The following is a 144179-nucleotide window of genomic DNA, read 5'->3' as shown; positions in this document are numbered from 1 at the left end:
CTGTCTCTGTAACCTACCCATCTGTCTCTGTAACCTACCCATCTGTATATGTAACCCTACCCATCTGTATATGTAACCTACCCATCTGTATATGTAACCTACCCATCTGTCTCTGTAACCTACCCATCTGTATATGTAACCTACCCATCTGTCTCTGTAACCTACCCATCTGTATATGTAACCTACCCATCTGTCTCTGTAACCTACCCATCTGTATATGTAACCTACCCATCTGTCTCTGTAACCTACCCATCTGTCTCTGTAACCTACCCATCTGTCTATGTAACCTACCCATCTGTCTCTGTAACCTACCCATCTGTCTCTGTAACCTACCCATCTGTATATGTAACCTACCCATCTGTATATGTAACCTACCCATCTGTATATGTAACCTACCCATCTGTAACCTACCCATCTGTCTCTGTAACCTACCCATCTGTATATGTAACCTACCCATCTGTATATGTAACCTACCCATCTGTCTCTGTAACCTACCCATCTGTATATGTAACCTACCCATCTGTCTCTGTAACCTACCCATCTGTATATGTAACCTACCCATCATGTCTCTGTAACCTACCCATCTGTCTCTGTAACCTACCCATCTGTATATGTAACCTACCCATCTGTCTCTGTAACCTACCCATCTGTCTCTGTAACCTACCCATCTGTCTCTGTAACCTACCCATCTGTCTCTGTAACCTACCCATCTGTCTCTGTAACCTACCCATCTGTCTATGTAACCTACCCCTCTGTATATGTAACCTACCCATCTGTATATGTAACCTACCCCTCTGTATATGTAACCTACCCATCTGTATATGTAACCTACCCATCTGTATATGTAACCTACCCCTCTGTATATGTAACCTACCCATCTGTATATGTAACCTACCCCTCTGTATATGTAACCTACCCATCTGTCTCTGTAACCTACCCATCTGTCTCTGTAACCTACCCATCTGTATATGTAACCTACCCATCTGCCTCTGTAACCTACCCATCTGCCTCTGTAACATTCACAGGTGTGTCTTGAAATTGTTCTGGGAACTTAGGGAGCATGCAGTTTGTCCGTCCCCTCCTCCTCCTGCTCATCCTCCTCCCTATTTCTCCTTTTCCCTCTTCCTCCTCTTTCCGCCTTCTCCTCCTGCCCCCTCCTCCTTCTCTTCCTCTTCTTCCTCCTCCTCCCTGTTCCTTGTCCTTTCTACATCCTCCTCCTTTCTTCTTCCTCCTTCCTTCTCCACCTCCTCGTAATCCTCTCTTTGTCTAATGGGGCTGCAGGGAAATCTGATGAGCCCTGTGAAAGATTAATCCTGAGCTGTGTGTGATTGATGACAGTGTGTGTTTTGTAGACAGAAGTGCCTGGGGTGTGAACAAGTCTCAAACATTCTGCTTTAAGGGATTTAAGGATTTGGTTTTACAGGGCTGCACGATGTTGATTCATTCATTTAAATGTAAACATCCACGAATCATTCACTTTTCCCCTCCTGCTATCCTGCTTCGTGTGTGTGTGTGTGTGTGTGTGTTAAATAAAGGTGAAAAAATACAAATAAAAATACTTAAGTATCAAAAGTAAAAGTATGAATCATTTCAAATTCCTTATATTAAGCAAACCAGGTGAAACCTTTTTCTTGACTTTTTAAAAATGTATGGAAAGCTACAGGCACATTCTAACATTCAGACATAACGTATGGAAAGCTACAGGCACATTCTAACATTCAGACATAACGTATGGAAAGCTAAAGGCACATTCTAACATTCAGACATAATGTATGGAAAGCTACAGGCACATTATAACATTCAGACATAACGTATGGAAAGCTACAGGCACATTCTAACATTCAGACATAACGTATGGAAAGCTACAGGCACATTATAACATCCAGACATAACGTATGGAAAGCTACAGGCACACTCTAACATTCAGACATAACGTATGGAAAGCTACAGACACACTCTAACATTCAGACATCATTTACAGAAAGCATGTGAGTTCAGTGAGTCCACCAGATCAGAAACGGTAGAGATGACCAGGGATGTTCTCTTGAGAAGTGTGTGAATTTGACTATATTCCTGCTAAGCATTCAAAAAAACTAACGAGTCCTTTTGGGTGTCAAGGAAAATGTATTGAGTAAAAAATAAATTTGAAGTATTTTTACTTAAGTACTTTACACCACTGTGTGTGTGTGTGTGTGTGTGTGTGTGTGTGTGTGCTCATCCAATGCATGTGTTAATCTATGTGTCTATCTGTGTCTACCTCCAGCCACGTTGTCAGTGTGTGTGTGTGTGTGTGTGTGTGTGTGTGTGTGTGTGTGTGTGTGTGTGTGTGTGTGTGTGTGTGTGTGTGTGTGTGTGTGTGCGTATGTGTGCTCATCCAATGCGTGTGTTAATCTATGTGTCTACCTCCAGCCACGTTGTCAGTGGGTGTGTGTGTGTGTGTGTGTGTGTGTGTGTGCGTATGTGTGCTCATCCAATGCGTGTGTTAATCTATGTGTCTACCTCCAGCCACGTTGTCAGTGGGTGTGTGTGTGTGTGTGTGTGTGTGTGTGTGTGTGTGTGTGTGTGTTTGTGCATATGTGTGCTCATCCAATGCGTGTGTTAATCTATGTGTCTACCTCCAGCCACGTTGTCAGTGGAACCAGACATGCAGTGATCCTCCCCTCCACACGGCGGCGCTACGGTTTCCGTGTGTCATCCTGACTGATACGGTTTCCGTGTGTCATCCTGACTGATACGGTTTCCGTGTGTCATCCTGACTGATACGGTTTCCGTGTGTCATCCTGACTGATACGGTTTCCGTGTGTCATCCTGACTGATACGGTTTCCGTGTGTCACCCTGACTGATACGGTTTCCGTGTGTCATCCTGACTGATACGGTTTCCGTGTGTCATCCTGACTGAGGCCAAGAGACAAACCATAGAGGTCACCACCCTGAACCCTGACCCCTGACCCCCAGTTGACCCCTCTGTCCGAGGCCCTGAACAGCACTTCCAGTCAACAGCTCTGTAAACTACTGCTGCAGGTAACACAGCTCTAAACACACTTTGATTGGTCTAGAGCTCTTGGATATTGGTTAGTGGTAAAATGCTGTCAATACTCTATGAAAGTAGATGTCATGTTCTGCATCACCTGTTGCATTGTCTTTGTGTTTGGAGAAGCGTGTCTTTCAGGTGTCGTGTTAATTCAGTACTGAGGGAGATTTGGGTCATTTCTTCAATCAATCATCTTTATTTAATATTGATTCATTATTGCAACAATGAGGCTGGTCGACCCCACACCCTTGAGTGTTGGTCCGAGTAACCTAACCTTTACACAAATGCAGTGTACTATATATAGCTGACACTAACAATAGTCAGTCATGGTTGGTTCAACCCCCCCATGAAGTCCAAGGATCATCATAAACCACTCTGGGTTCATCCTGTCGTTATCTGCACGTGGGATGTTTTCTTAACCCCACCCTGGGGACTTGGAGACCATAAAAACACAGACACTTACAGGACAGAAATATCCTCCTATTTGTTAAGTATTAATTGCTAACTAATAATATCAAACAAATCAGGTAAATGTGTAATCTTTCTATCACACAGGACCCCATGAAGAAGTAGACAGCTAAAGCACATCATTTTAAGACTGCTCAGAACCATGCTGCTGAAGGTTCTGGAACACACTGCTCAGAACCATACTGCTGAAGGTTCTGGAACACACTGCCCAGAACCAAGCTGCTGAAGGTTCTGGAACACACTGTTCAGAACCACGCTAATTAAGGTTCTGGAACACACTGCTCAGAACCATGCTGCTGAAGGTTCTGGAACACACTGCTCAGAACCATACTGCTGAAGGTTCTGGAACACACTGCCCAGAACCAAGCTGCTGAAGGTTCTGGAACACACTGTTCAGAACCACGCTAATTAAGGTTCTGGAACACACTGCTCAGAACCACGCTGCTGAAGGTTCTGGAACACACTGCTCAGAACCACGCTGCTGAACGTTCTGGAACACACTGCTCAGAACCACGCTGCTGAAGGTTCTGGAACACACTGCCCAGAACCACGCTGCTGAAGGTTCTGGAACACACTGCTCAGAACCACGCTAATGAAGGTTCTGGAACACACTGCCCAGAACCACGCTAATGAAGGTTCTGGAACACACTGCTCAGAACCACGCTAATGAAGGTTCTGGAACACACTGCCCAGAACCACGCTGCTGAAGGTTCTGGAACACAATGCTCAGAACCACGCTGCTAAAGGTACTGGAACACACTGCTCAGAACCACGCTAATGAAGGTTCTGGAACACACTGCTCAGAACCACGCTGCTGAAGGTTCTGGAACACACTGCTCAGAACCACGCTAATGAAGGTTCTGGAACACACTGCTCAGAACCACGCTGCTGAAGGTTCTGGAACACACTGCCCAGAACCACGCTGCTGAAGGTTCTGGAACACACTGCTCAGAACCACGCTAATGAAGGTTCTGGAACACACTGCCCAGAACCACGCTAATGAAGGTTCTGGAACACACTGCCCAGAACCACGCTAATGAAGGTTCTGGAACACACTGCCCAGAACCACGCTAATGAAGGTTCTGGAACACACTGCTCAGAACCACTCTAATGAAGGTTCTGGAACACACTGCTCAGAACCACGCTAATGAAGGTTCTGGAACACACTGCCCAGAACCACGCTGCTGAAGGTTCTGGAACACAATGCTCAGAACCATGCTGCTAAAGGTACTGGAACACACTGCTCAGAACCACGCTAATGAAGGTTCTGGAACACACTGCCCAGAACCACGCTAATGAAGGTTCTGGAACACACTGCTCAGAACCACTCTAATGAAGGTTCTGGAACACACTGCTCAGAACCACGCTAATGAAGGTTCTGGAACACACTGCCCAGAACCACGCTGCTGAAGGTTCTGGAACACAATGCTCAGAACCATGCTGCTAAAGTTACTGGAACACACTGCTCAGAACCACGCTAATGAAGGTTCTGGAACACACTGCTCAGAACCACGCTGCTGAAGGTTCTGGAACACACTGCTCAGAACCACGCTAATGAAGGTTCTGGAACACACTGCCCAGAACCACGCTGCTGAAGGTTCTGGAACACACTGCTCAGAACCACGCTAATGAAGGTTCTGGAACACACTGCCCAGAACCACGCTAATGAAGGTTCTGGAACACACTGCTCAGAACCACGCTGCTGAAGGTTCTGGAACACACTGCTCAGAACCACGCTAATGAAGCTTCTGGAACACACTGCCCAGAACCACGCTGCTGAAGGTTCTGGAACACACTGCTCAGAACCACGCTAATGAAGGTTCTGGAACACACTGCCCAGAACCACGCTAATGAAGGTTCTGGAACACACTGCTCAGAACCACTCTAATGAAGGTTCTGGAACACACTGCTCAGAACCACGCTAATGAAGGTTCTGGAACACACTGCCCAGAACCACGCTGCTGAAGGTTCTGGAACACAATGCTCAGAACCATGCTGCTAAAGGTTCTGGAACACACTGCTCAGAACCACGCTGCTGAAGGTTCTGGAACACACTGCTCAGAGCCACGCTGCTGAAGGTTCTGGAACACACTGCTCAGAACCACGCTAATGAAGGTTCTGGAACACACTGCCCAGAACCACGCTGCTGAAAGTTCTGGAACACATTGCTCAGAACCACGCTGCTGAAGGTTCTGGAACACACTGCTCAGAACCACGCTGCTGAAGGTTCTGGAACACACTGTTCAGAACCACGCTGCTGAATGTTCTGGAACACACTGCTCAGAACCACGCTGCTGAAGGTTCTGGAACACACTGCTCAGAACCACGCTGCTGAAGGTTCTGGAACACACTGTTCAGAACCACGCTGCTGAAGGTTCTGGAACACACTGTTCAGAACCACGCTGCTGAAGGTTCTGGAACACAATGCTCAGAACCACGCTGCTGAAGGTTCTGGAACACACTGCTCAGAACCACGCTGCTGAAGGTTCTGGAACACACTGCTCAGAACCACGCTGCTGAAGGTTCTGGAACACACTGCTCAGAACCATGTTGCTGAAGATTCTGGAACACACTGCTCAGAACCACGCTAATGAAGGTTCTGGAACACACTGCCCAGAACCACGCTGCTGAAGGTTCTGGAACACAATGCTCAGAACCATGCTGCTAAAGGTACTGGAACACACTGCTCAGAACCACGCTAATGAAGGTTCTGGAACACACTGCTCAGAACCACGCTGCTGAAGGTTCTGGAACACACTGCTCAGAACCACGCTAATGAAGGTTCTGGAACACACTGCCCAGAACCACGCTGCTGAAGGTTCTGGAACACACTGCTCAGAACCACGCTAATGAAGGTTCTGGAACACACTGCCCAGAACCACGCTAATGAAGGTTCTGGAACACACTGCTCAGAACCACGCTGCTGAAGGTTCTGGAACACACTGCTCAGAACCACGCTAATGAAGGTTCTGGAACACACTGCCCAGAACCACGCTGCTGAAGGTTCTGGAACACACTGCTCAGAACCACGCTAATGAAGGTTCTGGAACACACTGCCCAGAACCACGCTAATGAAGGTTCTGGAACACACTGCTCAGAACCACTCTAATGAAGAAGTTCTGGAACACACTGCTCAGAACCACGCTAATGAAGGTTCTGGAACACACTGCCCAGAACCACGCTGCTGAAGGTTCTGGAACACAATGCTCAGAACCATGCTGCTAAACAATGGTTCTGGAACACACTGCTCAGAACCACGCTGCTGAAGGTTCTGGAACACACTGCTCAGAGCCACGCTGCTGAAGGTTCTGGAACACACTGCTCAGAACCACGCTAATGAAGGTTCTGGAACACACTGCCCAGAACCACGCTGCTGAAAGTTCTGGAACACATTGCTCAGAACCACGCTGCTGAAGGTTCTGGAACACACTGCTCAGAACCACGCTGCTGAAGGTTCTGGAACACACTGTTCAGAACCACGCTGCTGAATGTTCTGGAACACACTGCTCAGAACCACGCTGCTGAAGGTTCTGGAACACACTGCTCAGAACCACGCTGCTGAAGGTTCTGGAACACACTGTTCAGAACCACGCTGCTGAAGGTTCTGGAACACACTGTTCAGAACCACGCTGCTGAAGGTTCTGGAACACACTGCTCAGAACCACGCTGCTGAAAGTTCTGGAACACACTGCTCAGAACCATGTTGCTGAAGATACTGGAACACACTGCTCAGAACCACGCTGCTCAGTAGAGCTCATTTAACAGTAGAATGGGAATTCTACTACAACCTCCCTGTTTTGTACCGAAGCATGGCTTCTGCCAATAGGTCTGTACTTTGATGGAACAGAAGGTAGTGCCCAAACAAGCCCTGCTCTGTCTACAGTAACGTCTAGGAGTTCTCTATGTCTCTCCATGTCAATCTGTGTCTCTGTCTCGCTGTCTGTCTGTCTGTCTGTCTGTCTGTCTGTCTGTCTGTCTGTCTGTCTGTCTGTCTGTCTGTGTCTCTCTGTGTCTCTGTGATTAGCTCTACAGTACCATCTAGGAGTTCTCTCTGCCTCTCTGTGTCTCTGTGTCTCTCTGTCTCTCACTGTCAATCTGTGTCTCTGTCTCTCACTGTCAATCTGTGTCTCTGAGTCGTCTCTGTGTTTCTCTGTCTCTCTGTGTCTCTATATGTATGAGTATGTATGAGTCTCTGTGTCTCTGTCTCTATGTGTCTCTGTCTCTCTGTGTCTCTCTGTCTCTCTGTGTCTCTCTGTGTCTCTGTCTGTCAGTGTCTATGTTTCTCTGTGTCTCTGTCTCTATGTGTCTCTCTGTGTCTCTGAGTTTAGGTCTACAGGAACGTCTAGGAGTTCTCTCTGTGTCTCTGTGTCTCTGAGTCGTCTGTGTGTCTACATCTCTCTGTGTCTCTCTATGTCTCTGTCTCTCTGTGTCTCTGTCTCTATGTGTCTCTGTGTCTCTGTGTGTCTGTGTCTCTGTGTGTCTATGTCTCTGTGCCTCTGTGTCTCTGTGTCTCTGTGTGTCTGTGTGTCTGTGTCTCTGTGTCTCTGTGTGTCTGTGTCTGTGTCTCTGTGTCTCTGTGTGTCTGTGTGTCTGTGTCTCTGTGTGTCTGTGTCTCTGTGTGTCTGTGTCTCTGTGTCTCTGTGTGTCTGTGTGTCTGTGTCTCTGTGTCTCTGTGCCTCTGTGTCTCTGTGTGTCTGTGTCTCTGTGTCTCTGTCTCTGTGTGTCTGTGTCTCTGTCTCTCTGTGTCTCTGTGTGTCTGTGTCTCTATGTCTCTATGTCTCTGTCTCTCTGTGTCGCTGTCTCTCTGTGTCAATGTGTCTCTGTCTCTCTGTGTCTCTGTGTCTCTGTCTCTGTCTCTGTCTGTGTCCCTGTGTCTCTGTGTGTACTGTAGCTTGACAGCTGTGTGGAGCAGGTACAACAGGTCCACAGGCACCTCCACATGGACGTGGCAGAGGAAGGCAGAGGAAGTCAGATGTGGCAGAGGAAGGAGGAAGGTGAGCCTTTACACACCAAACAACACCATAACAAATGTGTTCTTTGTCTCAGCCTTCAGATGATGTTTGCTGTGTTGTACAGTAGGCTAATGGATGATCTAGACTAAAAAGATGGGGACTGATTCTTTATTGTTCCCAAAACTATAAATATTTTTCTCCCCCACCATGAGGACAGCTACATGAAGGTTCCTATCTTCTCCCCCACTGGGAGGACAGCTACATGAAGGTTCCTATCTTCTCCCCCACCATGGGGACAGCTACATGAAGGTTCCTATCTTCTCCCCCACCATGAGGACAGCTACATGAAGGAACCTATCTTCTCCCCCACTGGGAGGACAGCTACATGAAGGTTCCTATCGTCTCCCCCACTGGGAGGACAGCTACATGAAGGTTCCTATCTTCTCCCCCACTGGGAGGACAGCTACATGAAGGTTCCTATCGTCTCCCCACTGGGAGGACAGCTACATGAAGGTTCCTATCTTCTCCCCCACCATGAGGACAGCTACATGAAGGTTCCTATCTTCTCCCCCACTGAGAGGACAGCTACATGAAGGTTCCTATCTTCTCCCCCACCATGAGGACAGCTACATGAAGGTTCCTATCTTCTCCCCCACTGGGAGGACAGCTACATGAAGGTTCCTATCTTCTCCCCCACCATGAGGACAGCTACATGAAGGTTCCTATCTTCTCTCCCACTGGGAGGACAGCTACATGAAGGTTCCTATCTTCTCCCACACCATGAGGACAGCTACATGAAGGTTCCTATCTTCTCCCCCACTGGGAGGACAGCTACATGAAGGTTCCTATCTTCTCCCCCACTGGGAGGACAGCTACATGAAGGTTCCTATCTTCTCCCCCACTGGGTGGACAGCTACATGAAGGTTCCTATCTTCTCCCCCACCATGAGGACAGCTACATGAAGGAACCTATCTTCTCCCCCACTGGGAGGACAGCTACATGAAGGTTCCTATCTTCTCCCCCACCATGAGGACAGCTACATGAAGGTTCCTATCTTCTCCCCCACCATGAGGACAGCTACATGAAGGTTCCTATCTTCTCCCCCACTGGGAGGACAGCTACATGAAGGTTCCTATCTTCTCCCCACCATGAGGACAGCTTCTCCCCACCATGAGGACAGCTACATGAAGGTTCCTATCTTCTCCCCACTGGGAGGACAGCTACATGAAGGTTCCTATCTTCTCCCCCACCATGAGGACAGCTACATGAAGGTTCCTATCTTCTCCCCACTGGGAGGACAGCTACATGAAGGTTCCTATCTTCCCCCACTGGGAGGACAGCTACATGAAGGTTCCTATCTTCTCCCCCACCATGGGAGGACAGCTACATGAAGGTTCCTATCTTCTCCCCACTGGGAGGACAGCTACATGAAGGTTCCTATCTTCTCCCCCACCATGAGGACAGCTACATGAAGGTTCCTATCTTCTCCCCACTGGGAGGACAGCTACATGAAGGTTCCTACACTGGGAGGACAGCTACATGAAGGTTTCTATCTTCTCCCCCACTGAGAGGACAGCTACATGAAGGTTCCTATCTTCTCCCCCACTGGGAGGACAGCTACATGAAGGTTCCTATCTTCTCCCCCACCATGAGGACAGCTACATGAAGGTTCCTATCTTCTCCCCCACTGGGAGGACAGCTACATGAAGGTTCCTATCTTCTCCCCCACTGGGAGGACAGCTACATGAAGGTTTCTATCTTCTCCCCCACTGAGAGGACAGCTACATGAAGGTTTCTATCTTCTCCCCCACTGAGAGGACAGCTACATGAAGGTTCCTATCTTCTCTCCCACTGGGAGGACAACTACATGAAGGAACCTACTACATACTACACACAGAAAGTGGTGCTACAAACAAAATAAATAGATCTTGGTAACTTACTAGTAAACAGATTACAAGAAGCCACTGCAAAACACAAAGTATTCCTCTGTGTAAAATGAGCTAACCATGGGTTAGCATAAAGTGTCCATCTGTGTAGAAATGAGCTAACCATGGGTTAGCATAAAGTGTCCATCTGTGTAGAAATGAGCTAACCATGGGTTAGCATAAAGTGTCCATCTGTGTAGAAATGAGCTAACCATGGGTTAGCATAAAGTGTGTGTCCCCTGGCCCCCTCCCAGGGACAAAAGTGTATGTATGCATCCTAACTGCCACTCTATTCCCTTTATCATGCACTACTTTTGACCAGAGCCCTAGTTTGCCATTTGGGACATAGTCTTTCTCTGTGTATATATATATATATATATATATATATATATATATATATATATATATATATATACATATACATACAGTGGGGAGAACAAGTATTTGATACACTGCCAATTTTGCAGGTTTTCCTACTTACAAAGCATGTCGAGGTCTGTAATTTTTATCATAGGTACACTTCAACTGTGAGAGACGGAATCTAAAACAAAAATCCTGAAAATCACATTGATTGATTTTTAAGTAATTAATTAGCATTTTATTGCATGACATAAGTATTTGATCACCTACAAACCAATAAGTATTCCGGCTCTAACAGACCTGTTCGTTTTCTTTAACAAACCCTCCTGTTCTCCACTCATTACCTGTATTAACTGCACCCGTTTGAACTCGTTACCTCTATATAAGACACCTGTCCACACACTCAATCAAACAGACTCCAACCTCCCCATAATGGCCAAGACCAGAGAGCTGTGTAAGTACATCAGGGATAAACTTGTAGACCTGCACAAGGCTGGGATGGGCTACAGGACAAAGATCTCACCTCGTGGGGCATCAATGATCATGAGGAAGGTGAGGGATCAGCCCAGAACTACACGGCAGGACCTGGTCAATGACCTGAAGAGAGCTGGGACCACAGTCTCAAAGAAAACCATTAGTAACACACTACACCGTCATGGATTAAAATCCTGCAGCACACGCAAGGTCCCCCTGCTCAAGCCAGCGCATGTCCAGGCCCGTCTGAAGTTTGCCAATGACCATCTGGATGATCCAGAGGAGGAATGGGAGAAGGTCATGTGGTCTGATGAGACAAAAATAGAGCTTTTTGGTCTAAACTCCACTCGCCGTGTTTGGAGGAAGAAGAAGGATGAGTACAACCCCAAGAACACCATCCCAACCGTGAAGCATGGAGGTGGAAACATCATTCTTCAGCCAGGGCAACTAGGGAGTGGCTCCTTAAGAAGCATCTCAAGGTCCTGGAGGGAGCTGAAAGTCCGTATTGCCCAGCGACAGCCCCGAGACCTGAAGGATCTGGAGAAGGTCTGTATGGAGGAGTGGGCCAAAATCCCTGCTGCAGTGTGTGCAAACTGGTCAAGAACTACAGGAAACGTATGATCTCTGTAATTGCAAACAAAGTTTTCTGTACCAAATATTAAGTTCTGCTTTTCTGATGTATCAAATACTTATGTCATGCAATAAAATGCAAATTAATTACTTAAAAATCATACAATGTGATTTGACTTGTTCTCCCCACTGTATATATATATATATATATATATATATATATATATATATATATATGAGAGAGAGCGAGAGAGAGGAAACATGGTAAACTCCCATATCTACTGGGTGAAATACCACAGTGTGACATCACAACAGCAAGATTTGTGACCTGTTGCCGCAAGAAAAGGGCAACCAGTGAAGAACAAACACCATTGTAAATACAACCCATATTTATGCTTATTTTTTCCCCTTGTGTTCTTTAACCATTTGTACATTGTTACAACACTGTATGTATATGTATAATATGGCATTTCTGTATGTGTAATGTTTACTGTTATCTACCTCACTTGCTTTGGCAATGTTAAAACACATGTTTCCCATGCCAATAAAGCCCATTGAATTGAATTGAGAGAGAGAGAGAGAGAGAGAGAGAGAGAGAGAGAGAGAGAGAGAGAGAGAGAGAGAGAGAGAGAGAGAGAGAGAGAGAGAGAGAGGAAGTGCAGTCCTGGTGCCTCTCATCTCGTCAATGCAGCTTCCGTTGTGGCTCAGAGGGCCAAGATGGCTGTACAAAAGGACCACTGGTATGACAGGGCACTCCTCATCCTTCTCACTAGTCTCACAGGTATGGTTGTTTTAACATTGAATGTTGATCAGGGAAATATAACTTCTTTTTTTTAAGGGGTGGATCAATCCCCCATATCTTTTTTTGGTAATATATGGTGGTATATATATATATCCGTATACATACACATATGCATAGATATACACATATTTACAGACACATACCTCTATAGATTGACATACTTTTTTTTAGAATATACCTTTATTATTCCCCCAAACCCTCCACCCCTCCCCCAATTGGAGTAAACTAATAAACAATAACACTTAGGATTCTACCTTCAGTTTATACATATTATACACATTTTACAGACACAATCTATTTTACAATAGTACTATTTTGTTTGTTTTTAGTCTTTCCTCTATTTCTGATGTCCATCCAGTTGATCCAGTTTATATTTGTAACTGTGCTATTTCACAACATTTCTGAACCTATATACATTTAGCATTTTTTTGAGTACTTTTACATAATGGATTGTAAAGAAGAGGACTTGAAAGTGCTTGGTTTAGGTAGAAGTTTATGTCATGCTATTTGTTGTCTTACATTTGGAAAGATGTTAAGTTTTCTGCTGTTAATGAAGTCTCTTAACATGGAGTGTTATTACTGACATGTTCACCCAGTTGTGTTTTAGTGTTCACTAAACCAACCAGCTCAATTCGGGTTTTATGTAGCAACATTTGAAATTGTGATTTTTAAATTGGATAAAAGTAGAGACCCAGAGCTAGAACATCGTGTATCATACACCACAGTTGAGGAACAATGGGAAATGGCATTGAATGTTGATAAAAGTAGAGACCCAGAGCTAGAACATTGTGTATCATACACTACAGTTGAGGAACAATGGGAAATGGCTTTGAATGTTGATAAAAGTAGAGACCCAGAGCTAGAACATTGTGTATCATACACTACAGTTGAGGAACAATGGGAAATGGCTTTGAATGTTGATAAAAGTAGAGACCCAGAGCTAGAACATTGTGTATCATACACTACAGTTGAGGAACAATGGGAAATGGCTTTGAATGTTGATAAAAGTAGAGACCCAGAGCTAGAACATTGTGTATCATACACTACAGTTGAGGAACAATGGGAAATGGCTTTGAATGTTGATAAAAAAGTAGAGACCCAGAGCTGTGTATCATACACTACCGTTGAGGAACAATGGGAAATGGCTTTTAATGTTGATAAAAGTAGAGACCCAGAGCTAGAACATTGTGTATCATACACTACAGTTGAGGAACAATGGGAAATGGCTTTGAAGGTTGATAAAAGTAGAGACCCAGAGCTAGAAGATTGTGTATCATACACTACAGTTGAGGAACAATGGGAAATGGCTTTGAATGTTGATAAAAGTAGAGACCCAGAGCTAGAAGATTGTGTATCATACACTACAGTTGAGGAACAATGGGAAATGGCTTTGAAGGTTGATAAACGTGTAACCCCACTTTTGAGAAAATGAGTTGCTTGAAGATCGCTTACCATGAGATATTTCATTACAACTTTAAACACGGTTTTTCTCCGAAACAGCGTTTATTGTCATTGAACGTTTCCATAACAACCAGTCTGTATTCAGACATTCTCTCTTTGTTCAGCAGTTAATTAGAACAAGGTTTTCCAAACCCGGTCCTGGGGCCCCCCTTTGGTGCACATTTAGCTTCTACCCTGCACTGCATAGCTGATTCAAATCATCAAAGCTTGATGATGAGTTAGTTGTTTTAATCAGCTATGTTGTACTAGGGCAACAACCAAAAACGTGTACCGAGAGGAGCCCCAAGACCGGGGAGGGGGGGGGGGACACACACCTTGAATTACAAGACTGTAAGGAACACCAACTATCTCATCATATTTCTTTAACGGTGAATTAGAAGACTCACACAGCTCAGACACAGACTATTAATGAGTTAGTCTTTAGATGGGTTGTGGGTAACATTCCCGTTTTATTCTGACAGGACAGGACGGATACTGTGAGAACGACACACTTCTTCTGTCTGCATCGCTATCTCTCTAGGGGATTGTTGTTTATGATTAAAGACCAACCTGTTTCAGCTATGGTCATCGCTGTTGATTTGTGTGTGGGCTCATATTTCCCTAATTAGTGATACCCAGGGGAGAGACTCAAAAGAGGGAATTGAAGGTGATGACTGTTGGATCTTCCATCGGAGCACCTGACTCAGAACTCCGTGATGACTGTTGGATCTTCCATCGGAGCACCTGACTCAGAACTCTGTGATGACTGTTGGATCTTCCATCGGAGCACCTGACTCAGAACTCCGTGATGACTGTTGGATCTTCCATCGGAGCACCTGACTCAGAACTCCGTGATGACTGTTGGATCTTCCATCGGAGCACCTGACTCAGAACTCCGTGATGACTGTTGGATCTTCCATCGGAGCACCTGACTCAGAACTCTGTGATGACTGTTGGATCTTCCATCGGAGCACCTGACTCAGAACTCCGTGATGACTGTTGGATCTTCCATCGGAGCACCTGACTCAGAACTCCGTGATGACTGTTGGATCTTCCATCGGAGCACCTGACTCAGAACTCCGTGATGACTGTTGGATCTTCCATCGGAGCACCTGACTCAGAACTCCGTGATGACTGTTGGATCTTCCATCGGAGCACCTGACTCAGAACTCCGTGATGACTGTTGGATCTTCCATCGGAGCACCTGACTCAGAACTCCGTGATGACTGTTGGATCTTCCATCGGAGCACCTGACTCAGAACTCCGTGATGACTGTTGGATCTTCCATCGGAGCACCTGACTCAGAACTCCGTGATGACTGTTGGATCTTCCATCGGAGCACCTGACTCAGAACTCCGTGATGAGGGCTCTTCCTGTGTTCTTTTCATTCGGTTCTTTTTGTTGTTGTTGCATATTCTCCATGTCATAATTCCTGTGGTTGACTATGTACTGAGTGCTTAAACTCCATATTCATTCCGTTACAGAGATAAAACTAAGCCGGAGATGATTTTAGTTCACAAAATTATGTTTATCGGGGAGTTACTCACATTCCTGAAGAACTGACCAGGTAAAATGTAATAAATATAACACTGTGTACATGTATAAAAATATGACCTCCGACCTGTCCAGTTTCTGTGCAGCAGACAGATGGTGTAACCACGGTGAAGCTGGAGGAGGGGATGGTTCTAGAGTGTGTGTGTCCGTGGGAAGGGAGTCTCACCATGGTCTCCTGGACCAAACTGATCCGATTCGATAAGGTCCCCATAGCCGTGTACCACCCTGAGTACGAGCTGTCCATTTCCCAGTCCTACCAGACCAGGATCCAGTTCCTGAAGACCACACCCATGGACGGCAGTATCACCATCACTAACGTCACCCAGGAGGACACTGGGGTTTACCACTGCTCTGTTCAAACCTTCCCCAGGGGATCCTGGGCCAGAGATATATTGGTGGAGGAGGATGATGCAGGTAACTGTACACGGCTTCTTGTCTATTTTCATTTCGAATATGTTGTTTTCACTTGAAAATAATCGAATGCAGTTTGTGACTAGCTTGTACCAAATGCTTTGACTGATAAAGGTGGTTGTTTTCTTGTTATTACTATGTCATTATTATTACAACTTAACCATATCATTTATCCGTATTCTCTCTAACTTTGTTAAGTCTGTTCACAGATGAAGATCAAGAAGAAATGGACCTCCACACCAGGGAACCAGAACCTAGCCCAGGTGAGAGGTCAGAGTTTAAACATGACCAGGTCAATTAGACGTATGAGGTTGTACTTAGTTACTAATACAGGGGAAACATGTATTTAGTTGTGCAGTGACATTGTGACCTTAAAATCCTGGGCAGAAAAGTCTTCTTTTCCTGTGACAATGATGATCTAGACTGAGATGGTACACACAGTGAGAGGCTAATGTCACACAGGATGTGGTGCGAGCTATTGGTTTGCAAAACGGAAGTATTCTCTACATGCGTGGTGGTGTGTGGGAGAGGGAGGATATGGTTAGACACTTATCACCTAACGTGTTTGGAGTTCTTGTAACCCACCAAATCGACAAAAAACAATGTTTCTACCCAGCCTACGCTCTTTAAGCCACACCTCAAAAGGAATTAACTGTGACCCACTCACCATTTTGGAAACAGGTTTAGATACAAGTATCTAATGTGCTCTTTTCTCCCTCCATTCTCCCTTCCTCCCCCCGTTCTCTCTTTTCTCCCTCCGTTCTCCCTCCGTTCTCTCTTTTCTCCCTCCATTCTCTCAATTCTCCCTCCGTTCTCCCTCCGTTCTCTCTTTTCTCCCTCCGTTCTCCCTCCGTTCTCTCTTTTCTCCCTCCGTTCTCTCAATTCTTTCTCCGTTCTCTCTTTTCTCCCTCTGTTCTCTCTTTTCTCCCTCAATTCTCTCTTTTCTCTCTCCGTTCTCAGTTGATTTCAGCCTGTCTGCGTATCTGATTTACATTTATGTTGGTGGAGGAGTAGCAGGCCTGTTAATCCTGCTCTCTGTCATTCTAATAATGGTCATTTGGCAGAGGTAAGAGTTGACTTCCCCTACTCCTTCTTAATGCAGGGACAATATACAGCTATTTTTACTTTAGTTTGGTCTAGGTAAACTTCAAAAAAATATTCAGTGAACTCACATTGATGAAAGCATGAGTTGAGGAAGGTACCTTTTTACACATTGCCTTTTAACAGTCAAGCTTTATTTTGATATGTGATCTTTACGTGATAAATATAAAAGTTATATATATTCTTACAAGTAAAATACCTCTCCCAGACGATAGTCATCCCAGTTAAAGGTATAAAGGTAAATACCTCTCCCAGACGATACATTAGTCATCCCAGTTAAAGGTAAATACCTCTCCCAGACGATACATTAGTCATCCCAGTTAAAGGTATAAAGGTAAATACCTCTCCCAGACAATACATTAGTCATCCCAGTTAAAGGTAAATACCTCTCCCAGACGATACATTAGTCATCCCAGTTAAAGGTAAATACCTCTCCCAGACTATACATTAGTCATCCCAGTTAAAGGTAAACACCTCTCCCAGACTATACATTAGTCATCCCAGTTAAAGGTAAATACCTCTCCCAGACAATACATTAGTCATCCCAGTTAAAGGTAAATACCTCTCCCAGACGATACATTAGTCATCCCAGTTAAAGGTAAATACCTCTCCCAGACTATGCATTAGTCATCCCAGTTAAAGGTAAACACCTCTCCCAGACGATACATTAGTCATCCCAGTTAAAGGTAAATACCTCTCCCAGACTATGCATTAGTCATCCCAGTTAAAGGTAAACACCTCTCCCAGACGATACATTAGTCATCCCAGTTAAAGTTATAAAGGTAAATACCTCTCCCAGACTGTACATTAGTCATCCCAGTTAAAGGTATAAAGGTAAATACATCTCCCACACTATGCATTAGTCATCCCAGTTAAAGGTAAACACCTCTCCCAGACTATACATTAGTCATCCCAGTTAAAGTTATAAAGGTAAATACATCTCCCAGACTGTACATTAGTCATCCCAGTTAAAGGTAAACACCTCTCCCAGACTGTACATTAGTCATCCCAGTTAAAGTTATAAAGGTAAATACCTCTCCCACACTATGCATTAGTCATCCCAGTTAGAGGTAAACACCTCTCCCAGACTATACATTAGTCATCCCAGTTAAAGGTAAACACCTCTCCCACACTATGCATTAGGCATCCCAGTTAAAGTTATAAAGGTAAACACCTCTCCCAGACGATACATTAGTCATCCCAGTTAAAGGTATAAAGGTAAACACCTCTCCCAGACTATGCATTAGTCATCCCAGTTAAAGGTAAACACCTCTCCCAGACGATACATTAGTCATCCCAGTTAAAGGTAAATACCTCTCCCACACTATGCATTAGTCATCCCAGTTAAAGGTAAACACCTCTCCCAGACGATACATTAGTCATCCCAGTTAAAGGTATAAAGGTAAATACCTCTCCCAGACTATGCATTAGTCATCCCAGTTAAAGGTAAACACCTCTCCCAGACGATACATTAGTCATCCCAGTTAAAGTTATAAAGGTAAATACCTCTCCCAGACTATACATTAGTCATCCCAGTTAAAGGTATAAAGGTAAATACATCTCCCACACTATGCATTAGTCATCCCAGTTAAAGGTAAACACCTCTCCCAGACTATACATTAGTCATCCCAGTTAAAGTTATAAAGGTAAATACATCTCCCAGACTGTACATTAGTCATCCCAGTTAAAGGTAAACACCTCTCCCAGACTGTACATTAGTCATCCCAGTTAAAGTTATAAAGGTAAATACCTCTCCCACACTATGCATTAGTCATCCCAGTTAGAGGTAAACACCTCTCCCAGACTATACATTAGTCATCCCAGTTAAAGGTAAACACCTCTCCCACACTATGCATTAGTCATCCCAGTTAAAGTTATAAAGGTAAACACCTCTCCCAGACGATACATTAGTCATCCCAGTTAAAGGTATAAAGGTAAACACCTCTCCCAGACTATGCATTAGTCATCCCAGTTAAAGGTAAACACCTCTCCCAGACGATACATTAGTCATCCCAGTTAAAGGTAAATACCTCTCCCACACTATGCATTAGTCATCCCAGTTAAAGGTAAACACCTCTCCCAGACGATACATTAGTCATCCCAGTTAAAGTTATAAAGGTAAATACCTCTCCCAGACTATACATTAGTCATCCCAGTTAAAGTTATAAAGGTAAATACCTCTCCCAGACGATACATTAGTCATCCCAGTTAAAGGTATAAAGGTAAACACCTCTCCCAGACGATACATTAGTCATCCCAGTTAAAGGTAAACACCTCTCCCACACTATGCATTAGTCATCCCAGTTAAAGGTAAATACCTCTCCCAGACTATGCATTAGTCATCCCAGTTAGAGGTAAATACCTCTCCCACACTATGCATTAGTCATCCCAGTTAAAGGTAAACACCTCTCCCAGACTATGCATTAGTCATCCCAGTTAAAGGTATAAAGGTAAACACCTCTCCCAGACGATACATTAGTCATCCCAGTTAAAGGTATAAAGGTAAACACCTCTCCCAGACGATACATTAGTCATCCCAGTTAAAGGTAAATACCTCTCCCAGACTATGCATTAGTCATCCCAGTTAAAGGTATAAAGGTAAACACCTCTCCCAGACGATACATTAGTCATCCCAGTTAAAGGTAAATACCTCTCCCAGACTATGCATTAGTCATCCCAGTTAAAGGTAAATACCTCTCCCAGACTATGCATTAGTCATCCCAGTTAGAGGTAAACACCTCTCCCAGACGATACATTAGTCATCCCAGTTAAAGGTATAAAGGTAAACACCTCTCCCAGACTATGCATTAGTCATCCCAGTTAAAGGTATAAAGGTAAACACCTCTCCCAGACGATACATTAGTCATCCCAGTTAAAGGTATAAAGGTAAACACCTCTCCCAGACTATACATTAGTCATCCCAGTTAAAGGTAAACACCTCTCCCAGACGATGCATTAGTCATCCCAGTTAAAGGTAAACACCTCTCCCAGACGATACATTAGTCATCCCAGTTAAAGGTAAACAGGCTACTGGGAGTACTGTAGGTACTCATTTGTTAGAGAATAAACTTTTTGCTGTGAAATTCTATTTCTTCCATCCATCCTTCCCTTCCCCCGCACCATATGTCTAAAAGAGTTTTGCTCAGATAGTGCACTTTCATTTTGCTGTCACAGCGAAAAGGTTAAAGTGTAGGTGTTGTACTTACAATAGATTGTGGGATAATGTGTGTGTGTGTGTGTGTGTGTGTTTGTCTGTCTCTCTCTCTGACTATCTGTGTCTTTCTCTCTCTCTTTCTGACTCTCTCTCTGTTTCTCTCTGTTATTCTGTCTCTCTCTCTCTGACTCTCTTTCTCTCTGTTTCTCTCTGACTGTCTCTCTCTCTCTATTTCTGTCTCTCTCTCTGACTCTGTATTAGTCTCTGTCTATGTATCTCTCTCTGTTTCTGTCTCTCTCTTTGACTATCTGTGTCTTTCTCTCTCTCTCTCTCTGTTTCTGTCTCTCTCTCTGACTCTGTCTTACTCTCTGTCTATGTCTGTCTCTCAGAAAGAAGAAGAGCAGAGAGGAGTACAGGATCAAATTGCATCCAGCTCAGAGACAGGTAAGAATATAACATTATCTCTCGTAATTTCCTGATCATGTGGATACTGGATATTAACATAATAGAATTAGGTTCATCATAGAGTGTCCTCTTCTTTCCATGAATCAGTCTGTGGCACATCTCTAATATATATATATATAATCTCTAATTTCTAATGTCTTTCTATTCCTGCAATGACTATCAGAACGTGCCTGTGCATGACAGGATGAGGAAGGGGACCAATCAGAGGGAGATATGCCAGTGTATGCCAACATGCACACCATACGTCTACACACTAAGAGGACGAAATAGGGAGCAGTGCTGTGTTACACAACCCTGTCTGACCTCTGACCTCAGTGCTGTGTTACAGACCCCTGTCTGACCTCTGACCTCAGTGCTGTGTTACAGACCCCTGTCTGACCTCTGACCTCAGTGCTGTGTTACAGACCCCTGTCTGACCTCTGACCTCAGTGCTGTGTTACAGACCCCTGTCTGACCTAAAGATGTATCGTTGAAGGCGTCACATGCAGAACTCAGTAACTCCCCAAGCAAACTGTCATTAAAAGCGTTCACCATTAGAAACTATCGCATTCTCTATTCAAATCCTCACAATCGTCTCTAACTCAATTGTGTGACAAAGAACAAAGCAATCATGCCGTGTCATCCTCGGGGAATGCTGTATTTCCTGGTTGTTATTATGCAAATAGGCCCTGTGGGTTCTCATGGAATGTTGTCATGGAATTTCTCTGATGTACAATTCTAATCATCAGATGTAACAGTGTATGTTCCTTGCATCTAAGCCATAGATCAAATATTAATTCTCATTCTAACTGTAGAATCTACACTGAGTATACAAAACATTAAGAACACCTGCTCTTTCCATGACATACACTGACCAGGTGAATCCAGGTGGAAGCTACAATCCCTTATTGACGTTACCTGTTAAATCCACTCAATCAGTGTAGATGAAGGGGAGGAGACAGGTTAAAGAAGGATGTTTAAGCCTTGAGACAACTGAGACATGGATTGTGCATGTGTTCCATTCAGAGGGTGCATGGACAAGAAAAAAACTTAACTGCCTTTGAGCTGGGTCTGATAGTAGGTGCCAAGTACACAGGTTTGTGTCAAGAACTGCAACGTTGCTGTTTTTTCACACTCAACAGTGTCCTGTGTGTATCAAAAATGTTGGGTTGGGGTGGGGGTGGGGGGTGGAACTCAATAATAGGAAGGTGTTCTTAATGTTTTGTACACTCAGTGTATATGAATGCTGTAATTAGAAATCATTCTGACTGTGTTGGACAAAATATTATTATATTCATAGCTAAGAATACAATTGAGGTATTAGGAATGTGGTCTTAATGTTTTGTACACTCAGTGTATATGAATGCTCCGATTAGACACAATTTAAATTATATTCACAGCTAAGAACATAACGGAGGTCTTGGGAATGAAAGACCTCTCAGCAGGAAGGGGAGGAACAATGGACAATGTGGGAATACAGGGTTTTAGTCTTGTCAATGTATTAAGCATACAATATACAGTCTGTTTCTCTGTGACTTTAATGACCTCATGTGAACTAAATAAAAACCAACCGGGACATCAATTGGTATTTTCTAGGAGTGTTTGACCGGGTTTAAATCAACAAGCGCATTGCACTTAACTGTTAAAGGTCATTTACACTCAGCCGACATCCGCAGCGCTTGCCATGAATGCGATCTACCCGAATGTCTGGAAAATTGACTTTTAAAGCACATTGAAACGCGCTTTTGATTGAATCTCTGCCCTAGTTACTTTATCACTAACCGGCTTATCAGGTAGCCTAATGCAACTGCATGTAGCCTAATGCAACTGCATGTAGCCTAATGCAACTGCATGTAGCCCTGTTACACGTTGGGTAAATCAACTGAGAAATGGATCGTCATCAGAACAAAGAAGACACGGAAGAAATACAAAAAGAAGACATTTTATACCTTGACAGCATGTACATTCAATTTATTCTTATCAGAAAAAAACATATTACATACAGTATATACATTGAGTGAGTGAATAAAGTAATCCTACACTCAATTAAAAGTGCTATTAACACATATTACGACAAAGATAAAAAACAACAACACACAAACGCATATAGTGTGTGATTATTTAGACATTAACATCAAACTAACATTGTGGTGGTAGGAACATTACCAATGTGTTGCGTAGTGCCGGACAGAAAACCTCCTGGGTATTCCTCAACCTCCTGGGTATTCCTCAACCTCCTGGGTATTCCTCAACCTCCTGGGTATTCCTCAACCTCCTGTGTATTCTATTCCTCAACCTCCTGGGTATTCCTCAACCTCCTGTGTATTCCTCAACCTCCTGGGTATTCCTCAACCTCCTGGGTATTCCTCAACCTCCCGGGTATTCCTCAACCTCCCGGGTATTCCTCAACCTCCCGGGTATTCCTCAACCTCCTGGGTATTCCTCAACCTCCTGGGTATTCCTCAAGCTCCTGGGTATTCCTCAACCTCCTGGGTATCCCTCAACCTCCTGGGTATTCCTCAACCTCCTGGGTATTCCTCAACCTCCTGGGTATTCCTCAAACTCCTGTGTATTCCTCAACCTCCTGGGTATTCCTCAACCTCCTGGGTATTCCTCAACCTCCTGGGTATTCCTCAAGCTCCTGGGTATTCCTCAACCTCCTGGGTATTCCTCAACCTCCTGGGTATTCCTCAACCTCCTGGGTATTCCTCAACCTCCTGTGTATTCCTCAACCTCCCTGGTATTCCTCAACTTCCCGGGTATTCCTCAACCTCCTGGGTATTCCTCAACCTCCTGGGTATTCCTCAACCTCCTGGGTATTCCTCAACCTCCTGGGTATTCCTCAACCTCCTGTGTATTCCTCAACCTCCTGGGTATTCCTCAACCTCCTGGGTATTCTATTCCTCAACCTCCTGGGTATTCCTCAACCTCCTGGGTATTCCTCAACCTCCTGTGTATTCCTCAACCTCCTGGGTATTCCTCAACCTCCCGGGTATTCCTCAACCACCCGGGTATTCCTCAACCTCCCGGGTATTCCTCAACCTCCCGGGTATTCCTCAACCTCCTGGGTATTCCTCAACCTCCTGGGTATTCCTCAAGCTCCTGGGTATTCCTCAACCTCCTGGGTATCCCTCAACCTCCTGGGTATTCCTCAACCTCCTGGGTATTCCTCAACCTCCTGGGTATTCCTCAAACTCCTGTGTATTCCTCAACCTCCTGGGTATTCCTCAACCTCCTGGGTATTCCTCAACCTCCTGGGTATTCCTCAACCTCCTGGGTATTCCTCAACCTCCTGTGTATTCCTCAACCTCCCTGGTATTCCTCAACTTCCCGGGTTCCTCAACCTCCTGGGTATTCCTCAACCTCCTGGGTATTCCTCAACCTCCTGGGTATTCCTCAACCTCCTGGGTATTCCTCAACCTCCTGGGTATTCCTCAACCTCCCGGGTATTCCTCAACCTCCTGTGTATTCCTCAACCTCCTGTGTATTCCTCAACCTCCCGGGTATTCCTCAACCTCCTGTGTATTCCTCAACCTCCTGTGTATTCCTCAACCTCCTGGGTATTCCTCAACCTCCTGGGTATTCCTCAACCTCCTGTGTATTCCTCAACTTTATTAAAACAAGATGGCTGACATAAACAACAGGAGAAGGAAATGTAACGTGGAAAACAGCAAATGACGAATGTCACAGAACATCCTAGAAATACTTTGTCTTCTTACCATAGTCGTATAAATACTCCAAACGAAATGAAACTGATTCGTCCCTTTACAGTTTTACACAGTTTTAACATCGTAACAAATAGATAAACGAGAACCTTTCGTAGGCACATTCTTTGTTAATCCAACCAACGTTGAGGTTTAAATTGATTCACGTATGCGTTAAGTAGAACTAAACAAATGTGCTAATTGTGTGATCTAAATACATGATATTCATGGTTATTATTTTATACCGTGCCTTGGACGTTTTGGGGATTCCATATAAACATATCTACCGCTATGAAAATAAATAAATAAATAATCAAACAAAATAATTAATAGGATAAACAGTTTTGGACAAATATCCTCATCTGAGTACCTCAATAAACAGATTGTCTTTTCTTGTGAACATTGACTTTGTGTTCTTGGAAACTGTGAATTGGTGGAAACTGTATCATTTCTCAGATAGTGACAAGACTTTAAAAAATAATGTAATACAAATTGACAAGACTATTTTCAGAATGTCTTGCTCCAGATATGTACCGTAATCATCGCTAACAATGACAAACACAGACCCAGAGACAGAGGCCTCTGTCTGGTACAGTAGTGTCACACTGCAGTCTGCATGCATCACAAGGCACTTCATTCAGTGGCTGGAGGACGAGGTGCAAGGTCTGGAAAACACCAGTAGTCAGAACAGGTCTGAGGGCTTCACACAGACGGCATCAAAACGCTTGTTAACCAGATATACAGTGGCAAGAAAAAGTATGTGAACCCTTTGGAAATACCTGGATTTCTGCATAAATTGGTCATCACATTTCATCTGATCTTCATCTAAGTCACATCAATTGACAAACATAGTGTGCTTAAATTATAGTATTTTCCTCTCTATATTGAATACATCATTTAAACATTCACAGTGTAGGTTAGAAAAAGCATGTGAACCCCCAGGGCTAATGACTTCTCCAAAAGCTAATTGGAGTCAGGAGTCAGCTAACCTGGAGTCCAATCAATGAGACGAGATTGGAGATGTCGGTTAGAGCTGCCCTGCCCTATAAAAAACACACACAAAATTTGAGTTTGCTATTCACAAGAATCATTGCCTGATGTGAACCATGCCTCGAACAAAAGAGATCTCAGAAGATCTAAGTTTAAGAATTGTTGACTTGCATTAAGCTGGAAAGGGTTACAGAAGTATCTCTAAAAGCCTTGATGTTCATCAGTCCACGGTAAGACAAATTGTCTATAAATGGAGAAAGTTCAGCACTGTTGCTACTCTCCCTAGGAGTGGCCGTCCTGCAAAGATGACTGCAAGAGCACAGTACAGAATGCTCAATGAGGTTAAGAAGAATCCTAGAGTGTCAGCTAAAGACTTGCAGAAATCTCTGGAACATGCTAACATCTCTGTTAACGAGTCTACGATACGTAAAACACTAAACAAGAATGGTGGTCATGGGAGGAAACCACAGAAAAAGCCACAGAAAAAGCCACTGCTGTTCAAAAAAACATTGCTGCACGTCTGAAGTTTGCAAAAGTGCACCTGGATGTTCCACAGCGCTACTGGAAAAATATTCTGTGGACAGATGAAACTAAAGTTGAGTTGCTTGGAAGGAACAAACAACACTATGTGTGGAGGAAAAAAGGCACAGCACACCAACATCAAAACCTCATCCCCACTGTAAAGTATGGTGGAGGGATCCTCATGGTTTGGGGCTGCTTTGCTGCCTCAGGGCCGAGACAGCTTCCTATCGTCAACGAAAAATTTAATTTGGAAGTTTATCAAGACATTTTACAGGAGAATGCTAGGCTATCCGTCTGCCAATTGAAGCTTAACAGAAGTTGGGTGATGCAACAGAGCAACAACACAAAACACAGAAGTAAATCAACAACAGAATCGCTTCAACAGAAGAAAATTAGCCTTCTAGAGTGGCCCAGTCAGTGTCCTGACCTCAACCCGATTGAGATGCTGTGGCATGACCTCAAGAGAGCAGTTCACACCAGACATCCAAAGAATATTGCTGAACTGAAACAGTTTTGTGAAGAGGAATGGTCCAAAATTCCTCCTGACCGTTGTGCAATTCTGATCCGCAACTACAGAAAACGTTTGGTTGAGATTATTGCTGCCAAAGGAGGGTCAACCAGTTATTAAATCCAAGGGTTCACATACTTTTCCCACCCTGCACTGTGAATGTTTACACAGTGTGTTCAATAAAGACATTAAAATGTATAATTGTTTGTGTATTATTAGTTTAAGAAGAATGTGTATTGTTGTGACCTAGATGAAGATCAGATCAAATTTTATTACCAATTTATGCAGAAATCCAGGTATTTCCAAAGGGTTCACATAGTTTTTTTGACACCGTATTTTAAATGTAATTTAACAAGGCAAGTCATTTAAGAAAAAAAATATTATTTTACAATAAGTCCCTATTGCCGGTTGTGATTCAGTCTGGATTGGAACCAGGATGTCTGTAGTGACATTTGAAGCATGGAGATGCAGTGCCTTAGACCGCTGCGCCACTCGGGAGCCCACGAGGGTCAGAGTTAGAAAGTCTAAGCCTTACAGTCCTGTTTCTCAGACTTTGCTAGTATTTGAATCGTATGTATTTGTTCATGCCTTTTGAAGTTGAGATGATTCTACACATACCGTACGTACAGACCTGTACTCTTGGACAAGCAGACCATTTGGTGGTGCTTGTTGCAGGTGAACAGACTGAAACAGCCACAAACATTACAGAAAGGTAGAACAGATCTCCCTAATGAACAGGACCCAGCAGGTGTCCCCCAATACTCCTTTCATAAGTATATATATATATATATATATATAAGTATATATATGTATATGTACCTGTCTACAATTAACACTATCACCATAATGTATTAACATAAAATGATACATCATACATGTTCCTATACATATTTCTACAGGCTTTCTAAAGTGTTGGAATGCCCAGTTTTGTTCTGAAGGTACTTGTCATTGGAGTCACCTGGCTGCAGTTTGAGCCATAGCCACTGGAGGGGGATAGTGCCTCTTCCTGGTGCTGAGAGGACTGCTCTTCTTCTGTCTTTCCAGAGAGGAAGCTGGGGAAGGTCTGTGCTCGGGTCATCAGGGTCATCGTCAGGCTAGTACCTGGAAACAACAGAAGGCCCGTGGTGAGGAAGAGGACCGTCTCTCTGGCTATACTACATCCCAATGTCCATACTGGTACATACCACAGGAGGTTGGTGGCACCTTAATTGGGGAGGACAGGCTCGTGGTAATGGCTGGAGAGGAAGGGGTGGAATGGTATCAGATACATCAAACATATGGTCTCCATGGTTTCTATGTTTTTGATGACATTCTATTGGTTCCTTTCCAGCAATTGCTATGAGCCGTCCTCCCCTCAACAGCCTCCTGTGGTACATACTTTACATCGTTTCATTCTACAAACAGCTAACTCTAGTCAGAACAGAGCCAGTAGATGTTTCCTTGGAGTGCATAAGTTTGTCCCAAGCCTTGCTATTCAAGGAGACATGGGATGGGAGCACGGTAAAATAAAGCAGAAGGGTAAAATGTTTATGGAATTGTCTTATCGATATGCAAGAGGACAGAATAATAAATACTATTTCAACTGGGATAAAACACACAACTACCACTGGACAAAGGAACACAATTACATATTTAAGGAAGCTGATCTAGAAAACATATTTAGATACCAGTTACGAGGCAATGTCAATCAAACACAACTTAACCCTTATCTACAAAGACAAAATGGGTCAACTGATATATGGCTAGAAGAAAAACACAGAACTTACAACTAGAATGATCCAGAACCCTATGTCACATGTCACCTAACAACAAATGTAATGGTCCTTGTTGAGAACCGAGATACTGCCTCTGGCTATTGAAGTAGGCATGTTCAATGGCATAGATGAAGATGAGCGGCTATGTGCTGTCTGTGATTTCGGGGAGATCGAGAAGGAACTGCACTTTCTATCTGACTGTCCTTTATATGATGATTTAAGAGTGACCTTGTTTGAAAAAAATGCGACAACAGAAACCAGAACTATTCTGGACTACTGATGAAGTACAACTTGAATGACTATTCAGAACAGAAATATTTCTGGTTGCAATTTTTATTTCCAAAGCTTGAATGACGAGACAAGATAGGTTGTATAACTTAAAGGTATTTGTTTTGCGTTTAAATCATTTTGCATTTCAGTAGGAGTGCAAATGTGTATTCCATGTTGGAACCTTAATTGGGGAGGATGGGCTTGTGGTAATGGCTGGAGAGGAATCTGTGGAATGGTATTAAATACATCAGATATATTTCCATGTGATTGATACCAATCCATTTACTCCATTCCAGACATTATGATGAGCTGTCTTCCCCTCAGCAGCCTCCTGGGACGTGTATATGCATGTAATTACATACTGTACGTAGGTATGGTACTAGGTGCGTACTTACGTAGGTATGTAGGTAGGTAGATAGGTACATGCTAGGTAGGTAGGTATGTACCACAGGAGAAGGTTGGAACCTTAATTGGGGAGAACAGGCTCGTGGTAATGACTGGAGCAGAATGAACGGAATGGTATCAAATAGATCAAACGTGTTTCCTATGGTTTCCATGGTTTCCAAGTGTTTGATGACATTCCATTTATGCCGTTCCAGCCATTATTACGAGCCGTCATCCCCTTCAGCAGCCTACTGCGATGTACAGTTCCCAGTGTTTGCTTTGTTGTACTGTACAGTCCTAAACATTTCACATATTTCTCTGCACCACAAAACAACCTCAGTAAAAACTCCTCTCTTTCTTAAATCAAATGAATTGTCAAAATTGCTTCACGCTTCCTGTAATTGAATATCTGTGGAAACAGGGATGTAAATAGATACTGGTGTTCAGGTGTTCTATACTGCAGGAGTTCTATACTAGAGGTGTTCTATACTGCAGGAGTTCTATACTACAGGTGTTCTATACTGCAGGAGTTATATACTACAGGTGTTCTATACTGCAGGTAATCTACACTGCAGGTGTTCTATACTGCAGGTGTTCTATACTGCTGGTGTTCTATACTGCAGGTGTTCTATACTACAGGTGTTCTATACTGCAGGAGTTCTATACTACAGGTGTTCTATACTACAGGTGTTCTATACTGCAGGTAATCTATACTGCAGGTAATCTATACTGCAGGTGTTCTATACTGCAGGAGTTCTATACTGCAGGAGTTCTATACTACAGGTGTTCTATACTACAGGTGTTCTATACTGCAGGAGTTCTATACTACAGGTGTTCTATACTGCAGGAGTTATATACTGCAGGAGTTCTATACTACAGGTGTTCTATACTGCAGGTGTTCTATACTGCAGGAGTTCTATACTGCAGGTAATCTATACTGCAGGTGTTCTATACTACAGTGTTCTATACTGCAGGAGTTCTATACTACAGGTGTTCTATACTGTAGGAGTTCTATACTACAGGTGTTCTATACTGCAGGTGTTCTATACTGCAGGAGTTCTATACTGCAGGTAATCTATACTGCAGGTGTTCTATACTACAGTGTTCTATACTGCAGGAGTTCTATACTACAGGTGTTCTATATTGCAGTTGTTCTATACTGTAGGTAATCTACACTGCAGGTGTTCTATACTACAGGTGTTCTATACTGCAGGTAATCTATACTACAGGTAATCTACACTGTAGGTGTTCTATACTACAGGTGTTCTATACTGCAGGTAATCTACACTGTAGGTGTTCTATACTACAGGTGTTCTATACTGCAGGTAATCTACACTGTAGGTGTTCTATACTACAGGTGTTCTATACTGCAGGTAATCTACACTGTAGGTGTTCTATACTACAGGTAATCTACACTGTAGGTGTTCTATACTACAGGTGTTCTATACTGCAGGTAATCTACACTGTAGGTGTTCTATACTACAGCTGTTCTATACTACAGGTAATCTACACTGTAGGTGTTCTATACTACAGGTGTTCTATACTGCAGGTAATCTATACTGCAGGTGTTCTATACTACAGGTGTTCTATACTGCAGGAGTTCTATACTACAGGTGTTCTATACTACAGGTGTTCTATACTGCAGGAGTTCTATACTACAGGTGTTCTATACTGCAGGAGTTCTATACTACAGGTGTTCTATACTGCAGGAGTTCTATACTACAGGTGTTCTATACTACAGGTGTTCTATACTGCAGGTAATCTACACTGCAGGTGTTCTATACTGCAGGTATTCTATACTGCTGGTGTTCTATACTGCAGGTGTTCTATACTACAGGTGTTCTATACTGCAGGAGTTGTATACTACAGGTGTTCTATACTGCAGGTGTTCTATACTGCAGGTAATCTATACTGCAGGTGTTCTATACTGCAGGTGTTCTATACTGCAGGTGTTCTATACTGCAGGAGTTCTATACTACAGGTGTTCTATACTACAGGTGTTCTATACTGCAGGAGTTCTATACTACAGGTGTTCTATACTGCAGGAGTTCTATAATACAGGTGTTCTATACTGCAGGTGTTCTATACTGCAGGTAATCTATACTGCAGGTAATCTATACTGCAGGTGTTCTATACTGTAGGTGTTCTATACTGCAGGTGTTCTATACTACAGGTGTTCTATACTGCAGGAGTTCTATACTACAGGTGTTCTATACTGCAGGTGTTCTATACTGTAGGTAATCTACACTGCAGGTGTTCTATACTACAGGTGTTCTATACTGCAGGTAATCTATACTGCAGGTAATCTACACTGTAGGTGTTCTATACTACAGGTGTTCTATACTGCAGGTAATCTACACTGTAGGTGTTCTATACTACAGGTGTTCTATACTGCAGGTAATCTACACTGTAGGTGTTCTATACTACAGGTGTTCTATATTGCAGGTAATCTACACTGTAGGTGTTCTATACTACAGGTGTTCTATACTGCAGGTAATCTACACTGTAGGTGTTCTATACTACAGCTGTTCTATACTGCAGGTAATCTACACTGTAGGTGTTCTATACTACAGGTGTTCTATACTGCAGGTAATCTACACTGTAGGTGTTCTATACTACAGGTGTTCTATACTGCAGGTAATCTACACTGCAGGTGATCTACACTGCAGGTGTTCTATACTGCAGGTGTTCTACACTGCAGGTGTTCTATACTGCAGGTAATCTATACTGTAGGTGTTCTACACTGCAGGTGTTCTATACTGCAGGTAATCTATACTGTAGGTGTTCTACACTGCAGGTGTTCTATACTGCAGGTGTTCTACACTGCAGGAGTTCTATACTGCAGGTGTTCTATACTGCAGGAGTTCTATACTGCAGGTGTTCTATACTGCAGGAGTTCTATACTGTAGGTGTTCTATAATGCAGGTGTTCTATACTGCAGGTGTTCTACACTGCAGGTGTTCTATACTACAGTTGTTCTATACTGCAGGAGTTCTATACTACAGGTGTTCTATACTGCAGGTGTTCTATACTGCAGGTAATCTATACTGCAGGTAATCTATACTGCAGGTGTTCTATACTACAGGTGTTCTATACTGCAGGAGTTCTATACTACAGGTGTTCTATACTACAGGTGTTCTATACTGCAGGAGTTCTATACTACAGGTGTTCTATACTGCAGGAGTTATATACTACAGGTGTTCTATACTGCAGGAGTTCTATACTACAGGTGTTCTATACTGCAGGAGTTCTATACTACAGGTGTTCTATACTGCAGGTGTTCTATACTGCAGGTCATCTATACTGCAGGTAATCTATACTGCAGGTGTTCTATACTACAGGTGTTATATACTGCAGGAGTTCTATACTACAGGTGTTCTATACTACAGGTGTTCTATACTGCAGGAGTTCTATACTACAGGTGTTCTATACTGCAGGAGTTCTATACTACAGGTGTTCTATACTGCAGGTGTTCTATACTGCAGGTAATCTATACTGCAGGTAATCTATACTGCAGGTGTTCTATACTGTAGGTGTTCTATACTGCAGGTGTTCTATACTACAGGTGTTCTATACTGCAGGAGTTCTATACTACAGGTGTTCTATACTGCAGGTGTTCTATACTGTAGGTAATCTACACTGCAGGTAATCTACACTGTAGGTGTTCTATACTACAGGTGTTCTATACTGCAGGTAATCTACACTGTAGGTGTTCTATACTGTAGGTGTTCTATACTGCATGTAGGTGTTCTATACTACAGGTGTTCTATACTGCAGGTAATCTACACTGTTCTATACTACAGGTGTTCTATACTGGAGGTTCTACACTGTAGGTGTTCTATACTACAGGTGTTCTATACTGCAGGTGTTCTATACTGTAATGTAGGTGTTCTATACTGCAGGTGTTCTACACTGTGTTCTATACTGCAGGTGTTCTACACTGCATTCTATACTGTGGTGTTCTATAATGTAGGTGTTCTATACTGCAGGAGTTCTATACTGCAGGTGTTCTATAATGTAGGTGTTCTATACTGCAGGAGTTCTATACTGCAGGTGTTCTGTACTGCAGGAGTTCTATACTGCAGGTGTTCTATAATGTAGGTGTTCTATACTGCAGGAGTTCTATACTGCAGGTGTTCTATAATGTAGGTGTTCTATACTGCAGGAGTTCTATACTGCAGGAGTTCTATACTGTAGGTGTTCTATAATGTAGGTGTTCTATACTGCAGGAGTTCTATACTGCAGGTGTTCTATAATGTAGGTGTTCTATACTGCAGGAGTTCTATACTGCAGGAGTTCTATACTGCAGGTGTTCTATACTGTAGGTGTTCTATAATGTAGGTGTTCTATACTACAGGTGTTCTACACTGCAGGTGTTCTATACTGCAGGTGTTCTACACTGCAGGAGTTCTATACTGCAGGTGTTCTATACTGCAGGAGTTCTATACTGTAGGTGTTCTATAATGTAGGTGTTCTATACTGCAGGAGTTCTATACTGCAGGTGTTCTATAATGTAGGTGTTCTATACTGCAGGAGTTCTATACTGCAGGTGTTCTGTACTGCAGGAGTTCTATACTGCAGGTGTTCTATAATGTAGGTTTTCTATACTGCAGGAGTTCTATACTGCAGGTGTTCTATAATATAGGTGTTCTATACTGCAGGAGTTCTATACTGCAGCTGTTCTGTACTGCAGGAGTTCTATACTGCAGGTGTTCTATAATGTAGGTGTTCTATACTGCAGGTGTTCTATACTGCAGGAGTTCTATACTGTAGGTGTTCTATAATGTAGGTGTTCTATACTGCAGGAGTTCTATACTGCAGGTGTTCTATAATGTAGGTGTTCTATACTGCAGGAGTTCTATACTGCAGGTGTTCTATACTGCAGGAGTTCTATACTGTAGCTGTTCTATAATGTAGGTGTTCTATACTGCAGGTGTTCTATACTGCAGGAGTTCTATACTGCAGGTGTTCTATAATGTAGGTGTTCTATACTGCAGGAGTTCTATACTGCAGGTGTTCTATAATGTAGGTGTTCTATACTGCAGTTGTTCTATACTGTAGGTGTTCTACACTGCAGGTGTTCTATAATGTAGGTGTTCTACACTGCAGGTGTTCTATACTGCAGGTGTTCTATAATGTAGGTGTTCTACACTGCAGGTGTTCTAAACTGCAGGTGTTCTATGGTGCAGGTGTTTCACAATGCAGGTGTTCTATAATGTAGGTGTTCTACACTGCAGGTGTTCTATAATGTAGGTGTTCTAAACTGCAGGTGTTCTATAATGTAGGTGTTCTATACTGCAGGTTTTCTATACTGCAAGTGTTCTATAATGTAGGTGTTCTATACTGCAGGTGTTCTAAACAGCAGGTGTTCTATAATATAGGTGTTCTATACTGCAGGTGTTCTATACTGCAGGTGTTCTATAATGTAGGTGTTCTACACTGCAGGTGTTCTATACTGCAGGTGTTCTATAATGTAGGTGTTCTACACTGGAGGTGTTCTAAACTGCAGGTTTTCTATGGTGCAGGTGTTTCACAATGCAGGTGGTCTATAATGTAGGTGTTCTACACTGCATGAGTTCTATACTGTAGGTGTTCTATAATGTAGGTGTTCTATACTGCAGGAGTTCTATACTGCAGGTGTTCTAAACTGCAGGTGTTCTATGGTGCAGGTGTTTCACAATGCAGTTGTTCTATGGTGCAGGTTTGTCCATTTTTACATCAAATACAGTATGTGTTATACACAGAGGCCTCCAGCTGATCCTATCTGGTTTTGTCCAGCTCTGGCTGGATCCTATTTGGAGGGTGTTGGCTGTGTGGTCACTGGTCTGGTCCAGCTGTGGCTGGATCATATAAGGAGGGTGTTGGCTGTGTGGTCACTGGTCTGGTCCAGCTGTGGCTGGATCTATCTGGAGGGTGTTGGCTGGGTGGTCACTCGTCTGGTCCAGCTGTGGCTGGATCTATCTTGGGGGTGTTGGCTGGGTGGTCACTCGTCTGGTCCAGCTGTGGCTGGATCTATCTGGAGGGTGTTGGCTGGGTGGTCACTGGTCTGTGTCTGCCTGTGTGTCTGCCTTTGTGTCTGTCTGCTTGTCTGTCTGTCTGCCTACCAGTGACTCTTCCACATATACCATGGGCGTGGAAGCAGGGGCAGAGAGAGGATGAGGACTATTTGATTACAGAGGGAGCTAAAGGGGGGTGGGGAAAGAGAGAGAGAGAAGCCAGTGTGATGTGAAGTGGGTGATGTGAAGCCAATCACAGCAATGGGTTTCATACAGAACAGGTGGAGTGAGTCACACACACAGGTCAAATGATCCACTTCAAAATGTTCCCAGTACAGATCCTCCACTGTTCACTCCTATCATCACTTTTGAAAATCACTGAGACGGAAACAGAGGAAAAGAGGGACTCTTTTTTTCTCCTTATTAGATTTGTGAAACAGCCGGAGTGCAGCCAACAACAGCCCTCTCTTCTGTCTCTGCCAAGAGAATCCCTTTCTCTACCCACCTCAATGTAGGCTGGAAAGTGACAGTCCGGCTCACAGTGAGAAAATACAACGGATCTGATCATCTGCTGGACCATAAACAGCAGGGTTAGTGTGACTGATGGCATGGGTGGGCTTGTGTGACTGATGGCATGGGTGGGCTTGTGTGACTGATGGCATGGGTGGGCTTGTGTGACTGAGGGCGTGGGTGGGTTTGTGTGACTGAGGGCGTGGGTGGGTTTGTGTGACTGAGGGCGTGGGTGGGCTTGTGTGACAGAGCATGGGTGGGTTTGTGTGGCTGAGGGCATGGGTGGGTTTGTGTGACTGAGGGCGTGGGTGGGCTTGTGTGACAAAGCATGGGTGGGTTTGTGTGGCTGAGGGCATGGGTGGGTTTGTGTGACTGAGGGCGTGGGTGGGCTTGTGTGACTGAGAGCGTGGGTGGGCTTGTGTGACTGAGGGCGTGGGTGGGCTTGTGTGACTGAGAGCGTGGGTGGGCTTGTGTGACTGAGGGCGTGGGTGGGCTTGTGTGACTGAGAGCGTATGTGGGTATGTGTGGCTGAGGGCATGGGTGGGTTTGTGTGGGTGGGTTTGTGTGACTGAGGGCGTGGGTGGGTTTGTGTAACTGAGGGCGTGGGTGGTTTTGTGTGGGTGGGTTTGTGTGACTGAGGGCGTGGGTGGTTTTTTGTGGGTGGGTTTGTGTGACTGAGAGTGTTGGTGGGTTTGTGTGACTGAGAGCGTATGTGGGTTTGTGTGACAGAGCATGGGTGGGTTTGTGTGGGAGGGTTTGTGTGGGTGGGCTTGTGTGACTGAGGGCATTGGTGGGTTTGTGTGACTGAGGGCGTGGGTGGGCTTGTGTGACTGAGGGCGTGGGTGGGTTTGTGTGACTGAGGGCGTGGGTGGGTTTGTGTCACTGAGGGCGTGGGTGGGCTTGTGTGACTGAGGGCGTGGGTGGGTTTGTGTGACTGAGGGCGTGGGTGGGTTTGTGTGACTGAGGACATGGGTGGGGTTGTGTGACTGAGGGCGTGGGTGGGCTTGTGTGACTGCGTAACTCTACACAGACAGACAGACAGACCATGGACCGTAGCACCTCCCCTACTCTCCCCCAGTCTGTGAGAAACATACTGTGATTTGTCAGAGCCTTTTCATTACAAGGGAAGGTCATGTCATCCTATCTGGCCTGGTGGCAGCTGCTGGGTTGGTGGGTTGGTGGGGTGGCAGCTGCTGGGGCGTTGGGATGGTGCACAGGGAGGACAAGGGGACAGGAGAGAGAGAGAGAGAGAGAGAGAGAGAGAGAGAGAGAGAGAGAGAGAGAGAGAGAGAGACGGAGAGAGAGAGAGAGGGAGAGAGGGCGAGAGGGCGAGAGAGAGAGAGAGAGAGAGAGAGAGGAGAGAGGAGACAGAGAGAGAGAGAGCGAGAGAGAGAGACAGAGAGAGAGAGAGAGAGAGAGAGAGAGAGAGAGAGAGACAGAGAGAGAGAGATAGAGAGACGGAGAGAGAGAGAGAGAGACAGAGAGACAGAGAGAGAGAGAGAGAGAGAGGAGAGAGAGAGAGAGAGAGAGAGAGAGAGAGAGAGAGAGATAGAGAGACGGAGAAAGAGAGAGAGAGCAAGAGAGAGAGAGAGACGGCTGGGGATGAGATTACAATAGTGCTGCATAAAGACATCCTAACAGTACAGTACATGTATTATCTGCAAGTGATCCCGTATTTAATCTATGCCTGTTGCAACAGAGATAGTTCTATCATCATATTCTCTCTCCTATCATCATGCCTTGTACTTACAGACAAGAGATACAGACACTGAAGCATTCCTCCATGTACAGAAGAAACACACAACCCTTCTGTACCTGGTCATCCCCTGCTGGCCTCCTAGTTACACCGCTGCCACTAGGTACCTTCCCAAAAGACTGTGCTGCTATAAGACTAGTCTCTCTCCTTAAACCAATATAGATGAGACTAGTCTAGTCTGTCTCCTTAAACCAATATAGATGGCACTAGTCTAGACTGTCTCCTTAAACCAATATAGATGAGACTAGTCTAGTCTAAACCAATATATTCATATTCTAAACCAATATATTCATTGTACTAAGAGAGAGACAGAGAGAGAGATAGAGAGACAGAGAGAGAGATAGAGAGAGAGACACAGAGAGAGAGAGAGAGTGACAGAGAGAGAGAGACAGAGAGAGAGAGAGAGAGAGAGAGAGAGAGAGAGAGAGAGAGAGAGAGAGAGAGAGAGACAGAGAGAGAGAGATAGAGAGATAGAGAGATGGAGAAAGAGAGAGAGAGCAAGAGAGAGAGAGAGACGGCTGGGGATGAGATTACAATAGTGCTGCATAAAGACATCCTAACAGTACAGTACATGTATTATCTGCAAGTGATCCCGTATTTAATCTATGCCTGTTGCAACAGAGATAGTTCTATCATCATATTCTCTCTCCTATCATCATGCCTTGTACTTACAGACTTCCTATCCTCCTCTAAGGATCAAATCCGAACACTGCTATTAGAATTGCTAATGCTGCTGCAGATAGGCGGATAACTGTTGAACACTTTGCATTGCAGAGAGGGAGAGTGTGTACGTGGGAGGCAGAAAAGGAGCGAAAGACAGACAAAGAGATAGGCAGGGGAAGAGAGAGAGGGAGGCAAGCACCAGGGAGAGAGAAGTAGAAAGCAAGGGGGGGATTGAAAGAGAGGGAGGCAAGCACCAGGGAGAGAGAAGTAGAAAGCAAGGGGGGGTTGGAAAGAGAGGGAGGCAAGCACCAGGGAGAGAGAAGTAGAAAGCAAGGGGGGGTTGGAAAGAGAGGGAGGCAAGCACCAGGGAGAGAGAAGTAGAAAGCAAGGGGGGGTTGGAAAGAGAGGGAGGCAAGCGTTTCAGACAGTCGTTGGGGCGTTTCAGACAGTCGTTGGGGCATTTCAGACAGTCAATGGGGCGTTTCAGACAGTCGTTGGGGCGTTTCAGACAGTCGTTGGTGCGTTTTGTGGCGTTTCAGACAGTCGTTGGGGCGTTTCAGACAGTCGTTGGGGCGTTTCAGACAGTCGTTAGGACGTTTCAGACAGTCGTTGGTGCGTTTTGGGGCGTTTCAGACAGTCGTTGGGGCGTTTCAGACAGTCGTTGGGGCGTTTCAGACAGTCGTTGGTGCGTTTTGGGGCGTTTCAGACAGTTGATGGGGCGTTTCAGACAGTCGATGGGGCGTTTCAGACAGTCGCTGGGGCGTTTCAGACAGTCGACGGGGCGTTTCAGACAGTCGTTGGGGCGTTTCAGACAGTCGTTGGTGCGTTTTGTGGCGTTTCAGACAGTCGTTGGGGCGTTTCAGACAGTCGTTGGTGCGTTTTGGGGCGTTTCAGACAGTCGTTGGGGCGTTTCAGACAGTCGTTGGTGCGTTTTGGGGCGTTTCAGACAGTCGTTGGTGCGTTTTGTGGCGTTTCAGACAGTCGTTGGGGCGTTTCAGACAGTCGTTGGTGCGTTTTGTGGCGTTTCAGACAGTCGTTGGGCGTTTCAGACAGTCGTTGGGGCGTTTTAGACAGTCGTTGGTGCATTTTGTGGCGTTTCAGACAGTCGTTGGGGCGTTTCAGACAGTCGTTGGTGCGTTTTGGGGCGTTTCAGACAGTCGTTGGGACGTTTCAGACAGTCGTTGGGGCGTTTCAGACAGTCGTTGATGCGTTTGGGGCGTTTCAGACAGTCGTTGGGGCGTTTCAGACAGTCGTTGGGGCGTTTCAGACAGTCGTTGGTGCGTTTTGGGGCGTTTCAGACAGTCGTTGGGACGTTTCAGACAGTCGTTGGGGCGTTTCAGACAGTCGTTGGTGCGTTTTGGGGCGTTTCAGACAGTCGTTGGGGCGTTTCAGACAGTCGTTGGGGCGTTTCAGACAGTCGTTGGTGCGTTTTGGGGCGTTTCAGACAGTCGATGGGGCGTTTCAGACAGTTGTTGGTGCGTTTTTGGGCGTTTCAGACAGTCGTTGGGGCGTTTCAGACAGTCGTTGGGGCGTTTCAGATAGTCGGTTGTTGCCTTTAAAGTGCACATATTATTTCTATGCTACAACAATCTCTCAGTGGAAAACACAGAGCACCATTGTCCTCTCATTATCTGCATACTATTAAAAGGAATGCTGGAGCGTTCGTGGGGATATCAATAGCCAGTCATTCTGTCTCATGGTTATTGCTAAGACTTTTACGTAGGGAGGAACTGTATTTGCGATCTTCTTTGACTAAGGGGGAAGTTGTTTTCTATATATTTACTGATTAAAGTTTCAAGTATATCAGAGAAAAGTAAAATAATAAAAGCTTTAATTGAAGATGAAACATGGTTTTGAGCTAACATATATGCTTTGCACATGTCACCAAAACATGGAATATTGAGCGAAATGTACCATCTCAAAATATTACATATGCCACTTTGTGTTCTTCATTATATTATACAGTAGTGTCAACCTGCCACTTTTGATGTGAACACTCAAACCTGGACTTACCTGTAAAGGTGCATTAATGCCGTGTGTAGCTAAGCTTTACTGATAGGGCTCAAATAAGTGTATGGCTTCTATTCATACAGTCACCCCTGCTACCTTACCTGTACCCATTTCATTTCATTTCCAAGCAAACCAAACTATTCATGAAGTTTCTAACATTCCCCCCCTCGTGACAAAGTCTAATCGAAACAGAAACCTTCACACACACACACTAATAAACAAATAAAGCAACTAATTTACTTCTGGTTCTCTGATTAACTGAATGAGAGAGGAAAAATAAATAAATGAACATATTGCGAAGCAACAGAGCTGGATGGGACAAGAAGCAGTGATCCGTCATTATTCCAGGGTGCTTGTGGGTATTTACCACAACCCCACCATGACTCAGTCAATTGAGCATGCTGATTGCAAAATGATCACGGCACAGTGACACACAGGGGGCTAGTCCAACACTTTCCACTCACACCCAAATCAGACCATATTCAGTATTAATATAGTAACTGTACTGTTATTATGAGTGTACAAAAACTGAGTGTACAAAACTTTAATACATTCATCATTTTGAGTTGCACCCCCCCTCAATTAGTTGGGGCCTGGACTCTACAAGGTGTCGAAAGAGTTCTACAGGGATGCTGGCCCATGTTGACTCCAATGCTTTCCACAGCTGTGTCAAGTTGACTGGATATCCTTTGAGTGGTGGACCACTCTTGATACACACAGGAAACTGTTGAGCATGAAAAACCCAGCAGCGTTGCAGTTCTTGACACAAACCAGTGTGCCTGGCACCTACTACCATACCCTGTTCAAAGGCATTTAAATATTTGGTCTTTCCCATTCACCCTCTAAATGGCACACACACACAATCCATGTCTCAATTGTCTCAAGGCTTAAACATCCTTCTTTAACCTGTCTCCTCCCCTTCATCTACACTGATTGAAGTGGATTTTACAGGTGACACCATTAAGGGATCATAGCTTTCAACTGGATTCACCTAGTCAGGGGTCTAGTCTGGCCCACAGGGGATTAGTCTGGTCCACAGGGGATTAGTCTGGTCCACAGGGGATTAGTCTGGTCCACAGAGGGCTAGTCTGGTCCACAGGGGACTAGTCTGGTCCACAGGGTCTAGTCTGGTCCACGGAGGGCTAGTCTGGCCCACAGGGGGTTAGTCTGGTCCACGGAGGGCTAGTCTGGTCCACAGAGGGTTAGTCTGGTCCACGGAGGGCTAGTCTGGTCCACAGGGGGTTAGTCTGGTCCACAGGGGGCTAGTCTGGTCCACAGAGGGTTAGTCTGGTCCACAAGGGACTAGTCTGGTCCACATGGGGCTTAGTCTGGTCCACAGGGGGTTAGTCTGGTCCACAGGGGGTTAGTCTGGTCCACAGGGGGTTAGTCTGGTCCACAGGGGATTAGTCTGGTCCACAGAGGGCTAGTCTGGTCCACATGGGATTAGTCTGGCACACGGAGGGCTAGTCTGGTCCACAGGGGATTAGTCTGGTCCACAGGGGATTAGTCTGGTCCACAGGGGACTAGTCTGGTCCACAGAGGGCTAGTCTGGTCCACAGAGGGCTAGTCTGGTCCACAGGGGGCTAGTCTGGTCCACAGGGGGTTGGTCTGTTCCACAGGGGGCTAGTCTGGTCCACAGGGGACTAGTCTGGTCCACAGGGGCTAGTCTGGTCCACGGAGGGCTAGTCTGGCCCACAGGGGGTTAGTCTGGTCCACGGAGGGCTAGTCTGGTCCACAGAGGGTTAGTCTGGTCCACAGGGGATTAGTCTGGTCCACAGGGGGTTAGTCTGGTCCACAGGGGGTTAGTCTGGTCCACAGGGGATTAGTCTGGTCCACAGAGGGCTAGTCTGGTCCACATGGGATTAGTCTGGTCCACGGAGGGCTAGTCTGGTCCACAGGGTATTAGTCTGGTCCACAGGGGATTAGTCTGGTCCACAGGGGACTAGTCTGGTCCACAGAGGGCTAGTCTGGTCCACAGAGGGCTAGTCTGGTCCACAGGGGGTTGGTCTGTTCCACAGGGGGCTAGTCTGGTCCACAGGGGCTAGTCTGGTCCACAGGGGATTAGTCTGGTCCACAGGGGACTAGTCTGGTCCACAGAGGGTTAGTCTGGTCCACAGGGGGCTAGTCTGGTCCACAGGGGGTTAGTCTGGTCCACAGGGGGCTAGTCTGGTCCACAGAGGGTTAGTCTGGTCCACGGAGGGCTAGTCTGGTCCACAGGAGATTAGTCTGGTCCACAGGGGGCTAGTCTGGCCCACAGAGGGTTAGTCTGGTCCATGGAGGGCTAGTCTGGTCCACAGGGGATTAGTCTGGTCCACAGGGGATTAGTCTGGTCCACAAGGGACTAGTCTGGTCCACAGGGGCTTAGTCTGTTCCACAGGGGATTAGTCTGGTCCACAGGGGGTTAGTCTGGTCCACAGAGGGTTAGTCTGGTCCACAGGGGATTAGTCTGGTCCACAGAGGGCTAGTCTGGTCCACATGGGATTAGTCTGGTCCACGGAAGGCTAGTCTGGTCCACAGGGGATTAGTCTGGTCCACATGGGATTAGTCTGGTCCACAGGGGACTAGTCTGGTCCACAGAGGGCTAGTCTGGTCCACAGAGGGCTAGTCTGGTCCACAGGGGGTTGGTCTGTTCCACAGGGGGCTAGTCTGGTCCACAGGGGATTAGTCTGGTCCACATGGGGCTAGTCTGGTCCACAGGGGCTAGTCTTGTCCACAGGGGATTTGTCTGGTCCACAGGGGCTAGTCTGGTCCACAGGGGCTAGTCTGGTCCACAGGGGCTAGTCTGGTCCACAGGGGGCTAGTCTGGTCCACATTTTCTCCCACTCACACCCAGATCAGCATATACTCAGTTAAAGGAAAAATCCACCCAAAACCACACATTCCTTTAATTTACAGTGTTAAATAACACTAATATGTGAGAATAATATTTTTGGTGAATAAATGTTTCATTTTGGCTTCATATTAAAACTTCTTTGGGATCGGTGTCCTTTCCACGGGACGGTTGAGCTAACGTAGGCTAATGCGATTAGCATGAGGTTGTAAGTAACAAGAACATTTCCCAGGACATTGTAACGCTCGTTGTCGTAAGGAAGAGTGGACCAAAGCGCAGCATGGAAAGTGTTCATGATCTTTATTGTCAAGAATCACTCAAACAAAATTAACGAATACAAAAAACAAAAGCGAACAGTTCCGTCAGGCACAGATATTAACCTCGCTAGGGTAGGGGGCAGCATTCGGAATTTTGGATGAAAAGCATGCCCAAATTCAATGGCCTGCTACTCGGGCCCAGTAGATATGATATGCATATAACTGGTATATTTGGATAAGAAACACTCTAAGGTTTCCAAAACTGTTAGAATAGTGTCTGTGAGTATAACATAACTGATTTAGCAGGCAAAAACCTGAGAAAAATCCATTCAGGAAGTAGTATTTGTTTTTGTAGTTTTCTATTCAATGCCATTACAGTATCCATTGACTTAGGACCCCACTTGCAGTTCCAATGCCTTCCACTAGATGTCAACAGTCTTCAAGCTTGTATTCTTATAAATGAGGGAGTAAGACCAGTCTGAACGAGTGGACCCTAATGTGACGCAGATTTTTTTCAGGCGCATGTGCATTTCTTGTTTACCTTTTATATTGACGACATTATTGTCCGGTTGAAATATTATAGATCATTTAGGCTAAAAAACTACCTGAGGCTTGAATAAAAACATAGTTTGACATGTTTCTATGAACTTCACGGATACAATTTGGATTTTTTTGTCTGATTGTTTTGACTGAGTTTGAGCCTGTGGATTACTGAAGAAAACACGCTAACAAAACGGAGGCTTTTGGGTATAAAGAGACTTCATCGAACAAAAGGAACATTTATTGAGTAAATGAATGTCGTCTGATTGCCACCATATGAAGATCAATGTGCCTCACAGAGTGGAGTCTGACATTCGCAACTTTTCTCCTATACTTTTCAGAAGATGGGAAACCTTGCCAATGCTACGTCAGTGGGCAACGCAGTGCATTCTGGGTGATTATGGGACAAGCAGCATTCTCCTTCAAGGACTGAATTGGAGTATATTGTGCGCTACCTAAAAAAAAAAACATTAGCACGAATTTCGTCAACAAGAACTAGAACATTACACATTTTTCCCGAGTTATGAGATAACTAACTTGCTATCTGTAATATCGTACAGCTTTGGAATCGTGACATTAGGCACGTTCTTGACATTTACACTGACTTTGAGAAAGGATTGCGTGACAATTAGCTTAGCAACCGCGTGACACAGCAAGACAAAGTGAACGTGATTGGTCGACAATCTGCTGGGTAGAGCATTATACCCAGGGGAATCGATAGAATATCACTCAGAGATACACAAAAAAACGATTAAAAAATCCAAATGGGTGAACCTTTCCTTTAATCTACAGTATTAATATAGTCATAATCATGTAATTAAATGGTTATCATTGGCTTGCTATATTATATGACCATTATGGGCCCACTGAAACACAAGGGGCTGGTGTGTCTCACATATCTCACCTCGTTATCTATTACAATACGGTTATTTCACTGCTTTATCACATTATAGATTTATCAACTGCAAAGTGAGACCCAGGGAATCTGGTCCAAATGTGCCAATACTCTACTGAAACATTGTGTGTTTGCTTGTATGTGTACGTACGTTTGTGTAGATATGTTTGTGTAGATATGTGTGTGTAGATATGTGTGTGTAGATATGCGTGTGTAGATATGCGTGTGTGTAGATATGTGTGTGTAGATATGCGTGTGTGTAGATATGTGTGTGTGTAGATATGTGTGTGTGTAGATATGTGTGTGTAGATATGCGTGTGTGTAGATATGTGTGTGTGTAGATATGTGTGTGTGTAGATATGTGTGTGTGTAGATATGTGTGTGTAGATATGCGTGTGTGTAGATATGCATGTGTAGATATGCATGTGTAGATATGCATGTGTAGATATGCATGTGTAGATATGCGTGTGTAGATATGCGTGTGTAGATATGCGTGTGTAGATATGCATGTGTAGATATGCATGTGTAGATATGCGTGTGTAGATATGCATGTGTAGATATGCATGTGTAGATATGCGTGTGTAGATATGCATGTGTAGATATGCGTGTGTAGATATGTGTGTGTAGATATGTGTGTGTAGATATGCGTAGATATGCATGTGTAGATATGCGTGTGTAGATATGTGTGTGTAGATATGTGTGTGTAGATATGCGTAGATATGCATGTGTAGATATGTGTGTGTAGATATGCGTGTGTAGATATGCGTGTGTGTACATGCGTTTTCACATAATATTTTCTGTTGAGCTGTCTAGCTGAGCTCTGCTGTGAGTACCTTGGTAGCTTGTACTTACTTTGGGAGTTTTTACGTACCTTGGTAGTAAGCTTCAGTTAGTGCTAAACACGGCTGCTAGAATCTTGACTAGAACCAAAACATTTTATCAGTGCTAGCCTCTCTACACTGTTTTTTTTGTTAAGGCTAGGGCTGAAATCAAGCTTTTACTACTAAGCTACAAAGCATTACATGGGCTTGCTCCTACCTATCTTCCAAATAAGATCCTGCCGTACATACCTACACATTCGCTACGGTCACAAGACGCAGGCCTCCTTACTGTCCATATAATTTCCAGCTGGAGGCAGGGCTTTCTCCTATAGAGCTCCATTTTTATGGAATGGTCTGCCTATCCACGTGAGAGACGCAGACTCGGTCTCAACCTTTAAGTCTTTATTGAAGACTCATCTCTTAATTCTTAAGTAGGTCCTATGATTGAGTGTAGTCTGGCCCAGGAGTGTAAAGGTGAACGGAAAGGCACTGGAGCAACGAACCGCCCTTGCTGTCTCTGCCTGGCCGGTTCCCCTCTTTCCACTGGGATTCTCTGCCTCTAACCCTATTACAGGGGCTGAGTCACTGGCTTACTGGTGCTCTTCCATGCCGTCCCTTGGAGGGGTGTGTCACTTGAGTGGGTTGAGTCACTGACATGATCTTCCTGTCCAGGTTGGCGCCCCCCCTTGGGTTCGTGCCATGGGGGAGATCTTTGTGGGCTATACTCGGCCTTGTCTCAGGATAGTAAGTTGGTGGTTGAAGATATCCCTCTAGTGTTGTGGGGGCTGTGCTTTGGCAAAGTGGGTGGGGTTATATCCTGGCTGTTTATCCCTGGCTATCGTTGGAAGGGGCCACAGTGTCTCCCGACCCATCCTGTCTCAGCCTCCAGTATTTATGCTGCAATAGTTCATGTGTCGGGGGGCTAGGGTCAGTCTGTTATATCTGGAGTATTTCTCCTATCTTATCCGGTGTCCTGTGTGAATTTAAGTATGCTCTCTCTAATTATCTCTCTCTCTCTCTCTCTCTCTCTCTCTCTCTCTCTCTCTCTCTCTCTCTCTCTGTCTCTGTCTCTTTCTCTCAGAGGACCTGAGCCATAGGACCATACCTCAGGACTACCTGGCCTGATGACTCCTTGCTGTCCGAAGTCCAACTGGAGGTGCTGCTGCTCCAGTTTCAACTGTTCTGCCTGTGGCTATGGAACCCTGACCTGTTCACCGGACGTGCTACCTGTCCCAGACATTCAACTCTCTAGAGACAGCAGGAGCGGTAGAGCTACTCTGAATGATCGGCTAAGAAAAGCCAACTGACATTTACTCCTGAGGTGCTGACTTGCTGCACCCTCTACAACCACTGTGATTATTATTATTTGACCCTGCTGGTAATTTATGAACCTTTGAACATCTTGGCCATGTTCTGTTATAATCTCCACCCGGCACAGCCAGAAGAGTACTGGCTACCCCTCAGAGCCTGGTTCCTCTCTAGGTTTCTTCCTAGGTTCCGGCCTTTCTAGGGAGTTTTTCCTAGCCACTGTGCTTCTACACCTGCATTGCTTGCTGTTTGGGGTTTTAGGCTGGGTTTCTGTACAGCACTTTGGGACATCAGCTGATGTAAGAAGGGCTTCATAAATACATTTGATTTGACTAGCTTGTGCGTACCTTGGTAGCTGTAGATGTCTCCAACACTGTTCTGGTGCATTATGTGATGCCAGTAGGCACTGCGAGGCAGGGAGATGGACTTGGTTAACGTTGTCTGGTTGGAGTGTGTCTGAAACAGAGACAACAACACCTTCCTCAGTACGTGGGTGCGTGTCCAAAATGGCACCCAATTTCCAAGAAAGTGTACAGTCTGGTCAAAAGTAGTGCACTATATAGGGAATAGGGTGCAATTTGGGATCCAACTGTTATCTCTGGGTGTAGTCACCTCAAGGGACAGTTACAGAGGCACAAATATCTTAGCCCCCCCAAAAAATGCTAACCTCCCCTGTTATTGTAATGGTGAGAGGTTAGCATGTCTTGGGGGTATGATATAAAATGCTAACCTCCCCTGTTATTGTAATGGTGAGAGGTTAGCATGTCTTGGGGGTATGATATAAAATGCTAACCTCCCCTGTTATTGTAATGGTGAGAGGTTAGCATGTCTTGGGGATATGATATAAAATGATAACCTCCCCTGTTATTGTAATGGTGAGAGGTTAGCATGTCTTGGGGATATGATATAAAATGATAACCTCCCCTGTTATTGTAATGGTGAGGGGTTAGCATGTCTTGGGGATATGATATTTGGGCATCTGTAACGTTCTCACTCATCATTATTCACGATTCATACGGGACTATCCGTAATCATGGTAGCATCCACATTAATGTAGACGTGTTTAGAAACATATTCTATTGTGATTTACACAATAAAAGTGACTCTAAAAGGACTTAATACCTGATTTACCATTCATTTCTGTTAGGCACCAAATAATCTCAAACACAAGCAAAACAAACAAAGCATCCAGCAAGCCTGTAGAGTCACCAGCTTAATGTAATCATTGCATGCTAAGAATATAGGACAAAATACACAGCTTTTGAATACTTTGATACACATATAAGTGAATTTGTTTGGTCTCATATAATGGGGGGATTATGTACTAAAAGTGCTGTAATATATAGGCTGTAATATATAGTCTGTAATGTATAGTCTGTAATATATAGTCTGTAATATATAGTCTGTAATATATAGTATGTAATATATAGTCTGTAATATATAGTCTGTAATGTATAGTCTGTAATATATAGTATGTAATATATAGTCTGTAATATATAGTATGTAATATATAGTCTATAATGTATAGTCTGTAATATATAGTCTGTAATGTATAGTCTGTAATATATAGTCTGTAATGTATAGTCTGTAATATATAGTGTAATATATAGTCTGTAATATAGTCTGTAATATATAGTCTGTAATATATAGTCTGTAATATATAGTCTGTAATGTATAGTCTGTAATATATAGTCTGTAATATATAGTCTGTAATGTATAGTCTGTAATATATAGTCTGTAATGTATAGTCTGTAATATATAGTCTGTAATGTATAGTCTGTAATATATAGTCTGTAATATATAGTCTGTAATGTATAGTCTGTAATATATAGTCTGTAATGTATAGTCTGTAATATATAGTCTGTAATATATAGTCTGTAATATATAGTCTGTAATATATAGTCTGTAATATATAGTCTGTAATATATAGTCTGTAATATATAGTCTGTAATGTATAGGCTGTAATATATAGGCTGTAATCTGTAATATATAGGCTGTAATGTATAGTCTGTAATATATAGTCTGTAATATATAGTCTGTAATATATAGTCTGTAATATATAGTCTGTAATGTATAGGCTGTAATATATAGGCTGTAATATATAGTCTGTAATGTATAGTCTGTAATATATAGTCTGTAATGTATAGTCTGTAATATATAGTCTGTAATATATAGTCTGTAATATATAGTCTGTAATATATAGTCTGTAATATATAGTCTATAGTAATAGTATAGTCTGTAATATATAGTCTGTAATATATAGTCTGTAATGTATAGTCTGTAATATATAGTCTGTAATATATAGTCTGTAATATATAGGTCTGTAATATATAGTCTGTAATGTATAGGCTGTAATATATAGGCTGTAATGTATAGGCATCGTATCAGTTCAAATCCAAAGTGCTGGAGAACAGAATTAAACAACAACAACAAATGTCACTGTCTAAATACTTTTGGAACTCACTGTGTGTGTGTGTGTGGTGGGTGTGTGTGTGTGTGTGTGTGTGTGTGTGTGTGTGTGTGTGTGTGTGTGTGACCTGTTGCACCCTCAATATTATTGTTTTGACCCTGCTGGTCATCTATGAACATTTGAACATCTTGGCCATGTTCTTTTATAATCTCTACCCGGTACAGCCAGAAGAGGACTGGCCACCCCTCATAGCCTGGTTCCTCTCTAAGTTTCTTTCTAGGTTTTGGCCTGTCTAGGGAGTTTTTCCTAGCCACCGTGCTGCTACACCTGCATTGCTTGCTGTTTGGGGTTTTAGGCTGGGTTTCTGTACAGCACTTTGAGATATCAGCTGATGTAAGAAGGGCTTTATGAATACATTTGATTTGATTTGTGTGTGTTGTGTGTGTGTGTGTTATGTATGCTAATGTATGCTAAATTGTAATTATTCGCCTACCTCCTCATGCCTTTTGCACACAATGTATATAGACTGTTTCTTTTCTACTGTGTTATTGACTTGTTTATTGTTTACTCCATGTGTAACTCTGTGTTGTTGTCTGTTCACACTGCTATGCTTTATCTTGGCCAGGTCGCAGTTGTAAATGAGAACTTGTTCTCAACTAGCCTACCTGGTTAAATAAAGGTGTTCTCAACTAGCCTACCTGGTTAAATAAAGGTGTTCTCAACATGCCTACCTGGTTAAATAAAGGTGTTCTCAACTAGCCTACCTGGTTAAATAAAGGTGTTCTCAACATGCCTACCTGGTTAAATAAAGGTAAAATAAAAATTAAATGAAATAAAAATATAAGTGTGTGTGTGTTAGTGTATTGTTTGTGTGTTGTGTGTGTGTGTGTGTGTGTGTGTGTGTGTGTGTGTGTGTGTGTGTGTGTGTGTGTGTGTGTGTGTGTGTGTGGGTGTGTTGTATGTGTGTGTGTGTGTGTGTGTGTGTGTGTGTGTGTGTGTGTGTGTGTGTGTGTGTGTGTGTGTGTGTGTGGAGTGTGTGGGTGTGTTGTATGTGTGTGTGTATTATGTGTATGTGTTGTGTGTAGTGTGTGTTTTGTGTGTGTGTGTGTATTGCGTGTGTGTGTGTGTGTATTGTGTGTGTCTGTTGTGTGTGTGTAGTGTGTGTGTGTGTATTGCGTGTGTAGTGTGTGTGTGTATTGCGTGTGTGTGTGTATTGTGTGTGTCTGTTGTGTGTGTGTGTATTGCGTGTGTAGTGTGTGTGTCTGTTGTGTGTGTGTAGTGTGTGTTACCTGTGAAGTCTTCTCCTCCATCATCCTCTCATGTTGCTGTGCGATGGACAGGGTGGCTGAGTGGACTCTCTGGTACATCATCTCTCCCTCCCGCGTCTGGAACGTAAACAGACCCTCCCCTGTGTCACACATCCTAGAGAGAGAGGGGCGAGGAGGGAGGGAGGGAGGGAGAGAGAGAGAGAGAGAGAGAGAGAGAGAGAGAGAGAGAGAGAGAGAGATGATGGGGAGGAAGAGAGATGGAGAGAGATGGGGAGAGAGATGGGGGAGAGATGGGAAAGACATGAGGGGAAGAGAGATGAGGAAGAGAGCGAGAGAGGGAGAGATGGGAAAGAGAGCGAGAGAGGAAGAGAGATGGGGAAGAGAGCGAGAGAGCGAGAGAGATGGGGAAGAGAGCTAAGCGAGAGAGATGGGGAAGAGAGCGAGAGAGATGGGGAAGAGAGCGAGATAGATGGGGAAGAGAGCGAGAGAGATGGGGAAGAGAGCGAGAGAGATGGGGGAGAGAGCGAGAGAGATGGGGAAGAGAGCGAGAGAGATGGGGAAGAGAGCGAGAGAGATGGGGAAGAGAGCGAGAGAGATGGGGGAGAGAGCGAAAGAGATGGGGTAGAGAGCGAGAGAGGGAGAGAGATGGGAAAGACATGAGGGGAAGAGAGATGAGGAAGAGAGAGATGGGAGAGAGGGAGAGAGATGGGGGAGAGAACGAGAGAGATGGGGAAGAGAGCGAGAGAGGGAGAGAGAGGGGAAAGACATGAGGGGAAGAGAGATGAGGAAGAGAGCGAGAGAGGGAGAGATGGGAAAGAGAGCGAGAGAGGAAGAGAGATGGGGGAGAGAGCGAGATAGCGAGAGAGATGGGGAAGAGAGCGGGAGAGATGGGGAAGAGAGCGAGAGAGATGGGGAAGAGAGCGAGAGAGATGGGAAAGACATGAGGGGAAGAGAGATGAGGAAGAGAGTGAGAGAGATGGGAAAGACATGAGGGGAAGAGAGATGAGGAAGAGAGCGAGAGAGGGAGAGAGATGGGAAAGACATGAGGGGAAGAGAGATGAGGAAGAGAGCGAGAGAGGGAGAGAGATGAGAAAGAGAGCGAGAGAGGAAGAGAGATGAGCGAGAGAGCGAGAGAGATGGGGAAGAGAGCGAGAGATGGGGAAGAGAGAAGGGGGAGAGAGCGAGAGAGAGATAGATGGAGAAGAGGGAGTGAGAGATAGAGAGAGAGAGATGGCGAAGAGAGAGCAAGAGAGAGAGAGAGATGGGGAAGAGAGAGCGAGAGAGAGATGGAGAAGAGAGAAGGGGGAGAGAGAGATTTCAACATACCAAGTAGGATCTGGATAAAAATACTTGAATCAGTCATAGAGCTCATTGCCCATTATGGTTGTGAGGTCTGGGCTCTGCTCACCAACCAAGATTTCACAAATTGGGACAAACACCAAATTGAGACTTTGCATGCAGAATTCAGCAAAAAAATCCTCCGTGTATAACGTAGAACACCAAACAATGCAATGCAGAGCAGAATTAGGCCGATACCCACTAATTATCAAAATCCAGAAAAGAGCCGTTAAATTCTACAACCACCTAAAAGGAAGCGATTCCCAAACCTTCCATAACAAAGCCATCACCTACAGAGAGATGAACCTGGAGAAGAGTCCCCTGGGCAAGCTGGTCCTGGGGCTCTGTTCACAAACACAAACACACCCTACAGAGCCCCAGGATAGCAGCACAATTAGACCCAAGCAAATCATGAGAAAACAAAAATATAATTACTTGACATATTGGAAAGAATTAACAAAAAAACTGAGCAAACTAGAATGCTATTTGGCCCTAAACAGAGAGTACACTGTGGCAGAATTCCTGACCACTGTGACTGACCCAAACTTAAGGAAAGCTTTGACTATGTACAGACTCAGTGAGCAATAGCCTTGCTATTGAGAAAGGCCACCCTAGGCAGACATGGCTCTCAAGAGAAGACAGGCTATGTGCACACTGCCCACAATATGAGGTGGAAAATGAGCTGCACTTCCTAACCTCCTGCCCAGTGTATGACCATATTAGAGATACATATTTCCCTCAGATTACACAGATCAACAAAGAATTTGAAAACAAACCCAATTTTGATAAACTCCCATATCTAATGGGTGAAATACCACAGTGTGCCATCACAGCAGCAAGATTTGTGACCTGTTACCACAAGAAAAGGGCAACCAGTGAAGAACAAACACTATTGTAAATACAACCCATATTTATGCTTATTTTTTCCCTTTTCCCATTTGTACTTTAAACCATTTGTACATTGTTACAACACTGTATATATATATATATATATATATATAATATGACACTTGTAATGTCTTTATTGTTTTGAAACTTCTGTATGTGTAATGTTTACTGTTAATTTTTATTGTTTATTTCACTTTTGTATATTATCTACCTCACTTGCTTTGGCAATGTTAACACATGTTTCCCATGCCAATAAAGCCCCTTGAATTGAATTGAGAGAGAGATGGAGTGAGAAGGGGGAGAGAAAGAGAGGGAGAGAAAGAGAGGGAGAGAAAGAGAGATGGAGTGAGAAGGGGGAGAGAAAGAGAGATGGAGTGAGAAGGGGGAGAGAAAGAGAGATGGAGTGAGAAGGGGGAGAGAAAGAGAGGGAGAAAAAGAGAGATTGAGTGAGAAGGGGGGGGGAAAGAGAGGAAGGAGGGAGTGAGTTTTCTTACAGATACATCATCACTAACACACAGGTTAGAACACAGAGAAACAATGAGATCCAGATACACTGTATGCAGGCAGGAGCAGATACGCATCTCACAGCATGGAGGGGTGTGGCCTGGAGAGATTTTCCTGGAGGGGTGTGGCCTGGAGAGATTTTCCTGGAGGGGTGTGGCCTGGAGGGATTTGCCTGGAGGGATTTGCCTGGAGGGGTGTGGCCTGGAGGGGTGTGGCCTGGATATGTTGTTGTTTAAACTTCCTCTGTGTGTGTGTGTGTGTGTGTGTGTGTGTGTGTGTGTGTGTGTGTGTGTGTGTGTGTGTGTGTGTGTGTGTGTGTGTGTGCGTGTGTGTGTGTGTATGTGTGTATGTATTCGCATGTGTGTGTGTGTGTGCGTGTGTGCGTGTGTGTGTGTGTGTGTGTGTGTGTGTGTGTGTGTTTTTATCAGGACCCATGGAACAGTTTTCCTCTACTGCTTCAAAACCAATCCCAGATCCAGGAGACCCTAACCCCTTCACATGTCTCCTGATCTGACAACAGACATGTGAATGGGGTAACCCTAACCCCTTCACATGTCTCCTGGATCTGACCCTAACCCCTTCACATGACTCCTGGATCTGACCCTAACCCCTTCACATGTCTCCTGGATCTGACCCTAACCCCTTCACATGTCTCCTGGATCTGACCCTAACCCCTTCACATGTCTCCTGGATCTGACCCTAACCCCTTCACATGTCTCCTGGATCTGACCCTAACCCCTTCACATGTCTCCTGGATCTGACCCTAACCCCTTCACATGTCTCCTGGATCTGACCCTAACCCCTTCACATGACTCCTGGATGACTCCTGGTCTCTGACCCTAACCCCTTCACATGTCTCCTGGATCTGACCCTAACCCCTTCACATGTCTCCTGGATCTGACCCTAACCCCTTCACATGTCTCCTGGATCTGACCCTTCAACCCCTTCACATGTCTCCTGGATCTGACCCTAACCCCTTCACATGTCTCCTGGATCTGACCCTAACCCCCCTTCACATGTCTCCTGGATCTGACCCTAACCCCTTCACATGACTCCTGGATCTGACCCTAACCCCTTCACATGTCTCCTGGATCTGACCCTAACCCCTTCACATGTCTCCTGGATCTGACCCTAACCCCTTCACATGTCTCCTGGATCTGACCCTAACCCCTTCACATGTCTCCTGGATCTGACCCTAACCCCTTCACATGACTCCTGGATCTGACCCTAACCCCTTCACATGTCTCCTGGATCTGACCCTAACCCCTTCACATGTCTCCTGGATCTGACCCTAACCCCTTCACATGTCTCCTGGATCTGACCCTAACCCCTTCACATGTCTCCTGGATCTGACCCTAACCCCTTCACATGTCTCCTGGAAGGGGTTAGGGTCAGATCCAGGAGACATGTGAATGAGACAGACTCCTATGAAACAGATACGCTGGCAGATTACTGTGTGTAATCAGTCACGCCTCATAGGTGAACCACACACACACACACACACACCTACACACACACACCTACACCTACACACACACACACAAACATACCTTCCTGACTCGAAAGTGAACCAGGTGGAGTCTCGTCCGTATCTCCTCAGTGAGTTGAGGGGCCACATGATCAGTTTGACGCGGGCGTTGTGGATGTCCCACAGGTAGATGTTCTCATGTGTGATCTGCATCGTACACTCCCCATAGATGTCCAGGTTGGGAGTGGGCATCAGGTACACGTTGAACCGCTCTGGAACAAAACACGTTGGTTTTTTTGTTGCTTTTATGACCGGATACAGATTTTGAGTCACAAGTAAGAAATAAAAAATGGCAATTTTACAAACAGAAAATATGTTTGAAATGGCAGAATAACATGGTAGCATTGTTACAACAGCATTGGTACAACAGCATTGGTACAACAGCATTGGTACAACAGCATTGGTACAACAGCATTGGTACAACAGCATTGGTACAACAGCATTGTTACAACAGCATTGGTACAACAGCATTGGTACAACAGCATTGGTACAACAGCATTGGTACAACAGCATTGTTACAACAGCATTGGTACAACAGCATTGGTACAACAGCATTGTTACAACAGCATTGGTACAACAGCATTGGTACAACAGCATTGGTACAACAGCATTGGTACAACAGCATTGGTACAACAGCATTGGTACAACAGCATTGGTATTGGTACAACAGCATTGGTACAACAGCATTGTTACAACAGCATTGGTACAACAGCATTGGTACAACAGGTACAACAGCATTGGTACAATTGTTACAACAGCATTGGTACAACAGCATTGGTACAACAGCATTGGTACAACAGCATTGGTACAACAGCATTGGTACAACAGCATTGGTACAACAGCATTGGTACAACAGCATTGGTACAACAGCATTGGTACAACAGCATTGGTACAACAGCATTGGTACAACAGTATTGGTACAACAGCATTGGTACAACAGTATTGGTACAACAGTATTGGTACAACAGCATTGGTACAACAGCATTGGTACAACAGCATTGGTACAACAGCATTGGTACAACAGCATTGGTACAACAGCATTGGTACAACAGCATTGGTACAACAGCATTGGTACAACAGCATTGTATTGGTACAACAGCATTGGTACAACAGTAAGAATTTGACCTTTGGATAGAATCTATTCCAGTCCTCATTTTGGCTGTTTTTAAACACTTTTCAAGCTTTTCAGTAAAAGCGAAGGCTACAAATCAAATCAAATGTTATTGGTCACATACATCAGCAGATCACACACATTGGCAGATGTTAATGCGAGTGTAGCGAAATGCTTGCGCTTCTAGTTCTGACAGTGCAGTAATATCTTACAATTCCCAACAACTACCTAATACACACAAATCTAACAAGTAATCTAACAATTCTCCAACAACTACCTAATGCACACAAATCTAACAAGTAATCTAACAATTCCACAACAACTACCTAATGCACACAAATTTAAAGGGGTGAATGAGAATATGTACATATAAATATATGGATGGGCGATGGCCGAGCGGCATAGTCAAGGTACAATATATGGTATGAAATACAGTACATACATAATGTAAGATATAAGTAATGTAAGAAATGTAAACATTATTTAAAGTGACTAGGGATCCATTTATTGAAGTGTCCAGTGATTGGGTCTCAATACAGTTTATACATGTGATATGAGTAATGTAAGATATGTAGAGATTATTAAAGTGGCATTATTTAAAGTGGCTGTTGATCCATTTATTAAAGTGGTCAGTGATTGGTTCTCAATGTAGGCAGCAGCCTCTCTGAGTTATTGATTGGGTCTCAATGTAGGCAGCAGCCTCTCTGAGTCAGTGATTGGTTCTCAATGTAGGCAGCAGCCTCTCTGAGTTAGTGATTGGGTCTCAATGTAGGCAGCAGCCTCTCTGAGTTAGTGATTGGGTCTCAATGTAGGCAGCAGCCTCTCTGAGTTAGTGATTGGGTCTCAATGTAGGCAGCAGCCTCTCTGAGTTAGTGATTGGGTCTCAATGTAGGCAGCAGCCTCTCTGAGTTAGTGATTGGGCCTCAATGTAGGCAGCAGCCTCTCTGAGTTAGTGGTGGCTGTTTAACAGTCTGATGGCCTTGAGATAGAAGCTGTTTTTCAGTCTCTCTGTCCCAGCTTGGATGCACCTGTAATGACCTCGCCTTCTGGATGATAGCGGGGTGAACAGGCAGTGGCTCGGGTGGTTGTTGTCCTTGATGATCTTTTTGGCCTTCCTGTGACATCGGGTTATGTAGGTGTCATGGAGGGCAGGTAGTTTGCCCCAGGTGATGCGTTTTACAGACCGCACCACCCTCTGAAGAGCCTTGCGGTTGACAGCGGTGCAGTTGCCGTACCAGGCGGTGATACAGACTGACAGGATGCTCTCGTTTGTGCATCTGTAAAAGTTTGTCATGGTTTTACGTGACAAGCCACATTTCTTCTGCCTCCTGAGGTTGAAGAGGTGCTGTTGCGCCTTCTTCACCACACTGTCTGTGTGGGTGGACCATTTCACAGTTTGTCTGTGATGTGTATGCCGAGGAACTTTACACCTTCTCCACTGCTGGAGGGGGTGCTCCTTCTGCTGTTTCCTGAAGTCCAAGATTATCTCCTTTGTTTTGCTGACGTTGAGTGAGAGGTTGTTTTCCTGACACCACACTCCGAGTGCCCTCACCTCCTCCCTGTAGGCTGTCTTGTCATCGTTAGTAATATAGCCTACAACTGTTGTGTTGTCTGCAAACCTGATGATTGAGTTGGAGGCGTGCGTGGCCACGCAGTCGTGGGTGAACAGGGAGTACAGGAGAGGCTGAGCACGTACACTTGTGGGTCCCCAGTGTTGAGAGTCAATGAAGTGGAGATGTTTCCTACCTTCACCACCTGGGGGACGCCCGTCAGAAAGTCCAGGACCCAATTGCACAGAGCGGGGAGTTGGAGGGTACTATGGTGTTGAATGCTGAGCTGTAGTTCATGAACAGCATTCTTACATGGGTATTCCTTTTGTCCAGATGGGATAGGGCAGTGCGCAGTATGTGCCAGCATCCTGGAGCCTCTTCACTGTTGACGTTGAGACTGGTGTTTTGCGGGTACTATTTAATGAAGCTGCCAGTTGTGGACTTGTGAGGCATCTCTTTCTCAAACTAGACTCTCTAATGTACTTGTCCTCTTGCTCAGTAGTGCACCGGGGCCTCACACTCCTCTTTCTATTCTGGTTAGGGCCAGTTTACGCTGTTCTTTCAAGGGAGTAGTACACAGTGTTGTATGAGATCTTCAGTTTCTTGGCAATTTCTCGCATGGAATAGCCTTCATTTCTCAGAACAAGAATAGACTGATGAGTTTCAGAAGAAAGCTCTGTTTCTGGCCATTTTGAGCCTATAATCAAACCCACAAATGCTGATGCTCCAGATACTATACTAGTCTAAAAGAAGGTCAGTTGTATTGCTTCTTTAATCAGAACGACAGTTTTCAGCTGTGCTAACATAATTGCAAAAGGGTTTTCTAATTAGCATTTTAAAATGATAAACTTGTATTAGCTAACACAACGTGCCATTGGAACACAGGAGTGATGGTTGCTGATAATGGGCCTCTGTAAACCTATGTAGATATTCCATTAAAAAATCTGCAGTTTCCAGCTACAATAGTCATTTACAACATTAACAATGTCTACACTGTATTTCTGATCAATTTGGTGTTATTTTAATGGACAAACAATGTGCTTTTCTTAAAAAAAAAGGACATTTCTAAGTTACCCCAAGTTTTTCAACGGTACAGTATAAATCATTATGGCTGACAGATGGACAGATGGACAGATGGACACAATGAAAGGTCTCATCTGTTTGACAGAAGCCATTAGTGTACTGAGAAGGATCATACAGTGTCAAAAACGGACTAAATCAACCCAGTATCAGCAGTTTGAGAGTTCGGCTATTGCATACTTCTGGCCCATGAGTCACTGAAATATGTTTCTCCACTTGATCACTAGCATTTGAGTCCATGCTGTTGTACAGCCGACTTAAAATCCAGAATTAGCATTCAAACCACCTTGCATGAAGATGGAATCCATGTACTGAAAGGATAAAAAGACAGCTCACACGCACAATATTATACTGAACAAAAATATAAACACAACATGTGAAGTGTTGGTCCCATGTTTCATGAGCTGAAATAAAAGATCCCCGAAATGTTCTAGACGCACAAAAAGCTTATTTCTCTCAAAGTTTTGTTATTGAGCATTTCTCCTTTGTCAAGATAATACCTGAAAGGAGTGTCATATCAAGAAGCTGATTAAACAGCATGATCCTTACACAGGTGCACCTTGTAATGGTGACAATAAAAGGCCATTCTAAAATGTGCAGTTTTGTCACCAACACAATGTCAGAGATGTCTCAAGTTTTGAGGGAGTGTGAAATTGGCATGCTGACTACAGGAATGTCCATCAGAGCTGTTGCCAGAAAATTGAATGTTGATTTCTCTACCATGAGCCACCTCCAACGTTTTAGAGAATTTGGCAGTACGTCAAACTGGCCTCACAACCGCAGACCAAGTGTAACCACGATCATCTGAGACCAGCCACCCGGACAGTTGATGAAACTAAGGAGTATTTCTATCTGTAATAAAGCCCTTTTCTGTGGAAAAACTCACTCTGATTGGCTGGGCCTAGCTCTCCAGTGGGTGGGCCTGGCTCCCAAGTGGGTGGGCCTAGCTCTCCAGTGGGTGAGCCTGGCTCCCAAGTGGGTGGGCCTAGCTCTCCAGTGGGTGGACCTAGCTCTCCAGTGGGTGGGCCTAGCTCTCCAGTGGGTGGGCCTAGCTCTCCAGTGGGTGGGCCTTGCTCCCAAGTGGGTGGGCCTAGCTCTCCAGTGGGTGGGCCTAGCTCTCCAGTGGGTGGGCCTAGCTCCCAAGTGGGTGGGCCTAGATCTCCAGTGGGTGTGCCTGGCTCCCAAGTGGGTGGGCCTAGATCTCCAGTGGGTGTGCCTGGCTCCCAAGTGGGTGGGGGGGTTATGTCCTCCCAAGCCCACCCTTAGCTGCACCAACCCTGCCCAGTCATGTGAAATCCATAGATTAGGGCCTAATGTATTTAATTTAATTGACTGATTTCCTTATATGAATTGTAACTCTGTAAAATCATTGAAATGGTTGCATGATGCGTTTATATTTTTGTTCAGTATAACTAAATGTAGTAGTTCTCAAGACAAATGGACGTTATATAACAGACTGATGAAGACTAAAGACAAAACACTCGTCCTTTACAAGGACACTATTATTTTCCTCTTTCCTTGAGAGAGAGAAGAAGATGAAGGAGGGCGAGAGAGAGACAGAGCGAGGGAGAAAGAGAGAGAGAGAAAGAGAGAGACAGAGAGAGAGACAGAGAGACAAAGAGAGAGAGAGAGAGAGACAGAGAGATACAGAGAGAGAGAGAGAGACAGACAGAGAGAGAGAGAGACAGAAGGATGAGCATTGTGAAGGTCAGCGTCCAGTTGCTAAGGAGTGTTTTAAATTAAGTCTCAATAGACTTAAAATATGTCCTCCCGTATCATCTCCTTCGCTTCATCAAAACGGACTCAAACTAACAAGTGATAGCAAATCTCCCTCATTACACTATTTTTAGGAGCAGCAAGAAAATTAACTATGATTTAATTATCGGCCCCTGTAGTTGGGAGATCACTAACTGAAGTCTAACTGCTGAGTGTGGAGCTGTCTACGATATTAGTACACTTGACCCCCCCCCCACACACACACCATATCGATGTTATGAATATGCAGTGGCTTCGGAAAGGATTCAGACCCATTGATTTTTTTCCCACATTTGTTAGTTAAAATTGTCTACACACAATACACCATAATGACATAGCATAATGACATTTTTGCAAAAAATATTGGAAATAAAATACAGAAATATCACATTTACAAAAGTATTCAGACCCTTTACTCAGTACATGGTTGAAGCACCGTTTGCAGCGATTACAGCCTAGAGTCCTCTTGGGTTTGACGCTACAAGCTTGGCACACCTGTATTTGGGGAGTTTCTCTCATTCTTCTCTGCAGATCCTCTCAAGCTCTGTCAGGTTGGATGGGGAGTGTTGCTGCACAGCTATTTTCAGGTCTCTCCAGAGATGCTTGATCGGGTTCAAGTCTGGGTTCTGGCTGGGCCAATCAAGGACATTCGGAGACTTGTCCTGAAGCCACTCCTGCATTGTCTTGGCTGTGTGTTCAGGGTCATTGTCCTGTTGGAAGGTGAACCTTCACCCCAGTCTGAGGTCCAGAGTGCTCTGGAGCAGGTTTCATTAAGGATCTCTCTGTACCTTACTCCGTTCTTCTTTCCCTCGATCCTGACTCGTCTCCCAGTCCCTGCTGCTTAAAAACATCCCTACAGCATGATGCTGCCACCACCATGCTTCACCGTAGTGATGGTGCCAGGTTTTCTCCAGACTTGATGCTTTGCATTCAGGTTCAATCTTGGTTTCATCAGACCAAAGAATCTGGTTTCTCATGGTCTGAGAATCCTTTAGGTGCCTTTTGGCAAACTCCAAGCGAGCTGTCATGTGCTTTTTTTCTGAGGAGTGGCTTTTGTTTGGACACTCTACCATAAAGGACTAATTGGTGGAGTGCTGAAGAGCTGCTTGTCCTTCTGGAAGGTTATCCCATCTCCACAGAGAAAATCTAGAGCTCTGTCAGAGTGACCATAGAGTTCTTGGTCACCTCCCTGACCAAGGCCCTTCTCCCCCGATTGCTCAGTTTGGCCGGGCGGCCAGCTCTAGGAAGAATCTTGGTGGTTCAAAACCTCTTCCATTGATGGAGGCCACTGTGTTCTTAGGGACCTTCAATGCTGCAGAAATGTTTTTGATACCCTTCACCAGATCTGTGCCTCGACACAATACTGTCTCAGAGCTCTATGGACAATTCCTTTGACCTCGTGGCTTGGTTTTTGCTCAGACGTGCACTGTCAACGGTGGACCTTATATAGACAGGTGTGTGCCTTTCCAAATCATGTCCAATCAATTGAATTTACCACAGGTGGACTCCAATCAAGTTGTAGAAACATCTCAAGGATGATCAATGGTAACAGGATGCACCTGAGCTCAATTTTTCGAGTCTCATATCAACCGTTCTGAATACTTATGTAAATTAGATATTTCATATTTTGCTTTGTCATTGCGGGGTATTGTGTGTCGATTGATGAGGATGTTTTTTGAAATTCATTTTAGAATAAGGTTGTAACGTAACAACATGTGGAAAAAGTCACGGGGTTGGAATACTTTTCCGAATGTACTGTAATTCAATATTTCCCTGTCCTTTTACATCGAAGCTGCGAGAGGGAAGATAAAGGTTAGTACTGTTCATTGAACTAGATGGGCTGTTGAGATTCCTCACATTAAAAGACGGATTCGTAAAAATAAACAAGAAACGAGGGCAGAGCACAAAGTTATGAGAGCAGTAAGACGATGTTAGTGTAATCAAAATGAAACCTTGGCCCAGATTATTTTCAGTTACACTCCCTCTTTACTGTTCAGTTACACTCCCTCTAAACCGTTCAGTTACACTCCCTCTAAAACGTTAAGTTACACTCCCTCTAAACCGTTCAGTTACACTCCCTCTAAACCGTTCAGTTACACTCCCTCTTTACTGTTCAGTTACACTCCCTCTTTACTGTTCAGTTACACTCCCTCTAAACCGTTCAGTTACACTCCCTCTAAACCGTTCAGTTACACTCCCTCTTTACTGTTCAGTTACACTCCCTCTAAACCGTTCAGTTACACTCCCTCTTTACCATTCAGTTACACTCCCTCTTTACTGTTCAGTTACACTCCCTCTACACCGTTCAGTTACACTCCCTCTAAACCGTTCAGTTACACTCCCTCTAAACCGTTCAGTTACACTCCCTCTTTACTGTTCAGTTACACTCCCTCTTTACCATTCAGTTACACTCCCTCTTTACCATTCAGTTACACTCTCTCTTTACTGTTCAGTTACACTCCCTCTAAACCGTTCAGTTACACTCCCTCTAAACCGTTCAGTTACACTCCCTCTAAACCGTTCAGTTACACTCCCTCTAAACCGTTCAGTTACACTCCCTCTTTACCATTCAGTTACACTCCCTCTTTACCATTCAGTTACACTCCCTCTAAACCGTTCAGTTACACTCCCTCTAAACCGTTCAGTTACACTCCCTCTAAACCATTCAGTTACACTCCCTCTAAACCGTTCAGTTACACTCCCTCTTTACCATTCAGTTACACTCCCTCTAAACCGTTCAGTTACACTCCCTCTTTACTGTTCAGTTACACTCCCTCTAAACCGTTCAGTTACACTCCCTCTTTACTGTTCAGTTACACTCCCTCTAAACCGTTCAGTTACACTCCCTCTTTACTGTTCAGTTACACTCCCTATTTACCATTCAGTTACACTCCCTCTAAACCGTTCAGTTACACTCCCTATTTACCATTCAGTTACACTCCCTCTAAACCGTTCAGTTACACTTCCTCTAAACCGTTCAGTTACACTCCCTCTAAACCGTTCAGTTACACTCCCTCTTTACTGTTCAGTTACACTCCCTCTAAACCGTTCAGTTACACTCCCTCTTTACCATTCAGTTACACTCCCTCTAAACCATTCAGTTACACTCCCTCTAAACCGTTCAGTTACACTCCCTCTTTACTGTTCAGTTACACTCCCTCTTTACCATTCAGTTACACTCCCTCTAAACCGTTCAGTTACACTCCCTCTTTACTGTTCAGTTACACTCCCTCTTTACTGTTCAGTTACACTCCCTCTTTACTGTTCAGTTACACTCCCTCTTTACTGTTCAGTTACACTCCCTCTAAACCGTTCAGTTACACTCCCTCTTTACCGTTCAGTTACACTCCCTCTAAACCGTTCAGTTACACTCCCTCTTTACTGTTCAGTTACACTCCCTCTAAACCGTTCAGTTACACTCCCTCTTTACTGTTCAGTTATACTCCCTCTAAACCGTTCAGTTACACTCCCTCTAAACCGTTCAGTTACACTCCCTCTAAACCGTTCAGTTACACTCCCTCTAAACCGTTCAGTTACACTCCCTCTAAACCGTTCAGTTACACTCCCCTCTTTACTGTTCAGTTACACTCCCTCTAAACCGATCAGTTACACTCCCTCTAAACCGTTCAGTTACACTCCCTCTTTACTGTTCAGTTACACTCCCTCTTTACCATTCAGTTACACTCCCTCTTTACTGTTCAGTTACACTCCCTCTAAACCGTTCAGTTACACTCCCTCTAAACCGTTCAGTTACACTCCCTTTAAACCGTTCAGTTACACTCCCTCTAAACCGTTCAGTTACACTCCCTCTTTACCATTCAGTTACACTCCCTCTTTACCATTCAGTTACACTCCCTCTAAACCGTTCAGTTACACTCCCTCTAAACCGTTCAGTTACACTCCCTCTAAATCATTCAGTTACACTCCCTCTAAACCGTTCAGTTACACTCCCTCTTTACCATTCAGTTACACTCCCTCTAAACCGTTCAGTTACACTCCCTCTTTACTGTTCAGTTACACTCCCTCTAAACCGTTCAGTTACACTGTTCAGTTACACTCCTCTTCAGTTACTCCTCTTTACTGTTCAGTTACACTCCCTATTTACCATTCAGTTACACTCCCTCTAAACCGTTCAGTTACACTCCCTATTTACCATTCAGTTACACTCCCTCTAAACCGTTCAGTTACACTCCCTCTAAACCGTTCAGTTACACTCCCTCTAAACCGTTCAGTTACACTCCCTCTTTACTGTTCAGTTACACTCCCTCTAAACCGTTCAGTTACACTCCCTCTTTACCATTCAGTTACACTCCCTCTAAACCATTCAGTTACACTCCCTCTAAACCGTTCAGTTACACTCCCTCTTTACTGTTCAGTTACACTCCCTCTTTACCATTCAGTTACACTCCCTCTAAACCGTTCAGTTACACTCCCTCTTTACTGTTCAGTTACACTCCCTCTTTACTGTTCAGTTACACTCCCTCTTTACTGTTCAGTTACACTCCCTCTAAACCGTTCAGTTACACTCCCTCTAAACCGTTCAGTTACACTCCCTCTAAACCGTTCAGTTACACTCCCTTTAAACCGTTCAGTTACACTCCCTCTAAACCGTTCAGTTACACTCCCTCTTTACCATTCAGTTACACTCCCTCTTTACCATTCAGTTACACTCCCTCTAAAACCGTTCAGTTACACTCCCCTCTAAACCGTTCAGTTACACTCAAATCATTCAGTTACACTCCCTAAACTAAACACTCACCATTCAGTTACACTCCCTCTAAACCGTTCAGTTACACTCCCTCTAAACCGTTCAGTTACACTCCCTCTAAATCATTCAGTTACACTCCCTCTAAACCGTTCAGTTACACTCCCTCTTTAACCATTCAGTTACACTCCCTCTAAACCGTTAAATCACTGTTCAGTTACACTCCTCTAAACCGTTCAGTTACACTCCCTCTTTACTGTTCAGTTACACTCCCTCTAAACCGTTCAGTTACACTCCCTCTAAACCGTTCAGTTACACTCCCTCTAAACCGTTCAGTTACACTCCCTCTTTACTGTTCAGTTACACTCCCTCTAAACCGTTCAGTTACACTCCCTCTTTACCATTCAGTTACACTCCCTCTAAACCATTCAGTTACACTCCCTCTAAACCGTTCAGTTACACTCCCTCTTTACTGTTCAGTTACACTCCCTCTAAATCATTCAGTTACACTCCCTATAAACCGTTCAGTTACACTCCATCTTTACCATTCAGTTACACTCCCTCTAAACCGTTCAGTTACACTCCCTCTTTACTGTTCAGTTACACTCCCTCTTTACTGTTCAGTTACACTCCCTCTTTACTGTTCAGTTACACTCCCTCTAAACCGTTCAGTTACACTCCCTCTAAACCGTTCAGTTACACTCCCTCTAAACTGTTCAGTTACACTCCCTCTTTACCATTCAGTTACACTCCCTCTAAACCGTTCAGTTACACTCCCTCTTTACCGTTCAGTTACACTCCCTCTAAACCGTTCAGTTACACTCCCTCTTTACTGTTCAGTTACACTCCCTCTAAACCATTCAGTTACACTCCCTCTTTACGGTTCAGTTAGACTCCCTCTAAACCGTTCAGTTACACTCCCTCTTTACCATTCAGTTACACTCCCTCTTTACTGTTCAGTTACACTCCCTCTAAACCGTTCAGTTACACTCCCTATTTACCATTCAGTTACACTCCCTCTAAACCGTTCAGTTACACTCCCTCTAAACCGTTCAGTTACACTCCCTCTTTACTGTTCAGTTACACTCCCTCTAAACCGTTCAGTTACACTCCCTCTTTACCATTCAGTTACACTCCCTCTAAACCATTCAGTTACACTCCCTCTAAACCGTTCAGTTACACTCCCTCTTTACTGTTCAGTTACACTCCCTCTTTACCATTCAGTTACACTCCCTCTAAACCGTTCAGTTACACTCCCTCTTTACTGTTCAGTTACACTCCCTCTTTACTGTTCAGTTACACTCCCTCTTTACTGTTCAGTTACACTCCCTCTTTACTGTTCAGTTACACTCCCTCTAAACCGTTCAGTTACACTCCCTCTAAACCGTTCAGTTACACTCCCTCTAAACTGTTCAGTTACACTCCCTCTTTACCATTCAGTTACACTCCCTCTAAACCGTTCAGTTACACTCCCTCTTTACCGTTCAGTTACACTCCCTCTAAACCGTTCAGTTACACTCCCTCTTTACTGTTCAGTTACACTCCCTCTAAACCATTCAGTTACACTCCCTCTTTACGGTTCAGTTAGACTCCCTCTAAACCGTTCAGTTACACTCCCTCTTTACCATTCAGTTACACTCCCTCTTTACTGTTCAGTTACACTCCCTCTAAACCGTTCAGTTACACTCCCTCTAAACCGTTCAGTTACACTCCCTCTAAATCATTCAGTTACACTCCCTCTAAACCGTTCAGTTACACTCCCTCTTTACCATTCAGTTACACTCCCTCTAAACCGTTCAGTTACACTCCCTCTTTACTGTTCAGTTACACTCCCTCTAAACCGTTCAGTTACACGCCCTCTTTACTGTTCAGTTACACTCCCTCTAAACCGTTCAGTTACACTCCCTCTTTACTGTTCAGTTACACTCCCTATTTACCATTCAGTTACACTCCCTCTAAACCGTTCAGTTACACTCCCTATTTACCATTCAGTTACACTCCCTCTAAACCGTTCAGTTACACTCCCTCTAAACCGTTCAGTTACACTCCCTCTAAACCGTTCAGTTACACTCCCTCTTTACTGTTCAGTTACACTCCCTCTAAACCGTTCAGTTACACTCCCTCTTTACCATTCAGTTACACTCCCTCTAAACCATTCAGTTACACTCCCTCTAAACCGTTCAGTTACACTCCCTCTTTACTGTTCAGTTACACTCCCTCTTTACCATTCAGTTACACTCCCTCTAAACCGTTCAGTTACACTCCCTCTTTACTGTTCAGTTACACTCCCTCTTTACTGTTCAGTTACACTCCCTCTTTACTGTTCAGTTACACTCCCTCTTTACTGTTCAGTTACACTCCCTCTAAACCGTTCAGTTACACTCCCTCTAAACCGTTCAGTTACACTCCCTCTAAACCGTTCAGTTACACTCCCTTTAAACCGTTCAGTTACACTCCCTCTAAACCGTTCAGTTACACTCCCTCTTTACCATTCAGTTACACTCCCTCTTTACCATTCAGTTACACTCCCTCTAAACCGTTCAGTTACACTCCCTCTAAACCGTTCAGTTACACTCCCTCTAAATCATTCAGTTACACTCCCTCTAAACCGTTCAGTTACACTCCCTCTTTACCATTCAGTTACACTCCCTCTAAACCGTTCAGTTACACTCCCTCTAAACTGTTCAGTTACACTCCCTCTAAATCATTCAGTTACACTCCCTCTAAACCGTTCAGTTACACTCCCTCTTTACCATTCAGTTACACTCCCTCTAAACCGTTCAGTTACACTCCCTCTTTACTGTTCAGTTACACTCCCTCTAAACCGTTCAGTTACACTCCCTCTTTACTGTTCAGTTACACTCCCTCTAAACCGTTCAGTTACACTCCCTCTTTACTGTTCAGTTACACTCCCTATTTACCATTCAGTTACACTCCCTCTAAACCGTTCAGTTACACTCCCTATTTACCATTCAGTTACACTCCCTCTAAACCGTTCAGTTACACTCCCTCTAAACCGTTCAGTTACACTCCCTCTTTACTGTTCAGTTACACTCCCTCTAAACCGTTCAGTTACACTCCCTCTTTACCATTCAGTTACACTCCCTCTAAACCATTCAGTTACACTCCCTCTAAACCGTTCAGTTACACTCCCTCTTTACTGTTCAGTTACACTCCCTCTAAATCATTCAGTTACACTCCCTCTAAACCGTTCAGTTACACTCCCTCTTTACCATTCAGTTACACTCCCTCTAAACCGTTCAGTTACACTCCCTCTTTACTGTTCAGTTACACTCCCTCTTTACTGTTCAGTTACACTCCCTCTTTACTGTTCAGTTACACTCCCTCTAAACCGTTCAGTTACACTCCCTCTAAACCGTTCAGTTACACTCCCTCTAAACTGTTCAGTTACACTCCCTCTTTACCATTCAGTTACACTCCCTCTAAACCGTTCAGTTACACTCCCTCTAAACCGTTCAGTTACACTCCCTCTTTACTGTTCAGTTACACTCCCTCTAAACCATTCAGTTACACTCCCTCTTTACGGTTCAGTTAGACTCCCTCTAAACCGTTCAGTTACACTCCCTCTTTACCATTCAGTTACACTCCCTCTTTACTGTTCAGTTACACTCCCTCTAAACCGTTCAGTTACACTCCCTATTTACCATTCAGTTACACTCCCTCTAAACCGTTCAGTTACACTCCCTCTAAACCGTTCAGTTACACTCCCTCTTTACTGTTCAGTTACACTCCCTCTTTACCATTCAGTTACACTCCCTCTAAACCGTTCAGTTACACTCCCTCTTTACTGTTCAGTTACACTCCCTCTTTACTGTTCAGTTACACTCCCTCTTTACTGTTCAGTTACACTCCCTCTTTACTGTTCAGTTACACTCCCTCTAAACCGTTCAGTTACACTCCCTCTAAACCGTTCAGTTACACTCCCTCTAAACTGTTCAGTTACACTCCCTCTTTACCATTCAGTTACACTCCCTCTAAACCGTTCAGTTACACTCCCTCTTTACCGTTCAGTTACACTCCCTCTAAACCGTTCAGTTACACTCCCTCTTTACTGTTCAGTTACACTCCCTCTAAACCATTCAGTTACACTCCCTCTTTACGGTTCAGTTAGACTCCCTCTAAACCGTTCAGTTACACTCCCTCTTTACCATTCAGTTACACTCCCTCTTTACTGTTCAGTTACACTCCCTCTAAACCGTTCAGTTACACTCCCTCTAAACCGTTCAGTTACACTCCCTCTTTACTGTTCAGTTACACTCCCTCTTTACCATTCAGTTACACTCCCTCTTTACTGTTCAGTTACACTCCCTCTAAACCGTTCAGTTACACTCCCTCTAAACCGTTCAGTTACACTCCCTTTAAACCGTTCAGTTACACTCCCTCTAAACCGTTCAGTTACACTCCCTCTTTACCATTCAGTTACACTCCCTCTTTACTGTTCAGTTACACTCCCTCTAAACCGTTCAGTTACACTCCCTCTTTACTGTTCAGTTACACTCCCTCTAAACCATTCAGTTACACTCCCTCTTTACTGTTCAGTTACACTCCCTCTAAACCGTTCAGTTACACTCCCTCTTTACCATTCAGTTACACTCCCTCTAAACCGTTCAGTTACACTCCCTCTAAACCGTTCAGTTACACTCCCTCTTTACTGTTCAGTTACACTCCCTCTTTACTGTTCAGTTACACTCCCTCTTTACTGTTCAGTTACACTCCCTCTTTACCATTCAGTTACACTCCCTCTAAACCGTTCAGTTACACTCCCTCTAAACCAGGGGTGTCAAAGTCAAATGGACGGAGGGCCAAATAAAAAAATCAGCTACAAGACGAGGGCCGGACTGTTCGAATGTTCATTGAAAATTTTTTAAATGACGCATATAGTCTAGTGAACCTAATTGAACCTACTGAAAACCTAACAAATATATTACAATATGATCAGATAAATAAAGCAATATTTTCTTATGGCTCTGTCAGTAATCTTTAATTTTCAACAGACACAAAAGACAAATTTCCTTTATATAAATATCCCCATAACATGAACATTAAATGAAAGAAACCGGTATTCAAGGCACCATCAGTAGACTATATTTTCTATTTTAGCAAAAGTGGGCTAAATTTACTTCAAAGAAAAAACAATAATAGCAATTTTCTATCATCCACTCAACTGAAATATTTTTAAAATATAATTGGATTGAAATACAAAAAAATAAAGTGCAAAAATCTATTAATCAAAAACAACACTTTGTTTAGGAGAAGTAACATGCAGTGAAAACAAATATTAAATTTTAACTTTTAAACTTGAACTGAGTAAAAACTCTAAATATGTGATTGCACAGTAATGTTCACTTGTTTGAGGTTGAGGTGATACTTGGTGGTGTCCCATCTTTTCCACAAGTTCATCAATGTTCGGGGTAAGGCTCTGAGCTGAAGAAATCCTCAGAATTGAGTGGAGTGTTCAGCAGTAAGTCGACTTCTGTGTGATGTTTTGTTCAGGTTCATCAAAGAAAACAGTTGTTCACAATGTGCTGCCAAACATAGACAACGTTTGAGCAGCCTGGATGCGCAGCTGGGGCATTGTGCCGGGAGGAAGCAGGCGAACTCCGCACACCCACTGCTATTTTGCCCTCAGTGCATCATTGCATTGGACGTCAATCAACTCCATTTGGAGGTTTGGTGGTGAGCTTTCCACGTCAACAGCAAATGGGTTACAGTTCCAACCTGCTTTTTGTGCTTCAAAGTCAGCAAATCGGCGTCAAAGTCAGCGGCAAGCATACCTATTTTATCAGCCAACTGTGTGCTCAAAGGAACGCACTGGTAGAGAGCTTCTCTTTCATGGTCTGGCAGCTGGGAAAGTGGCTCAAATTTTCTTTCCGCATCTGCGTCTCCCACAGAGTCAGTTTGGTTTTAAATGCCTTCACTGTACTGTACATATCAGAGATGACACGATCCCGACCCTGCAGCTGCAAGTTTATTGCATTCAGATGACTCGTAATGTCACACAGAAAAGCCATTTCACACAGAAACATTTCGTCTCGGAGTTGTGTTGTGTCTTTCCTTTGCTGTCCAAGAACAGACAAATCTCCTCACTCTCGAAACATCTTTGAAGCACCTTTCCCCTGGCTTAGCCATCGCACCTCTGTGTGATAAGGCAAATCACCATGCTCAGTTAACTCCGTCAGAAATGCCTTGAACTGGCGGTGATTCAAACCTTTGGCTCTGATAAAGTTAACTGTGCGCGTGATGATGCTCATTACATGCTCCATTTTCAGGCTTTACCGCTCAACGCTTCCTGGTGTATGATACAATGATAAGCTGTCAGCTCACCTGTCGCGTTTTCCTCTTGCATCTTTTCCCGTATCTTCGCCACCAGTCCGCTCCTGTGTCCACACATCGCAGGTGCTCCGTCGTTGTCAAACCCACGAGTTTTCCCAAGGCAGCTCCATCTCATTTTACACATCTTGACACCTCTTCATACAAATCATGCCCGTAGTTGTGCCATGCATAGGGACGTAAAGCCAAAAACTCCTCTGTCACGCTTAGGTTGGAGTCCACTCCGCGGATGAAAATTGACAACTGGGCAATGTCAGAAATGTCGGTGCTCTCATCCACAGCCAAGGAATATGCAATAAAATCTTTTCCCTTTTTCACAAGCTGCTCTTTTAGATTGATGGACAACTGGTCTACTCTCTCGGCAATGGTGTTTCTGCTCAGACTCACATTTAAAAAGAGTTGCCTTTTTTCTGGGCAAACTTCGTCACAAACTTTAATCATGCAGTTTTTGATGAAATCCCCCTCCGTAAATGGCCGGGCTGATTTAGCGATCTCTTCTGCCAAAATAAAACTGGCCTTGACAGCAGCCTGGCCTTGTGATTTGGCTTTTTGAACAGAGCCTGTCGAGATTTGAGGCCTCGTTTTAATTCCTCTGCCTTTTGTAGCCTTTGTTCCATGTCCATATTCTTGTTTTTGTCCGCGTGTTTCGTTTCATAATGTCGTCTCAGATTATACTCTTTCAGTACCGCCACACTTTCTCCACACAGAAGACACAGGTTTTCCAGCTACCTTCGTGAACATATACTCCGACTCCCACCTTGTTTGAAACCCCGGTTCTCAGTATCCACCTTCCGTTTTGCCATTTTTGATGGGTATCTGAAAGTTAATTTTACTGTGATGCTGACGACTGCTGTGCCAATAAATATTGAAATGAAGCAGCCTACTGCTCGGTGCGTCACCTTTGCATTGTGGGAAATGTAGTATTGGTGCGTGTAAAAGATCTGCGGGCTGCCGGCTTGCTGCGGGCAGGTTCTAATAATAAATCAAGATCATCCCAGGGGCCGTAAAAAACCTTCTTGCGGGCCGGATGTGGCCCGCGGGCCTTGACTCTGACATATGTGCTCTAAACCGTTCAGTTACACTCCCTCTTTACTGTTCAGTTACACTCCCTCTTTACTGTTCAGTTACACTCCCTCTTTACTGTTCAGTTACACTCCCTCTAAACCGTTCAGTTACACTCCCTCTTTACCATTCAGTTACACTCCCTCTAAACCGTTCAGTTACACTCCCTCTAAACCGTTCAGTTACACTCCCTCTAAACCGTTCAGTTACACTCCCTCTAAACCGTTCAGTTACACTCCCTCTAAACCGTTCAGTTACACTCCCTCTTTACCATTCAGTTACACTCCCTCTAAACCGTTCAGCTACACTCCCTCTAAACCGTTCAGTTACACTCCCTCTAAACCGTTCAGTTACACTCCCTCTAAACCGTTCAGTTACACTCCCTCTAAACCGTTCAGTTACACTCCCTCTTTACCGTTCAGTTACACTCCCTCTAAACTGTTCAGTTACACTCCCTCTAAACCGTTCAGTTACACTCCCTCTAAACCGTTCAGTTACACTCCCTCTTTACCGTTCAGAACAGTTTTTATTATTATTTGATTTCCAAAGTCTACAAATTACACACACACACACATTGCAATCATTTCCACAGCTAGTCTAGGTATAACAAAACAGCTATACCTTCCTCTTCTTTATGTATTTCTCTCTTTTCTCTCTTTTCTCCTTTTCTATTTCCTGGATGGGGGGGAATGTTTGGGAAGTGATTTCACAAGGCCTCAGCCCCAGCCTCTATAATCACATCCATCTCTGTGACAAGCTTCATTATGAGGAGAGGCAGTGATGCACAACACCTCTCATTAGGCCAGGAAGACACATGTACACACACACACACACACACACACACACACACACACACACACACACACACACACACACACACACACACACACACACACACACACACACACACACACACACACACCTCTATAGCACCTACATTTATGGGCCAGTAATGACACTGCCTACAAGTCCTGTGCTGGTCGGGGGGGGCGGGGGGGTTTATATAGATGGACCTGAAATGGCTTCTATTGGCAGGGGCTAATAGTGGACTCACCATTCCCTTCTCACGAACCTCTAAGGACTCAGTTACACTAACACGTTAAGGCCAGTAAAGTAAACTGCTAACCAGTTCGGGGAAGGGTTGACGTTAGACTCACCGTTCTGCTCCCGCTGCACCCCCGTTGCTAACAGGTCTGGTTCCCCCAGGCTGATGTCGTTCAGACAGCTTCCTAGACACTCCACACACAGTAGCTTCCACCACTCCTCTGCATCCAGCTCTACAAAGGGTTAAAACAAGAGTTACACACACACACACACACACACACACACACACACACACACACACACACACACACACACACACACACACACACACACACACACACACACACACACACACACACACACACACACACACACAGCAGCATCCACCACTCCTCTGCATCTAGATCACACAAAGTTAGAAAAGTCCATACACACACAGATGAATCATAGAGTACTTTGGATAAAAAAATCCCTCGGACGTGACTATCGGTAACGGTAACCGGGGGAAAATGTATCTGATGGATTCCCTGCTGATGAAAAGAGGCAAGCAGTTCATGAACACAAAACACCAGATGAATGCAGAATATCCTCTCTCTCTCTCCTCTCCCATCCCTCTCTCTCCTCTGACCACCCGCAACTCTTCCCTCCCTCCCCCTAACCCTCTCTTTCTTCCCTCTCTTCCCTCCTTCCCCCAAACCCTCGCTTTCTTCCCTCTCTTCCCTCCCTCCCCCTAACCCTCGCTTTCTTCCCTCCCTCCCCTTAACCCTCTCTCTCTTCCATCTCTTCCCTCTCTTCCCCTAACCCTCACCCTCTTCCCTCTCTTCCCCCTAACCCTCTCTTTCTTCCCTCTCTTCCCCCTAACCCTCTCTTTCTTCCCTCTCTTCCCTCTCTTCCCCTAACCCTCTCTTTCTTCCCTCTCTACCCCCTAACCCTCTCTCTCTTACCTCTCTTCCTCCCTCCCCTAACCCTGTCTCTCTTCCATCTCTTCCCTCTCTTCCCTAACCCTCTCTTTCTTCCCTCTCTTCCCCCTAACCCTCTCTTTCTTCCCTCTCTTCCCTCCTAACCTTCTCTTTCTTCCCTCTCTTCCCTCTTTCCCTAACCCTCTGTTTCTTTCCTCTCTTCCCCCTAACACTCTCTTTCTTCCCTCTCTTCCCCTAACCCTCTCTTTCTTCCCTCCCTCCCCCTAACCCTCCCTTTCCTCCCTCTCTCCCCTAACCCTCCCTCCCTCTCTTCCCCTGTCCCTCTCTTTCTTCCCTCTCTTCCCCCTAACCCTCCCTCTCTCCCCTAACCCTCTCTCTTCCCTCTCTTCCTCCCTCCCCCTAACCCTCGCTTTCTTCCCTCTCTTCCCTCCCTCCCCCTAACCCTCGCTTTCTTCCCTCCCTCCCCCTAACCCTCTCTCTCTTCCATCTCTTCCCTCTCTTCCCCTAACCCTCTCTCTTTCTTCCCTCTCTTCCCCCTAAACCTCTCTTTCTTCCCTCTCTTCCCCCTAACCCTCTCTTTCTTCTCTCTCTTCCCTCTCTTCCCCTAACCCTCTCTTTCTTCCCTCTTCCCCCTAACCCTCTCTTTCTTCCCTCTCTTCCCTAACCCTCTCTTTCTTCCCTCCCTCCGCCTAACCCTCGCTTTCTTCCCTCTCTTCCTTCCTCCCCTAACCCTCCCTTTCTTCCCTCTCTCCCCCTAACCCTCCCTCTCTTCCCCCTGACCCTCTCTTTCTTCCCTCTCTTCCCCCTAACCCTCCCTCTCTCCCCTAACCCTCTCTCTTACCTCTCTTCCCTCCCTCCCCCTAACCCTCTCTCTCTTCCATCTCTTCCCTCTCTTCCCTAACCCTCTCTCTCTTCCATCTCTTCCCTCTCTTCCCCTAACCCTCTCTCTCTTCCATCTCTTCCCTCTCTTCCCCTAACCCTCTCTCTCTTCCATCTCTTCCCTCTCTTCCCTAACCCTCTCTTTCTTCCCTCTCTTCCCCTAACCCTCTCTTTCTTCCCTCCTCCCTCCCCCTAACCCTCTCTCTTTCCCACTCGTCCCTCTCTCCCCTCCCCTCCCCCTCTCTCTCTTTCCTTTCTTCCCTCACTTCCTTCCCTCCCTCCCCTAACCCTCTCACTCTTTTCTCTCTTCCCTCTTTCCTCCCGCTAACCCTCTCTCTCCTCCCTCCTTCTTCCCTCTCCCTCCCCCTAACCCTCTCTCCCCCTCTCTTCCCTCCTCCCCTCTCTCTCTTTCCTCTCTCCCCTCCGTCCCCCTAACCCTCTCTCTCTCTCTTCCCTCTCTTCCCTCCCTCCACCTAACCCTCTCTCTCTCTTCCCTCTCTTCCCTCCCTCCCCTAACCCTCTCTCTCTAACCCTCCTCCCTTCCTCCCATATACAGGACAATAAATCTGGACTTGACCACGAGATCCCATATATAACTAGCCATCACTTTTTACTTTGTATCACACAATATTTTATATACAGCAGGTTTTTAAAGAGCCATAGAGTTCTGTCTGCTTTGTGTTATCTATTTGACTATGAAACATGGAGTAACATGGTATCGTGACAACCCTAATCTGTACTGTCCTTCTAAAGTACATCCATAACAGATCTGGGATCAGGCCATAAAATATTTTTTTTCATGGATAGATTTGGTCCACAAGTGGAGCACAAGGGGATCAACTGATGTTATCCCCAGAAATACCAGAAAATCAATAGCCTATTATCAAAATAGGGTGATATAATTAATTGGTGAAAAGCCTGAGTGAAAGATATCTGAGGAAATTGTGAGATGCATCCTAGATGAATTATCTCAAAGTTTCTCTCTCTCGCTGACAGACACTCACACTCAAACACAAAAAACACATACAGTGACTTCGGAATGAACTCAGGCCCTCTGAATTTTTCCACATTTTGTTTCATTACAGCCTCATTCTAAAATAGATTTTTTTGAAAAGGTGACCAAGAACGTGATGGTCACTCTGACAGAGCTCCCATCTCCTCTGTGGAGATGGGAAAACCTTCCAGAAGGACAACCATCTCTGAGGCACTCCACCAATCAGGTTTTTATGGTAGAGTGGCCAGACGGAAGGCACTCCTCAGTAAAAGGCACATGGCAGCCTGCTTGGGAGTTTACCAAAAGGCACTTAAAGACGCTCAGACCATGAGAAACAAGATTCTCTGGTCTGATGAAACGAAGATTGAACTCTTTCGCCTGAATGCCAAGCGTCACGTCTAATACATTTTAGAATAAGACTGTAACGTAACAAAATGTGGAAAAAGTGAAGGGGTCTGAATACTTTCTGAAGGTGCCGTATATCCTGATGCCTCGTCACCTTACTTTGATACAGACAGCATCGACCTCCATCACTCCAGTATCCCTGTCACCTTACCCCGATACAGACAGTATCGACCTCCATTCTCCAGTATCCCTGTCACCTTACCCCGATACAGACAGCATCTACCTCCATCACTCCATTATTCCTGTCACCTTACACCGATACAGACAGCATCGACCTCCATCACTCCAGTATCCCTGTCACCTTACCCCGATACAGACAGTATCGACCTCCATCACTCCAGTATCCATGTCACCTTACCCCGATACAGACAGTATCGACCTCCATTCTCCAGTATCCCTGTCACCTTACCCCGATACAGACAGTATCGACCTCCATCACTCCAGTATCCCTGTCACCTTACCCCGATACAGACAGTATCGACCTCCATCACTCCAGTATCCCTGTCACCTTACCCCGATACAGACAGCATCTACCTCCATCACTCCAGTATCCCTGTCACCTTACCCCGATACAGACAGTATCGACCTCCATTCTCCAGTATCCCTGTCACCTTACCCCGATACAGACAGCATCTACCTCCATCACTCCAGTATCCCTGTCACCTTACCCCGATACAGACAGTATCGACCTCCATTCTCCAGTATCCCTGTCACCTTACCCCGATACAGACAGCATCTACCTCCATCACTCCAGTATCCCTGTCACCTTACCCCGATACAGACAGCATCTACCTCCATTCTCCAGTATCCCTGTCACCTTACCCCGATACAGACAGCATCTACCTCCATCACTCCAGTATCCCTGTCACCTTACCCCGATACAGACAGTATCGACCTCCATCACTCCAGTATCCCTGTCACCTTACCCCGATACAGACAGTATCGACCTCCATTCTCCAGTATCCCTGTCACCTTACCCCGATACAGACAGTATCGACCTCCATTCTCCAGTATCCCTGTCACCTTACTCCGATACAGACAGCATCTACCTCCATCACTCCAGTATCCCTGTCACCTTACCCCGATACAGACAGCATCGACCTCCATCACTCCAGTATCCCTGTCACCTTACCCCGATACAGACAGTATCGACCTCCATCACTCCAGTATCCCTGTCACCTTACCCCGATACAGACAGTATCGACCTCCATTCTCCAGTATCCCTGTCACCTTACCCCGATACAGACAGTATCGACCTCCATCACTCCAGTATCCCTGTCACCTTACCCCGATACAGACAGTATCGACCTCCATTCTCCAGTATCCCTGTCACCTTACCCCGATACAGACAGTATCGACCTCCATCACTCCAGTATCCCTGTCACCTTACCCCGATACAGACAGTATCGACCTCCATCACTCCAGTATCCCTGTCACCTTACCCCGATACAGACAGTATCGACCTCCATTCTCCAGTATCCCTGTCACCTTACCCCGATACAGACAGTATCGACCTCCATCACTCCAGTATCCCTGTCACCTTACCCCGATACAGACAGTATCGACCTCCATCACTCCAGTATCCCTGCACATTGTAAATATGGTATTGGAACTGACCCTGTATATAGCTACTGACCCTGGAACTGACCCTGTATATAGCTACTGACACTGGAACTGACCCTGTATATAGCTACTGACCCTGGAACTGACCCTGTATATAACTACTGACCCTGTAACAGACCTGTATATAGCTACTGACCCTGGAACTGACCCTGTATATAGCTACTGACCCTGTATATAGCTACTGACCCTGCATATAGCTACTGACCCTGGAACTGACCCTGTATATAGCTACTGACCCTGGTACTGACCCTGGAACTGACCCTGTATATAACTACTGACCCTGTATATAACTACTGACCCTGTATATAGCTACTGACCCTGGAACTGACCCTGTATATAGCTACTGACCCTCTATATAGCTACTGACCCTGTATATAACTACTGACACTGTATATAGCTACTGACCCTGTATATAGCTACTGACCCTGGAACTGACCCTTTATATAGCTAATGACCCTGGAACAAAAAAAAAAAAATTCCACTGCATTTCAGCCCTGCCACATAAGGACGAGCAGACATCATGTCAGTGATTTTCTAGTTAACACAGGGGTGAGTGTTGACAAGGACAAGGCTGGAGATCACTCTGTCATGCTGATTGAGTTTGAATAACAGACTGGAAGCTCCAAAAGGAGGGTGGTGCTTGGAATCATTGTTCTTCCTCTGTCAACCATGGTTACCTGCAAGGAAACACGTGCCGTCATCATTGCTTTGCACAAAAAAGTCTTCACAGGCAAGGATATCGCTGCCAGTTAGATTGCACCTAAATCAACCATTTATCGGATCATCAAGAACTTCAAGGAGAGCGGTTCAATTGTTGTGAAGAAGATATTTACAGAAATCCATGCAGGTGTTTTGAGGGGCTTCTGGTGAATGTGTTCTAATGATCTAAAGTCACGCTGTTGTAACTGTCTGTAAACACACAGTCCAGTTCATAGTGAATGATGACAGGCCCTACTGCCTGTTAACACACAGTCCAGTTCATAGTGAATGATGACAGTCCCTACTGCCTGTAAACACACAGTCCAGTTCATAGTGAATGATGACAGGCCCTACTGCCTGTAAACACACAGTCCAGTTCATAGTGAATGATGACAGTCCCTGCTGCCTGTTAACACACAGTCCAGTTCAAAGTGAATGATGACAGTCCCTACTGCCTGTAAACACACAGTCCAGTTCATAGTGAATGATGACAGTCCCTACTGCCTGTAAACACACAGTCCAGTTCATAGTGAATGATGGCAGGCCCTACTGCCTGTAAACACACAGTCCAGTTCATAGTGAATGATGACAGTCCCTGCTGCCTGTTAACACACAGTCCAGTTCAAAGTGAATGATGACAGTCCCTACTGCCTGTAAACAGGGTAAAACATTACCAGACAGACAGACAGACAGACAGACAGACAGACAGACAGACAGACAGACAGACAGACAGACAGACAGACAGACAGACAGACAGACAGACAGACAGACAGACAGACAGACAGACAGACAGACAGACAGAGACACACACATTACTATGTACTTCAGCCTCTGTTTGTCCATTTCCTCCCTCGCTGAGCCTGTGTCCTCTGAGTGTATCTGAAATCTAAACTCACAGAGACTGTTAGAGCTGCTGAGTGGAAAATCACAAACACAAACACTTCATCAGTGTGCCACCCTGCATTCCACTGCTGGCTTGCCTCTGAAGCTAAACAGGGTTGGTCTTGGTCAGACCCTGGATAAGAGAACAGATGCTGCACAGAGAGGACAGAGAGGAGTAGCTGATACTGGAACAGTACCACAGAGAGGAGTAGCTGATACTGGAACAGTACCACAGAGAGGAGTAGCTGATACTGGAACAGTACCACAGAGAGGACAGAGAGGAGTAGCTGATACTGGAACAGTACCACAGAGAGGAGTAGGAAGTGAAGGGCATGCAGGTTAGCCTCCTGCGTAGGGTGGACATGCATATGTGTGTGTGTGTGTGTGTGTGTGTGTGTGTGTGTGTGTGTGTGTGTGTGTGTGTGTGTGTGTGTGTGTGTGTGTGTGTGTGTGTGTGTGTGTGTGTGTGTGTGTGTGTGTAGGAAGTGAATGACCCTGTGGTGGACACGGAGGACACAACCCTCCATATGGCAAGGGACTCAGCCGTGGGCGTGTAACTGCTGAGCCGTGTGTCTGAGAGAGAGAGAGAGAGAGAGAGAGAGAGAGAGAGAGAGAGAGAGAGAGAGAGAGAGAGAGAGAGAGAGAGAGAGAGAGAGAGAGAGAGAGAGAGAGAGAAAGAAAGAGAGGACGACGGAGATAGAATTCACTGCACCCCATAAGGCACATAATCTCTCCTCTGAGATCCACTGCTACAGCTCACATCAGCACATCTCACACACACACGCACACGCACATGCACAAGTACACGCACTGATATCACCTACAACCTGTAACTACAGGAGAGGAGGAGATTAGATGAGAGGAGAAGAGAGGAGGAGAGAGGAGATGAGGAAAAGAGAGGAGGAGAAGAGAGGAGGAGAGGAAAAGAGAGGAGGAGAGAGGAGAAGAGAGGAGAGGAGGAAAAGAGAGGAGGAGAAGAGAGGAGGAGAGGAGAAGAGAGGAGGAGAGAGGAGGAGAGGAGAAGAGAGGAGGAGAGGAGAGGAGGAGGGGAAAGAGAGGAGGAGAGGAAAAGAGAGGAGAGGAGAGGAGGAGAGAGGAGAGGAGGAAAAGAGAGGTGGAGAAGAGAGGAGGAGAGGAAAAGAGAGGAGGAGAGAGGAGAAGAGAGGAGGAGAGGAGGAAAAGAGAGGAGGAGAAGAGAGGAGGAGAGGAGAAGAGAGGAGGAGAGAGGAGAAGAGGAAAATAGAGGAGGAGAAGAGAGGAGGAGAGGAAAAGAGAGGAGGAGAGGAGAAGAAAGGACAAGAGTGGAGGAGAGGAGAAGAGCGGAAAAGAGAGGAAAAGAGAGGAGGAGAGGAGAAGAAAGGACAAGAGAGGAGGAGAGGAGAAGAGAGGAAAAGAGAGGAAAAGAGAGGGGAGAGGAGGAGAGGAGAAGAGAGGAGCAGAGAGGAGAAGAGAGGAGATCGCTCTCTTTCTATCGCTCTCTTTCAATCTCCCCACCCTTCTCTCTCTTTTTTCCTACCCATCCCTATGAATCCAATATCCATCCTTCTCTCTCTGTTTCCCTACCCATCCCTATGAATCCAATATCCATCCTTCTCTCTCTGTTTCCCTATCCATCCCTATGAATCCAATATCCATCCTTCTCTCTCTGTTTCCCTACCCATCCCTATGAATCCAATATCCATCCTTCTCTCTCTGTTTCCCTACCCATCCCTATGAATCCAATATCCATCCTTCTCTGTTTCTCCTGAGTTCTCTATAAAGACTCTAACACTATTAACTAAGCCAATCCCTGCAGCAGTAAAGACTAACACTATTAACTAAGCCAATCCCTGCAGCAGAATTCATTACATCCTATCAGATCACAGCATCCCTTTTGCTCTACCAGGATCCAGAGGGTTTGCAACAATATATTGTGACAATGTACAATTGGTCTGAATCACAAACAAAGTAATGACTAAGTCTCTTCAATATCAGAACCCCACCCCCCCACCCCCTGCCACAATAACACACCCCCTTCTAGCTAATACAATACAGATTCAAATGCCTGGTGCTTGGGACATCTTCAGTGGTCATCTTTCTCCCTCAAACTCTGGAACATTCTCTCTTTCCTTCTCTCTCTTCTCCTGTTTTCTCCATTTCCTGTGTACTCTTCATCCCACTCTCCCTCCCTCGCTGCCTCCCTCCTTCCATTCCCCGGGGTTGCATTGCTTACCTGACTCACAGGCAAACGTCTTGGACGTCTCGTCGTAAAACACGATTGCCACGGCATGTTTCTTGGTCTCCCTCGGCATCCGTGTAATGTTCTTGATGCTGCGGAGCTCTGTGATCTGAGACAGACAGAACAACAAAACAAAACAGCCCAAAATCAACGGCTGAGGGGGAAAACACATCGTCTAGTTAAGTTAGGTTTGGAGATGGAAATCCACTTTGTAAATTGGTTGTTCGGCTGGTTCCTTTAACTGTTAATTCATCATCTTAAATGACTGTTGGTGATGCTCAGGTACATCCAGAAGTACAGAACAAAAACACATTTAATCATACAGTGCCTTGCGAAAGTATTCGGCCCCCTTGAACTTTGCGACCTTTTGCCACATTTCAGGCTTCAAACATAAAGATATAAAACTGTAACGACTTACAGCTGTAATCGCAGCAAAAGGTGGCGCTACAAAGTATCAACTTAAGGGGGCTGAATAATTTTGCACGCCCAATTTTTCAGTTTTTGATTTGTTAAAAAAGTTTGTAATATCCAATAAATGTCGTTCCACTTCATGATTGTGTCCCACTTGTTGTTGATTCTTCACAAAAAAATACAGTTTTATATCTTTATGTTTGAAGCCTGAAATGTGGCAAAAGGTCGCAAAGTTCAAGGGGGCCGAATACTTTCGCAAGGCACTGTATATCAAATACATATCAGATGTATTTGAACAATATTCAAAGCTCTGTGAGACCTGTTGAAATTAGCTATATGAATTACCGCATTTTTATCAGGGAAATCAATGGAAATTGTGTGAAGTAGGCCATATAAATTGTGTAATGGTTCATAACAAGCCTGTCAAGCTTGAATCAACTCAGTCTCCTAAATGAGAGTATGGATTTTCCGTAGCTCTGGCCCGATCTAAAAACACAACGGGAGCCATGGTCAACCTGCTTCACTTTGCAAATGAATCACTAAAGATCCAGTCGATACTCAGGACCAGAATCCAAAAAGCTACTACATCATGTTAACTCTGAGAGTGATGGAATGAATCACTAAAGATCCAGTCGATACTCAGGACCAGAATCCAAAAAGTTACTACATCATGTTAACTCTGAGAGTGATGGAATACAACAAAGAAACAAGGTTGTGTTTCATTGAATATCTTTTTCATTTACTGGGCTGCTTTACTCAACGGTCTCCGTTCGCTGCTGGACAGATAAGAGCCAGTGCATTATTGTAAAGCGCTCGCTCAGAGCAAACTGTGGACACAATGCCAGCCTTTTTGGAATTTATGAGGTACGCTCACTGCCCATATACTGTAGAATAATGTGTGTGTGTGTGTGTGTGTGTGTGTGTGTGTGTTTGTGTGCGTGCACGTGTGTGTGTGCATTTGTGTGTGTGCGTGTGCGTGCATGTGTGTGCATGTGTGTATGTGCATGAGTGTGTGTATGTGTGCGTGCACGTGTGTGTGTGCATTTGTGTGTGTGCGTGTGCGTGCATGTGTGTGCATGTGTGTATGTGCGTGCGTGTGTGTGTGTGTGTGTGCGTTTGTGTGCGTGCATGTGTGTGTGTGTGCGTTTGTGTGCGTGCATGTGTGTGTGTGTGTGCGTGTGTGTATGTGTGTGTGTTGCCCATATAGTAACAACCAGCTCAGACATGACAGTACTTACATGTCACATGCGGAATAAATAATCATATTTCTTAAGATGTTTCAGAAACAGCATTTTACATGGTCAACACCGTGAAACTGGGTAACAAGGCATTGTCACGGTGAGGTTGTTCAAATCTGGGATTCGATTCCATTTTTCAGTTAGTATTCATTATCCAGAAAATAGCACTGATTCCATCTGTCTGCCTTTTAGGAAGTGAATATGAAGAGAATTGGTTCCTATCTTCCTCCAGAAAGATGATTATAACACAGAACTGCCAACCGAGACCACATCAGCATTGTAGCTTTCTGGACATGTGTGGTAAGGCAGCCCTCCTCTCCTCTCCTCTCCTCTCCTCTCCTCTCCTCTCCTCTCCTCTCCTCTCCTCTCCTCTCCTCTCCTCTCCTCTCCTCTCCTTCTCCCCATCCCTCTCCCTCTCCTCTCTAATCCTCTCCTCTCCTCTCCCCATCCCTCTCTCCTCTCCCCATCCCTCTCCTGTCCTCTCCCTCTCCTCTCTAATCCTCTCCTCTCCCCATCACTCTCTCCTCTCCCCATCCCTCTCCCCTCCCCATCCCTCTCTCCTCTCTAATCCTCTCCTCTCCCCATCCCTCTCTCCTCTCCCCATCCCTCTCCTGTCCTCTCCCTCTCCTCTCTAATCCTCTCCCCATCCTGCTGCCTCTCCTCTCAGAACACAGCTGTTGTCAAAGAACATATACGGTTGATGTCGGAAGTTTACATACACCTTAGCCAAACACATTTAACCTCAGTTTTTCACAAATCCTGACATTTAATCCTAGTAAGAATTCCCTGTCTTAGGTCAGTTAGGATCACCATTTTAATTTAAGAATATGAAATGTCCTTATAATATCAGAGAGAATTATTTATTTTAGGTTTTATTTCTTTCATCATATTCCCAGTTTATTTTATTTTTATTTCACCTTTATTTCACCAGGTAGGCTAGTTGAGAACAAGTTCTCATTTACAACTGCGACCTGGCCAAGATAAAGCACAGCAGTTCGACACATACAACAACACAGAGTTACACATGGAATAAACAAAACATACGGTCAATAATACAGTAGAAAAAGTCTATATACAGTGTGTGCAAATGAGGTAGGATAGGGGAGGTAAGGCAATAAATAGGCCATGGTGGCGAAGTAATTACAATATAGCAATTAAACACTGGAATGGTAGATGTGTAGAAGATGAATGTGCAAGTAGAGATACTGGGGTGCAAAGAAGCAAAATAAATATAAATAACAACATGGGGATGAGGTAGTTGGATGGGCTATTTACAGATGGGCTATGTACAGGTGCAGTGATCTGTGCTCTGACAGCTGGTGCTTAAAGCTAGTGAGGGAGATATGAGTCTCCAGCTTCAGTGATTTTTGTAGTTTGTTCCAGGTATTGGCAGCAGAGAACTGGAAGGAAAGTGAGATATAGTGAGATATACCTGCTGGAGCGCGTGCTACAGGTGGGTGCTGCTATGGTGACCAGTGAGCTGAGATAAGGTGAGGCTTTATCTAGCAGAGACTTGTAGATGACTTGGGGCCAGTGGGTTTGGTCATGAGTTTGAAGCGAGGGCCAGCCAATGAGAGCATACAGATCACAGTGGTGAGTAGTATATGGGGCTTTGGTGACAAAACATATGACACTGTGATAGACTGCATCCAGTTTGTTGAGTAGTGTGTTGGAGGCTATTTTGAAAATGACATCTCCGAAGTCGAGGATCGGTAGGATGGTCAGTTTTACGAGGGTATGTTTGGCAGCATGAGTGAAGGATGTTTTTTTGCCAAATAGGAAGCCGATTCTATATTTAATTTTGGATTGGAGATGTTTAATGAGAGTCTGGAAGGAGAGTTTACAGTCTAACCAGAGACCTAGGTATTTGTAGTTGTCCACGTACTCTAAGTCAGAGTCGTCCAGAGTAGTGATGTTGGACTGGCGGGCAGGTGCTGGCAGCGATCGGTTGAAGAGAATGCATTAGTTTTATTTGCATTTAAGAGCAGTTGGAGGCCAAGGAAGGAGAGTTGTATGGCATTGAAGCTCATCTGGAGGTTAGTTAACACAGTGTCCAAAGAAGAGCTAGAGGTATACAGAATGGTGTTGTCTGCGTTGAGGTGGATCAGAGAATCACCAGCAGCAAGAGCGACATCATTGATGTATACAGAGAAGAGAGTCGGCCCAAGTATTGAACCCTGTGGCACCCCCATAGAGACTACCAGAGGTCCGGACAACAGGCCCTCCGATTTGACACACTGAACTCTATCAGAGAAGTAGTTGGTGAACCAGGCGAGGAAATCATTTCAGAAACCAAGTCTGTTGAGTCTGCCGATAAGAATGTGGTGATTGACAGAGTCGATAGCCTTGGCCAGGTCGATGAATATGGCTGCACAGTAATGAAGGAGAAATGGGGGAGGCTTGAACGAGTTGCTGTGGGAGGTGCAGGGCTGTTGATCGGGGTAGGGGTAGCCAGGTGGAAAGCATGGCAAGCTGTAGAAAAATGGATTTATGTTTCCTATCCTTAGTGCAGTAGGCAGCTGGGAGAAGGTGCTCTTACTCTCAATGTACTTTACAGTGTCCCAGAACTTTTTTGAGAATGTGCTACAGGATGCAAATTTCTGTTTGAAAAAGCTAGCCTTAGCTTTCCTAACTGCCTGTGTATACTGGTTCCTAACTTCCCTCAAACGTTGCATATCACTGGGACTATTCGGTGCTAATGCAGAATGCCACAGGATGTTTTTGTGCTGGTCAAGGGCAATCAGGTCTGGAGTGAACCAAGGGCTATATCTGTTCCTGGTTCTACATTTCTTGAATGGGGCATGCTTATTTAAGATGGTGAGGAAGGCACTTTTATAGAATAACCAGGCATCCTCTACTGACGGGATGAGGTCAATATCCCACCAGGATACCCTGGCCAGGTCGATTAGATAGGCCTGCTCGCTGAAGTGTTTTAGGGAGCGTTTTACAGTGATGAGTGGTGGTCGTTTTACCGCAGACCCATTACGGACGCAGGCAATGAGGCAGTGATCGCTGAGATCTTGGTTGAAAACAGCAGAGGTGCATTTGGAGGGCAAGTTGGTTAGGATGATGATATCTATGAGGGTGCCCGTGTTTACGGGTTTTGGGTTGCACCTGATCGGTTCATTGAATTTTTGTGTGTGATTGAGGGAATCAAGCTTAGATTGTAGGATGACCAGGTTGTTAAGCATGTCCCAGTTTAGGTCACCTAGCAGCATGAGCTGCCATGTCTCAAATATGGTGTACAAGGCACAGCTGGGGGCAGAGGGTGGTCTATAGCAAGCGGCAACAGTGAGAGGCTTGTTTCTGGAAAGGTGGATTTTTAAAAGTAGAAGCTTGAATTGTTTGGGTACAGACCTGGATAGTAAGACAGAACTCTGCAGGCTATCTCCGCAATAGATTGCAACACTGCCCCCTTTGACAGTTCTATATTGTCTGAAAATGTTATAGTTAGGGGTGGAAATTTCTGGGGTTTTGGTGGTCTACCTAAGCCAGGATTCAGACACGGCTAGGACATCCGGGTTGGCAGAGTGAGCTAATGCAGTGAATAAAGCAAACTTAGGGAGGAGGCTTCAAATGTTAACATGCATGAAACCAAGGCTTTTACGGTTACAGAAGTCAACAAATGAGAGTACCTGGAGAGGGGGAGTGGAGCTAGGCACTGCAGGGCTTGGATTAACCTCTACATCACCAGAGGAACAGGGGAGGAGTAGGATAAGAGTACGGCGAAAGGCTATCAGAACTGGTCATCTAGTACGTTCGGAACATAAAGTAAAAGGGGCAGGTTTCTGGCCGTGATAGAATAGATTCAAGGCATAATGTACAGACAAAGGTATGGTAGGATGTGGATACAGTGGAGGTTAACCTAGGCATTGAGTAATGATAAGAGAGATATTGTCTCTAGAGACATTTAAACCAGGTGATGTCACCGCATATGTGGGTGGTGGAACTAAATGGTTAGTTCAGGTATATTGAGCAGGGCTAGAGGCTCTACAGTGAAATAAGACAATAATCACTAACCAGAACAGTAATGGATAAGGCATATTGATATTAGGGAAAGGCATGCGTAGCCGAGTGATCATAGGGGTCCAGTGAGTGGTTGGACTGGCTGGAGACATGGCGATTCAGACGGCTAGCAGGCCGGGGCTAGCAAGCTAGCGGAAGGGCCTTAGATGGACGTCACAATGGAGGAACGTCTGTTTTAGCCTCCGCGTGCGGTGATGTCGATAGACCAGTCGTGATGGCTTAGTAGGGTGCCGCGTAGCAGAGTGGTCCAAGTCCAATTGGCAAAATAGGTATAGTGGCCCAAAACATTGGCCTATGGATCTATTCAGCTAACAGTCCAATATGCTCTAGACAGCTATTTGGCCGCGGCTAGCAGATGGCTATTCAGGGGACGTTGCGACGTAGGGACCAGTTGTGTACGCCCTCGAGCAGGTTGGTAGTCCTGTCGTGAAGGATCGGCGGGGTTCCGTGCCCCGTACCGGCAATTGAAGTGGTATTGGAAAATGGAAATGGAAATGGGGAAATGGAAAGAAAATAGGTCCGGTATGCTCTGGTTTGAGTCGCGTTGTACAAAGTGGCAAGAGCTTTCCGAGCTAAAGTTTAGCTGATGACCGATAGCAGTGGTTAGCTGACTACTAGCTAGTAGCTGGCTAGCTTCTGTTGGGGGATTCCGGTTCCAAGGTAAATAAAAATACTTTAGAAAAAACAGATCCACACCACATTGGGTGAGGCAGGTTGCAGGAGAGTATTTTGAAGTTGAGGTTTAGAAAACGATTTAAAAAAAGATATGCGAAGAAAAATATATAAAAAGATATATATGTGGAACACGACAAGACGAAGGACAAAGATGTCTGACTGCTACGCTAACTTTGATTGAGAGTGCGTCAGAAGTTTACATACAATCAATTAGTATTTGATAGCATTGCCTTTGTGCAACTTAGGTCAAATATTTTGGGTAGCCTTCCACAAGAATTTTGGCCCATTCCTCCTGACAGAGCTGGAGTAAATTAGTCAGGTTTGAAGGCCCCCTTGCTCGCACACGCATTTTCAGATCTGCTCACAAAATGTTCTATAGGGTTGAGGTCAGGGCTTTGTGATGGCCACTCCAATACCTTGACTTTGTTGTCCTTAAGCCATTTTGCCACAACTTTGGAAACATGCTTGTGGTCATTGTCCATTTGGAAGACCCATTTGCAACCAAGATTTAACTTCCTGACTTATGTCTTGAGATGTTGCTTCAATATATCCACGTACTTTTCCCTCCGCATGAAGCCATCTATTTTGTGAAGTGCACCAGTCCCTCCTGCAGCAAAGCACCCCCACAACATGATGCTACCACCCCCGTGATTCACGGTTGGGATGGTGTTCTTCGGGCTTGCAAGCATCCCCCTTTTTCCTCCAAACATAATGATGGTCATTATGGCCAAACAGTTCTATTTTTGTTTCATCAGACCAGAGGACATTTCTCAGAAAAGTACGATCTTTGTCCCTTTGTGTGCAGTTGCAAACCGTAGTCTGGCTTTTTATGGTGGTTTTGGAGCAGTGGCTTCTTCCTTACTGAGCGGCCTTTCAGGTTATGTCGATATAGGACTCGTTTGACTGTGGATATAGATGCTTTGTACCTGTTTCCTCCAGCATCTTCACAACGTCCTTTGCTGTTGTTCTGGGATTGATTTGCACTTTCGCAACAAAGTCTATTCATCTCTAGGGGACAGAACGCGTCTCCTTACTGAGCGATATGACAGCTGCGTGGTCCCATGGTGTTTATACTTGCATACTAATGTTTGTACAGCTGAACTTGGTATATTCAGGTGTTTGGAAATTTCTCCCAAGGATGAACCAGACTTGTGGAGGTCTACATTATTTTTCTGAGGTCTTGGCTGATTTCTTTTGATTTTCCCATGATGTCAAGCAAAGAGGCACTGAGTTTGAAGGTAGGCCTTGAAATACATCCACAGGTACACCTCCAATTGACTCAAATTATGTCAATTAGCCTATAAGAAGCTTCTAAAGCCATGATATCATTTTCTGGAATTCTCCAAGCTGTTTAAAGGCACAGTCAACTTAGTCTATGTAAACTTCTGACCCACTGGAATTGTGATACAGTCGATTATAAGTGAAATAATCTGTCTGTAAACAATTGATGGAAAAATTACTTGTGTCAGGCAAAAAAATAGATGTCCTAACTTACTTGCCAAAACTATAGTTTGTTAACAAGAATTGTGTGAAGCGGTTGAAAAACGAGTTTTAATGAATCCAACCTAAGTGTTTGTAAACTTCCGACTTCAACAGTAGCCCCAGAGACATAAACTCTGTAAAAGTCACTGCTCTGCACTTCACTGCTTATTTACACTCTATGTGTCACGCCCTGACCTTAGAGAGCTTTTTATGTCTCTATTTTGGTTTGGTTAGGGTGTGATTTGGGTGGGCATTCTATGTTCAGTTTTCTATGTTTTGTATTTCTTTGTTTTGGCCGGCTATGGTTCTCAATCAGAGACAGTTGTCTATCGTTGTCTCTGATTGGGAACCATACTTAGGTAGCTTTTTCCCACCGGTGTTTTGTGGGTAGTTGTTTTCTGTTTAGTGTTTTCTGCACCTGACAGGACTGTTTCGGTATCATTTTTGCACTTTGTTATTTTGTTCAGTTCAATACAAGTCAAGTCATGAACTCTTACGACGCTGCGCTTTGGTCCTATTCTTCCTCATCCGACGATGACACCCGTTACACTATGGACATATTTATGCACAAAACCATGGGCTCCATTATTTAACTGCCTTCGTCAAGAGCTCCCGACCTAGACACATCCAAAACAGTAATCCAGGGAGATATTTAGAGTGGCTCCTGTTCATGATATAAAGAACACGCAGCACCTTTCAAAACAAAAACAAATCCAATATTGTTGTTTTTGTTGTTGTTTATGAATCGGTGAAAGTGTCTGTTTTCTCTGCAGCACTCTTCTGGGGCCCCTCAGATAGAACCTTTGATAGTACAGTCCTTGGTAGCGAGCCGTGTCCATGGCACTGTATTATCCTCAAAGCGGGCAAAGAAGGTGTTTAGTTTGTCTGGAAGCAAGACATCGGTGTCCGTGACGTGGCTGGTTTTCCTTTTTGTAGTCCGTGATTGCCTGTAGACCCTGCCACATACGTCTCTTGTCTGAGCTGTTGAATTGCGACTCTACTTTGTCCCCATACCGACATTTCCCTTGTTTGATTGCCTTGTGGAGGGAATGACAACACTGTTTGTATTCGGCCATAATGCCAGTCATCTTTCCATGGTTAAAAGCAGTTGTTCGCTCTTTCAGTTTTGCGCGAATGCTGCCGCCTATCCACGGTTTCTGGTTAGGGTAGGTTGATGGTATGGTGTAGTAGAAACTGTTGTTCCAAATTGATACTTGGACTATTCCATGAGTTCTATGTAGCCTATGTTGGCTCACATAGACAGATGTTGTACTCGCCTAAAAGTTCTGCATCCTAACCCTATAAGCATGACACGTGAGTTTACTGTATATCAACAGTAGCTTGAAATTGATGCAAACAAAACTACACAACGCAGTGGAAAATTTCCTCAAAAGTATCAGTTGCATACGCCTACTGCAGCGATCTTAAGTGTCTGATATCAGCAGGTGTCTGATAACTAATGATAGTATATTAGACAGCAGGTTACAGAGCATTAAAGAGCCCCTTTCACAATACCCTCACACATTAAAATAAATATTATAACCCAGATTATCCCCCTCAAAGGGAGAGAAAAGCCCAGGAAGAACGAGATAAAGGGTCAAAATGTGCCTTCTTAACAGCAACATGTACTCCTCATCTAACACATAAAGAGAAAAACAAGATTGTTTGGTGTCGGTTTGTGTGTAATATGATTTATTACAATGCATCTGTAATAAAATAAGTGCTGTGCTATATTTTCTGAGGTGAAATGGCGGTTGGGGCTTGTTATTGGGTAAACTTCAAGGTTGTGGTTAAATTATGATGCGGTGGACGGCGTTATAAGGGTCAACAGACTCAGACAAATGAACATCTGTCTGTCTGGTCTCATGCTGCGCCTAAAAACTTCTCTGTCTACTGGGTGTATCCTTCATTTCCAGACAACATATTACTTTGACATCCAATTAGGAGAATATATATATACAGTATAACTGAGCAAGAGCGGAGGATTGATGGATATTTCACAGTAAAAAAACAGTGACAGTATATAAAGTGATGTTTAGTGTTTACCTTGTGAAAGCTCTGGAAGTATGCTGCCTTCTCGTCTGGGTATTTCTCTAACGCCTTGGGCCTTTACTATATAAAGTGATGTTTAGTGTTTACCTTGTGAAAGCTCTGGAAGTATGCTGCCTTCTCGTCTGGGTATTTCTCTAACTGCCTTGGGCCTTTACTATATAAAGTGATGTTTAATGTTTACCTTGTGAAAGCTCTGGAAGTATGCTGCCTTCTCGTCTGGGTATTTCTCTAACTGCCTTGGGCCTTTACTATATAAAGTGATGTTTAATGTTTACCTTGTGAAAGCTCTGGAAGTATGCTGCCTTCTCGTCTGGGTATTTCTCTAACGCCTTGGGCCTTTACTATATAAAGTGATGTTTAGTGTTTACCTTGTGAAACCTCTGGAAGTATGCTGCCTTCTCGTCTGGGTATTTCTCTAACGCCTTGGGCCTTTACTATATAAAGTGATGTTTAGTGTTTACCTTGTGAAAGCTCTGGAAGTATGCTGCCTTCTCATCTGGGTATTTCTCTAATGCCTTGGGCCTTTACTATATAAAGTGATGTTTAGTGTTTACCTTGTGGAAGCTCTGGAAGTATGCTGCCTTCTCGTCTGGGTATTTCTCTAACCGCCTTGGGCCTTTACTGGACGCCTTCTTAAACATCAGCCAACACCTCCTGAAGATCTATGGAGAACACATGGAGAACAGAGCCATCAGAACCTTTAGGTCCATCAGAACCCCGAACAGAAGAACCCCAAACCATTGAAAACACATGGAGAACAGAGCCATCAGAACCTTTAGGTCCATCAGAACCCCCAGCAGAAGAACCCCAAACCATTGAGAACACATGGAGAACAGAGCCATCGGAACCTTTAGGTCCATCAGAACCCCCAGCAGAAGAACCCCAAACCATTGAAAACACATGGTTATCATAAAACAATGAAAGGAATTCATTTAGAAGTGTATAAAACAAAACAAAAAAACTCAAACAAATGGAATGCATTAATAAACATCTTCACTGATTCATTTGTCCATCTCCTTTCCAAGTGTTCCAGCCAGCATCTCTCATTATTTATCTGTGTGGATATGAATCCAGACTCAATGACATGCTCACCGGTGCATCAACACATGAATAACTCACAGAGTAAACACCTTCCTCTCGGTCAGTTTAACCTGGACTGGTTGTGCAGTCATCTATTTATCAAGCCAGACCTATTAGTTTGGGTACACTGCTATTGCACAGTAACAGGCACACATATACACACACTAGGACACACCGTTTGCCAAAGGGCCACAACAAGGTCAAGATTAAAAATGGGACACACACACTTAAAAACTCTTACACACACACACAGAGAGAGAGAGAGAGAGAGAGAGAGAGAGAGGGAGAGAACCTCACACAGGAGCAACAGAGCAACAGACCAGTGAGACACCCTTCCAGACATGCAAGACCCCCTGCCGAAGGACCTGCACCGAGAGAAGCTACGACAAGAGGACCTATACCCAGACAACAGCTTCACCAGCCACATCCCAACCAGCTAACACCATCCCAAACAAACCCTGGCCATGCTCTATATAGGCCCCCCCATATCATATTTGGGGCAGCAGCGTAGCCTAGTGGTTAGAGCGTTGGACTAGTAACCGATATGTTGCAAGTTCGAATCCCGAGCTGACAAGGTAGAAATCTGTCATTCTGCCCCTAAACAAGGCAGTTAACCCACTGTTCCTAGGACGTCATTGAAAATAATAATTTGTTCTTAACTGACTTGCCTAGTTAAATAAAGATAAATAAAATATCAGTCCTATGCCCCTACCAAACAACAATTAGCCAACAACAAATTCAATCCTGTTTAGACAACTTCCTGGACAAAATAGTCTAAACTTGTCAGTAGAAAACCTAAACAGTATATTTGACCTCTCAGCTTCCAATTGAATCTAAACATTTCAAGTAGAGAACATAAGAAATTTAACAACAATGACAAATGGTTTGATGAATAATGCAAAAATCTAAGAAAGAATTTGAGAAACCTATCCAACCAAAAACACACCTTCACTATGGTGAATCAGAAATCAGCTCGATGTAATTGACAAATCCATAGACTCTAACCACTTCTGGGACAGTTGGAACACACTAAGCAAACAACCACACAAAGAGTTACCTATCAAAAAAGGAGATGTGTGGATAAACCACTTCTCCAATCTTTTTAGCTCTATAACAAAGAACAAACAGCAAAACCATATACATGATCAAATACAACATTTTAGATTAAACTATTAAAGACTACCAGAACCTACTGGATTCTCCAGTTACCTTGAATGAACTCCAGGACAAAATAAAAACCCTCCAACCCAAAAAGGCCTGTGGTGTTGATGGTATCCTTAATGAAATGATAAAATATAGAGACATCAAATTCCAATTGGCTATACTAAAATTCTTTAAATCATCCTCAGTTCTGGCATCTTCCCCGATATTTGGAACCAAGGATTGATCACCCCAATCCACAAAAGTGGAGACAAATCTGATCCCAATAACTACTTTGGGATATGCGTCAACAGTAAGTCTTCTCATGCTTTGTTGACGTAAAAAAAGCTTTTCACTCAATTTGGCCTGAGGGTCTGCTATACAAATTCATTGAAAATGCTGTTGGGGGAAAAATATACGACATTATAAAATCCATGTACACAAACAACAAGTGTGAGGTTAAAATTGGCAAAGAACACACACATTTCTTTCCACAGGGCTGTGGGGTGAGACAGGGATGCAGCTTAAGCCCCATCCTCTTCAACATACAGTATATATCAATGAATTGACTCTAGAACAGTCTGCAGCACCTGGCCTCACTCTACTAGACTCTGAAGTCAAATGTCTCCTGTTTGCTGATGATCTGGTGCTTCTGTCACCAAACAAGGAGGGCCTACAGCAGCACCAAGATCTTCTGAACAGATTCTGGCAGACCTGGGCCCTGACAAAAGACAAAAATAATGGCCACAAATACAAATTCCATCTAGACACCGTTGCCCTAGAGCACACTAAAAATTATACACACCAAAAATGTGTGTACATTGTAAAACACCCAAAAATGTATGCAGAGCAGAATTAGACAGAATTATCCAGAAAAGAGCTGTTCAATTCTACAACCACCTAAAAGGAAGCGATTCCCAAACCTTCCATAACAAAGCCATCACCTACAGAGAGATGAACCTAGGGAAGAGTCCCCTAAGCAAGCTGATCCTGGGGCCCCCACAAGTTTCAAAAGAATAGAGACATTTCAAATGTTATAGTATGTCTATAACAGTGTTGTAACAATGTGCAAATACTTCAAGTACATAAGGGAAAATACATTTAATTTTACCTTTATTTAACTAGACAAGTCTGTTAAGAACAAATTCTTATTTTCAATGACGGCCTAGGAACAGTGGGTTAACCGCCTGTTCAGGGGCAGTACGACAGATGTGTACCTTGTCAGCTCAGGGATTTGAACATGAAACCTTTTGGTTACTAGTCCAACACTCTAACCACTAGGCTACCCTGCCACCCCAAATAAATATGGGTTGTATTTACAATGGTGTTTGTTCTTCACTGGTTGACATTTTCAAATCTTGCTGCTGTGATTGGTGGTATTTCACCCAATAGATATGGGAGTTTATCAAAAACATGGGTTTTTTTATATTCTTTGTGGGTCTGTGTAACCTGAGGGAAAAATGTGTCTCTAATATGGTCATACATTGGGCAGGAGGTTAGGAAGTGCAGCTCAGTTTCCACCTCATTGTGTGGGCAGTGTGCACATAGCCTGTATTCTCTTGAGAGCCAGGTCTGCCCAAGGCGGCCTTTCTCAATTTTATTTTATTTAACCTTTATTTAACCAGGAAAAGCCCATTGAGACACAGTCTTTTTTTCAAGGGAGACCTGGCAAAGAAGGCAGCAACTACCACCAATACATTACATCATTAAAACATACAACATTACAATACAACAACATGATCCAGCCTAAAAAAAAGCATTTCCACTCCTCTGTCTCCCAGCAATATTTTACATCCATTCAGTGGCACTAACTTATCTAGATGAAGCAGGGATTGTAGATGATTCCATTCAGGGTCACTAACATATCTAGATGAAGCAGGGATTGTAGATTATTCCATTCAGGGTCACTAACATATCTAGATGAAGCAGGGATTGTAGATGATTCCATTCAGGGTCACTAACATATCTAGATGAAGCATGGATTGTAGATGATTCCATTCAGTGGCACTAACATATCTAGATGAAGCATGGATTGTAGATGATTCCATTCAGTGGCACTAACATATCTAGATGAAGCAGGGATTGTAGATGATTCCATGCGTCTGGTGCACAAGAAGGGAAGGCGGTCTTGCCTAATACTGTGAATGTCCTGGAGACTCAATAGCAAGGCTATGCTCACTGAGTCTGTACATAGTCAAAGATTACCTTAATGTTGAGTCAGTCACAGTAGTCAGATATTCTGCCACTGTGTACTCTCCATCTTCCCCTCTCTCCTCTACTGCTCTCTCGCGCTTTCATGAAATATATATTAAATCATCTTATTTTATGTAGTGAAATATTTTCCTAGTCAAGTAGTACATCCATATCAGTGTATCAGTGGTTTGTTACTTGTCATGTTTTGTGTTTTTTTTTTTTGTGGAACCCAGGAAGAGTAGCAGCTGCTTCTGCAAAAGCTACTGGGGATCTAGATAAACCAATCACCTATATCATCCATAACAGACCAGACACTGACAGTGTAAATCCTTTAACCTTTCACATCATTATATTATTCTGTGTGATTTACTCTGAGATGTTAGCCCTTAAAGATGTCTGTGGTCATTGACTGATTTATAGTTCACTGATGAGTTTGGCTCACAGACTTCCTGTCTCCACTTTATTATATTAATAGATAATACCTTAATGGCACCCGGAAAGACCAGGGAAGCACAAATGTTGTCCTCCAAACTTAACAGTCTGGAAATGCATAAAGAGCCTTTCCGTCTGGAACAGAGTGATCTAAACCAAATACAAGCCTACAGCCTAGTCCTGAAAAAAAGCTTGGTATTATTTATAGAATGGCCCAGTTCCCTGATTGTTGTGGTCTTGTGCTGAATGGCCCATTCCCTGATTGTTGTGATCTTGTGTAGAATGGCCCAGTTCCCTGATTGTTGTGATATTGTTCTGAATGGCCCAGTTCCCTGATTGTTGTGATATTGTGTAGAATGGCCCAGTTCCCTGATTGTTGTGATCTTGTGTAGAATGGCCCAGTTCCCTGATTGTTGTGATATTGTTCTGAATGGCCCAGTTCCCTGATTGTTGTGATCTTGTGTAGAATGGCCCAGTTCCCTGATTGTTGTGATCTTGTGTAGAATGGCCCATTCCCTGATTGTTGTGATCTTGTGTAGAATGGCCCAGTTCCCTGATTGTTGTGATATTGTTCTGAATGGCCCAGTTCCCTGATTGTTGTGATCTTGTGTAGAATGGCCCAGTTCCCTGATTGTTGTGATCTTGTGTAGAATGGCCCAGTTCCCTGATTGTTGTGATATTGTTCTGAATGGCCCAGTTCCCTGATTGTTGTGATATTGTGTAGAATTGCCCAGTTCCCTGATTGTTGTGATCTTGTGTAGAATGGCCCAGTTCCCTGATTGTTGTGATATTGTTCTGAATGGCCCAGTTCCCTGATTGTTGTGATCTTGTGTAGAATGGCCCAGTTCCCTGATTGTTGTGATCTTGTGTAGAATGGCCCATTCCCCTGATTGTTGTGATATTGTTCTGAATGGCCCAGTTCCCTGATTGTTGTGATATTGTGTAGAATGGCCCAGTTCCCTGATTGTTGTGATATTGTTCTGAATGGCCCAGTTCCCTGATTGTTGTGATATTGTGTAGAATGGCCCAGTTCCCTGATTGTTGTGACCTTGTGTTACAGTTATCTGAAGGGCATTTATAATGAGTCGACTAGAACTTATGAAGGCTATACCAGGTCTTGGGGCTTCATCTTGTAAAATAGGATCTATGTATTTCCTGTCAGATATAGCTTGCTAATAATCATCTGTGTGAATATCAACTGAATTTCAATGATTATCTCTCTCTGCATCGCCGCCGTTGGGGGGAGGGGGGGGGGGATTGTGTATCCAGGAATCATTTGTTTATTCATCTGATGTACTTAATAAAAAGAACCAGGAATCATTTGTTTATTCATCCCACTGATGGAGCTAGGGCTTGAGGCTAACGCCTAAAAGATACTGAACACAGAGCCTGAACTTCACACCCACTGATGGAGCCAGGAGATTGATACTGATCCCACTGATGGAGCTCAGGGCCACTTAAGTGAGGCTAACGCCTATTATACAGATACTGATCCCACTGATGGAGCTCAGGGCCACTTAAGTGAGGCTAACGCCTATTATACAGATACTGATCCCACTGATGGAGCTCAGGGCCACTTAAGTGAGGCTAACGCCTATTATACAGATAAAATGGAGCTCAATGGAGGCTAACGCCTATTATACAGATAAAACAATGGAGAGAGGAGTAGAGATGGAGAGACGGAGAGAAAGGAGTAGAGAGACAGAGACAGAGAGAAAGAGAGAGAGAGAGAGAGAGGAGTAGAGATGGAGAGACGGAGAGAAAGGAGTAGAGATGGAGAGACGGAGAGAAAGGAGTAGAGATGGAGAGACGGAGAGAAAGGAGTAGAGATGGAGAGACGGAGAGAAAGGAGTAGAGATGGAGAGACGGAGAGAAAGGAGTAGAGATGGAGAGACGGAGAGAAAGGAGAGAGATGGAGAGACGGAGAGAAAGGAGTAGAGATGGAGAGACGGAGAGAAAGGAGTAGAGATGGAGAGACGGAGAGAGAGTAGAGTGGAGAGATGGAGAGACGGAGAGAAAGGAGTAGAGATGGAGAGAGAGAAGGAGTAGAGATGGAGAGACGGAGAGAAAGGAGTAGAGATGGAGAGACGGAGAGAGAGGAGTAGAGATGAGAGAGAGAGAGAGTAGAGATGGAGAGTAGAGATGGAGAGACGGAGAGAAGGAGTAGAGATGGAGAGACGGAGAGAAAGGAGTAGAGATGGAGAGACGGAGAGAGGAGTAGAGATGGAGAGACGGAGAGAAAGGAGTAGAGATGGAGACGGAGAGAAAGGAGTAGAGATGGAGAGACGGAGAGAAAGGAGTAGAGATGGAGAGACGGAGAGAAAGGAGTAGAGATGGAGAGACGGAGAGAGAGGAGTAGAGATGGAGAGACGGAGAGAAAGGAGTAGAGATGGAGAGACGGAGAGAAAGGAGTAGAGATGGAGAGACGGAGAGAGAGGAGTAGAGATGGAGAGACGGAGAGAAAGGAGTAGAGATGGAGAGACGGAGAGAAAGGAGTAGAGAGACAGAGACAGAGAGAGAGGAGTAGAGATGGAGAGACGGAGAGAAAGGAGTAGAGATGGAGAGACGGAGAGAAAGGAGTAGAGATGGAGAGACGGAGAGAGAGGAGTAGAGATGGAGAGACGGAGAGAAAGGAGTAGAGAGACAGAGACAGAGAGAGAGAGAGAGAGGAGTAGAGATGGAGAGACGGAGAGAGAGGAGTAGAGATGGAGAGACGGAGAGAAAGGAGTAGAGATGGAGAGACGGAGAGAAAGGAGTAGAGATGGAGAGACGGAGAGAGAGGAGTAGAGATGGAGAGACGGAGAGAAAGGAGTAGAGATGGAGAGAGGGAGAGAAAGGAGTAGAGATGGAGAGACGGAGAGAGAGGAGTAGAGATGGAGAGAGGAGAGAGGAGTAGAGATGGAGAGACGGAGAGAAAGGAGTAGAGATGGAGAGACGGAGAGAAAGGAGTAGAGATGGAGAGACGGAGAGAGAAAGGAGTAGAGATGGAGAGACGGAGAGAGAGGAGTAGAGATGGAGAGACGGAGAGAAAGAGTAGAGATGGAGAGACGGAGAGAAAGGAGTAGAGAGAGAGAGAGAGAGGAGAGAGAGAGAGAGAGAGAGAGAGAGAGAGAGAGAGAAAGAAAAAGAGGGATAGAGAGAGCAAGCGAGAGGGAGCGAGCGAGCGAAGGAGAGAAATAAAGAGAGTGGAGGAGAGAAAGGAAGAGAGAGAGAGAGAGAGAGTGGAGAGAGAGAAGAGAGAGAGAGAGAGAGAGAGAGAGAGAGAGAGAGATAGAGAGAGAGAGAGAGAGAGAGAGAGAGAGAGAGAGGAGAGAAAGGAAGAGAGAGAGAGACAGAGAGAGAGAGAGAGAGAGAGAGAGAGAGAGAGAGAGAGAGAGGGGGGTGCACAACACAATGCTTTAATGTAGCATGGGACACTTAAGATAATGATGAGCTGTATCTAGAAAGTGCTATCACAAAAGAGGCCATAGTCAATAATAACATTAATAATGATACTTTTGTAATATTTGACCTAAGTATGAAAAGAAAATGCATTCTATTAGAGCCCAAAGGGCAAGAATGAGTTTCCTGGTCGTTGATCATGATCTATATCTGTACTAGTATGTCTGTCATTTAGAAACGGGATCCTGCTGCATCAAAATCACCTCCTGAAAGAAAAGCCATGAAACAAAACCATTCATTGCCCAGCGTACACAAAGTCATTCACTCGGAGAACGACGAGAAGTCATTACGATGCAACAAAGCAAAAGTTCAGAGAGATAGATACAGTGTTTATGAGAACAAAAGGAACGAAGGAAAGGGCTTCATTCCACCTGTTCCACGGTTGTCAAAATGCTTTGTCAGTGAGTGTTTCTGGGTCTTATTCAGGAAGACTTTAATACTGATTCTAATTACATTGAGGTGAATGAGACTCTGACGCTTCTAGAACGTGTGACTAATTAGAATGCCGGAACATTATTCTATACAGGGAGAGCAGGAGAGAGAGATAGAGATGTGTGAGCGTGTGTTTGAACAAAGACAGACTCATCTCCCAGAAAGAAGAAGAAAGATGCTGTTAAAGTTCAATCAGCGTCTTTTCTTAGAGGCATGATCTTATTAGCAGCAGATGAATGCAAAATGGTTACCTCTATTCTGGCCCTTACATTTATGTGAAGAACTACCCCCCAGAGAATCCTACTGTGGCTATGGTATGTTGCTGTCTTTTAACAAATAACACTTTTCCATTTGTCTACAAGAGATTTTCAAAAAGAGTATTGTATTTTTCATGTTTAGTCTCTTATTGTATACCAAAGCAAAAGCTCTTACAGGAGTTTGATGGCAGAAGTCCACAAGGTGCACAATGATAACTACAGTTTATTGATTTCAGTGTGGAAAGAAACCAATTGTACCAAACATGAACAATTGTGGTTCACAAAAATACATTATATTTATGGCCATAAGAACAAATGAAATCAGTGTAGCTTGTTTGCTCTGCCTTGGTGGCACAGCTCTCATAGGCACAGCTCTCATAGGCACAGCTCTCATAGACACAGCTCTAATAGGCACAGTTCTCATAGGCACAGTTCTCATAGGCACAGTTCTCATAGGCACAGCTCTCGGAGGCACAGCTCTCATAGGCACAGCTCTCATAGGCACAGCTCTCATAGGCACAGCTCTCATAGGCACAGTTCTCATAGGCACAGTTCTCATAGGCACAGCTCTCATAGGCACAGTTCTCATAGGCACAGCTCTCATAGGCACAGCTCTCATAGGCACAGCTCTCATAGGCACAGTTCTCATAGGCACAGCTCTCATAGGCACAGCTCTCATAGGCACAGCTCTCATAGGCACAGTTCTCATAGGCACAGTTCTCATAGGCACAGCTCTCGGAGGCACAGCTCTCATAGGCACAGCTCTCATAGGCACAGCTCTCATAGGCACAGTTCTCATAGGCACAGTTCTCATAGGCACAGCTCTCATAGGCACAGTTCTCATAGGCACAGCTCTCATAGGCACAGCTCTCATAGGCACAGCTCTCATAGGCACAGTTCTCATAGGCACAGCTCTCATAGGCACAGCTCTCATAGGCACAGCTCTCATAGGCACAGTTCTCATAGGCACAGTTCTCATAGGCACAGCTCTCGGAGGCACAGGTCTCGGAGGCACAGTTCTCATAGGCACAGCTCTCATAGGCACAGCTCTCATAGGCACAGTTCTCATAGGCACAGTTCTCATAGGCACAGCTCTCGGAGGCACAGGTCTCGGAGGCACAGTTCTCGTAGGCACAGCTCTCGGAGGCACAGCTCTCATAGGCACAGCTCTCATAGGCACAGTTCTCATAGGCACAGTTCTCATAGGCACAGCTCTCATAGGCACAGTTCTCATAGGCACAGTTCTCATAGGCACAGCTCTCGGAGGCGCAGGTCTCGGAGGCACAGCTCTCGGAGGCACAGTTCTCATAGGCACAGCTCTCGGAGGCACAGTTCTCATAGGCACAGCTCTCGGAGGCACAGGTCTCGGAGGCACAGTTCTCATAGGCACAGCTCTCATAGGCACAGCTCTCATAGGCACAGTTCTCATAGGCACAGTTCTCATAGGCACAGCTCTCGGAGGCACAGGTCTCGGAGGCACAGTTCTCGTAGGCACAGCTCTCATAGGCACAGCTCTCATAGGCACAGTTCTCATAGGCACAGCTCTCATAGGCACAGCTCTCATAGGCACAGCTCTCATAGGCACAGTTCTCATAGGCACAGTTCTCATAGGCACAGCTCTCGGAGGCACAGCTCTCATAGGCACAGCTCTCATAGGCACAGCTCTCATAGGCACAGTTCTCATAGGCACAGTTCTCATAGGCACAGCTCTCATAGGCACAGTTCTCATAGGCACAGTTCTCATAGGCACAGTTCTCATAGGCACAGCTCTCGGAGGCACAGGTCTCGGAGGTACAGGTCTCGGAGGTACAGGTCTCGGAGGTACAGGTCTCGGAGGTACAGGTCTCGGAGGTACAGGTCTCGGAGGCAGAGCACTTGGAGCCAGAGTCTCGGAGGCAGAGCTCTCGGAGGCAGAGCTCTCAGAGGCAGATTGCACTCTGAAATCTCAACGGCAGTCACTGGCCTTTCCTGACCTGTCATTGTGAGTGTTCTGAACAACACAGACCTTCTGTGTTGTTCAGACCTATGAGAGCTATGAGAGCTGTGCCTATGAGAGCAATTCAGAACACTTTTTACGCTGTTTCCAATTCAGAACACTTTTTACGCTGTTTCCAATTCAGAACACTTTTTACACACGTTCCAATTCAGAACACTTTTTACACACGTTCCAATTCAGAACACTTTTTACACACGTTCCAATTCAGAACACTTTTTACACACGTTCCAGTTCAGAACACTTTTTATACACGTTCCAGTTCAGAACACTTTTTATACACGTTCCAATTCAGAACTCTTCTTTACAGATGTTTCAAATCAGAATACAATTCAATCCTCAGCACACAAACAGGTGAAATATTATGTAAATATTTAGCAATGGCAGATATTGTACATAATGATCATAAATCAATGATATCCTATGTGGGTAGAAGGGCTTGTGGGTAGAAGAGTTTGTCTCCAGGATACAGTTCTCATAGAAATGCTAGAGGCAGAGGCCACAGACATTAAACTGGCTCATTAAAATGTTACATCGCAATCATTTTAGGTTTTATGAAGTTGATAACAGAGTCATTTTCTACGTGTTTTTCTAGAATCTCTTCACTGCTATGCTGGTTTAAATTCCGGTCCATATTTCGTTTTGTGTCGTGGAATCTTCCAGTCTAGCCTGATCAAACCACAACAGAACACAGCTGCGATAAAAAAGGGCTCCTTCAGAAGTGAAAATGGTGAAATAACCTTTTAAACCCTGGTAATGAGTCACCTTTGAAACCTCTGTAATTTCCTGTAAGTGGACCCTGATGTCCATCCGTTCAGGACATCGTGAAAGTTCTGCCGATATTGAAGATGTGTCTGGCCTCTCAATAAAACATAAGTGAACTGCCCCTGAAGGCACATTACTTACCTGCTGAACAGGCTGAGACACAATCTAAATGATTTCCAATGACAGCTAGCTTCATGTATATGACTAATCTCACAGGTAAACCCCTCTACAGCTCCCTTACAGCTCCATGGCCTGACCATCCCTTACAGCTCCATGTCCTGACCCCCTCCCTTACAGCTCCATGGCCTGACCCCATCCCTTACAGCTCCATGGCCTGACCCCATCCCTTACAGCTCCATGGCCTGACCCCATCCCTTACAACTCCATGGCCTGACCCCCTCCCTTACTGCTCCATGGCCTGACCCCCTCCCCACAGCTCCATTGCCTGACCCCATCCCTTACAGCTCCATGGCCTGACTATCCCTTACAGCTCCATGGCCTGACCCCATCCCTTACAACTCCATGGCCTGACCCTCCCTTACAGCTCCATGGTCTGACCATCCCTTACAGCTCCATGTCCTGACCATCCCTTACAGCTCCATGTCCTGACCCCCTCCCTTACAGCTCCATGACCTGACCCCATCCCTTACAACTCCATGGCCTGACCCCCTCCCTTACAGCTCCATGGCCTGACCCCCTCCCTTACAGCTCCATGGCCTGACCCCCTCCCTTACAGCTCCATGGCCTGACCCCATCCCTTACAGCTCCATGGCCTGACTATCCCTTACAGCTCCATGGCCTGACCCCATCCCTTACAACTCCATGGCCTGACCCTCCCTTACAGCTCCATGGTCTGACCATCCCATTACAGCTCCATGTCCTGACCATCCCTTACAGCTCCATGTCCTGACCCCTCTCCCTTACAGCTCCATGACCTGACCCCATCCCAGAGTTACAACTCCATGGCCTGACCCCTCCCTTACAGCTCCATGGCCTGACCCCATCCCTTACAGCTCCATGGCCTGACCCCCACTCCCTTACAGCTCCATGGCCTGACCCTCCCTTACAGCTCCATGGCCTGACCATCCCTTACAGCTCCATGTCCTGACCTCCTCCCTTACAGCTCCATGACCTGACCCCATCCCTTACAACTCCATGGCCTGACCTCCTCCCTTACAGCTCCATGGCCTGACCCCTCCCTTACAGCTCCATGGCCTGACCCCCACTCCCTTACAGCTCCATGGCCTGACCCCTCCCCATTACAGCTCCATGGCCTGACCCCATCCCAGAGTTATCAGCTCCATGGCCTGACCCCCTCCCTTACAGCTCCATGGCCTGACCCCCTCCCCTCACCTACACATCATGTCTCCACTCTAACCCATTAGGACATAGATATTACAGAGTTATCATGTCTCCACTCTAACCCATTAGGACATAGATATTATCATGTCTCCAGGACATAGATATTATCATGTCTCCACTCTAACCCATTAGGACATAGATATTACAGAGTTATCATGTCTCCACTCTAACCCATTAGGACATAGATATTACAGAGTTATCATGTCTCCACTCTAACCCATTAGGACATAGATATTACAGAGTTATCATGTCTCCACTCTAACCCATTAGGACATAGATATTACAGAGTTATCATGTCTCCACTCTAACCCATTAGGACATAGATATTACAGAGTTATCATGTCTCCACTCTCTAACCCATTAGGACATAGATATTACAGAGTTATCATGTCTCCACTCTAACCCATTAGGACATAGATATTACAGAGTTATCATGTCTCCACTCTAACCCATTAGGACATAGATATTATCATGTCAGAGTTATCATGTCTCCACTCTAACCCATTAGGACATAGATATTACAGAGTTATCATGTCTCCACTCTAACCCATTAGGACATAGATATTACAGAGTTATCATGTCTCCCATTAGGACATAGATATTACTTAACCCATTAGGACATAGATATTACAGAGTTATCATGTCTCCACTCTAACCCATTAGGACATAGATATTACAGAGTTATCATGTCTCCACTCTAACCCATTAGGACATAGATATTACAGAGTTATCATGTCTCCACTCTAACCCATTAGGACATAGATATTACAGAGTTATCATGTCTCCACTCTAACCCATTAGGACATAGATATTACAGAGTTATCATGTCTCCACTCTAACCCATTAGGACATAGATATTACAGAGTTATCATAGATATTACTCCACTCTAACCCATTAGGACATAGATATTACAGAGTTATCATGTCTCCACTCTAACCCATTAGGACATAGATATTACAGAGTTATCATGTCTCCACTCTAACCCATTAGGACATAGATATTACAGAGTTATCATGTCTCCACTCTAACCCATTAGGACATAGATATTACAGAGTTATCATGTCTCCACTCTAACCCATTAGGACATAGATATTACAGAGTAACCCATAGATATTACAGACATAGGACATAGATATTACAGAGTTATCATGTCTCCACTCTAACCCATTAGGACATAGATATTACAGAGTTATCATGTCTCCACTCTAACCCATTAGGACATAGATATTACAGAGTTATCATGTCTCCTCCACTCTAACCCATTAGGACATAGATATTACAGAGTTATCATGTCTCCACTCTAACCCATTAGGACATAGATATTACAGAGTTATCATGTCTCCACTCTAACCCATTAGGACATAGATATTACAGAGTTATCATGTCTCCACTCTAACCCATTAGGACATAGATATTACAGAGTTATTACAGAGTTATCATGTCTCCACTCTAACCCATTAGGACATCTCCACTCTAACCCATTAGGACATAGATATTACAGAGTTATCATGTCTCCACTCTAACCCATTAGGACATAGATATTACAGAGTTATCATGTCTCCACTCTAACCCATTAGGACATAGATATTACAGAGTTATCATGTCTCCACTCTAACCCATTAGGACATAGATATTACAGAGTTATGTCTCCACTCTAACCCATTAGGACATAGATATTACAGAGTTATCATGTCTCCACTCTAACCCATTAGGACATAGATATTACAGAGTTATCATGTCTCCACTCTAACCCATTAGGACATAGATATTACAGAGTTATCATGTCTCCACTCTAACCCATTAGGACATAGATATTACAGAGTTATCATGTCTCCACTCTAACCCATTAGGACATAGATATTACAGAGTTATGTCTCATGTAGATATTACTTATCATGTCTCACTCTAACCCATTAGGACATAGATATTACAGAGTTATCATGTCTCCACTCTAACCCATTAGGACATAGATATTACAGTTAGTTATCATGTCTCAGAGTTATCACTCTAACCCATTAGGACATAGATATTACAGAGTTATCATGTCTCCACTCTAACCCATTAGGACATAGATATTACAGAGTTATAGTCTCACTCTATACCCATTAGACATAGATATTACAGAGTTATCATGTCTCCACTCTAACCCATTAGGACATAGATATTACAGAGTTATCATGTCTCCACTCTAACCCATTAGGACATAGATATTACAGAGTTATCATGTCTCCACTCTAACCCATTAGGACATAGATATTACAGAGTTATCATGTCTCCACTCTAACCCATTAGGACATAGATATTACAGAGTTATCATGTCTCCACTCTAACATAGATATTACATTAGGACATAGATATTACAGAGTTATCATGTCTCCACTCTAACCCATTAGGACATAGATATTACAGAGTTATCATGTCTCCACTCTAGATATTACAGAGAGAGAGAGAGAGAGAGAGAGAGAGAGAGAGAGAGAGAGAGAGAGAGAGAGAGAGAGAGAGAGAGAGAGAGAGAGAGAGAGAGAGAGAGAGAGAGAGAGAGAGAGAGAGAGAGAGAGAGAGAGAGACAGAGAGAGAGAGAGACAGAGAGAGAGAGAGAGAGAGAGACAGAGAGAGACAGAGAGAGAGAGAGAGAGAGAGAGAGAGAGAGAGAGAGAGAGAGACAGAGAGAGAGAGAGAGAGAGAGAGAGAGAGAGAGACAGACAGAGAGAGAGAGAGAGACAGAGAGAGAGAGAGAGAGAGAGAGAGAGAGAGAGAGAGAGAGAGAGAGAGAGAGAGAGAGAGAGAGAGAGAGAGAGAGACAGAGAGAGAGAGAGAGAGACAGAGAGAGAGAGAGAGAGAGAGAGAGAGAGAGAGAGAGAGAGAGAGAGAGAGAGAGAGAGACAGAGAGAGAGAGAGAGAGAGAGAGACAGAGAGAGAGAGAGAGAGAGAGAGAGAGAGAGAGAGAGAGAGAGAGAGAGAGAGAGAGAGAGAGAGAGAGAGACAGAGAGAGAGAGAGAGAGAGAGAGAGAGAGAGAGAGAGAGAGAGAGAGAGAGAGAGAGAGAGAGAGAGAGAGAGAGAGAGAGAGAGAGAGAGAGAGAGAGAGAGAGAGAGAGAGAGAGAGAGAGAGAGAGAGAGAGAGAGAGAGAGAGAGAGAGAGAGAGAGAGAGAGACAGAGAGAGAGAGAGAGAGAGAGAGAGAGAGACAGAGAGACAGAGAGACAGAGAGAGAGAGAGATCACAAAGTGGCTGTTGAGAAGCCTGGTACGATGTCGTGCAGGTCTTCATCAGGATAGGTGATTTGTTTAAACAGACCCGTGAATAGATTATAATACACGAGGCAACAGAGAAACACTGAGGCTGGTCCTCTTCAACAGTAGAATTCCTCTTTCAGACAACACTATTATACTATCTCGTTCTACGCCAATAAGCCAACGGGGCCCCCGCTCTGTTTCCCGAAACACGCTCCATTCTCATGCAAATAGTCCTGTCAAGCACAGGCAACCAAGGCAGTGCTTGTCCCTGTGTTTTCTTATTACTCTGGGGATGCCTGGCCTTTGTTGACCACTGTAGCGTGGAACGAGGAACATTAGGTAGAATGTCAAACACGGCAGAGAATGCAGTCATCACACCTCACGGAGCATTCTTAATAAAAATAAATAAACAACAGGACCCGAAATAGGCGCCAAATTATTCTCAAGGAGATATAGGTCAATATTGAAGTTTCTCCTTTCTCAAGTGTGGGGGAGTGGAGGGCACGGGGGAATGTTTCCTGGAAACAGCACAGTGTATTGCTCATGTCACTGCATACACAAACACACATACATTATACGCACAACAAAAACACACACAGAAACACACACAGAAACACACACACTTGAGTCTTGGACCTAGCCGGCCTGCCCTGGCTGTCACATAATACATGATTGACTGTCAAAGGTTTCCTACAGAAGTAGCACTGGCAATAGGTTGACAACATTGTTGATTTTTTTTTTTTTTACAAATAAACCTGATCACAGCACAGTACCCTACAATCATAATCACATCAGTTCCAGAACATGCCCTGTGCTGGTTAAAATGCTCCAAGATGGTTTATACTTGTAGGGCTGGTTATAATTACATTATAACCATGTAACCAACGGTTATGAATGTAGACCGCCAGGAAAATAAAATAACCGTCATGACCCCCACCCAAAAAATATTAAAGAAATGCTATGCTCATGCAATGGAATGTATTTTTTTGTAATGTGTACTGAGTTGAATCAACAAATAACAGCACATATTTGAGCAGATATTTTACTTCCTGCTTTGCACCTATAGGTACCCTTCCATTGTCTGCCAGTCCACCCGTTATGACATCATTGACCTGAATGGGGACGGACGTTCTATCCATTCTATTTCTATGGCAACACATGCAGTCAGGAGCTGAGAGGAGAGGAGAAAATGCGTGTCCAAATGGTTACTACGGTGACCGCTAGCTAATTCCCGTCTTCCAACATTTCATGACTGTCACAGTCCTATGTACTGCTTGATGTTATTGGTTTAAAATATTGAATACATTTTTTGAATCCATTGTTTTGTACATTTCTGTCCTCGTGGGATTTCTGATTCCAGTTTTTAAACTGGGTGGTTGAAGCCATGGAATACTGATTGGCTAACAGCCGTGGTTAATCATACCGTATACCACAGGTATGACAAAACACTTATTGTGACTGCTCTAATTACATTGGTAAACAGTTTATAATAGCAATAAGGCACTGCTGGAGGTTTGTGGTACATGGCTTTGCGTTGCTTCACGTCGTGCTTAAGTACAGCCCTTAACTGTGGAACAGCAGCCATATACCACAAACCCCCTGCAGTGCCTTATTGCTATTTTAAACTGTTTACCAATGTAATGACTGGTGTATATCTGTGATATTTGATGTGAGCAGCATGTACCTACTATGGACGTCACAGGAGGCTGCTGAGGGGAAGACAGCTCATCATAATGTCTGGAATGGAGTAAATGGAATGGTATCAAACACATGGAAATATATCTGATGTATTTGATACCATTCCATTGATTCCATTCCAGAAATTACGATGAGCACGTCCTCCCCAATTAAGGTTCCAACAGCCGCCTGTGACAGACGGTGCATTTTAAAATACTCTGCCAATTGATTCACGGTGGAAATATTCTGTTCTCAGTCATCATTATGACAATTGCCTGTTCTGTAAAACATCCCTTATCCCAAAGCCTCTCAGTATTACAGCTTCCGTCAGCAATCCCTCTGCAGCCAGAGAGCAATTTCCATTTAAAACTATCTACAAGGCTGAAGCTGTTTGCCACTTGCTGTGTTCACGGACAATAACACCAAAACAAAAAGGGATTTGACTATGTAAGAATAACCTGTCCGTCCGTCCGTCCGCCTCCCTCCGTCCGTCCGCCTCCCTCCCTCCATCCCTCCCTCCCTCCCTCCCTCCCTCCCTCCCCCTCCCTCCCTCTCTCCCTCTCTCTCTCTCTCTCTCTCCCTCCCTCTCTCTCTCTCTCTCTCTCTCTCTCTCTCTCTCCCTCCCTCCCTCCCTCCCTCCGTCGACAACGTTTTCAGCTCAGCACAAACACAGACAAAGAAAACGGGCAACGGTAAATCTGCTTCTGAATGTACTAGTCAGTCTATTATTGTGTACGAGCATGACTGTCTGAGTGTACTAGTCAGTCTATTATTGTGTACGAGCATGACTGTCTGAGTGTGCTCCTACATTCACTAGTATTGTATTCATTCTGTCTCAGCATGGGAAACAGATAGCGTACCCCTCACAACACAAACATCTACATTTAACCCCAGCTCGTTATAGCCATGTTGTGGGAGGAAAGGTAGCCTAGCGGTTAGAGCATTGGGCCAGTAACCAAAAGGTTGCTAGTTTGAATCCCAGAGCCAACAAGGTGAACTATATGTTGATGTGCCTTTGAGCTAGGCCTACTTGCTCCAGGGTTTCTATTGATAATGGCGGACCCTGGCTGTGACCTGACTGTCCCAGGGGGAGTAGGGATATGCAAAAAACACTGGACAAATATAAGCACCCATCAAATGATTATTGTAGGGACTGACGTTTGTAGCCTAGCCATTAGCATGCTACATTAGCTTCCACACATTAGTGTCCATACATTAGTGTCATTGCATAAGGCTAGCCATTAGCCTGGTCTCAGATTTGTATGGCAATGATAGTTAGTATATAATAACTATACTACAGGCATATAAACTAGTCACACAGGTGTTGGCTGTGTGGAGAGACCAAATGGAAGCTACTAGCCTGTGAAGGTGTTGGCTGTTGTGTGGAGAGACGAGCAATGTCAGAGTGGAGTAGAATACAGTATATGAGATGAGTAATGCAAGATATTTACACATTATTAAAGTGACTAGTGATCCATTTATTAAAGTGTCCAGTGATTTAAAGTCTATGTATATAGGGCAGCAGCCTCTCTGAGTTAGTGGTGGCTATTTAAACAGTCTGATGGCCTTGAGATAGAAGCTGTTTTTCAGTCTCTCGGTCTCTGCTTTGATGCACCTGCACTGACCTCGCCTTCTGGATGATAGCGGGTTGAACAGACACGCACAGATATGAGAGAGGTTGATGCTGGAATATCATCAGAGGACTTAAGGATGGTAATCCTATCCCAGTGGTTAAGATACAGCATGAGGATTGCTCCTAAAGTAGTACAGTTGGCTGAATACTCACAATGTTTTGGCTGCAAAAGTAGTATAGATGTCTTGGCTGCTAAAGAAGTAGTACTGATGTTTTGCCTCCTAAAGAAGTAGTACTGACGTTTTGGCTGCTAAAGTAGTACAGATGTCTTGGCTGCTAAAGTAGTACTGACGTTTTGGCTCCTAAAGTTCTGCAGATGTTTTGGCTCCTAAAGAAGTACTGATGTTTTGGCTCCTAAAGAAGTACTGATGTTTTGGCTCCTAAAGAAGTACTGATGTTTTGACTCCTAAAGAAGTAGTACTGACGTTTTGGCTGCTAAAGTAGTACTGATGTTTTGGCTCCTAAAGAAGTACTGATGTTTAGGCTGCTAAAGTAGTACTGATGTTTAGGCTCCTAAAGAAGTACTGATGTTTAGGCTGCTAAAGTTGTACTGATGTTTTGGCTCCTAAAGAAGTACTGATGTTTAGGCTGCTAAAGAAGTACTGATGTTTTGGCTCCTAAAGAAGTACTGATGTTTAGGCTCCTAAAGAAGTACTGATGTTTAGGCTGGCTCGCTCATGCAGTAGCTACTGTACATCTGCAATGTGTTATTCTTTACAACCAGAGGATATGCGGTATCCATACATGAATACTGAAGCAATGTTTTGGCTGGTTCAATGATGCATTGAACAGGGACTGGGCTGTACACAGACTCGGTTCTATATCTAGATTTCACCACGACTACTAGAAGCAACAGGGATCTCTTGCATATTCCAACTGTAACTAACTTGATTTAGCCCCCAGCTCTGAATAACAGTTTCCAAATGTAATTACACACTGTAAAATAAACACACGTGTTTTGTTAGAGACGACGAGGAGTGAAAAAAATCCTTTTAGCTCATAGTCAACGTCAAAGGAAGTACAGCAATGGAGTTTGTCATATTGTTTTTGTCTCGTTTCAACTAAAGAACACACTGTTGGAATAAATGGGCAGTGATTCAGCGTGACTGTGTGTATTCTCAGCATGGAGCCATTGTGGAATGCAATTATCACTTTAGCTAAGACTTTTCATCAGAATGAGAGGGGTTGGGGCACCTAGTCAGTTGTACAACTGAATGCCTTCAACTGAAATGTGTCTGATCTAAATGCTTGCTGCGGAGTACTTCAAACAGTCTTACGACAAATCAATTCAATATTCTCTTCTTGCATATAGAACATACCATACATTCTGCCCAGGGGTCAAAGGTTCAACCACTCAACCACTCTGACCTACACATGATGTATAGGCTACATCACAGACATTTACCATCCAGAAAACTGTTCAAGAGCTTCTGCTTTTCTATTTCTTTACGACTGCGGGAGGCATTCTTTTCTCCGTTGTAGCCCCATGAAGTGGTGATACCAGGCTGCCGTTGTGGCCCCATGAAGTGGTGATACCAGGCTGCTGTTGTGGCCCCATGAAGTGGTGATACCAGGCTGCCGTTGTGGCCCCATGAAGTGGTGATACCAGGCTGCTGTTGTGGCCCCATGAAGTGGTGATACCAGGCTGCTGTTGTACTACAAGCGAGCATTTAGTTAAATAAAGGTTCAATTAAAAAAAAATATATATATATATATATATATATATATATATATATATATATTACATGTAGTACTTCCTTTGGCAGCCCTTCCCCCAAATTCATTCCTCGAGCAATAACTCTTGAGGAAACATTAGCAGCTAGCTGTCTTAGTAGAAAGTGGATCATACTGAGGCCAGATGAGAAAGCACTCCAGGTTTCTCTGTAACACTGGAACTCATTAGAAACCAGTATATTTTAAGCAGGCAGATACAGTAAGCCAGGAAGTACGATAAGGAAGCTGTTATACATTATAGTACTCAGCAGGACAGACAAGTAGCTTACTGCTACCCCATATGGGGAGAAAAATTAACTGTCAACTTCTTACTATTAAAATAACACCCCTGAGAGGATGACAGAGAGACGGAGAGATGAAAGAGAGAGATGAAAGAGAGAGAGATGAAAGAAAAAGAGAGACAGAGAGAGAGAGAGACAGGGAGACAGAGAGAGATGAAATAGAGAGAGAGAGAGAGAGAGAGAGAGAGATGAAAGAGAGAGAGAGAGAGAGAGAGAGAGAGAGAGAGACCGAGAGAGAGATGAAAGAGATAGAGAGAGAGAGACAGAGAGATGGAGAGAGATGAAAGAGAGAGAGAGATGAAAGAGAGAGAGAGACAGGGAGACAGAGAGAGATGAAAGAGAGAGAGAGACAGGGAGACAGAGAGATGAAAGAGAGAGAGAGAGAGACAGAGAGAGATGAAAGAGAGAGACAGAGACAGAGAGAGATGAAAGAGAGAGACAGAGAGAGATGAAAGAGAGAGAGAGAGATGGTTCTGGGGCTCTCTTCACAAACACAACCCCACAGAGCCCCAGGAGGGCAACACAGTTAGACCCAACCAAATTATAGAAAGCAAATAGATAACTATTTGACACACTGGAGAGATTCAACCAAAAAAATGTAGCAAATTGGAATGCTATTTGGCCCTAAACAGAGAGTACACAGTAGCAGATTACCGGACCATTGTGACTGACCCAAAATGAAGAAAATCCTTGACTATGTACAGACTCAGTGAGCATAGCCTTGCTATTGGGAAAGGCCGCCAACGGCAGACCTGGCTCTCAAGAGAAGACAGGCTATGTGCACACTGCCCACAAAATTCGGTAGAAACTGAGCTGCACTTCCTAACCTCCTGCCCAATGTATAACCATGTTAGAGACACATATTTCCCTCTGATTACACAGATCCACAAAGAATTTGAAAACAAATCAAACATCGATGAACTCCCATATCTGTTAGGCGGAATACCGCAGAGTGCCATCACAGCTGCAAGATTTGTGGCCCGTTGCCACAAGAAAAGGGCAACCAGTGAAGCACAAACAACATTGTAAATACCACCAATGTTTAACTGTTCATTTATCTTTCCCTACCATTTGTCCTACAACTATTTGCACGTTGCTAAAACACTGTACATAGCTGATAATATAACACTTGAAATGTCTTTATCTCATTGAAACCTTGGTGCAACGTTTACTGTTCATATCTAATAGTTATATGTTGATAATGTTTTGTCTTCTCACTTTTGTTTCTTTATTTCACTGTTTATTGTTTATTCACTCGCTTTGGCAAAATAAACACGTTTCCCATGCCAATAAAGCCCCTTTGAATTGAGAGAGAGATAAGGGGATAAAGAGAGAGCGAAAGCGAGAGATAGAGAGCGAGAGAGTGTGTGAGTGAGAGAGAGAGAGGCAGAGAGAGAGGCAAGCAGAGAGATGGTGAGAGAGGCAGAGATAAAGGCAGAGAGAGAGGCAGAGAGAGAGAGAGGCAGAGAGAGAGAGGCAGAGAGAGAGACAAGCAGAGAGAGATGGTGAGAGGCAGAGATAAAGGCAGAGGCAGAGAGAGAGAGAGGCAGAGAGAGGCAGAGAGAGAGACAAGCAAAGAGAGATGGTGAGAGAGGCAGAGAGAAAGGCAGAGAGGCAGAGAGAGAGAGAGGCAGAGAGAGAGAGAGAGAGAGAGAGAGAGAGGACTAATCTCTGAATACATAGAAGTAAGCATCACCTCTTTGCTGAGTGTTTTGAGAGATGCTAGCTGTCAAAACTTTATCAACAAAAATGCCAAAGTTACCTCTCTCATATTACATTCAAATAATAATAATAATAGGTGTTATTAAAGCAAATATTGTTTCTTAGGCTGAAGGTTCATTATTACAATTATTTTGGCTTCTGGAGTTCTTCATAACGCAGTAGTCCTTGAATTAAAATGTCTGTTTCTCTCATAAAAACAAGAGAAAAACGTTTCCTTCTGTAACACTTGTCTGTGTGCAAAGTATATAGGTTAAGAACGTTTTTGAAAGAGCACAGTTTGAAAGATATGGCAAATAGAAATCAAACTGGATGGACGGAAATATATGGGAGAGAGAGAGGTTGAGGGTAGAGGAAGGACAAGAGTAAAAACAAACCAAATAAAACTATTGTAAAATAGACTGTGACCATAAAATGTATATAGTATGTATAAGCCGGAAATACAGTATGTATAAGCAGGAAATACAGGCCTAAGTGGTGTTGTTCACTAGTTTGCTCCAATTGGGGGAGGGGTTGTAGGGTTAGAGTGTAATAAAGGACATTTTAAAGATATGTATGTACTGTATGATAGAGACCTCCAGCCTTAAGAGACAGTGTTCAAGGAGATATGATAGAGACCTCCAGCCTTTAGAGACAGTGTTCAAGGAGATATGATAGAGACCTCCAGCCTTTAGAGACAGTGTTCAAGGAGCTATGATTGATACCTCCAGCCTTAAGAGACAGTGTTCAAGGAGATATGATTGATACCTCCAGCCTTAAGAGACAGTGTTCAAGGAGATATGATAGAGACCTCCAGCCTTAAGAGACAGTGTTCAAGGAGTTATGATTGATACCTCCAGCCTTAAGAGACAGTGTTCAAGGAGATATGATTGATACCTCCAGCCTTAAGAGACAGTGTTCAAGGAGATATGATAGAGACCTCCAGCCTTAAGAGACAGTGATCAAGGAGATATGATTGATACCTCCAGCCTTAAGAGACAGTGTTCAAGGAGATATATGATTGATACCTCCAGCCTTAAGAGAGAGTGTTCAAGGAAATATGATTGATACCTCCAGCCATAAGAGACAGTGTTCAAGGAGATATGATTGATACCTCCAGCCTTAAGAGACAGTGTTCAAGGAGATATGATTGATACCTCCAGCCTTAAGAGAGTGTTCAAGGAGATATGATTGATACCTCCAGCCTTATGACACAGTGTTCAAGGAGATATGATTGATACCTCCAGCCTTAAGAGACAGTGTTCAAGGAGATATGATTGATACCTCCAGCCTTAAGAGACAGTGTTCAAGGATATATGATTGATACCTCCAGCCTTTAGAGACAGTGTTCAAGGATATATGATAGATACCTCCAGCCTTAAGAGACAGTGTTCAAGGAAATATGATTGATACCTCCAGCCTTAAGAGACAGTGTTCAAGGAGATATATGATTGATACCTCCAGCCTTCAGAGACAGTGTTCAAGGAAAATTGATTGATACCTCCAGCCTTAAGAGACAGTGTTCAAGGAGAAATGATTGATACCTCCAGCCTTAAGAGACAGTGTTCAAGGAGTTATGATTGATACCTCCAGCCTTAAGAGACAGTGTTCAAGGAGATATGATAGAGACCTCCAGCCTTAAGAGACAGTGTTCAAGGAGATATGATAGAGACCTCCAGCCTTTAGAGACAGTGTTCAATGAGATATGATTGATACCTCCAGCCTTAAGTGACAGTGTTCAAGGATATATGATTGATACCTCCAGCCTTAAGAGACAGTGTTCAAGGAACTATGATTGATACCTCCAGCCTTAAGAGACAGTGTTCAAGGAGCTATGATTGATATCTCCAGCCTTAAGAGACAGTGTTCAAGGAGCTTTGATTGATACCTCCAGCCTTAAGAGACAGTGTTCAAGGAGAATGATTGATACCTCCAGCCTTAAGAGACAGTGTTCAAGGAGATATGATTGATACCTCCAGCCTTAAGAGACAGTGTTCAAGGAGGTATGATAGAGACCTCCAGCCTTATGACACAGTGTTCAAGGAGGTAGGATAGAGACCTCCAGCCTTAAGAGACATTGTTCAAGGAGATATGATAGAGACCTCCAGCCTTAAGAGACAGTGTTCAAGGAGATATGATTGATACCTCCAGCCTTAAGAGACAGTGTTCAAGGAGATATGATAGAGACTTTTCTGCTCTTTTGTACACCAGTATTTCTACTTGCACATCCACAATCTGCTCATCTATCACTCCAGTGTTAATTTGCTAAATTGTTGTTTTGCACACACTTTTTTTTCTACTGTATTATTGACTGTACGCTTGTTAATTCCATGTGTAACTCTGTGTTGTTGTTTGAGTCGCACTGCTACGCTTTCTTGGCTAGCTGAAATAAAAAAATAAAAAATAAAAAACTACGTACCTTCTTCCATATGTTTGGGGACTCCCCCACATGCCTTTTGGCGAACACCAAACATGTTCGCTTATTTTTTCTTTAAGCAATGGCTTTTTTTCTGGCCACTCTTACGTAAAGCCCAGCTCTGTGGAGTGTACGGCTTAAAGTGGTGCTATGGACAGATACTCCAATCTCCACTGTGGAGCTTTGCAGCTCCTTCAGGGTTACCTTTGGTCTCTTTGTTGCCTCTCTGATTCATGCCCTCCTTGTCTGGTCTGTGAGTTTTGGTGGGTGGCCTTCTCTTGGCAGGTTTGTTGTGTTGCCATGTTCTTTCAATTTTTTAATAGTGGATTTAATGGTGCTCCGTGGGATGTTCAAAGTTTATGATATTTTTTTATAACTCAACCCTGATCTGTACTTCTCCACAACTCTGTCCCTGACCCTTTCGGAGAGTTTCGGCGCCGACAGAGATGGCCGCCTCGCTTCGCGTTCCTAGGAAACTATGCAGTTTTATGTTTTTTTACGTGTTATTTCTTACATTAGTACCCCAGGTCATCTTAGGTTTCATTACATACAGTCGAGAAGAACTACTGAATATAAGATCAGCGTCAACTCACCATCAGTACAACCAAGAATATGTTTTCCGCGACGCGGATCCTGTGTTCTACCTTACAAACAGGTCAACGGAATTGATTCCATGCAGCGACCCCAAAAAACGACTCCGAAAAAGAGGGAAAAGAGGCGGTCTTCTGGTCAGACTCCGGAGACGGGCACACCGTGCACCACTCCCTAGCATTCTTCTTGCCAATGTCCAGTCTCTTGACAACAAGGTTGATGAAATCCGAGCAAGGGTAGCATTCCAGAGGGACATCAGAGACTGTAACGTGCTTTGCTTCACGGAAACTTGGCTCACTGGAGAGGCGCTATCCGGGGCGGTGCAGCCAACGGGTTTCTCCACGCATCGCGCCGACAGAAACAAACATCTTTCTGGAAAGAAGAGTGGCGGGGGCGTATTAAAACATTCCCTAACCAGAAACCGTGGATTGATGGCAGCATTCGCGTGAAACTGAAAGCGCGAACCATTGCTTTTAATCAGGGCAAGGTGTCTGGTAACATGACCGAATACAAACAGTGCAGCTATTCCCTCCGCAAGGCTATCAAACAAGCTAAGCGTCAGTACAGAGACAAAGTAGAATCTCAATTCAACGGCTCAGACACAAGAGGCATGTGGCAGGGTCTACAGTCAATCACGGACTACAAGAAGAAACCCAGCCCAGTCACGGACCAAGATGTCTTGCTCCCAGGCAGACTAAATAACTTTTTTGCCCGCTTTGAGGACAATACAGTGCCACTGACACGGCCTGCAACGAAAACATGCGGTCTCTCCTTCACTGCAGCCGAGGTGAGTAAGACATTTAAACGTGTTAACCCTCGCAAGGCTGCAGGCCCAGACGGCATCCCCAGCCGCGCCCTCAGAGCATGCGCAGACCAGCTGGCCGGTGTGTTTACGGACATATTCAATCAATCCCTATACCAGTCTGCTGTTCCCACATGCTTCAAGAGGGCCACCATTGTTCCTGTTCCCAAGAAAGCTAAGGTAACTGAGCTAAACGACTACCGCCCCGTAGCACTCACTTCCGTCATCATGAAGTGCTTTGAGAGACTAGTCAAGGACCATATCACCTCCACCCTACCTGACACCCTAGACCCACTCCAATTTTCTTACCGCCCAAATAGGTCCACAGACGATGCAATCTCAACCACACTGCACACTGCCCTAACCCATCTGGACAAGAGGAATACCTATGTGAGAATGCTGTTCATCGACTACAGCTCGGCATTCAACACCATAGTACCCTCCAAGCTCGTCATCAAGCTCGAGACCCTGGGTCTCGACCCCGCCCTGTGCAACTGGGTACTGGACTTCCTGACGGGCTGCCCCCAGGTGGTGAGGGTAGGCAACAACATCTCCTCCCCGCTGATCCTCAACACGGGGGCCCCACAAGGGTGCGTTCTGAGCCCTCTCCTGTACTCCCTGTTCACAAACGACTGCGTGGCCACGCACGCCTCCAACTCAATCATCAAGTTTGCGGACGACACAACAGTGGTAGGCTTGATTACCAACAACGACGAGACGGCCTACAGGGAGGAGGTGAGGGCCCTCGGAGTGTGGTGTCAGGAAAATAACCTCACACTCAACGTCAACAAAACTAAAGAGATGATTGTGGACTTCAGGAAACAGCAGAGGGAACACCCCCCTATCCACATCGATGGAACAGTAGTGGAGAGGGTAGCAAGTTTTAAGTTCCTTGGCAAACACATCACAGACAAACTGAATTGGTCCACTCACACAGACAGCATCGTGAAGAAGGCGCAGCAGCGCCTCTTCAACCTCAGGAGGCTGAAGAAATTCGGCTTGTCACCAAAAGCACTCACAAACTTCTACAGATGCACAATCGAGAGCATCCTGGCGGGCTGTATCACCGCCTGGTACGGCAACTGCTCCGCCTCAACCGTAAGGCTCTCCAGAGGGTAGTGAGGTCTGCACAACGCATCACCGGGGCAAACTACCTGCCCTCCAGGACACCTACACCACCCAATGTTACAGGAAGGCCATAAAGATCATCAAGGACATCAACCACCCGAGCCACTGCCTGTTCACCCCACTATCATCCAGAAGGCGAGGTCAGTACAGGTGCATCAAAGCTGGGACCGAGAGACTGAAAAACAGCTTCTATCTCAAGGCCATCAGACTGTTAAACAGCCACCACTAACATTGAGTGGCTGCTGCCAACACACTGACATTGACACTGACTCAACTCCAGCCACTTTAATAATGGGAATTGATGGGAAATGATGTAAATATATCACTAGCCACTTTAAACAATGCTACCTTATATAATGTTACTTACCCTACATTATTCATCTCATATGCATACGTATATACTGTACTCTATATCATCGACTGCATCCTTATGTAATACATGTATCACTAGCCACTTTAACTATGCCACTTTGTTTACTTTGTTTACATACTCATCTCATATGTATATACTGTACTCGATACCATCTACTGTATGCTGCCCTGTACCATCACTCATTCATATATCCTTATGTACATATTCTTTATCCCCTTACACTGTGTATAAGACAGTAGTTTTGGAATTGTTAGTTAGATTACTTGTTGGTTATTACTGCATTGTCGGAACTAGAAGCACAAGCATTTCGCACTCGCATTAACATCTGCTAACCATGTGTATGTGACAAATACAATAACATCTTCATGGTGCCTGCTAACCATGTGTATGTGACAAATACAATTTGATTTGATTTGATTTGATTTGAGCTCCTTGATCTTCATGGTGCCGCTTGCTTGTTGTTGCTCCTTGCTTAGTGGTGTTGCAGACTCTGGGACCTGAGATCTACTCAGATACTGAGATCATGTGACAGATCATGTGACACTTAGATTGCACACAGGTGGACTTTATTTAACTAATTATGTGACTTCTGATCTTATTTAGGGGCTTCATAGCAAAGCAGGTGAATACATACACTTTTCAGGGGTTTTCTTTTTTGAATTTTTTAAAACCAGTAAATTTTTAAATTTCACTTCACCAATTTGGACTATTTTGTGTATGTCCATTACATGAAATCCAAATAAAAAATCTATTTAAATTACACGTTGTAATGCAACAAAATAGGAAAAACGCCAAGGGGGATGAATAATTTTGCAAGGCACTGTATTGTATATAGTATATAGTGTATAAAATGTTAATAGTGTATAACGTGTTTATAGTGTACACAGTGTACATAGAGTTTATATAGTATATATATAGTATTGTTTATAGTGTTTATAATGTTAATAGTGTATATAGTGTATATAGTATATAGTGCATATAGTATAAATATAGTGTATATAGTATATAGTGTAAATATAGTGTATATAGTATATAGTGCAAATATAGTGTATATAGTATATAGCAATTAATATAGTGTATATAGTATATAGTGTAACTATAGTGTATATAGTGCATATAGTATAAATATAGTGTATATAGTATATAGTGTAAATATAGTGTATATAGTATATAGTGCATATAGTATAAATATAGTGTATATATTATATAGTGTAAATATAGTGTATATGGTGTATATAGTGTTTATAGTGTACATAGTGAATATGGTGGATATTGTATATATATACAGTATATAGTGTTTATGGTGTTTATGGTGTTTATGTTATTTATAGTGTATATATTGTTTATAGTGTATATAGCATATAGTGCATATAGTGCATATTGTATATATAGTGATTATTGTATTTAGTATATAGTTTATATAGTGTATATTGTATATTGTATATAGTGTTTATAGTGTTTAAAGTGTATATAGTATATAGTATATATATAGTGTAAATAGTATACATAGTGTATATAGTATATATAGTGTATATAGTGTACATAGTGAATATAGTGGATATTGTATATATAGTGTACATAGTATAAATAGTGTATACAGTGTATATAGTGTATATTGTATATATAGTGTATATAATGTATATAGTATAAATAGTATATAGTGTATGTAGTGTATATAGTATATAAAGCGTATATAGTATATGTAGTGTATAAAGTATATACAGTTGAAGTTGGAAGTTTACATGCACTTAGGTTTGAGTCATTAAACTCATTTTTCAACCACAATTTCTTGTTATTAACAAACTACTATTTGAGTGGTTGAAAACCGAGTTTTAATGACTTCACCCTAAGTGTATGTAAACTTATTAACTAATTTCACACATCTAACAACAGATTAGATAAATTACAGTTATTTTTCTCATTTTTCAACCAATCCACAAATTTTGAGTTAACAAACTATAGTTTTGGCAAGTCTGTTAGGACATCTACTTTGTGCAAGACACAAGTCATTTTTCCAACAATTGTTTACAGACAGAATATTTCACTTACAATTCACTGTATCACAATTCCAGTGGGTCAGAAGTTTACATACACTAAGTTGACTGACTTTAAGCAGCTTGGAAAATTCTTTAGAAGCTTCTGATAGGCTAATTGACATCATTTGAGTCAATTGGAGGTGTACCTGTGGATGTACTTCAAGGCCTACCTTCAAACGCAGTGCCTCTTTCCTTGACATCATGGGAAAATCAAAAGAAATCAGCCAAGACTTCAATAAAAAAAAACTGGAGACCTCCACAAGTCTGGTTCATCCTTGGGAGCAATTTCCAAACGCCTGAAGGTACCACATTCATCTATACAAACATTAGTATAAACACCATGGGACCACGCAGCCGTCATACCGCTCAGGAAGGAGACGATTTTTGTCTCCTAGAGATGAACGTACTTTGGTGCAAAAAGTGCAAATCAATCCCAGAACAACAGCAAAGGACCTTGTGAAGATGCTGGAGGAAACAGGTACAAAAGTATCGATATCCACAGTAAAAACGAGTCATATATCGACATAACCTGAAAGGCCGCTCAGCAAGGAAGAAGCCACTGCTCCAAAACCGCCATAAAAAAGCCAGACAACGGTTTGCAACTGCACATGGGGACAAAGATTGTACTTTTTGGAGAAATGTCCTCTGGTCTAATGAAACAAAAATAGAACTGTTTGGCCATAATGACCATCGTTATGTTTGAAGGACAAAGGGGGAGGCTTGCAAGCTGAAGAACACCATCCCAACCCTGAAGCACGGGGGTGGCAGCATCATGTTGTGGGGGTGCTTTGCTGCAGGAGGGACTGGTGCACTTCATAAAATAGATGGCATCATGAGGAGGAAAATTATGTGGATATATTGAAGCAACATCTCAAAACATCCGTCAGGAAGTTAAAGCTTGGTCGCAAATGGGTCTTCCAAATGGACAATGACCCCAAGCATACTTCCAAAGTGGTGGCAAAATGGCTTAAGGACAACAAAGTCAAGGTATTGGAGTGACCATCACAAAGCCCTGACCTCAATCTTATAGAAAATGTGTGTACAGAACAGAAAAAGCGTGTGCGAGCAAGGAGGCCTACAAACCTGACTCAGCTACACCAGCTCTGTCAGGAGAAATGGGCCAAAATTCACCAAACTTATTGAGCGAAGCTTGTGGAAGGCTACCCAAAACATTTGACCCAAGTTAAACAATTTAAAGACAATGCTGCCAAATACTAATTGAGTGTATGTAAGCTTCTGACTCACTGGGAATGTGGTGAAAGAAACAAAAGCTGAAATAAATCCTTATCTCTACTATTATTCTGATATTTCACATTCTTAAATTAAAGTGGTGATCCTACCTGACCTAAGATAGGGAATTTATACTTGGATTAAATGTCAGGAATTGTGAAATACTGAGTTTAAATGTATTTGGCTAAGGTGTATGTAAACTTCAGATTTCGACTGTATATATAGTGTATATAGTGTATATAGTATATATAATGTTTATAGTGTATGTAGTATATATAGTATATAGAGTGTATATAGTAAGCCTTTTGTGATTTGGTCTTTTTAAATGTGTTGCCAGAGCGTTAGGGTATAAGGGTCTGCAAGGATTGATTTGGGAGATTAAATTGCAGTGTTAGTGAGTCCTCTCCTCCCTCCGTCCACGCTGAGCTGTGACTTATCCCCTCCCTCCCACCATTCCTCCCTCTCTCCCTCCCTGCCCTCCCCATGTGTGGATTAGTGAACTGTGACTTATCCCCTCCCTCCCTCCATTCCTCCCTCTCTCCCTCCCTCCCTCCCACCATTCCTCCCTCTCTCCCTCTCTCCCTCCCCGTGTGTGGATTAGTGAACTCTGCAGTTTACAGAGCAGTTCATCACAAACACGCAGAAAACACAAAGCTGTTGTTGGTATTGCCGGGACAGACGGCTTGATGTTACATGTATTAGTGAGAGGATTTAAGAGAGCGGGAGAGGGAGAAGGAAAGAGAAAGGGCAAAGACAGAAAGACAGAGTGCACATAGAGAGACAGGGCGTGAAAGAAGGAGACAGAATGAGAGAGAAGGTTAGGACCTCCCTGGCATTGTCAAGAGAGAATGGCAGAGAGGAGGAGGAGAGCAGAGGAGAAGAAAGTGTATTGATGCACACAATGCCCCATTGTGAGCACCGGCCCATCTGTGTGACACATTATTTCATCAATTGGGCCATAGACATCCTCAACTTCTAATAGCAACATTTGTCCCTCTGTTCGGGAGTAAAAAGCTCTTTTGATAATTAAAAGCAATGGGGGATTAATGATGTGAAATGTTCAAGCACTGTCTGAAGGCAGAGATTTATTTATAATAGTAGCACATTTTTCACAGTCAATAATGTTGGCTGTGTTGTTTCTCATATCCTGTGAGACACCATTCATCAGGACCAATAAGAGCCAAGCCATTTGTCTTCAGCTCTTTTGTGTCTGATAGGAGCTGCTGAAAACAGAAAAAAACAATTGGTCCGAACGAACGAAGCCATGCCAATGCCTGGCCTTGCATATCTGTGAATTAATGCACTGGGTTTCAACAACATCTATCACTGTGTAAACAGTAGCTAGGCTATATACACAACAATACTCCCTCTGAAAGTGTACTTGAAACTATGTAAGAGAGAAGCTCAGTTGACAATAGGTAAGAACGACCGACTGCCCATTCTGGAATCTCACCACTACTTGCATTAGTACAATAGATAGTCAGTGATGGTTACTTAGCTAGTAAACATCTCCGTTGGCAATATTTTTAGATCAACATCTTCACATTTACAAAAACTGGAAACAAAAAGTTGATGTTGATAGAAATGGGAAGTTCACTGCAACGGCATGCCTCTTTACAGAATCTCATCACCAGGAACAGGAAGCTAAAGTTTGAGTGGCCTCGTGAGATAGCCTAGCTGTTGCAAATCTTGTGACGCCCTGTATCCAGGCCAGCCTGTCATGGCTTAGAGTGACAATACACAGAGAGAGGAGATTCTCTCCCACAATATACCCATTGTTCTTCTCCGCTACTGGCCTGTTGTGTCAATCATGCGCTCTGCGTTCAACCACAACAGACGCTACTGGTCTGTTGTGTCAATCATGCGCTCTGCGTTCAACCACAACAGACGCTACTGGTCTGTTGTGTCAATCATGCGCTCTGCGTTCAACCACAACAGACCCTACTGGTCTGTTGTGTCAATCATGCGCTCTGCGTTCAACCACAACAGACGCTACTGGCTCTGCGTTCAACCACAACAGACTCTACTGGTCTGTTGTGTCAATCATGCGCTCTGCGTTCAACCACAACAGACGCTACTGGTCTGTTGTGTCAATCATGCGCTCTGCGTTCAACCACAACAGACCCTACTGGTCTGTTGTGTCAATCATGCGCTCTGCGTTCAACCACAACAGACTACTGGTCTGTTGTGTCAACTGTTGTGTCAATCATGCGCTCTGCTCAACCACAACAGACCCTACTGGTCTGTTGTGTCAATCATGCGCTTCTGCAACCACAACAGACTCTACTGGTCTGTTTAGTAAACAATCATGCGCTTAGTTCAGGGGAACAGACTTAGTTGTTAATCATGCGCTCTGAAACCAAACAGACGCTACTGGTCTGTTGTGTCAATCATGCGCTCTGCGTTCAACCACAACAGACCCTACTGGTCATAAACACTATTACAAGATATACCGTATATACAGTACAACTTAGTTAGGGGAACCAACCACAGTTAGGGGGGGGAAACTTAGTTAGGGAAACAACTTAGTTAGGGGGAAACAACTTAGTTAGGGGAAACAACTTAGTTAGGGGAAACAACTTAGTTAGGAGGAAACAACTTAGTTAGGAGGAAACAACTTAGTTAGGGGAAACAACTTAGTTAGGGGAAACAACTTAGTTAGGGGAAACAACTTAGTTAGGGGAAACAACTTAGTTAGGAGGAAACAACTTAGTTAGGAGGAAACAACTTAGTTAGGGGAAACAACTTAGTTAGGGGAAACAACTTAGTTAGGGGAAACAACTTAGTTAGGGGAAACAACTTAGTTAGGGGGAAACAACTTAGTTAGGAGGAAACAACTTAGTTAGGAGGAAACAACTTAGTTAGGGGGAAACAACTTAGTTAGGGGGGAAACAACTTAGTTAGGGGGAAACAACTTAGTTAGTGGGAAACAACTTAGTTAGGGGGGAAACAAACACAGTGAGGGGGAACAACTTAGTTAGGAGGAAACAACTTAGTTAGGGGAAAACAACTTAGTTAGGAGGAAACAACTTAGTTAGGAGGAAACAACTTAGTTAGGGGGAATAACTTAGTTAGGGGAAACAACTTAGTTAGGGGAAACAACTTAGTTAGGAGGAAACAACTTAGTTAGGGGAAACAACTTAGTTAGGGGGAAACAAACACAGTGAGGGGAACAACTTAGTTAGGGGAAACAACTTAGTTAGGGGAAACAAACACAGTGAGGGGGAACAACTTAGTTAGGGGAACAACTTAGTTAGGGGGAAACAACTTAGTTAGGGGAAACAACTTAGTTAGGGGAAACAACTTAGTTAGGGGGAACAACTTAGTTAGGGGAAACAACTTAGTTAGGAGGAAACTTAGTTAGGAGGAAACAACTTAGTTAGGAGGAAACAACTTAGTTAGGGGAACAACTTAGTTAGGGGAAACAACTTAGTTAGGGGGGAAACAACTTAGTTAGGAGGAAACAACTTAGTTAGGAGGAAACAACTTAGTTAGGGGGGAAACAACTTAGTTAGGGGGAAACAACTTAGTTAGGGGGGAAACAACTTAGTTAGGGGGAAACAACTTAGTTAGGAGGAAACAACTTAGTTAGGAGGAAACAACTTAGTTAGGGGGAAAGAACTTAGTTAGGAGGAAACAACTTAGTTAGGAGGAAACAACTTAGTTAGGGGGGAAACAACTTAGTTAGGAGGAAACAACTTAGTTAGGAGGAAACAACTTAGTTAGCGGGAAACAACTTAGTTAGGGGAACAACTTAGTTAGGGGAAACAACTTAGTTAGGGGAAACAACTTAGTTAGGGGAAACAAACACAGTGAGGGGGAACAACTTAGTTAGTGGGAAACAACTTAGTTAGGGGGGAACAACTTAGTTAGGAGGAAACAACTTAGGAGGAAACAACTTAGTTAGGGGAAACAACTTAGTTAGGGGAAACAACTTAGGGGGAACAACTTAGTTAGGGGAAACAACTTAGGGGAACAACTTAGTTAGGGGAAACAACTTAGTTAGGAGGAAACAACTTAGTTAGGGGAAACAAACCCAGTGAGGGGGAACAACTTAGTTAGGAGGAAACAACTTAGTTAGGGGAAACAACTTAGTTAGGGGAAACAACTTAGTTAGGGGAAACAACTTAGTTAGTGGGGAAACAACTTAGTTAGGGAAACAACTTAGTTAGGGGAAACAACTTAGTTAGGAGGAAACAACTTAGTTAAGGGGGAAACAACTTAGTTAGGGGAAACAACTTAGTTAGGGGAAACAACTTAGTTAGGGGAAACAACTTAGTTAGGGGAAACAACTTAGTTAGGGGAAACAACTTAGTTAGGAGGAAACAACTTAGTTAGGGGAAACAACTTAGTTAGGGGAAACAACTTAGTTAGGAGGAAACAACTTAGTTAGGAGGAAACAACTTAGTTAGGGGAAACAACTTAGTTAGGAGGAAACAACTTAGTTAGGAGGAAACAACTTAGTTAGGGAAACAACTTAGTTAGGGGGAACAACTTAGTTAGGGGAAACAACTTAGTTAGGGGAAACAACTTAGTTAGGGGAAACAAACACAGTGAGGGGAACAACTTAGTTAGGGGAAACAACTTAGTTAGGGGAAACAACTTAGTTAGGAGGAAACAACTTAGTTAGGAAACAACTTAGTTAGGGGAAACAACTTAGTTAGGGGAAACAACTTAGTTAGGGGAAACAACTTAGTTAGGGGAAACAACTTAGTTAGGGGAAACAACTTAGTTAGGAGGAAACAACTTAGTTAGGGGGAACAACTTAGTTAGGGGAAACAACTTAGTTAGGAGGAAACAACTTAGTTAGGGGAAACAAACACAGTTAGGGGGAAACAACTTAGTTAGGAGGAAACAACTTAGTTAGGAGGAAACAACTTAGTTAGGGGAAACAACTTAGTTAGGGGAAACAACTTAGTTAGGGGAAACAACTTAGTTAGGGGAAACAACTTAGTTAGGGGAAACAACTTAGTTAGTGGGGAAACAACTTAGTTAGGGGAAACAACTTAGTTAGGGGAAACAACTTAGTTAGGAGGGAAATAACTTAGTTAGGGGAAACAACTTAGTTAGGGGGAAACAACTTAGTTAGGGGAAACAACTTAGTTAGGGGAAACAACTTAGTTAGGGGAAACAACTTAGTTAGGAGGAAACAACTTAGTTAGGGAGGAAACAACTTAGTTGGGGAAACAACTTAGTTAGGGGGAAACAACTTAGTTAAACAACTTAGTTAGGGGAACAACTTAGTTAGGGGAAACAACTTAGTTAGGGGGAAACAACTTAGTTAGGGGAAACAACTTAGTTAGGGGAAACAAACACAGTTAGGGGAAACAACTTAGTTAGGGGGAAACAACTTAGTTAGGGGGAAACAACTTAGTTAGGAGGAAACAACTTAGTTAGGGGAAACAACTTAGTTAGGGGAAACAACTTAGTTAGGGGAAACAACTTAGTTAGGGGAAACAACTTAGTTAGGGGAAACAACTTAGTTAGGGGGAAACAACTTTGTTAGGGGAAACAACTTAGTTAGGGGAAACAACTTAGTTAGGGGAAACAAACAGTGAGGGGGAACAACTTAGTTAGGGGGAAACAACTTAGTTAGGGGGAAACAACTTAGTTAGGGGAAACAACTTAGTTAGGGGAAACAACTTAGTTAGGGGAAACAACTTAGTTAGGGGAAACAACTTAGTTAGGGGAAACAACTTAGTTAGGGGAAACAACTTAGTTAGGAGGAAACAACTTAGCTAAGGGGAAACAACTTAGTTAGGGGAAACAACTTAGTTAGGGGAAACAACTTAGTTAGGGGGAAACAACTTAGTTAGGGGAAACAACTTAGTTAGGAGGAAACAACTTAGTTAGGGGAAACAACTTAGTTAGGAGGAAACAACTTAGTTAGGAGGAAACAACTTAGTTAGGGGAAACAACTTAGTTAGGGGAAACAACGTAGTTAGGGGAAACAACTTAGTTAGGGGAAACAACTTAGTTAGTGGGAAACAACTTAGTTAGGGGAAACAAACACAGTGAGGGGGAACAACTTAGTTAGGAAAAATAACTTAGTTAGGGGAAACAACTTAGTTAGGGGAAACAACTTAGTTAGTGGAAAACAACTTAGTTAGGAGGAAACAACTTAGTTAGGAGGAAACAACTTAGTTAGGGGAGAACAACTTAGTTAGGGGGAAAACAACTTAGTTAGGGGAAACAACTTAGTTAGGGGAAACAACTTAGTTAGGGGGAAACAACTTAGTTAGGAGGAAACAACTTAGTTAGGAGGAAACAACTTAGTTATGGGGAAACAACTTAGTTAGGAGGAAACAACTTAGGGGGGAAACAAACACAGTGAGGGGGAACAACTTAGTTAGGGGAAACAACTTAGTTAGGGAAACAAACACAGTGAGGGGAAACAACTTAGTTAGGAGGAAACAACTTAGTTAGGGGAAACAACTTAGTTAGGGGAACAACTTAGTTAGGGGGAAACAACTTAGTTAGGAGGAAACTTAGTTAGGAGGAAACAACTTAGTTAGGAGGAAACAACTTAGTTAGGGGGAAACAACTTAGTTAGGGGGAAACAACTTAGTTAGGGGGAAACAACTTAGTTAGGGGAAACAACTTAGTTAGGAGGAAACAACTTAGTTAGGGGAAACAACTTAGTTACAACTTAGTTAGGGGAAACAACTTAGTTAGGGGAAACAACTTAGTTAGGAGGAAACAACTTAGTTAGGGGAAACAACTTAGTTAGGGGAAACAACTTAGTTAGGAGGAAACAACTTAGTTAGGGGGAAACAACTTAGTTAGGAGGAAACAACTTAGTTAGGAGGAAACAACTTAGTTAGCGGGAAACAACTTAGTTAGGGGGGGAACAACTTAGTTAGGGGAAACAACTTAGTTAGGGGAAACAACTTAGTTAGGGGAAACAAAACAACACAGTGAGGGGAACAACTTAGTTAGTGGGAAACAACTTAGTTAGGGGGAACAAACACAGTTAGGAGGAAACAACTTAGGAGGAAACAACTTATTTAGGGAAACAACTTAGTTAGGGGAAACAACTTAGTTAGGAGGAAACAACTTAGTTAGGGGAAACAACTTAGTTAGGAGGAAACAACTTAGGGGAACAACTTAGTTAGGGGAAACAACTTAGTTAGGAGGAAACAACTTAGTTAGGGGGGAAACAAACACAGTGAGGGGGAACAACTTAGTTAGGAGGAAACAACTTAGTTAGGGGGAAACAACTTAGTTAGGGGGAAACAACTTAGTTAGGAGGAAACAACTTAGGGGGAACAACTTAGTTAGGGGGGAAACAACTTAGTTAGGAGGAAACAACTTAGTTAGGGGGGAAACAAACACAGTGAGGGGGAACAACTTAGTTAGGAGGAAACAACTTAGTTAGGAGGAAACAACTTAGTTAGGGGGAAACAACTTAGTTAGGGGGAAACAACTTAGTTAGGGGGAAACAACTTAGTTAGGGGGAAACAACTTAGTTAGGGGGAAACAACTTAGTTAGTGGGGAAAACAACTTAGTTAGGGGGAAACATCTTAGTTAGGAGGAAACAACTTATTTTTTATTTATTTTTTTATTTCACCTTTATTTAACCAGGTAGGCTAGTTGAGAACAAGTTCTCATTTGCAACTGCGACCTGGCCAAGATAAAGCATAGCAGTGTGAACAGACAACACAGAGTTACACATGGAGTAAACAATTAACAAGTCAATAACACAGTAGAAAAAAAATGGGCAGTCTATATACAATATGTGCAAAAGGCATGAGGAGGTAGGCAAATAATACAATTTTGCAGATTAACACTGGAATGATAAATGATCAGATGGTCATGTACAGGTAGAGATATTGGTGTGCAAAAGAGCAGAAAAGTAAAAAAATTTTTTTTTAAAAACAGTATAAAAACAGTATGGGAATGAGGTAGGTGAAAATGGGTGGGCTATTTACCAATAGACTATGTACAGCTGCAGCGATCGGTTAGCTGCTCGGATAGCTGATGTTTGAAGTTGGTGAGGGAGATAAAAGTCTCCAACTTCAGCAATTTTTGCAGTTCGTTCCAGTCACAGGCAGCAGAGTACTGGAACGAAAGGAGGCCAAATGAGGTGTTGGCTTTAGGGATGATCAGTGAGATACACCTGCTGGAGCGCGTGCTACGGATGGGTGTTGCCATCGTGACCAGTGAACTGAGATAAGGCGGAGCTTTACCTAGCATGGACTTGTAGATGACCTGGAGCCAGTGGGTCTGGCGACGAATATGTAGCGAGGGCCAGCCGACTAGAGCATACAAGTCGCAGTGGTGGGTGGTATAAGGTGCTTTGGTGACAAAACGGATGGCACTATGATAGACTGCATCCAGTTTGCTGAGTAGAGTGTTGGAAGCCATTTTGTAGATGACATCGCCGAAGTCGAGGATCGGTAGGATAGTCAGTTTTACTAGGGTAAGCTTGGCGGCGTGAGTGAAGGAGGCTTTGTTGTGGAATAGAAAGCCGACTCTTGATTTGATTTTCGATTGGAGATGTTTGATGTGAGTCTGGAAGGAGAGTTTGCAGTCTAGCCAGACACCTAGGTACTTATAGATGTCCACATATTCAAGGTCGGAACCATCCAGGGTGGTGATGCTAGTCGGGCATGCGGGTGCAGGCAGCGATCGGTTGAAAAGCATGCATTTGGTTTTACTCGCGTTTAAGAGCAGTTGGAGGCCACGGAAGGAGTGCTGTATGGTATTGAAGCTCGTTTGGAGGTTAGATAGCACAGTGTCCAATGACGGGCCGAAAGTATATAGAATGGTGTCGTCTGCGTAGAGGTGGATCAGGAATCGCCCACAGCAAGAGCAACATCATTGATATATACAGAGAAAAGAGTCGGCCCGAGAATTGAACCCTGTGGCACCCCCATAGAGACTGCCAGAGGACCGGACAGCATGCCCTCCGATTTGACACACTGAACTCTGTCTGCAAAGTAATTGGTGAACCAGGCAAGGCAGTCATCCGAGAAACCGAGGCTATTGAGTCTGCCGATAAGAATATGGTGATTGACAGAGTCGAAAGCCTTGGCGAGGTCGATGAAGACGGCTGCACAGTACTGTCTTTTATCGATGGCGGTTATGATATCGTTTAGTACCTTGAGCTAGGGGGGAAACAACTTAGTTAGGGGAAACAACTTAGTTAGGGGGGAAACAACTTAGTTAGGGGAAACAACTTAGTTAGGAGGAAACAACTTAGTTAGGGGGAAACAACTTAGTTAGGGGAAACAACTTAGTTAGGGGGAACAACTTAGTTAGTGGGAAACAACTTAGTTAGGGGAAACAAACACTTAGTTAGGGGGAAACAAACACAGTGAGGGGGAACAACTTAGTTAGGGGAAACAACTTATTTTAGGGGGAAACAACTTAGTTAGGAGGAAACAACTTAGTTAGGGAAACAACTTAGTTAGGGGAAACAACTTAGTTAGGGGAAACAACTTAGTTAAGGGGGGGAACAACTTAGTTAGGGGGAAACAACTTAGTTAGGAGGAAACAACTTAGGGGGAACAACTTAGTTAGGGGGGAAACAACTTAGTTAGGAGGAAACAACTTAGTTAGGGGGGAAACAAACACAGTGAGGGGGAACAACTTAGTTAGGAGGAAACAACTTAGTTAGGGGGGAAACAACTTAGTTAGGGGGGAAACAACTTAGTTAGGGGGAAACAACTTAGTTCGGGGGAAACAACTTAGTTAGTGGGGAAAACAACTTAGTTAGGGGGAAACAACTTAGTTAGGAGGAAACAACTTAGTTAGGGGAAACAACTTAGTTAGGAGGGAAACAACTTAGTTCACACACTGTGAGGACCTGAGCCGTAGGACTACCTGGCCTGATGACTCCTGGCTGTGCCCAGTCCACCTGGTCTTGCTGCTGCTCGAGCTTCAACTGTTCTGCCTGCGGCTATGAAACCCTGACCTGTTCACCAGACGTGCTACCTTGTCCTGGACCTGCTGTTTTCATCTCTCTCTGTCTCTCTCTCGCACTCTCTTACACACTCTCTCCTCCCTACCTCCCTCCCTCCCTCACTCCCTCATGGCCCATTTACAGTGTGTGAACATTTAGAGGAATATGATTTTTGAATGGCAGCCTGACTCACAGCCAGAAGACTGTAAAGTGGTTAGATGGTGCTTCCTATATCCATTAGTTATGACTAAGATAGAGACATGAGAGAGAACCTTCCACGTCTCCAGCACTAACCTCAACCTGAGGAACATGGAGCTGCCTTCCACGTCTCCAGCACTAACCTCAACCTGAGGAACATGGAGCTGCCTTCCACGTCTCCAGCACTAACCTCAACCTGAGGAACATGGAGCTGCCTTCCACGTCTCCAGCACTAACCTCAACCTGAGGAACATGGAGCTGCCTTCAGGCAATTACATAAATGACAAAAAGGTCATGTTTTGCTCCCTTCCCAAGACAGTCTATCCCACCGATTATATCTGCCGTTTCTCAAAAAGAGGGACAGGATATGGGGACAACGGCAATATCCTCTGCCATCGCAGCTATTCCTTACACAGCGGTAGGTAGATAAATCTGTTATTACAGATACATCGACCTGCGCTTCACCACCAGTTTACCACCATTTCATTTGGGTCTGTCTGTCTGTCAGTCTCTCTCCCGAGCAGATTAACTGAGCAGAGAAAACAAGTAATAGCTTATGGTACAAAGCCAGACTAGATTTAACTGAAAAACCACAGACTCTGATTAGATCTAACTGAAGAACCACAGACTCTGATTAGATCTAACTGAAGAACCACAGACTCTGATTAGATCTAACTGAAGAACCACAGACTCTGGTTAGATCTAACTGAAGAACCACAGACTCTGATTGGATCTAACTGAAGAACCACAGACTCTGATTAGATCTAACTGAAGAACCACAGACTCTGATTAGATCTAACTGAAGAACCACAGACTCTGATTAGATCTAACTGAAGATCCACAGACTCTGATTAGATCTAACTGAAGATCCACAGACTCTGATTAGATCTAACTGAAGATCCACAGACTGATTAGATCTAACTGAAGAACCACAGACTCTGATTGGATCTAACTGAAAATCCACAGACTCTGATTGGATCTAACTGAAGATCCATAGACTCTGATTAGATCTAACTGAAGATCCACAGACTGATTAGATCTAACTGAAGATCTACAGACTCTGGCAACAGATTGTTTCTAACTGAAGAACCACAGACTTGTTTGTTTGTTAGTGGATCCACAGATTTTAGATCTAACTGAAGATCCACAGACTCTGCAATTGTTTGTTGTTTGTTTGTGTGTTTTGTGTGTGTGTGTGTGTGTGTGTGTGTGTGTGTGTGTGTGTGTGTGTGTGTGTGTGTGTGTGTGTGTGTGTGTGTGTGTGTGTGTGTGTGTGTGTGTGTGTGTGTGTGTGTGTGTGTGTGTGTGTGTGTGTGTGTGTGTGTGTGTGTGTGGAGGTTAGGCAGAGGGTGCAGTGTGGGCGCTGAATAGAGAAATGCTATTCAATTCCGCTGTCTGACACACTACAGAGAGTGAGACAAAATGGGACAAATACCAAATTGAGACTGCATGCAGAATTCTGCAAAAATATCCTCTGTGTACAGTCATGGCCAAAGGTTTTGAGAAAGACACAAATTTTAATTTCCACAAAGTCTGCTGCCTCAGTTTGTGTGATGGCAATTTGCATATACTCCAGAATGATATGAAGAGTGATCAAATGAATTGCAAAGTCCCTCTTTTCCATGCTACTGAACTGAATCCCCCCCAAAAAAACTTCTCTGTTGAATCCCCTTTCCAATTGTTTGGGGCATCCAGAGAAAAGTTTGTCGGGAGAAGACAAGGTGAGCGCTACCATCAGTCCTGTGTCATGCCAACAGTAAAGCATCCTGAGACCATTCATGTGTGGGGTTGCTTCTCAGCCAAGGGAGTGGGCTCACTCACAATTTTGCCTAAGAACACAGCCATGAATAAAGAATGGTACCAACACATCCTCCGAGAGCAACTTCTCCCAACCATCCAGGAACAGTTTGGTGATGAACAATGCCTTTTCCAGCATGTTGGAGCACCAAGCCATAAGGCAAAAAAACTAAGTGGCTTGGGGAACAAAACATCGATATTTTGGGTACATGGCCAGGAAACTCCCCAGACCTTAATCCCATTGAGAACTTGTGGTCAATCCTCAAGAGGCGGGTGGACAAACAAAAACCCACAAATTATGACAAACTCCAAGCATTGATTATGCAAGAATGGGCTGCCATCAGTCAGGATGTGGCCCAGAAGTTAATTGACAGCATGCCAGGGTGGATTGCAGAGGTCTTGAAAAAGAAGGGTCAACACTGCAAATATTGACTCTTTGCATCAACTTCATGTAATTGTCAATAAAAGCCTTTGACACTTATGAAATGCTTGTAATTATACTTCAGTATTCCATAGTAACATCTGACAAAAATAGCTAAAGACACTGAAGCAACAAACTTTGTGGAAATTAATATGCGTGTCATTTTAAAACTTTTTGCCACGACTGTACAACGTAAAACACAAAATAATGCATGCAGAGCAGAATTAGGCCGATACCCACTAATTATCAAAATCCAGAAAAGAACCGTTAAATTCTACAACCACCTAAAAGGAAGCGATTCACACACCTTCCATAACAAAGCAATCACCTACAGAAAGATGAACCTGGAGAAGAGTCCCCTAAGCAAGCTGGTCCTGGGGCTCTGTTCACAAACAGACCCCACAGAGCCCCAGGACAGCAACGCAATTTAACCCAACCAAATCACGAGAAAACAAAAAGATAATTACTTGACACATTGGAAAGAATTAACAAAAAAACTGAGCAAACTAGAATGCTATTTGGCCCTAAACAGAGAGTACACAGTGGCAGAATACCTGACCCTTGAGACTGACCCAAACTTAAGGAAAGCTTTGACTATGCACAGACTCGGTGAGCATAGCCTTGCTATTGAGAAAGGCCGCCATAGGCAGAACTGGCTTTCAAGAGAAGACAGGCTATGTGCACACTGCTGACAAAATTAGGTGGAAACTGAGCTGCACATCCTAACCTCCTGCCCAATGTATGACCATATTAGAGACACATATTTCCCTCAGATTACACAGATCCACTAAGAATTCGAAAACAAACCTGATTTTGATAAACTCCCACATCTACTGGGTGAAATACCACAGTGTGCCATCACTGCAGCAAGATTTGTGACCTGTTGCCACAAGAAAAGGTTAACCAGTGAATAACAAACAACATTGTAAATACAACTCATATTTATGCTTATTTATTTTACCTTGTGTACTTTAACCATTTGTACATTGTTACAACACTGTATATATACATAATATGACATTTGTAATGTCTTTATTATTTTGGAACTTCTGTGAGTGTAATGTTTACTGTTCATTTGTATTGTTTATTTCACTTTTGTATATTATCTACTTCACTTGCTTTGGCAATGTTGACATCTGTTTCCCATGCCAATAAAGCCCCTTAGGGAGAGGGAGAGAGAGAGAGGCTAACAGATGAAGGAGTAAGCAGGTTCTCGGAAAGTGGAGAAGAGATGACAGAGAAGGAGAGAGTGGCAAAGATTAGGGAGAGGGAAAGAGATGAGAGAGGAAGAGAGGTATGAAAGACTGAGATGAGGAAGAGAGGTATGAAAGACTGAGATGAGGAAGAGAGGTATGAAAGACTGAGATGAGGTAGAGAGGTACGAAGGACTGAGATGAGGAAGAGAGGTACGAAAGACTGAGATGAGGAAGAGAGGTATGAAAGACTGAGATGAGGTAGAGAGGTATGAAAGACTGAGATGAGGTAGAGAGGTAAGAAAGAGAAAGAGGGATGAGGGGGAGAGGTGAGGTGAGGGGGAGGAGATTAGAGAAGGAGGAGATGAGAGAGGGAGGAGATGAGAGAGGGAGGAGATGAGAGAGGGAGGGAGAGATAAGAGAGAGGGAGGAGGTGAGAGAGGGAGGGAGAGAAGAGAGAGGGAGGAGATGAGAAAGGGAGATGTGAAAGGGAGGCAATGAGAGAGGGAGGTGAGAGAGGGAGAAACAATAGAGAGGGAGAAACAAGAGAGAGGGAGAGACAAGAGGGAGGAGATGAGAAAGGGAGAGGTGTGAAAGGGAGGCGATGAGAGAGGGAGGAGGATGGAGAGATGGAGAGATGAGAGACAAGAGAGAGGGAGGACAGCCATAGTGATACTGAAGGACCATCCAACAACAGCCATAGTGATATTGAAGGACCATCCAACAACAGCCATAGTGATATTGAAGGACCGTCCAACAACAGCCATAGTGATACTGAAGGACCATCCAACAACAGCCATAGTGATACTGAAGGACCATCCAACAACAGCAATAGTGATATTGAAGGACCATCCAACAACAGCCATAGTGATACTGAAGGACCATCCAACAACAGCCATAGTGATATTGAAGGACCATCCAACAACAGCCATAGTGATATTGGGGGAAAGATACATAGTAATATTTACAGTAAGATCAGCTTTGTGTATTACCCCCTGATGGTTTTTGGTTCATTTACACGTTAGCAGGGGTACCACCGATAAGGTTCAACGCTGAAACAGTCAAGCACCAAGACTGGAGAGACTGGAGAAGAAACTGCCAGTATCAGACCGTTATCCTCGTGTCTCAGTCTGTCAGTCAGTCACCACATGCTTTTTCAGAGGTGAAACACGACCAACACAGTGTGGTTTCATAACTGGGATTCAAACAACAAGCTGGGGGAGGTTGACAGAGTGAAACAAATAACCACCATGATGAAAGGTAGCTGGCCTGCCATAGCCTCCTCCACAACAGCCTTGGGAGAAAGAGGGATGAGGGGGAAAGGTGAGGTGAGGGGGAGGAGATGAGAGAGGGAGGAGATGAGAGAGGGAGGGAGGAGATGAGAGAGGGAGAGACAAGAGGAAGGAGATGAGAGAGGGAGAGGTGTGAAAGGGAGGAGATGGGAGAGGGAGAGGTGTGAAAGGGAGGAGATGAGAGAGGGAGAGGTGTGAAAGGGAGGAGATGAGAGCTGGGCGAGGTTGACAGAGTGAAACAAATAACCACCATGATGAAAGGTAGCTGGCCTGCCATAGCCACCTCCACAACAGCCTTGGGAGAAAGAGGGATGAGGGGGAGAGGTGAGGTGAGGGGGAGGAGATGAGAGAGGGAGGAGATGAGAGAGGGAGAGACAAGAGGGAGGAGATGAGAGAGGGAGAGGTGTGAAAGGGAGGAGATGAGAGAGGGAGAGACAAGAGGGAGGAGATGAGAGAGGGAGAGACAAGAGGAAGGAGATGAGAGAGGGAGAGGTGTGAAAGGGAGGAGATGAGAGAGGGAGAGGTGTGAAAGGGAGGAGATGAGAGAGGGAGAGGTGTGAAAGGGAGGAGATGAGAGAGGGAGAGACAAGAGGGAGGAGATGAGAGAGGGAGAGGTGTGAAAGGGAGGAGATGGGAGAGGGAGGAGGTGAGAGATGGAGGAGATGAGAGAGGGAGAGGTGTGAAAGGGAGGAGATGAGAGAGGGAGGAGGTGAGAGATGGAGGAGATGAGAGAGGGAAAGGTGTGAAAGGGAGGAGATGAGAGCTGGGCGAGGTTGACAGAGTGAAACAAATAACCACCATGATGAAAGGTAGCTGGCCTGCCATAGCCACCTCCACAACAGCCTTGGGACTATGATGTTCAATCTGACATGTTGGTCAAAATATGATTATTCACATAGAGTTGCTCTTTAGAAAGTCCTCCACATGTGCAACATGTCCGATTTGTGGAAAAGTCCATTTTAAGGTGGAAAAAAATCCATTAAGAATCAGAAAGCAAACAACTTTGATGCTTGGTGCTATAAGGTTCCATCTGCTAACCAAGCACACAATGCCAGGTTGTCACTAAAAAATGATTGTATGTAAAGGTGTCATGAAAGAGGAAGACATAACCAAACAGTTCTGAGATCTGGAACTTGAACAAAAAAAAGGACTCTCTGATAGAACCTTTGTCCCAAGTCTTTGATTATTGATATAGGTTCTTGTCCTCTTTTGCAATTATATTGAACACAAATATAAACACAACATGCAACAATTTCAAAGATTTTACTGAGTTACAGTTCTTAGAAGAAAATCAGTCAATTTAAAGAAATTCATTTGGCCCATAATCTATGGATTTCACATGACTGAGCAGGGGCACAGACATAGGTGGGCCTGGGAAGGCATAGGCCCACCCACTGGGGAGCCAGGTCCACTGACTGGGGAGCCAGGCCCATCCAATCAGAATGAGTTTTTCCTGACAAATGGGTTTTATTACAGACAGAATTTTCCCTCTGCATTCACCCCCCCTCCCCCAGACGAACCAGCACAGCAGGTGAAGAGGCCGGATGTAGAGGTCCTGACCTGCGATTGTGAGGCCGGCTTATGGTAGGGAAATTAAGATTCAATTCTCTTGACACATCTCTGCTGGACATTCCTGTAGTCAGTATGCCAATTGAACGCTCCCTCGAAGCTTGAGAAATCTGTGGCATTCTGTTTTGTGACAAAACTGCACATTTTAGAGTGGCCTTTTATTGTACCCAGCACAAGTTGCACCTGTGTAAAGACCATGCTGTTTAATCAGCTTCTTGATTTTCCATACCTGTCACGTGGATGGATTTTTTTTGTCAAATGAGAAATGCTCACTAACAGGGATACAAACAAATTTGTGGACAAAATTTGAGAGAAATAAGCTTTTTGTGTGTATGGTTGTCACGTCCTGACCTTAGTTCCTTTTTTATGTCTCTATTTTAGTTTGGTCAGGGCGTGAGTTGGGGTGGGCATTCTATGTTTTGTGTTCTATGTTTTCTATTTCTATGTGTTTGGCCTGGTATGGTTCCTAATCAGAGGCAGCTGGCAATCGTTAACTCTGATTGAGAACCATACTTAGGCAGCCTGTTTTCCCACTATGATTTGTGGGTAGTTGCGTTCTGTCTTTGTATTAGTTACCAGATGGAACTGTTTCGGTTGTTCTTTTCGTTTACATTGTAGTGTTCAGTTTAATAAAATGAGGAACACTTACCACGCTGCATATTTGTCCGATCCTTCCTACTCCTCAGAAGAGGAGGAAAACCGTTACAATGGAACATTTCTGGATTTTTTTTATTTCAGTTCATGAAAAATGGGACCAATACTTGTTGCGTTTATATTTATGTTCAGTATACTTGGATTTTTTTAACAATTTTTTCAGAAGAATGTCCTTCACTTAAGCTCTTTATGATTAAACAAAAGGGTAAATACAGGTGCCTTAGAGAGCATGTTTAAGCTTATAGTCATAAAGTCACTGAATTAATAGTGAATTATCTAACGGACAGTTGCAGCGAAGCAGTGTGCCAGATCACACTATACACACTATACATATGAATAGCAATGTAACTAGAGTGCTTTAATAAAATGGAAGTAGTGGATAAGGTGTGTTTTTTTCTCTCTTTTGTTTCATCATAAAAAAATGAATGACAAAAGTCTTATTCTAAAATCTTAACGCATGAACACAATGTCATGATGATGCGGGAGGCGGTGAGAATGGAGGCAGACATCATTAGCCATCATCGCCCATCATGGTCAGAGGGACATGTTTCTGCTCTACAGTCATCCTGGAATGTAACGGTGCTGTAAAAATACACCAGCTGTCTTTCTGACACAGGGAACATCAGGCAGACACACTGTGGGTGACAGCGTGTACCATTATCATTACCAGGTACTATTGGTAACCTGCTGTCCAGTCGGTGGTACAGGTCACTGTAGCCTATGTCGTGTAAAGTGCTTTGAGCACATAGACAAGTGTTATAAACATAATCCGTTGATATTATTATAAGTGTATTAAATCAAATCAAATATACATTGTATTGGTCCCATACATGTGTTTAGCAGATGGTATAGCGGGTGTAGCAAAATGCTAGTGTTACTACCGTGTTATAACTTATATAACTTCGCGATCAATACAACTCTGACCAGAGATATAGCAACCTAGGCTACATTATACACATAGCCTGCCTCTCATAACCACTCGGATACTATCCAGTCTTTATCAAAAACACAACCTATATCCATCAAAGCCTTGGCAAACAGCTGTTGTCAACGATAGAGTTGACTGTGATCTGACACTTATCCTAAATTATAACTTTTGACAACATAGTTATCGATGTGGTGATAAAGAATATATATAAAAAGAGTCCCATTTATTGCAAGATAATAATATACGTGAATCTTCAACAAATTCAAACATTGTCATTGCCATCATATTCTGTTAAATGTTACATATCTTACATTCTAACGAAACAAATCTTAACTAAATGCAACCACTGAAGGAAAGTTAATCATATTGTTTTGGTCATCTGTTATTTTCCTCTGTAAAGCTCACAGCAGGACAGCTGCCTACGGAGCAACTAAACCTCTTCTAATCCAGCTTCCAGTGCCCCTGACTCCCCTGCGCTGACCGCAAATACCTCTCCGTGGAAGTGTCACTCACCCCTAGTTTCTTACTCCGTATCCGCACGTATCCCTGTTTCACTATATCATTGAAGTTGGAGGCCATGGTCAGCGTGGTCCGCCACTGCCCCAGAAAAGTAACCTCCTTTTCGGCCACAAAAAAAGTCTACCACCGCGGAATCAGTCCGATATCCACAACATAAAAGCAACACGGCAACCTGCTGCGGTGTCAATGCTCGGGCAACAGCCGGCGTCGGCGCAGCGGCGCGTTCCATCAAGCAGTAGGGAGATACCATTCGTCAGCTGATTTCATTCAGACTATGGATAGAACGGGTGGGTGGGGGGGGGCTCTTCCTGGAACGCACCATCACCTCTTCTTCAGGGGAGCAGCAGGCAGTGCGCGTAAAACAGAAGGCTTCGCTATGCACAATGATCTCTCTTCTCAAATCAAATCACATGTTATTTGACACATGCGATGAATACAACTGACGTAGACTTTACCGTGAAATGCTTGCTTACGAGCACTTCCTAACAATAAAGAGTTTAAAAAAGATATGTATAAATAGTAACACAAGAGGAATAAAATGGAATACACAAGAATGGAGCTATATAGAGGAAGTATCTGTACCAGATCAATGTGCAGTGGCACAGTGTATTTCAGGTAGATACTGTATGTACATAAAGGCAGGGTAAAGTGGAGAGCCATCAGGATAGATAATAATAAGGTATTTGAGGTAGATATGTACATAAAGGCAGGGTAAAGTGGATAGCCATCAGGATAGATAATAAGGTATTTGAGGTAGATACGTACATGAAGGCAGGGTAAAGTGACTAGGCATCAGGATAGGTAATAATAAGGTATTTGAGGTAGATATGTACATGAAGGCAGGGTAAAGTGACTAGGCATCAGGATAGGTAATAATAAGGTATTTGAGGTAGATACGTACATGAAGGCAGGGTAAAGTGACTAGAAATCAGGATAGATAATAATAAGGTATTTGAGGTAGATATGTACATGAAGGCAGGGTATAGTGACTCGGCATCAGGATAGATAATAATAAGGTATTAGAGGTAGATATGTACATGAAGGCAGGGTAAAGTGACTAGGCATCAGGTTTGATAATAATAAGGTATTTGAGGTAGATATGTACAGATATGATATGAGTGTAAAAGCAGAATACAACAAGTGTAGACCTTACAGTGAAATACTTACTTACTTACAAGCCCTTTATTAAACCAACAATGCAGTTTTAAGAAATATATTTACTAAATAAACTAAAGTAAAAAAATTAATAAAAGAGCAACAATAAAATAACAATAACAAGGCTCTATACAGGGGGTACCAGAACTGAGTCGACGTGTGGGGGTACAGGGTAGTCGAGGTCATTGTTTATTATCTATGCACCGTTACTTTACCCCCACCTTCATGTACATATTACTTCAGAGAGCAGCAGCGTAAAAAAAGGGGGGGGGTCAGTGCATATAGTCCGGGTAGCCATTTAATTAGCTGTTCAGCAGTCTTTTGGCTTGGGGGTAGAAGCTTTTAAGAATCCTTTTGGACCTAGACTATGTGTTCCGGTACCGCCTGCTGTGCGGTAGAAGAGAGAACAGTCTATGACTAGGGTGGCTGGAGTCTTCAGCATTGTTTGGGGGGGGGCTTCCTCTGACACCGCCTGGTATAGTCCTGGATCGCAGGAAGCTTGGCCCCAGTGATGTACTGGGCCGTACGCACTTCCCTCTGTAGTGCCTTGGGGTCAGAGGCCGAGCAGTTGCCATACCAAGCGGTGATGCAACCAGTCATGATGCTCTCGATGGTTGTCGTGCCCTCTTCACAGCTGTCTTGGTGTGTTTGGACCATGATTTGGGGAGGCAGGTAGCCTAGTGGTTAGAGTGGAGGGGTGGCAGGTAGCCTAGTGGTTAGAGTGGAGGGGTGGCCTAGTGGTTAGAGTGGAGGGGTGGCAGGTAGCCTAGTGGTTAGAGTGGAGGGGTGGCAGGTAGCCTAGTGGTTAGACTGGAGGGGTGGCAGGTAGCCTAGTGGTTAGAGCGTTGGGCCAGTAACCAGCAGGTAGCCTAGTGGTTAGAGCATTGGGCCAGTTCCCAGCAGGTAGCCTAGTGGTTAGAGCATTGGGCCAGTTACCAGCAGGTAGCCTAGTGGTTAGAGCGTTGGGCCAGTAACCAGCAGGTAGCCTAGTGGTTAGAGCGTTGGGCCAGTAACCAGCAGGTAGCCTAGTGGTTAGAGCGTTGGGCCAGTAACCAGCAGGTAGCCTAGTGGTTAGAGCGTTGGGCCAGTAACCAGCAGGTAGCCTAGTGGTTAG

The 144179-nt window shown here is 44.1% G+C and overlaps 1 protein-coding gene across 1 annotated transcript; it reads right to left on the bottom strand.

Annotated features, from left to right (window-relative positions):
- Positions 1–27194: 27194 nt before the first annotated feature.
- Positions 27195–142124, bottom strand: LOC135572160 (docking protein 6-like). The gene is made up of 8 exons (XM_065019267.1): positions 141905–142124; positions 92058–92165; positions 81614–81728; positions 73113–73232; positions 54364–54553; positions 50105–50237; positions 46753–46861; positions 27195–27512 (listed from the first exon to the last, which is right to left on the bottom strand). The coding sequence occupies exons 1-8, from the start codon at positions 141968–141970 to the stop codon at positions 27316–27318; spliced, it is 1038 nt and encodes a 345-aa protein (XP_064875339.1). The 5' UTR covers positions 141971–142124; the 3' UTR covers positions 27195–27315.
- Between the last annotated feature and the right edge of the window lie 2055 nt (positions 142125–144179).

This window comes from Oncorhynchus nerka, linkage group LG6, assembly GCF_034236695.1.
Source record: "Oncorhynchus nerka isolate Pitt River linkage group LG6, Oner_Uvic_2.0, whole genome shotgun sequence".
Lineage (NCBI taxonomy): Eukaryota > Metazoa > Chordata > Actinopteri > Salmoniformes > Salmonidae > Oncorhynchus > Oncorhynchus nerka.
Note: the sequence above shows the minus strand (reverse complement) of the source record. Positions and strands in the feature narration are given on the sequence as shown.

Coding starts and splice junctions, on each gene's coding strand:
- LOC135572160 (XM_065019267.1), bottom strand. CDS start 141,970: ATGGCCTCCAACTTCAATGATATAGTGAAACAGGGATACGTGCGGATA. Junction 81,729..92,057: donor ACTTCCAGAGCTTCCACAAG/GTAAACACTAAA, acceptor TGTCTGTCTCAG/ATCACAGAGCTCCGCAGCAT. Junction 54,554..73,112: donor GGTGCAGCGGGAGCAGAACG/GTGAGTCTAACG, acceptor GTTTTGTTCCAG/AGCGGTTCAACGTGTACCTG.